We start from the raw sequence: 129,236 nt of genomic DNA, 5'->3' as shown, positions 1-129,236 counted from the left end.
ACACCGACGACGTGGAACCGGATGTTGGCTGCCGCGACACAAATCGACCGTGTGTCGCGGATCGCAACGTAACCCATCCTCCGATCAGCAGCTGTCGGTGTAACCCTGTTTGCGCGCACTGTTCCGCGCGACTGTGTCGCTGGAACTAATTGCTGCTAACATCCCTTAATTAGAAATAAAAAAAGAAGAAGAAACGTAATATCAGAGTGTTTCGTTTTTCTACAGGTTACAGCAATGGGAAACTTACTTCACGTCCTATACGATTTTCCTTCATCAATTACGGTTCCCACTCCCTGCGTGTGGACAGCACTTACAGAATTTGGGAATAGCATGAGTGGGAGACAACTGTGCTTGTGCCGACATGAGGTGATCCAAAGCTAAACCCAAACATTTATGACCTTGAAATATTATGGCCTTGAGATCATGGATGCGAACTGGATGCGAAGTCAGTACGGATGTCCCTCAAAGCTTCAGGCGCATCGTCTCACTCCGCTGCTTCGCGTCGGCCGCACGTACTCGCAACGTGCGCAATTTTAAGCTTCCTATACCCCGTGTAAGTGAAAAAAATGCAGACATGAGTCGGGGGAAGATCGAAGCTTGTGATGAAAAATTCGTGAACAGGGGGTGTGCTGGTGCCGACGTTTCGACAAACAGACTTGTCTTCTTCGAGGCTGCAACTGCTTTTGCAGCAAGCAGATGCAGACTTGAAGAAGACAAGTCCGCTTGTCGAAACGTCGGCACCAGCACACCCCCTGTTCACGAATTTTTCATACCCCGTGTCGCGTAGTAATCCAACCGTGTATATGGTTGATATTTGTCTCTGCTTTTCGCTCCCTTTATCTAGTTCTCAGAAGTATTTTCTCTACTCTATAAGCATAGGCTAGCTTAGCATGTTCATGGATGTACAGGAAGTGCAGGGGCGTAGCGAAGGGGGAGGTCAACCTCCCCCCCCCTTCCCCCCCACCGAAAATTTTCAATTTTTGCTTGAGTATATGTACGCGCACACATACATACGCACGCACGAACTTACATAAAGTATGGTTGAAACCCCCTCCCCGCCCCGAAAAAATTTCTGGCTACACACCGCCTGAGGAAGTGGGCAGGGGGGTCGAGATGTACTTTTGGGCTAGTTCGTTCATATTCGCAGTAAAACAGCGCCGGCGAAAACAATAGACGAGGAGAAGGACATGTAACACAAGGCGCTTTTTTTCTTGCCGCATCCATTCCGATCGCAGGATCTTGCAGACTGTGTTCCCGTGTCCGGTCGAAGGCGGGACGTGGCCAAAAAGAGCCATGACTTCGGGAGGAAGAACCTTGTGTCTCATGCAAAAGGCCGTCTGTCTTCCATGGCAGTAGGCAACCGCTTCGAGTGATGCGAAATAGGCCGGGTTTCAAAAGAAGCACATGTAAAGAAAGGGTCCGGAGAACGAGAGATATAACTTGTCAAGATGTACTTTTGGACTAGTTGGTTCGGTTCATATTCGCAGTAAAACAGCGCGGGCGAAAACAACAGTCGAGACGCGGAGAAGCACACGTAATACAAGGTGCCTTGTGTTACGTGTCCTTCTCCTCGTCTGGTCTGTTGTAGTTTTCGCCGGCGCTGTTTTACTGCGAGGGGGGGGGGGGGATCAAAAGTTCGCAAGCCAATATTCCATGTAATCCTACGGCAGCGGGACTTGGGAACTTTGGAACACCTCGATACGTGAATCTTAGCCGATGTCATTGCAGTGACTCACTTCCTACGTTTTGCAACGACCACCACAGGGTCACATATATTTCCCAGTGCACTTGAAGATCAGGCTTTCATAGAACAAATACGTGTTAGGAACTTGACCTCACAGCTCATCAGCCCTAAGCGTCATGCAAGCCCTTTTGCAATACTTGAAAGCAGTTGACGTGCTGTAAGCTTCAACGTTTTTGATGGATCATCTACGCACACGCCTTCCCTCTTTCCTATTTACTTACCTTTCCCCTCACTTCATGTACCGTAGAAAACGGGGCAATGTCTAGTTGATCTGCCTAAATTTTCTTTATCTATCACTCTTTCTCTCAGTTCCTCCTTAGCTAAAGCACCTCAAAGTGTAATAAGAAAGGAAGGAAAGAAGGAAACAGACATAGTGCAATAAAAGTTAATGCTGTAGGGGTGGTGTGTAAGCAAGCAGATTGTTGGCTGTGGGCTGTTCACTTGTCAATTTTCTAATACCAAAGATATATCTCCTTCGGTTTACTGAACGACGTTTCACGATTGAGCTGTACAAGCTTCAACGCACGCCCAGTTTGCCCCCGAGGCAGGAGGAAACACTCGCGGAAAAAAAGAACACGAGCGTCAGCGCAAAAAAAGAAAAAAGAAAGCGTTCTCCGTCGTCACAAGACCTAGCGAAAGGGCACGGGGTCACACTTCTCAGAAGGGCCAATATAAAGCCCGGTGTTCTTTTCTTGCACTTTGACCACCACCCGGTTTATAGACAAACTAGACGCACCCCAGATGAGAGACGATATAGACAGTGAAACGGCCTGTTGTAAGGCAACCTCTAGGGAAAGCTTCTCAAGAAATTTTCTTTGCCGATTTTGCAGCTGCTCGTCGAGAGTGAGTAGACTCCAAACTATCTTGACATTTAGAGGAAAGCTACAACAAGAAAAAAAAATGAACCAGAAAGAGGAGTGTTTCGCAATAATCGCCCACGACACGGAGTGGTTAAGGAAAGAAGGAACTGTAACGAAGAAACCGTCGACAAGGGAGCCTTTCGTCCGTGAAAGCCATATGAACGTAAAACCAAGAAGCATAACTAGAGGAAAACGCTAACGTAGTGCGGGGAGCAGGCGGCGGCCAGATGAGAACGAGAGTTCGGGAGAGAACAAACAAGCGATGCGATGACGTTAAGGACGGGTGGGTGGATTGCAGGGAGGAACACTAAATGCAGACGCAAATGAACAGCCGAGGCGCGATGTGAGGTCTGATGCAAGCCGGGCAGAGAGAGTGCCGCCTCGGTGACGAAAATATCCATCTCAAGGCCTCCTCAAGGTCAGAGCGTCGAGGAGAAGCTCCGCTGAGCGCACAACAATCCCAGTGCCTTTCGACGAAAGGACCTTGGGGGTATTCGAAGCGTGCGCCGGTCGTCGCCGTCGCCGCTGTGGTTTTGCAACGCTCGGGCGCATTGCACGGTGGGAGGTTAAAGAGCGCCGCCCCCCTCCTCCCGGTACAGCGGTTTGCTTCCTACGCACTATGCTTCGGCGAGTCAGCAAGGTTGCGAAGTTTATTCCGAACTACAGATCGTGGACGCAGCCGCGAAGTGGCCGCCTCTTCTCGGATGGCGGCGGATAAGACTGGTGGCTATTAAAAAAAAGAAAGAAAGAAAAAAGTCCAGCCAGTTCTACGCCGCGAGAACTTTAGGAGAGGGAAGCTGTAAAGATGATGATGATGACTTTCGGTGCAACACAGCCATCATCATCATTTATTTTTATTGATTTCTTTTTCACTTCACCCTCTGGTCACCCGACCGTCATGACGCCTGCTAATGCTACTGCTACCACTACTACTACTACTACTACTACTACTACTACTACTACTACTACTACTGCTGCTGCTGCTGCTACTACTACTACTACTACTACTACTACTACTACTACTACTACTACTACTACTACTACTGCTGCTGCTGCTGCTGCTGCTACTACTACTACTACTACTACTACTACTACTACTACTACTACTACTACTACTACTGCTGCTGCTACCACTTCTACTACTACTACTACTACTACTACTACTACTACTACTACTACTACTACTACTACTACTGCTGCTGCTACCACTTCTACTACTACTACTACTACTACTACTACTACTACTACTACTACTACTACGACTACTACTACTACTGCTGCTGCTGCTGCTGCTGCTGCTGCTGCTGCTGCTGCTACTACTACTACTACTACTACGACGACGACGAAGACGACGGTACAGGGTAGACGGTTTCGCTGTAAAAGAAAAATCAGGCACGATTAACCGACCCAAATAGGCGTTGTCTATTATGGACTGGGCGCATATAGTGACACACAGAATTTTTTTCTTTTGATATTTTTGTTCAATGTGAGCTCCAATAATTGGGCAATGAATTCTCAAGAAGTATAAGACGTATCTGCAATATTACAATATTGCGTAGAATTACTAGACAGCTGAACCATTGGACTGAGATTGAATGAAGAGCGTGATGCTGTTGTATCAGTGGATAGTCAAGTCAACGTTGGCCAGTAATAGCCAGAACCTTACCACCATTCAACCAACGCTAGCCACCTTGCAAAGTTAATCAGCACGAAAGACCAAGGCATAAGAAAAGACGAAGACACAGGGCCAGTTCTGAACGTAGTTGGCAGTTCAGCACTGGTGTGTGGGTATTTTCTTACGTATTCGTCTTCCGTGCCGATTAACTTTGCAAGATGCCACACCGACTTGCCCGGATTAAAGCACTCCTAAATAAAAACACTAGCCATGATTTAGCCAACATCACACTAGTCCCGCTTAACCACCATGTAGTCGAAACAAGCCAACATTAACCAGCGCTAACCAGTCTTCACTGAATCAGAGGCTGGGTCCGAAGAGTGTTCACGTAAATACGATATGTCAGGAAACGACCGCTCAGCGTTCGCGCTTCACCGTTCAAAGACCGTTGCTATGGGGGAGGGTAGACGTGCACTAACGTATGCAGAGTGCTCGTCTCTAAAGGTCAAAGCATTGTCAGTAGTACTGATGTGGAGATCGGACGCCCGCTTCGCTAGTTCCGGGCAACAATCGCGAAAACTGAAAAGTGTTTGGCATCGGTACACGTGCTTTCACAGCCACACGGCCGAACAAAACTGTCGACAGGGCAGGGCGCGTCAGCTGTCGTCAGGGCAGGGCGCGACATTTTGGCAGGGCGCGTCAGCTGCGCGCCCTGCCAAAATGGCTGTTGTCGTTAGTGGGCGGGGTTTAGAGCCGGCGACTTCTAGGGATTATTTTGCTCCGAAATATTCTTTTACAGTCCACATTTCATATATGTATAGACACAATAGGCCCTCTACTTCTATTTTTAGTTGAAAACAGCAAATTGTTGGGTGACCGTGACATGCCCCCTTTAAGAATCTGTCGCAGAGGGCACCCCCCTTCCTTGCCCCACACCCTCACCTCAACAGGGCACTAAAATCTAGCATGAACTGTCCAGCCATCATGGCATAACCAACAGAAAAAAGATACCATTCATCTATATACACTGAAACCTCCGTATAACGAACACAGATATAACAAAACATTGGTTATAACGAAGTAAATGAAGAATAGTCTTGCAATACATACAGTGTTAGAAATGTACGTTTATAACGAATTTTCGGATATAACAAAGTTATTAGTGTAAGATGTAACTTCGTTATAATGAGGTTTGAGTGCAATAGCGTAGCTGTATGTGGCTAGGCTCCGGAGGATTGCGTCCGAAGCCAAAGACGTGTAGAACAACATTTTTCCTCCAACCGATCAACTCGACTAATCCAGCGTTTCTACTTCGAAAAAATGGACATGGCGTAAAAGTAGAAATAAAGGTGTATGATTTCTCCTACATGGCAGCATGACGTGAACAATTTGCCTGAAAGGCAATAGCACTTGTGGGAAATCTCTCTGAAGCCTTTATTGTCGCTCAGCGCGATACCGTCCCAAACATGGCGTACATACCAAAGCGTTCCAAAACCAGTTCAGCCCCTACTCCACTACCCTTCTTCTTCGTCCTCCTGTTCGCGCTGCGCACAATTTCCAACACCACTTGCATAAGAACGTCATGCCATTTTTCTACTTTATAAACAATGGGGTTTCTTACATACTAGAAGATTTCGTTTTGAGACCGCCGTTGGCCGCCATTGATGAGATATATATGCGTATTGCGCAAGAGAAACACCGGAGATGTTTGAGCGTGTGCCTCTTTAGTAGCCTAATATAATCAATAATGATAATATATGAATTCACTACAGCAATAATTGCTACGCCAGGCCCACCATAGTTACACCTTCGCTGGCTGCCATCTTCACAGTAGTGGAAGGTGGACTTATTTATTATTAAAGACATCTTGTATGACTCGGCTGACATAAAGGAATTCGAATGATGAGGGTGTGTTCTGCATCGTATCACTGCATCGCGCGTAGCAAAAGGCCTGCTGTAATATTCCTTGTCTCCGAAACATTGCACATAACTCTTGCGGGAAGCTGATGAACAGATGACGCGTATAAGACGGGATGCGCAAAATGACGATTAGCGTAAAGCAATCAATGGAACCCCTTTGACTTTTGGTGGTGGTGGTGGGCGGCGCAACTCAACTAGTCTAGGTCGTTCGTGGCAAAGTGTACATCTTTTGGTTTTGCTCTTCACACTTTCGACGCGTTACGCAAGAGGACACTAAAAGTTGCGTAAACGTGTCTCCCTGTTTTACGCAGTACATCCTTTATACTACTTTTAATAAACTAACTCTTGACTAACTCTATAGCAGTATCTATGAGCCTTCCTCACACTGTGCTTTACTACTGTACGGACATTAAATGTTTTGAAGTTGCACTGACGTTATCTTCAATAAAGTGCTGATGATCTCTTAAAGGGACACTAAAGAGAAAAGCAATTTTTCTAGTATTAATGATTCACTCTATCACAATACCAAAAACACCACGCTTGCTGCGATAACACGTTTTTGTACCACTTCGTTCGCCTGCAGTGCTTCGCTCAAGTTCACAACGCAACGAGACATTCAAGGCTTTCGCCTAATAGGCCACCTGTGCAATTAACGAATAGTTTCATTTAGAATTACTACATGTACGACTTCCTTAAGGCGCAGTAGCTCATGTGAGAGGTTATAGCGCAACAGCAATCTGTGTTTAGAAAAATTTATTATCACAGACGGTTCACATCAGTAACAATTTAACGTAACATTTGCTTGTTAGACATCCGTTTACGAGAATGTGGAACAAAACACGAAATGACTGGTGCACGCTCTTCGAAGCGTCAATGGAGCCGCATAGTTCGGATTGCTTAGTAAGGCTCTTTAGTTTCACACACAGACATGGAACAAGGTTTATATGCAACTTGTCTTTGATCTAGTCGTTTAAACAGCAAATATACGTGCATTCATTTAAGCCATTAGACGGCTTTCCTAGTCGAGCACGTAAGTTTTCGTCAAAAATTGAAACAGGTAAGCAAAACCTAGTTGTTTGAGCAAAAGTTTTTCTTTGTGTCATTTCATGTCTATCCTTTACCTATATTCGGATACAGCCTAGAAAAATTCCACCCAGAATCTCCTCTGGGAGTTCTCTAAGGAATGCGTAAGCTTTCTCAGGGAAGTGGGAAGGCGCGGCGTTTCCTGTAACATTGTTTTCGGGCAGCATCGACACGGCGTCTTTCAACTTCTTTCCAGCGTTCCTCAGCGTCCGGAACGACCTAACTAAAGGGCCGCCCCGCGATCATAGAAACGCGAGTTTGGCATCGAATTTCCTCAAAGTCGGATTTTTCCCGATATGTTCAGCGCTCGATGTCGACTATACGGAGTGTCCTACGAACGGCTTTTATTCCGCGATCACGAAGTATTTAAACGTAGCCTTCAGAGCCGCAGGTATTCTGCCCTTACATTTATTTTTGTGTCGCCGGTACAACACTCATTCATATCGTTCAGATATGCTCACATCCTGCGAGCGTGGAGGTGTATACGCCTTCAAACTCCGGGGGTCTGGGTTCAAACTCCAGCACCACCAATAAAATTCATTATGTTTTATAATTTATTTCTTTGCAGTTATGATCGTCTGAGCTGACTGAGGGACGGACGAACGAGCAGTTTTCTCATTGAGTCGGCGTAGAAATGCTTAATCATTTAATATTAACAAAAAAAAGGCAACCATATTTACCAAAGAAATTGAACGAGTGTGTTGAGCATACATGGCGAAGTAAGCCTTTAGTGAATCAATCCAATCAATAACAAGATCAAATCGTCACTCACCTTACTTGACAAGGAAGTTAAATATCTCCGCTGCTAATCAATTTGTTTCTTGGGTTTCTTGCAATATTTTAGCGTATATACGCATGTGCTGTTGGAAGGGTTTGAGCTTCTCTTCCTTCCTTTTTTTTATTACTAGGTCGGGCATTAATTCTGTGCCTAGACTAGGCGCATTTAGTGCGTTTGTTTTCTGCACGCAGAATAAATGGACTTGTTGACATCAGTGCTCGTACTGTGTCCTCTCTGTCGTCCTATTTTATTTCGCGCGGTTTCATCAATCAATCAATCAATCAATCAATCAATCAATCAATCAATCAATCAATCAATCAATCAATCAATCAATCAATCAATCAATCAATCAATCAATCAATCAATTTCGGTGGGAAAGAGCAAACACACGGTGGCAGGATATCCTGGGTATCAGATGCGACAGTCAACGAGATGTTGGGATGCCGCGTACAACTTGTATACGGATATGGTTACGCATATAAGCGGGACAGAATAGCATAGCAACAGGATGGGGCCGCCTAACGAGCTTCTGTGCAATTTCGCAATGCAAACCACGAATGAAAGTCGGCTCTTTTGCCAAGCCACGAAACAACGAAAATGCATTTTCGCGAACTCATAGAAGGTGGGAGATAATGCTTGGCTTCTTTATTTTTCAGATAGCGTTGTCTATATGGTTGCGCATGGGAGAGCCTGCAAACAAAGAGCCAGTATATAGGTCTTACGGATTGTGGCCGCCGGCAAATTTCTTTGTCTAATGAAGTGGCTGAGACCAGTTTCTCGTTATCGGATCCGTTTTGCAATTCTAAACAAACAGTTTCCGCCAGAAAGTGTTCCTCGGAAACGAGGTAGAAAAAAAAAAGAAAACTAGTTCACTTCATTTTTATCGTGGGCCGACAGCTGCCTTCATCAGCAACAACGCCCCCCTACCCCCCCCCCCCTCTCGTTTATTGCTTTTTTTTTAACTCTGTGATCTCATTACGGCACGTTTTGATTTGCTGATGCCATGGAACATATAGTCATTAACTTCAAGCATTCAGGTGTTTGCTTAAAGAATGTAGACACGGTTCTCGACGGGATGCAATTTCATATCTCGCTTTTGCTATCTCATTCGATATCACTCGCATAAAAGACTGTCTTCAATTACTGAGCCATACTGAGCCTTGCGGGGGACAGCGAGACTGCTTTGCCAAATTAATTTGGCCTTAGAGGTACGTGTCACCGCACCATGGTATGCGTATAGTTTGATTTAAGGTTTAGTCTGAAATATTCAAAATAAAAGCCTAATAAACGCGAAATTCAACACGTTATATGCACAACTCTAGCATAACACCGCCATCCTATAACACACATACACACGTGTGTGGTATACATATGTAGATTCACTTTGACGAAGGCAGGCCCTCATGCCGAAACGTTAGGAAACCTTGTGTTTATATATATATATATATATATATATATGACTTCGAAATTAGTTTTGCCCAAATTAATTTCATTCGCCTAAAAATATACCAATTTCGGCCGCAAAAAAAAAAAAAACAGTTTTCCGCCAATTTCGCAATTTCTGAAACTTGAGCGCACCTATCGAAAAAAAAAAACGATGAACTTCTCGCTCACAATGCCTATTTCCATCAAAACACAGGTGAGATGCAATCTTATAAGTTCATGCGACGGTCATGCATTCATATTCAAGCAACAATGAAATATGGCAACCTGAAATGACAAGTCACCTCGATAAAAGATCAGCTCAGATTGCCAAATCAGCAACGGCTGATCGCCCACAAACCCGCGATCGAAAGAGCATCAACTATTGGAAAACGGCGCATACAAATACGCATGCGACCGGCGAACCTTCGAGGGCCGTATTTCTGTACTCTCGCCGGTGCTGGGTTTTTCGGCCCGGACGCCGAAATCTGTGAGTTATAAAAGCTTTGCTTAAAATGTTGGGTTCTCAGCCCTGTGTTTGTTTATGTTCTAGAGCTTATGTAATAAACGTGCCTAAAATGTGGACGAATGCCGCTGACCAAAAAAGTTCAAGGCCTGAGACTTGTTTTGTGCGCGGTGCTCTCGGGCAAATAAAAGAACGACCTTCGCAGGTTCCGCGTTGTGCAAACAGAACTCACGCACTTAGCACGCGAGCCGGAACTCACGGAGCTATGTAAAGCAGGCTGGAACTGACGCGCAACTGGTTCAAGACGCGCCCTGCAGCGCGCACACGATTTTTAAAAGCCTGTCGCCGATAACTATCTAACAAAGGCGGCATAGTCAGGCTGGTTTGACTGTGACCCACCGAACGTTATTACGGCTTTTCACAAAAACATTTACTTATGTATGTGAACATATTCTTGCATTTTCGGCACTTTATTTCCACTGAAAACGAGACCAAATTTACAAATTTTCAAACCCTTTTATTCCAGACCCATAGGCACAACAAGCCTGGTCGAAAACAATGCCAGAATGTTGAGATACATTCGTGTCTGACTTGAAACGAGTGGTGACATGTCCAACATGTTCGTGATGACATGTTTATTTTTTCCTTCAATGTAACCTCCACCAACTAGCTCTTCAACAAATTCTACCGCAATTTGCGTGTAACAGCTTTAGGCGGTGAAATCCAGTCGCCATAAAAAACGTGTTCACCCTTGCAATTTATTAATAATATCGCAAGAGCGTCGACCCGAGGATACGGTAGTTCATAATATCAGCGAGAAGCAAAGATACAAGTGATACGACGATCAGCGTGACACCGGCTTCTTGAACAGGTGATCGCACAGATAAGGCTGATGCTTCTCTAAGCAAACAACGTATTGAGACGGCCCTCTCCCACGAGTGTGCTCTCTGCGCTTGCGCATCATGTAGGAAATATCTTCACTTCTCGCCTGCATTAGGTGCTACCATGTCTAGGGGTCAACGCTCGCGCGATATTACTAACAAATTGCAAGCGTGTACGCGAGTCGATGTTTCATATAACGGTATTTTCACTTTGGTGTAGCGAGGTGATGTTTGAAACGACAGTTTGTATCCCCAAAGAAGTAAAGAAACTACGAAATAAGAAAGAGAGAGAGAGAGAGAGAGAGAGAAAGAAAGAAAGAAAGAAAGAAAGAAAGAAAGAAAGAAAGAAAGAAAGAAAGAAAGAAAGAAAGAAAGAAAGAAAGAAAGAAAGAAAGAAAGAAATACAAAATGCAATGGCAGCAGAAAACGATTTTCAACTTGCAGGCGTGTTACCTCGTGTCAAGGAGAACCGATCAATATGCCGTAGCATATGCTTCTCCATATTCCTCGAAAAATGTACGACAAAAGTTATTGCACACTGTCGCCTGGGGGTGAACATGCAGCATGAATAAACTCGCCGCATGCGAAGTCGTCAGTGCGAGATGTGAATGAAATGGGAGCAGCCCCGGCATGGAGTTACATAAAGGACCTTTCAGAGTCGGCTGGAGGGGCTTCATCCAAAGGATTTATGGGAACTATCTTCGCGGCGTTGGGGGCTTACCCGACAACAGTGCTCGAATTCTGTGCAGTGGTTTCAACGAGGAGAAGAGAGGAAAGGTGAGAGGAAGGGTCGAACTTTTGTGCGGTGATTTGCATATTGAAGCTACGAAGCTCTCTCGAATACTCGCTTCTATATAGAGAGCTGCTGTTTCTCCATTAGGGTTGCTCTATGACGTAACTGTCGAACAAAAGAGGCGCGCGCTAGTCGCTATCTCAGAGTTGTATGCATCAAAGAGTGCTTCAGATCGATCAGGCACTTTGCGTAAGCGCCCGCGAATAAAACTTCCCCGAAAAAAAAAAGAAAAGTAAACTTAATAATTCCGAGGTTGACGTGTTATTTTTCTCGCGTTTTCCTGCTGTTCACGGTGCTTTAACTAAGCGTTAATTGCTAAACTGACATTATAACTCCTGCTCCCCATCAACGTGACTTGAAATCGCCATTTTCTCAAATCTCGGAGGAATTTCCCTCATCTTTGAGCCTCACATCTGGGCAGAAATCTCGGTCGATGGTGTAAGGCGATAACGCTGCACGGAACTGTAGAAAATAGAAATGCGTGGGATACACGCTAGTGGAAGCAGAAAAGAATCTATACTAGCTAGATGCCTCGTGGGTTACGAAACCGAGTCACTGTCCCGACCGCTCAACAGCACCGTGAGGCAATTTGTCCGGGACACAAAGGAACGCCGGAGGTCACGGCTGTAACTTGACAAATAAGTACACGTACGGCTGTGAACATAAAAAAAAAACGTACATGTAAAGCCGATATAAAAGCACTGTTGCGGGTAATTGAGTACCAAAGAGTCGAAAAAAAGGCTTCAGATTCTAATAGACCCGTTTCGATGGAAACGTTGCGGGTTCGCAGTGAAAAGCACAAGGAGAAGGCACTGGGCCCTTACAGTGTCATTTCTGGTTTCCCTTTCTTTTGATACGACATTTCAAAACACGGCTTTGACAGCAACAGCACGGGCGGTTGCGAAAGTGATGTCGACGTGCCCGCAATGTAGAGACGGGCATTCAAACTTATTCTCACGACTGCAGAAAGAAGGTATACGCGGAGGTTCCCCAATGTAAGGTACAGCACACTCGAGCAGCAAAAGAGCTGGGTTGCCTGGCAACCGGTAACGCGAAATGAATATTGTCGCGTGGGAAGCTTAAGCTTATTGACTCGGCGCCCGCATTTCATTTAACTGGAACTCGAGAATGCCCTGGAGGAATCACGAAACATTCTTTCACACTGCCACACGCACAACAATATCGCCTCATGTCTTTGCGAGTGTGCTGCCACTAATTAACCACTTTGGATGCTTTCGTCGAAGCCCGGAGTCCCCGGTATTGGTTCCATCTCCACGTGCCCAGAAAGAATAGTTTCGCAAGAACACAGGGAACACAAAACTTGGCTTTCTCTTTTTCACGGAGAATCTCATTATAAAATTTCTCGAATGCGGAGATTGGAGAAAGCTTTCTGCTGCCACCGCTGCGCTCTGAGCCTGAAAGCTTGCGAAACATTTGCATGGTGTTATACCTGTTCACGTTTCTTTTCGCTTCTTCACGCTAGCGGCGTTAATTTACAGCTATCTTTGAAAGCAGTGACGCGCGTGGGCCTTCCAAGCAGGGTTGCCACTGACTTTCGCGTAAATGTCGCCAAACGACGAGCAAAAAGTCGCCGAAAGTCGCCATTTTTTTTACAAATTTCGCAAAAAAAGTCGCCATTCTAGATATGTGCTGCATACCTAGTAATAAAAATTTCCACTCACGTATAGACCCGTAAAATACAGTACCATCCAAGACCCTGAAATTACGTTGACATTTCTCAATGCCAGTCGTATCGCCCGCTTCACCATGGGACTGCATGGTGCTGCTTCTCCGACTAGCCGCAAGATGTGCGTGGTGGCGCAAGGGTGAATGAATGAAACGCTCATGATATCCTTCCATCCCTGTCCGCTCGTTTCAAAGGTAAAAGTGTGGTAAACTTTGGGCGAAAACCGTGAGAGCGTTGTTTGTAGACAGCTTTACGTACCCTTATATGAATTAAAAGGATTAAAAGGTTTATTGAAGGTAACACGACAGAATTCATACAGGAACCGATCATTAGTGAGTCTTACACCTTTTCATTGCGAACTAATATGATACCGGACGCCACCGACCCTTTCTTATAGTCACCTATGTCTACACGCGTCAACCCAATGCGTTATTAATGATAAGGTAGACTATGTAAAATGTTATATAGCAACTGTTTTCATTGCACACGCTCACCGAGAAGAGTGGAAAATGCCTCAATAAATATTTTTTATTGGACTAATAGCCGCGTATCCGCCTCTCTTCGCTATTCCGAGACAGTCTTTGCCAGATGAATTGGGGGTACTGCAACAGTGAATAAGTCGCCAAGCTATTCAGAACAGTTGGAGCTTTGGCGGAACAATTGGTCTGAACACGCGACTAGCCCCCTAAAAAGCGAAACTTTAGAGAAGCTTAAAGCACCTAAAGCCATAAACTTATAGTCAAACACTGCCCCCTCGCGGTTTGCAAGGCAGTCCGCTGACTTACATTTCGCTAGAGTGTCGCTGGGGGCCGTTCCAGTACCTCCTGCATCTAGATGAATTGAGGATTCTACTCGTGGGTCTAAAACCAAGAAAAATACAGAGAATGTTGCCGCTCATTCGTTCGGAACACACTGAGCTTAGGATGCATAACTCAGTGGAGACCTAAGCCGAAAATCGCCAAAAATTCGCCATGTCGCCATTAATAATTTTAGGTCGCCACGGGCCTCTCAAATTCGCCAATTTGGCGAAAAGTAGCCACCATTGGCAATCCTGCTTCCAAGCTCAGAGGGGCTAATGGGGCAAATAAAATGCCCAACAAGAATACGCCCATAATTCTTTCAGATCTAAATTTATCCACATTTTTCGGAAAAGAAAATAACGAAGCTCGATGGCCTGAAAAAACAAACAAACAAAAAACGAGTGCTAAGCTTCTATTCACAAGTAAGGCACTGTTCGGATTCTTTTCATGGCAAAGTAAATCATTTATACATTTAATTTATGTTTCGACGTAGGGCATGTATAATATTTATTATTATCTACCATTTAAATCAATTAGTAACAATTAGAGGTTGCGAAAAAGCTCTTTTCTAAATGATCAGACATACCAAGAAAAGCTCTAATGAGAATCGTCACTAAAGGAACGTAAAATGCACTTCGAAGAACCATTTTAAACGAAGAAGCTTCAGACGAATGCGTTTATTGCCTTTTGTTTCAATGCTTGCACGAATTGGCAACGACAAAGAGGCTGCGTAACACAATGAAATGTCTGCAGTTTTAAAAATGTGGATGTGCGAAGGCCACACAATAGTAAGAAAGAGGACTCAAAACGGATGCAGGAAACAAAAACACGGAAAGACTAGGCGAGATGCGAGCATCGTGTTTCGATTTTATTCCAGTACCAATTCATCGCCTACAGCCAATAAGCCCCCGTTTCTCATCAACTCTAAGCAAAAAGCACTGCAGAACACTCATGCCTGAATAAATATCCGGTTCGAAACAATGCAGTGCTTTCGACGAGAAATAGACGCCCCCGTATGGATTACTCGGAATCACGACCATGAACGTACGCTGCAGGTGCAACGGAAATTGTTCTGCGCGAAGTGGCCAGCATCGACAATTGCGCTGTAGATTCTGGCAACATTCTTTTTTTTTTGAAGCAACGTAAAGAAAAAAATTTAGCAGTGGCTTAGCTCTGCTATGCCAGGATATACGTAGCGTGAGCGAAGTTTCAACTGAGTATTCTTAGCTTTCCTGGTTGTCTAGGATTAGCTTGATTATCATGCTTACTGCTGCTTCAATGACACACACATGGTACACGTATTATGTGACACATGTACATTTATATTTTGCTCAAAGTCAGGTTGCTTCTCTATTGTCACAAAGACGGCTCGGTGGTCAGTGGAGTAACACGCTGCCGTCTCTACGGCCCCAACGCCCGGCGCAGCGTCAGACTTGGCTACTGCGCAACGGAGGCGCACAGCTGGGCACGCGCCGGCACCACTGTGTCTGCTGCAGCTATGACGTCACTCCTCTGGAATGCGCAGCCCTGCTCTCCAGAAGCCACGCGAAACTGCTCAACCTCGGCCAGTGTAGCTCACGCTACAAAAAATTTAGAGCCCTTCCAACTGTTTGCGAATAGGTAGGTAAGACCACTGCAGCGAAGCTGAGCAAGCGTTCCGACGGCAAGGCGTCGCGCACGTTGAGGCGCGTGCGTTTGGCTTCAGTTGCCCATTGACATTGGTCAGAGGGTGTTGCATTGGTTCAACAGCGACGCGCACACTCGCGCTTCTGGGCGCGTCGACGTTCCTCGTACTGCCACTGCTCCTCTTTGAAACGTACGGCAGGCGTCCGACCCATGGCTACTCCAAAGAGAAACTGAACACGTCGCTAGCGCGACCTCTTACGTCGCGATACAACGGACAAATGCGATTGGTTGACGAGACGTATTGGAGAAAGGCTATGACGTCTTATTAAAGACGGCTACGCCAATCGCAGCGTACTTACTAGCGCGAACGCGCTAACGTGGTTGCCAGTGTGAGCTAGGTCATGTAATGAAGAAGCAAACCTAAGGTCCTGCGAAAAGTGCGGTGTGATACGCGCTTTTTACAATCCTATGTTCGAAAAGCCCGCCAACACGGCCTTTCATAAGACACGACGCGATAGCGCGAAGTGTCTGTCTGAATGAGGGTGCCTCGAAGTCAGTGCCGCCTCCCCAGGGATCAGGGTGGTGACACACTTTGTCCAGGTAAGCGCCATATTGGGCCGAAGTCGTTGACGCGGGCGCCGCCTCTTCTTAAGGTGACGCGCAGACATGATTGTAGACACGCGCGTGAAACTTCTAAAATAAAATTAACTCAGACATTTATCTTCAAGGCGTGTATACCATAGCGCCCGTCTGCGTGCTACTAAACAACCAAGCGGCCTTGTCGGAGTTGTTGCCACCCTAATTCTTGCCTTCGCTGTAAAAGGATAAATAGTTTGCTTGAGCTTGAGAGGTAAAGTTCTGGATAAAAAACGCGTCTTTACTGCAATACGCTTCCGCGAATTGCTGGACTTATGCATCTGTCTGCCGAAGACACGGGATTTCACTGCAGTTATCGCGTGATGAATGAATGTTCGACTTCGTAGGGTCAACTAGACAGGATACATTTTAATGACTCGAACGGCCTAAACAGGGGTGGGGCGTTCAATGGACATGTAACGTCAACCTAGACAGGTGCAGCACATCTGCAAAAATAACATGGCTCGTATTCAAAATAATGATTTACGCTAAAAATTTTCATAAGCCATTCATGATGTGGGTCACATCATTAACGTAAACGCACTTACGAAAGACAAGCTTTGTGAATTGAGCCCCAGTTTATTAGATACGACATTAAACCAAAAAGCTTTCCGAGCCAGGAAAAAAAGATAATCCACGTGGTAAAATTTAATGAACCGTGACAAGGCTAGCTCTTGAATTAAATAAAACTGTTATTCTTGTTTCCATGAATATAACTCTGCGAATACTCTCGCGGAGGTGAGCTCGTGAATAATGAACTATTCTGATAATCTTACAGATCTTTTTATTTTCATTTGCATCGAAATATTGCCGCTCTTATCATTCTCGAGAGTTCTTCGTGTGGTTTATGTCGTATTTTTCACGACTATACGTACGTTCCGAACAATATCACCGAAGAAAATAAGTATGTCAGACAAAACATGAACATGCTTAGTTGCTATGGAAATTAATAACAATGAATTTATGCACTGCGCTTCACGCTCGCTTAACAGATCGTTCCTTCAACTTAATGGGGTGCCAGAAAATAACACGACCTTGGAAATCTAAGATACAATCGAACTTCTAGTCTCATTATGCGTAACGTTCATTCCTTTGCGGCAGATCTTGAATCGCGCGTTTTAGAAATGCTGCGACTTCGACGCGTGCCCTCTTCTTCTATTTCTCAGGCTGGCGCCAGTACCTGTAGCTTCTCAAAAATGCATCACGCTATCGTGCTGAATATGTGATGAGACTGTCATGGCAACAAATATCAAACTTTGCTCGCATTTTAACGGAATTGGCGACCAAGATTTCACGAAGCGTGCAAAAGAGAAAGTTGGAAAGCACTTCATGCATAATTTTTCCACTGAATATGGAAGGCAGTCGGTACGGGCCACCAACTCTTTTGTGCCTACGCCCTCAGAGCGTGCGCAAAAAAAGAAAAAAAAAGAAAAGAAAACCAAGTATTTCAGCTTCACGCGGCATCTGTTGGCACCGCTGCGAATCGAACGAACATGGCAATACATGAATAAACTATTCGTGCCCCGTATTGCAACTTTAGCAATCCTATATGGCACGGATGAGCTGTGTGTGACTCAGAAAGTGCGAAATGCAACGTTTACAACTTCAGGGAGCCTGTAGCAGACAAACAGCTTGCACGGCAGACGTGTTTGTCTCGGATCGTTCCTTATAATATGTAGAAGAATAGTAGCCGAGCTGATAATGTCGCCCCTCAAGCAGCTCGTTACATTGTAATCACTGCGAGTTGCTGGACTTCTAAGCGTCGGTTAAGTATAGAATATACTCTTGTCTCGCTTCCATAAGATGCTTCCTTTGGCTTCATAGTTTAAAATTTTTATAAGTGTGGATACGGCATATCGATGTGTACACTCCGTTTGAGACATCAGGAGCAAGAAAAAGTATAACTCCTCTCGTCTCCTGGTCTACTTTCGTGGTGGTAAATGCTCGAGCGAGCCGATGGGGCACGAGCCTGCGCGTGAGGCATGGGTGAGACTGGCTGCAAATGAAATACCAGAAAAGGAAACCATGTCGATAGCCGTATAACGGAGTTCCTTTATTTCTAAGGCACAAAACATGTTCACGCATTACTAAGCCTAAAACAAAGAACTCCCATTCTTAATGCTTGTCGGGTGGGCTAGTTGGTTTTGAAGCATTGTATCAAAAAATCATCTCAAGAATACAAGGGCGTAAAAGGGCACAGACACGAGCGCTCGTGTGTGTGCCTGTTTTTCGTTATAACGTCACATTCTGGGCAGTGAAAACAGTGAGCCATTTATTAGTGCGAACGCATTTACTACATGAAGCCTAGCTAGCCTCTACAGTGTTGACTGATGCACATGTATGTACAATCACGCTCAATATGACTTGCAACACGGGAGTGCATGGCCTCATGAGTTCAAAGATTGCGCATAGCCTGAACTTGTTTTCATTTCAGCAACTAAATGATATTTTCTTACTTGAAATCATTCCCGAGTGCGAGAACAGCGTTTAGTTGGAAATAAGGGCTAGTGGAAGTCATGAGCAGTCTTTCAACTCGTGAGGCCACGCGCTCTCGTGTTGCAAGTCATATTGAGCGCGACTGTACATGTACATGTATACAGCCTCTGCAGTGTTGCCTGATGATCTACATCGACCTGATGTATGAACCGCAGTATAAGAATATTGCTACCATAGTACATGTGCAGCTATACTTTAAGATGCCTTTACCAGCAGATCTCCAACCTACAAATTAGAGCGTCGATAGCCATTGTGGTAGTAGTTAATGTGACCCCAAAAAAAGACATCGTAGTCTTTAGACATGTCATCGATGACGTAACCCCTGTCATCATCAGATAGTCATAATTCCGGGCAATAATCGCATTTTCCTTCGACAATGACGTAGTTGCAGTCGTGAAAATTTGCATATTACTTTTCGCATATCTAGTTCCCGCTGCATCTGTAGATACGCTCGCAGAAATGAACTTCCGATTATATATTAAGACTCGTTAAGTTACGAAGACACTGGTGGCCAGTTTTTAATCGAGTTATCCATAGTTTAATTTCTTTTTTTTTTTTGGACGGGAGTAACGCCGTAATCTTCACACTTATTTTCAGCGATATCGCGCAACGGTTCTGCGTTAAAGGAGTCCCTAACCACCCTTCGGGCTTGACGATGATCTTCAGTGACTCAAAGGCGGCACTGCAATCACTTCTGTCACATTTACGCCGCGGCCCGCACGAGCAACTGGTATTTGAGATTGCAGAAGAGACGCACCATTTAATCGAGAAAGGCCATGAAATAACTTTTCAATGGCTACCAAGTCATTGTGGCGTTATCGGCAATGAACGGGCCGATCAAGCTGCCCGTTCATCCCATACAGAAAACAGTCAAATAATAATGCCGCTCTCTAGGACTGACGCTGCATAGAAGCTCCGCGTGCTTGTTCGTCAATGCACCACGTCGCAATGAAACGAGCCGCACTTCAAGCATGCGCGACTATATTCCCTGGACCCAACTCTCAGCCTTCAAATTACTCCAGGCCTTCGCCTAGGTGATGCTACCCTTCTGTGCAGGTTATGGTTGGGTGTTGCATTTACACACGCGTACGCGTTCCGCACAGGAATGGCCGACACCGCATCATGTGACCACTGCGGCAGTGATGAAACTATTCAACACGTTCTGTGCGACTGCCCACAGTACTGTTCACAGAGACAGTCACTTTGCAACGCGTTCGACAAATTGGACGACCGCACTCTGTCGGAAGAAAGAATCCTGCGCCATCGACCGGACCCAACGGCACAGAAAAAGGCTGTGCAAGCGCTACTGCGCTTTCTGCGTTCAACGGGTCTTTCAGAACTGCTCTGATTGGAACGTATTGCGTGTTTGTGTGTCTTTTAGATGCGAATTAAGCATCTTATGGCGGAGTTCAAACCGGTAGTGGTGGTGGTCGTGGTGGTGGTGTGCGACGTGACTACCATTACTGCGCATGCGCGAACCCTCTCCACACACCTCCTCTCCCTCTCCCCTCTCCCCTACCCCTCACCACTTCTCATTTCTTCTCACCCTCTCCCCTTTCCCCTCCCTTCCCCTCCCCCTTTCCCTCTCCCCTCCCCTTCTCCACTTCCCCTCTTCCCTTTGCCACTCTCCTTTCCCCTCTCCGCTCCCCCTCTGAAACGCGGGCTCGACATGCCGAAACGCTGCTTCGCATCGCCTCATGGTCCCCTTTAGCGGAGATGGTGTGATTTTTTCGTTTTCATTTTAACTCTCTCTCTCTGTCCTCTTTCCTACCCCTTTTTCCCCACCCCTGTGCAGGGTAGCAAACCGGTCACTCGCGCCAGGTTAACCTCCCTGCATTTCCTGTTCATCTATTTCTCTCTCTCTGGTGAGAAAGCCCATCCAACGAACAGCAAACACTACTGTGAACATTTCAGACAAATTCTGACATAAATCAGGAGCAGCGTTTGTATTAGATGCGCCTCTTGCCACGGAGTGTCGCCGCATGTCGGCATAGCAGCACTTGCACGCATTGGAATCTCACGAGAAAGCGAGCGCCTTTCACGACACGGGTCATGAAGCACCCATTGGGCTTGTTGAAAAAACACAACCTGCGGAAAGCTGACACGGCTATGAACTGCTCTGCAAAATATTACAGTCGTGCGCGCCGCGTAAAGGCCACAAGCGGAGCGCGAAGTTGCCGTTTCCTCAGGCGCCCTCTTTTCAAACAGAGGCCGGTTGTCACTCTCGTCGGTGGGTGGGGCGTCTGCCCGTTTACGTCGCGGATCTGCCTATTTACGTCGCAAGAGACATAGCATGCTTATTGGCCGATAGCCGACGTAAATAGAGAGCGGCGTTCGGATCAGATGCGCTTCTTGCCGCGGGGTGCCGCCACTTGCCGGCGCTGCACTCCTCAGTACACGGTAGCCGCACTCGCGCACGCGAATCACAGCGGGAGAGCAATCGCATTTCATGACGCGCGCTGACGTAACTTCTTTCTCCCGTGCCATCCCTCCCCGTCTAGCTTCCAGTGCGCTCGTTGGGACGAGAAAAGAGAGAAAGCGCTGGGAGCGTGCGCCAAACCCCCGTAACTCCGCTGATTCTTGACGGATTCGAGAAATTTTTGCGGCAATCGATTCGGGAGGCAGTAAACTCCGATACTGAGGTCATTAGATCATTACTTGAAAAAGTGGTTCATGACCCCTTGAAAGGGGTACTGACACCTTTTTTCGAAGGCGAGTTTTCTCTGCCATACAAATCTCCTGTGTGCAGAAACGGCTCTCAGTAAGTGTGAAGCTCAGCAAATACTGATAAGATATTTTATTTTGATATTAAACCCACTTTTTCCATGGTGCACCTACCGACATGGACACTAGCTTGACGTCAGGCTACAGTATTAATTCTGGTGACTTCACGCGGCAGTCGGGCTAGTTGTGATGGCGTCACGTACGATAACTTCCAAGATTACCGCTTTTGCATCACCAAAACACTCAAAATGGCTGCTTGTGCGTCAGCAACGGAGCCATGGACGGTGCGGAGCGGCCGTAGAAACATAACTATATATTGTGCGAGCACGTGACGAGAGGTCATACCGCGTTGTAACGTCAGGGTAGAGCAGGAACAGGTTTTAAAAACATGCTGTAATTACTTTTTCAGGGTGCCCTCGCGCTTAGCACTATACCTTTTCTATGCTCTTGAAGGCTTGGCTTTTCATTTGACGCAAAAAAAAGCAAAATTTTCGTGTCAGCACCACTTTAAGGTCATGGCGCACGCTTACGTAGCTTCTTTCCTTCCGTATCATTCCTTACTGTGTAGCTTCCAGCGCGCTCGTCGGGTTGAGAGAAGAGAGAAAGTGCTTGAAGCGCGTGACAATTTCCTGCAACTCCGCTCGTGGTTGATGGATTCCAGAAATATTTGCCGCAATCGATTGGTGAGGCAATAAACTCCGATACTGAGGTCATTCGATGTTTACTTGGAAAAGTGGTTCAGGAACGTGTAAATATCGTCTAAGAAATGAAGCTAGACTACACTTTTCTGATGACGTATCTACGATAGCTTGTGATCCCTGTTTTAGCAAACGTAAAAATAGAAGGACGGAACGAGGTTGACGTCGAACATGGATCTGAGGTTTTCTTTATCAGATTTTTTTGTCGCTGGTAGTAAATATTACTGACGTATAAATAACTTAAAAACAACAGATTTCTATCTTAACCTTTGCTTAGCGAAGCGAAGTGGTATGAGCATGTGCCTCTCGAAATCATAAGCTTCTCATGAAAACAGAGCTAAAAGTTCACTGTATGAATTTTCACGAAGTCCGTGTACCTCATTCGTTTCGCAGAATCCATAATTCAAAAGGTTAGCTGTGAGTGAAAATTTTCGGCGCACGTCATTTGCGACTGTTGCCAGGTTGCCACACATTATAGGCTCGTGTCGAAATCTGTGACAGACGAATACGCGTTCAAAAAAGAAATAATAATATTGTGCTATGATGGCAAAGAAAAGGGAAATTGCGCAAGGCTTTATAGACCCATTGCATCGCCCGGGCGTGGGAGCACGAAGATCGAAGTAATTCCCGGGCACCCAACGCCCGTCGCAATTCGTTTCACAATATTACACACTCTGAGCGGCAGTGCAGAAATATGGAGCCCCGCGGCAACGGCTCATAATCAATACCTCGATACTTTTTCTCTCTGCCGGCGCGGGTAAGAATCGCTCGTGGAGAAATGCCGTGCAAAAGGATAGGAGGGGTGATTCGATGGCAAGTCAGCTGCTATCCATCTTTCGAAGTTCTTTTCAAGTAGTGAATTGTCGCCAGCACTCAATCGAGTTCTGGACTTTGGTTAACCGTAAAACCATTCGCTTCCTTGAGTGGCGTAACCACGGGGGTGGTACACCGGGTATGTGCCCCCACCCCCCTTGCTGAAATTTATTTCACCATATGGAATATAAAGCACACAGCACACACATAAAAAAAGAATTCCACTCGACCACACTTGCTGGCCCAGTGCCCACTTGAGATCAAGGACGTGAACTTGGGATTTTAAAAGCGTTCCTATGAAGCGTTCTTTAATTCGGAGTTTTATAAGCATGTTCTAGGCAACGTTAAAAACCTAAAATCTAAACGACACCAGCGCCTTTTTTTTCTTCTTCTATCTATACGTATACAATCTGGAACAAGCATCGTCACAATCAACATCAAATGTGTAAAGAAACCATGGCGCTTAGAGCGAAAGAGCGTTGTCTTGTTTGTGTGACCTTTAGACCAGTGAACTTTAAAAAACGAATTCATGGCCTACATTGCCATATTCTTTATAGTTGCTTTTGAAACTTCTTTAGTTAATCAACTTGCTTCTGCCGGCAAAGCGTACCGCACTCAATACCTTATCGTGGCATGCCCTCAATTGCGGCGATGAAAATAGCGCTTTTATTCATCGCAGGTATTTAAGCCTAAAATCGGCTTTTCACGCTTCAACTGTCTCTCAAGTTATTTCTGCGAGTGTCTTCTAACGGTAATAATAATATAACAATATCTGAGATTTAACGTCCCAAAACCACGATATGATTATGAGAGATGCCGTAGTGGAGGGCTCCGGAAATTTCGACCACCTGGGGTTCTCTAACGTGCACCTAAATCTAAGTACACGGGCCTCAAACGTTTTCGCCTCCATCGAAAATGCAGCCGCCGCGGCCGGGATTTGATCCCGTGACCTTCGGGTCATCTTCTAACGGTGCAGTTCTATTTTGCAGAACTTATGTTTTAATCTGGACGTTGCTATGAACGGTGTTCCTTAACTCTAATTTAGGACATCGAAAACATAAGTTGCGCGCAGCGGAGTAATGTGAGCGGAAAGGCCTCGCGGTATGCTTACAACACATCTAACGCTTAATCGAAAACAACAACAATAAAAAAAGCATAAAATTCACAGTCAGGGTCTAATTGCGTCCCACCCATATCAAGGACAATGCACCAATTTCCTCCAAGGTCAATATGCATCAAACAGCACCCACTTCTTCTTACAAACATAAAATGAGCGCATATGGTGCAGCGAATGAACAATATCTTCAAGCAGAGATCTCAAAGCTATAAGGCAGTGTTCAAGGTCGGGGGGGGGGGGGAGGAGGGGGGGTAGTCTCTGTTCACTCAGGAATCCCCACATATATCGTGTATCGCGAGTCTAACTATTTCGCTCGCTTAACGAACTCTTCCCGGAAACTCGGACTAGGCCGGACCGCCGGTAACAGAGTCGCGTTGGCCATCTCATCGCGTCATCGCCTCTCTTATAAAGGGCAGGAAAAAAGAGACAACCGCCCGCATTGCGTGACCGTCTAACTCACGTATACGGGCGGAGTTATATGACGGCAGCGTTAAAGAAACTCTGCGTGCGCAGCGTCTTAACTGTCCTCGCTTCTGGTGTTCGACCTTGGAATTCTTGACGTAGCACAAGTGACCTTGGCTCTCGACGAGATCGTTCCGCGACTTCTATACCCTCTGCCACTCGCGGAGACCGAAGTGAAAAAAAAAAAGAAAACAAGAACAAAAGTCATACACGGTTCCTTATGCATTTGCGTAAGACGAATCGAAGGCGAAAGTCACGTTCTTTTGCTCCTCAGATCTATTGTACTGTGACCCCCCCCCCCCAACCTCGGAACGCTTTCTGAGCGCAACATTGTTGTTTACTGCCTCCCGGACCGGAGAAATTGGACTCTGTCTGCACCTCAGATGGTTTTGCACGTGAGGTTCAAAACCACGTGAGTCCTGAGGGCATTGCAGCGGTTTCCCGGGTCTAAATGACAAATGGTGACTGTTCTCAATGTTGGTGTGCCGTACTTGGACTGTTCGATAGTCCCGACTTTGTAGTGTATTCACAGACCCATCTTCTTCTCCTTCATTCCCTTACAACCCTTTCCCCTTCCCAAGTACAAGATAGCGAACTGGAGACTTCCTCTCGCTAAACTCCCTGTCTTTTCTTTATCTTTCTCTATCTATCGCCCTCTTTCTCCAGGATCGGCCAAGCTTTGACCAAGGGACGATGTCATGTTATTACGTCATCAGGTGACGTCACTGTAACGTCATGATGACGGTCCAAGTTTTTCCGACCTGTGAAGTCATGAAGACGTCATAAGGTGGCGTCATCACGTGATGAAGATTTTTCGCACCACTCGTTTTGACGGCTACGCCTACGGTCCCTTTTCACGCTCCATGGGGCGTCTAAGGCTCTCGCCTGAAAAAAGAGGATTTGCGAAACAACTTTATTGTTGAGGCAACGTATCAGCGGCGGTCGAGTTCATTTCCTCAAACGTGCGGTTTGGGCTGAACGCGTCAATTTCAACACGTGGCCGACATGCCTCACTCGCTCCCATGCGATGAGGCTAATAAAAATGCAGAAAACAAGTTCGGGCCGTCCTTGTCCTTGAAGAACGGCTCGAGATTTCGCGCAAAATACTCCCAAGGACGTTTTTTAAAACAAGGAAACGACGCAGAATGGGCCGGCGTTTTACTCTTATATAACCTGACTAACGCGTGTTCATGCTAATGCTCCCCGAAACCTGGACTGACCTGACTAATAGATCTTGATTGAGGAAGCATTCAAATTCTATTTTGCAAGTCGGCTTTCTTCCAAGGTTACGCTTCTTCGCATGCTAATGCGCGCTTTGTTCGCGTGTTTCATGTTATCGCGACTGTCGGAGAAGCAATAAAAAAGACGCACCAGAATGCATTAAGTGTTGTCGCGCACATTGACATTGAGAGCTATGAGAAAGCAGTAAGTGATACCACGGTACTTAATCTGCTATTCTTTAGGCGACTACTTTATCATATTGCACGAAAAGACTGAGCCGCGAAGGCAGCCGGAGCCCAGGGTCTTCCGGTCACCTCAGCGACCAGTCGCCTCAGGCTCAAATCCCAGAGGAGGCACCGTGAAAACTCATTGTTCTTCAAGCTCTGGCAATGCCAAAACCGGGTGCGACTGCCCTGACGACAACAAAGATCGTAATTTAGTAGTTTCGTCGATGATGACAGCGGTCATCTTGATCCGATGGGATGGACGGACGGACGGATGGACAGAAGGCAGCGACAGCGAGGGAGAGACAGAAAGAGACTGGCTTTTTTTGTGTGAGAAGGTGCTATTGTTAATGCAAAATTTTGTAGCGTCTACTGTTTTAGGTGCATCGGCCGAAGGGGGAAGAAGACGACGAAGTCAGCAGCGCGCGAAGAGTACCGTTCCAGCTGATCGCCATGTTTTTGCTGGTGTGAATGCTGAAGATATATTACTATGTAGTGCGACTGAGTGAGCTAATCAATTACGTACAAGTAATATTATTCAATGAAAAGTAACTACCTAAAAGTTCATCATCATGGTCATCACCAACGGCGGCGGGAGCGTCAGCGGCTTGTTTTCGTTACAAACCGAAGCCCTATACGACTCCTCCCAGAGCTCTTCAATTATATACCCACCTTGCGTCAATCGTCGGCATTTCGCACAACCTAATCACCATGCTCTACTTGAATAAGTTTCCTTTCCATGAAGATCTATTGTATTGCTCTAAAGATCTCCGAGTTATCTACGACACACAAGGGCAATCTGTATTGACGCGAAACGTGTACCCTAAAAGTAAATGCGCCGTCAAATAGGGTGATCAGCGTACGTCGGGTTAGGCGTAGAGATCCGCGGGACATGGGTACCCAAATATACGTCAGTCAGCAGTGCGATTCGATATGACTGATTATCCTTTTAAATGTGAGTGACTCAATAATCCCGCATGAACTTTATTGTCAACCTAAATTAGGCATATTATGTTTTGCGTCTACGTCGCGTCTCACCACGACGCGAGTGAGCGGGTGTCACTTTGGGCGATATGGCGTACAGTGCGTACAGCTGTTCCTTTCCTGTTCTTATCGAAACCTAACACTCCGGCAGAGTTGCAGCGTCGTGGTTGACTCTGTCACCGCCATAACCGTATAAACTACACGCTGAGCTCAAATGCATGGAGACGGCTTAAGGCGACGACGAAAAGAACAATTACGATCGGTTAAAAGAACCACGCCGTTGCGCACCGGGCTCCGCCACAAGAAAATCGTTCGGGAGCACTAGCTGACAGCTACGCAGAAAAAACAAAACAAAAGAAGAACGTTATCACTTCCCTGTAATCCTTTGCGACAGGCATTATGATCGACTGTCTATAAATACGTGAAATTTACATAATTTGATGCCAAGGTACCGGAGACCGAAATTTAGGTAAAGTGGAAGCGTTAGAATAAATTATAATGTATTTTACAGTTGTTAATTGTAATTACAGCGCAAATAATTATCTAATTATTACACATCAGCCATGCTACATTTATTCATAAACCAAATTCAACGACCCACTCAAATTACGTGCGATAGTTTTGTGCTAGGAGCGAGCATTCCGAAAAAGGCAAAAAAAAAAATTGAAAATTTCTGCCGATACGTTCCGCGTCCCACTTCTCGTTAAACACGGTACTGCCTTCACCACAGCGATAGTGTGTAGCCACATATTTCGACCAGAGGAGTTATCAAGGAACTTCAGGCAACAAGAATGCTTACTTTAGCATTAGCTCAGTGTTCGCGGTCTCCTCCTTGCAAGTAGCGCACAGAAATGGACAAAAGTAAGGCGCGTCTCCAAATGAGGTCGTTGCGTCGCAAAGGGGTAGTTGCGAGGAACAGTAATAGCCTTCGCAACATGCGCATTTCACCTAATAAATGACTCCCGCGTGACTCTATTTGTCGATCTGAATGTACGCTGCGCTATTACGACCGAATAGTCAGTGGAAGCCCGTTTCATTCATCTAGCTTCTTTATTGCCGCCCCCCCCCCCCCCCTCCGAGATCACTTTGAGAGGGTTCGTTTATTGATTGAATCACGTTCTAGTCGACAGGTGCGTCGAGGATTTTCCCGATAAGCAGAGGAGGAGACGTTAGCTATACATTAGTTAGTCCGTGTTTCTACGTGTTGATGGCCACTTTCGTAAGGCGACGTCGACAGCCACTTGTCCAGGAAGTTAGCTGCACTCGCCGATCGCCCCATGAAGAGATCCTCTGCGGTAGCGATTCCCGCAATATTAACGGCGGCGACGAAACGCCGTATTATGAAGGCTGTCGCTGGGGGACCAGTATGTCAGCGAAGTTAACATTAGCTTAATAATAAAGAAATTGTGAGTAATAGCGCATAACTATCGCGTATCGGCTTATAGCTTACGTAGTGAACTATTCTTAAAATTACATTTGGAATTATTCGGGCATCCTCGCCATCTCCCTCGCACATTTTCATTTCTCTTAAAAGCGGTTAGCTACTAATAAAGAAAATGAAGCACAAACGTGGAATTCCTGAGTTTAACGACCAAAGTGTAGCGGGGGTACGTCAGCTCAGCCTGACGTCACAGAGTTTGAACAACTTGCGTCTATCTACACCGTTTCTGCAGAAAAAAAAATGAGCATCCGGCAGACACAATCTCAGGACTACTTCATACGCTAATCGAATTAGTTTTACAGAAAACTATTTTTCGACGCATCGCATTGCCACCACCACATTGTTTCAAGGAAGTATGAGGAGGCATGTACTCTAGCGGGCTGTCACCTTTTCTCCGCAGACACTGCGCCATCTAGCGGCGCTGGCGTGAAGTAAGCCCGTGGCTTGGAGAAATTTCAAGGAGTTGTTTTATTTTTCCTATGTTTATTTTACTTCTTCTTTGCGTCTTCGAGGATAGTAGGATATCCATAGATGCACATATTTAGTGGCTTAAGTCGACGCCAGATATGTCATTGCAAGGTGGCCCATAGCCGTTCGAATACAACCAAAGACTCAGGTTGGCGTGGGCGCGTTGCACACCTATTCATCCAAGTCATATATACTTTAGGTATCTAGGTATATGGGAAATGAATACCAGAAAAGAAGAGGAGGAAGACGTGCGCCTGCTTAGCGCTAGAGGAACCTCGGTGCACGTTCATAATCACTGATACTGCGGCGTCGTCGCGTTAATAAACGACGTCAAGTACGGGGACTTAACAATATATATATATATATATATATATATATATATATATATATATATATATATATATATATATATATATATATATATATATATACACATTCAGTTGGTTTGTATTGTCCGCACAGCAAAACAATGCAATGGTGGGACTCAAGTTCAAAAATTTTTTTCTCAACTACAACAAAAACTACTTTGATTAAACTTTCTCTGGACAAATTGTTTATGGTTCTCAATCGTATGCGTTCTTCCGCTTATTTTTTCTTGGACCACCTTAGTGTGCTACAGATATCTCAACATAGGCCAATGTAGCGTTTCTACGAAGTTCAAGATTTAATTTTAGAACCTATTGGCCGTACACAGGCAACACAAATAATGTAGCAGATAGTACGTTTTATGGAGAGTTTTATAAAAATAATTTCTGCATTCGATCGATAATTGTCTTTCGTGAAAAAATTCCCCAAAACACGACAATTTACTCAATTTTACCTACGCTCTAAGGAGTAAAAAATATAAAGCTCCTATAAGGAACGGCCCTATAATGAAATCACGATGCTCGAAAAACGAAAAAAAAAAAGCAAGTGTTGAGAGAATGCCGAGAACGGTCGATTTATAGCGAATTTTTTTTTCGTACCTGGTTTTCGAACATTTCGTGAAGTTCAAATGACGCTCACGTGCCCAAAATTTTTTTGCCGCTCAAATTATTTTGGCAAAATACTGTATTACTAATGTCTATATGTGTGTAATTTTCTCAGATTTTTTTTTAGAGAAATTAATTTTTGTCGAGCGCCCCGACTGGGACAGTTGGCGTGGAATGACCCTATACTATACTATACAAGACTATGCTATGTTTTACTCTTTCTCCTCCTCCTTCCCCTCCCGCTCACCCTCACTTCCATTTACCACCACTTTGCTATACTAAACTATACAAGGCTAAGGCTTTGCTATGCTTTCTTTCTTTCTCTTTCTCTTTCTTTCTATCTTTTCTCTCTCTCTCTCTCTCTATGTGTTTCGTTGTCTCTCTTTCTTTGTGTTTCTTCCTCTCTCTCTCTGTTTCTCTTTTTTTCCCTCTCTATATTTTTCTCGTACCTCGCACTGGTGGCGGTGGTGGTAAACATTTTATTCAAGAAACTCTTGCCCATAGCAACGCAATCACGTGGTTCCCATAAATGCTTGTTCTGCTGGCGTGCCTGGATAGCCGAGTGGTTATGACGCTCGCCTTAGAACCGTATACGGGTTGGAATCCCATCATGCCAAAACTTTTTTCTTGTGTTTTATTTCTTCTCCTCCTACTTTCCTCTCTCCATCGCGTTGCTAGCCGACGCGATATGCCATATAAGGTACAGACCATTCACGATGATTAAAGTTTTCTGCTAACGGCACACAGGGCTTTGGCTCCGTTGTTGAAAACATTTATTCGGACGTTTCGACCGGGTACCGACATTTCACAGAGATCTTCGAAAAAGGCCGGTCCCGGTTGAAACGTCAGAACAAATGTTATGTATTTCCCAGGCATCAGGACGCGAGCCGTCAGTGCCTGGAGTTCGTGTCACCGACGTCTACTTGTTTCCACAAACTGTTTAGAAACAAAGACGAAAAATTCAGAGTACTACATGTACTCTACCATGGGACAGCAGTAATCGCCCTGAGTCCAACTATCCGCAGACATCTAAGGCAAAAGATGCGGTCATAGGGCAGTGATGCCAACCTAAGTCAACGTTTTAACCCTAGGTTGCCCCCAGAAAATGCCCTAGATTTAAAAAAAAATCCCTAGATTGACTTTTCAATATCGTCATTCAGGAATTGAACATTCAGGTTAATTGAAGAGTAAAGATAGTTTGCTTTGTGGCCCAATTCATCAGAATCTTATTAGAAGTAAAAGAAAACATCATATTAACAGCCTCTGAAGGTATTTTTTCTGCATTTTCTTTGGAGTAATTGCCCATAAAGGGCTTGCAGATGGCGCCAGTTGCTACAGAGACAGAAGTTTGTCAAGTTCGCTTTGCCCACTCATTGAAGGCATAGATGTGATCGTTCGGGTCAGTCGCAAGTCTGTCACCTCTTTCTTGTACTTTCAGCTTGCGAAGTGTGGTCAATTGCTAATTTTCCACATTTGGAAAATTAGAAATTACAAATCTGGCACATTTGGAAAGCCATCCTGTGTACTTTCGATCAGCTTCCCATATGGCCAAATCTCTTTGCCACTATTTTCCTTCTTATGGAAACGGTGCAACGGAAAGACTGAAAACACACGAACAGTTAGAAGGGTCGCAGATCGGGCTAGTTTGTGCTCCACGATCCATGAGCGCTCCATGAGCGCTTGTCTGCGTCCCTTCTTGTTCGCTGTGTTGCTTCCGCGCTATTACGATCTTTAACCCGAAGAGCCTTTTCGTCTCTTTCCATCACGCCATTGTCGTAGTAAGGAATCCGTGCCAACTGGCCCAGTTGTCAATCCTACTAGCGCTCTCTTTTTCTCAACGTCTGCTCATCCAGAAGACAGTAGACATGGAGACTTTGCACGGTGAAGGCATGTGGCGAGCGTGAACTTGGCGCGTTTTCATATGCATTACAAGACAAAATTTCTCTGCAATGGAATACGCAGGGTTTTTCCAACGCGCGCCTGTATTCGATTGACCCAAATTTGCAAATTCGGTTGCCATCCGGGCTCTCACGACGCGATGCAACTTTGCTGTGCTGCATGTGGTTGGGCGTGGCATTTACGAATACGTATTTGTGTCTCATTGGAATGGCCAGAAGTGCGGCATGCAACATTTGCGCCTGCGAGGAGACGCTTGAACACATTCTATGCTACTGCCCATCATACCAGGCTCAACGACGTAGCATGGAAGTCAAGATCCGTCACCTGGATTCAAGACCACTGACAGAAAAGAAGATCTTGGGACCTTGGCCTACGGTCTCGCATATGCGCAAGGCCACGAAAGCCCTCTTGTTCTTCTTGGGGACCACCGGACTTCGCGAGCGCCTGTGAACTAACAGCGCTAGTTCGTGTTGTGTAGTTTCAAGCTAACTTTTCATCCAACTCATTCTTACTCTTATTTTTTCTTTGCCCCTTCTTTTCTTTTCCCCCTTCCCCCACCCCAAGTGTAGGGTAGCCAACCGAGCCAAAGCTTGGTTAACCTCCCTGCCTTTCCTCTTCGTTTCTCTCTCTTTGGTTTCACAAAGCAGTAATCACCCAGGGCGCTAATGATGATACGAGTGTACGTGCTAAACACTTACGACGACAAAGTTTCATTTACCCCCAGCGTCCAGCATGTAATGATCTCGTGTTACAAAGCTGCGATCGCCTTTACTTGGCCCAGCAAAACACCAAAGCTCTCTTAAACGCAAAACAGCAAAGAGCGAAAATTGTCGTTTTTTATACGTTTCTAGTTAAAAAAAAAATCGGCAGATCCCACGTACCGTGGGAATCGATGTTATGCGAAGCATGCGCAGGAAGGTGACTGTCTCGCAATTTTTAAAATTGAGCGAAACGTTACGGAATGACGCTAGAGAAATGTGCAAATGATATACCCACACACATATTTTCAAGAGTCGCACATGTATTATATAACCAGTTGTTTACAGTTGCTTAAGGATGCCAACATCAACATAGCTTTTACCAACACCAAAAGCAGTAAGCTGATAGGTGGTGCTTATACTGTTCAATACTGGATAGCGCGAATTCGAATACGACAATGAAGGAACACAGACGCACAGGACAGGTGCTACGCGCAACTACGCTTTATTCAGAAAAGTTTCCCTAGATATATACACAGCCGAGTGGCACGCGCAGGCGCACTGCACGTACGTTACAGTCACAGTTGCAGTTGTTAGAGTTGCGTTACAGTTGTTATGCTTATACTTATCCATTATGACGGAGAACGCACGCACGTTTCACGAACCCGTGTGCATGTGTGGAAGGGGTTCTTGGCAGTTCTTGAATAAGGTCCTCATCACCGTTATCAATGAGCGCCAGCAGCTGGACAGGACTTGTTATCGGGTCCGTTCGTCAACGCGGCTACGAACGGTCTAAGTGTAGTGCGAGGTATAGTAGAGCTGCTAGAAACCGCGGATGGCTTTTACGAAGAAATGATCTATGATGCCTTCTGTCCTGGACGTGGAACCAGGGTCTTGTGATGCCCTGTCCATATCCAAGCCGTCTTTCATACCGTCTAAGAACCAGGCGCTGGTGGGTTTTGATAAATGAATGCTGAAGTCACAGGTAATCATGAGGGAGATGGTCCTCTCGGCAGAATTATTGTAGGAAGCATTGACCCCGGTTTTTGCGTAATCCACGTGATCGACGTTGCGGACCACGTGGTCGAGTGGATGGTAGCCTAGTGTCTTCCAGTGGCGCTCTGTCTTCAGCTCCCTAACTCTCCTTGTGTTGACCGCTGTGATGTAGTCGTTACGGTGCTCGGCTGCTGACCCGAAGGTCGCGGGTTCGATCCCGGCCGCGGCGGTCGCATTTCGATGGAGGCGAAATGCTATAGGCACGCTTACTGTGCGATGTCAGTTCACGTTAAAGGATAACAGATGGTCAAAACTTCCGGAGACCTACACTGTGGCGTCTCTCATAATCCTATCGGGATTTTGGGACGTAAAACCCCAACAATTACTATTATTATAACTTTCCTTCCGTGTAAATGTGTATGTCGGCGGTTACTGCGTTGATTGAGACTCTGTTACTCCGGTATGTGGGTATGTGCCACACGCGACTGAGGGAAAGAATTTCGTGACGTACGCGACAGGTATTTTGCGCTATTCATGTCATTACCAGTGAATCGTGTTCGTCATACACTCATCCTATGCTAAGCAAATTTTAGCATATTACAACCTATGGAGACGACCGGGAGAGCGCCCAGACGTAGGCGGCTAGATAGATAGATAGATAGATAGATAGATAGATAGATAGATAGATAGATACGTAGACAGAAACGCCCAAAATGCCTGAGGTTCGCTAAGAAATGCTTCGCATTTAAAACCGTGATTACTCACTAATTCCTCTCATTAGGCCACGTAATCTAACATTCGAGATACTTACAAAAGTCCCTAGATTCAATAAGAAGACGCCATTTCCCCAACAGAGAGATAGAAAGTTCTTACATCTAGGGATGAATCTCTAGGGTTGCCATCGGTACCACATTGAAGAAAATTGAGTGATAATAGTGACGAAACTGCTTGTGTTATGCATCAGATGCCACTCTGCAAACCCTTCATAATTGTGCTGCACATTTGGTTAGCTTTGTTAAGTTACTGCATCTATTTATTACTAGAATTTATTTTTGTCAGTTCACTTTAGGTACGCCATGACTGCTGCTAACGACTTTTATCTGACACTTTGCAATGTTCCAGAGGGAAGGCAGATAAATCTGACATTAGCTTCTATATTTCAGAAAATTCGGTGTTGAGGTGGTTTCAGTTGTAGCGAAGCCTTGCTCTCTCCAGCGCCTTCTAGTGGGTCGTTAAGGTGTTTAATAGACCGCACTCAACGACAGTGAGTAATGGCGACAGTCACGGCAAAGCACCAAGGAGGTTAAAAACCTCCTTGCAAAGCACGAACTCTGCGCGAGCGGCGTCCTCTCAGAAGCCAAAGAGGACGACCCACTAGAAGGCGCTGGAGAGAGCAACCCATTGCTATGTTCCAAGGCTTCGCTTACACAGTATACGAATTCCCTAAACTACACCGAACGGCCGTGGCTAGACATATCTAGAGTGTAACACGGCTAACCCGGCGCTATTTTAAGGCGCAAGCCTTTAATAGAGAGTTTGAGAATTGGGGACCCAAGACGCTGGGCCCCCAAGCTGCGTTGGGCAGCCTGCTCTTGCGTTCGTATGATCATCAGAGTTAGAGAATTGGGGCAAAGCAGGCTGCGTTGGGTCAAGCGCACGGAGCGCCACGCGCGACGAAATTTAAAATCATGCGAGACGCGGGCCATACTGCGCCTTGGCCCGTGCTGCGTCTGTGTCTTCTCGCTGGTGACCCAAGACGCCTTGGGGCCCCACGCTAGTTTTGAATTTTTGCGTCTCGGGTCAACGCGAGCGCAAGAGCCCAAGAGTGGCTTGGGTTCTGCGCATGCGCCCTGGCGGCTCGCAAGCTTCTTGAGTCCCCAAGCTCCTTGGGGCCCCAATTCTCAAACTCTCTAATGTCTCATACTCGCGATGTCCGTCGTCCGTCCGTCCGTGCCCTGGAACGGTGCCAGCTGTGGCCTCTCCCCCTCACACTCTCTCAGCTATCACGTGATGGCACAGCGGCGCATAGCAACAGTCGCGCGCTGCTCCTTCCAACACGCTTTGCGCAACTGTCGCGCAACGTGGCAGCGGCGTCGTCCAGCGGCGATGTCCGTCCGTCAACGCGCAACAGTTGCGCGTTGCTCCTTCCAACGCGCGTTGGGCAACTGTTGCGCAGCGCGGCGGCAGCGGCCCGTAGACGGAGTCGAATGGCCACAAGCTTTCGCTGAACACACTTTGGAATTTACAAAATGTCCTTCATTTTTTTATGCGGCTTTCATTTTGTGTCTGCTTAAGTCTAGCACTTGTCGTCGTTAGGCTTGATTGACGAAACTTAGAAGCTTTTAATGAATGCTTGCTTCATAGATGTCTTTGAGAGATACTCCAAATTAATTCTTCTAGCCGAAGCGACTGCCGGAAGGTACGCGGAAGGTACCACGTGGTCGCTGACTGACCTACAAAACTGATGATTCAAATTGGAATCGCTGGTCCTGAAAGGGCTAACGTCAATATTTGATTCACGCATCCTACCATCAGCCCGATTCTCAATCAGCCTTTTCGGGCGCGTGCCATTGCAGAGAACTGTCATCATCAACGCAGAAGAAGAATATATGGAGTCAGCCGTAGAGCAGCACGCCCGTGTTCAGAGCCCACCGAGGACGGATAACGTAGAACAACTGCAGAAAGGGACAGAAACGAGCCGTGCCGGTGATTACGAGCAGCTCGTCGATCTGCTGATGAGTGCGCCAGCGCCGACTACGGCGAGACTTCGAGTAAGCGACCTCAGGCGGGTCTTAGGCTGCTGCCGTACCGGGGATCTGCTTAGGGAGTACGTGGAGAGCTCCGAAGCCGAAGGCAGGGACACGCTGTCCTTGCGGGAGTGTCAGGATGCTTACCGTACCGGCAAGTACCTCGAAACGAGGCCCTGGATGCTCCACGCCCTGCGATTCTCGACCATACTCGTCGTTGGAAGACGCCGTCGGCAAGACGCGATCCTGAAGCGCGTTGGGAGTCTCTCCGTGGAGGCGGAAACAGCGGGACCCAATGATCAGTTGATCAGAGTGAACATGTGCTCGACGGCTTGCGGCATCGTCACGCACTTTCCCTTTTTCATCTTGATCGTCTCGCTGGTGCAGGTGCGTTGCATGCCCTATGAGAACTCGCTACAAAGGTGCCACTACAGCCGTGTTTCGTTTTGAGGCGAAATTCTTAGATATGCCTCATCAAACGCGAAAACTGACCTTTCACGTCGACGGCGTCAGCGTCAACACAAGTGATCAAAAAAATTATCATCACGTGATGACGACATCATATGTCGTCATAATGACGTCACGCGTCGACAAAATTTGTGACGTCATGACGTCAATGTGCCGTCACATAACGTGAGTCACTTGATGAAGTCATCACATCACATAGTCGCTTAGTCAAAGGTGGGCCGATCACGAAGGCAGTTAAAAACCAGGTGACGGGCAGAAAGCTTGCAAGCTTCCAATCCTGGAGGCTGCACGAAACCACGTTTGGCGCAGAAACCTTTCGGAGGGTGGTGGTGGAGGATCAATGCATCGACTGAGAAGAAAAAGATGTCTTTCGCCTTTGAGTAGGCTTAGGCTAATGTATAGGGACCCTGCGAGTTTCATAACTTTGACCCTAACTGAACTTATGGATGCGTCTTATGTTATTGCGTGCACTTCATGACCTAGCGCATTACTTTGGATATTTGAGCAAATATGTATAAACGTAAACGGCTAAGCCGATTTACGACTGTCAAACGAAATCGCTACGGGCCGCCTTTGATGTGCGAAAATATCAACTTCGGAAGCGTGCAGAGAACTTGCGTCCTTGTACTGTGCACTCCCGGCGTGGAGGAGGTCCAATTCCCGGTACAGAGGAAGGAAACAGTTACGAGGGAGCATTGCGCCATGTGATGCAAAGAAAGAAAGAAAAGTAGTAGATCAGGCATGCACACGCGAAGCTTCGCTTGTCGCCATTTTACCCGACGGGGCAAGTGCTTCTGATTTTTTTTTTAACAAGCTTTTTCTTTTATACTGCAGGTTGCCACGTTCGTATATCACTGTGCTCTTCCTTCCTGCTCCGAATCCAACAAGGACCGCCAGCTCTGCCAACTACCCTGCAACACCTCTCTCATCTTCAACCCACGCAAGCGGCGAGAGTTGTGGCGGTTCCTCACTTACTCGCTGGTACACGACGGTTTCCTGCACCTCGGCAGCAACGTGCTCCTCCAGATCGCCTTCGCCTTCCCGCTGGAAGTGGTCCACTCGTGGTGGCCGATAATGCTCGTATACGTCAGCGGGCTGCTCTGCGGTCCGCTAGCGCAGTCGCTGATGAACCCCGACGCCTTCATTGCTGGTTCGTCGAGCGGGGTGTACTCCCTCCAGACGGCGCACTTGGCGCACGTCCTAACCAACATACGCGACATGGAACTGGTCGGGCTCAGAATAGCCATGCTGCTTCTCGTTTACTTGAACGACCTGTACTCGATTGTGCGGGGCCCCCAGGACCGCCATGGTCAGCTTTTAAGCTACGCCGGTCACTACGGTGGTGCCCTGGCTGGTCTAGTAGTAGGGCTTCCGGTGCTCAACTCTGCGCAACGCGAGCGTCCCTGTTTGTGACGCAGATATTGACAATAAACTTCCTTAGTTTTCTCTATGGACCGCACTCTTATCCAATGAAGTTCGTTTCCCTACTTTTCTGTGGAACTTATAAGCACTGCTACACTGGCGTCACTAAGACAGGCAAAGGTCGTCCCGCGATGGTGACTACACTGATGTACTTTTATACGTATTACAAACAAACAAACAAACAGACAAACAAACAAACAAACAAACAAACAAACAAACAAACAAACAAACAAACAAACAAACAAACAAACAAACAAACAAACAACAAACAAAACATGGCGCTGAAAAGCCCCTCAGCTATAATTCCGCGGGTTATAGCCTTCCTTGTATAGCCTTTCTTGCAGCCATTTTCTTGCAGACATTGCGCTTTAAACCAAGTATGTGTCATGGGAATTATCCCAATATTGAATGCGTGTTATGTTAGACCACCTCGAGCACCCAGCCCAGGAATTTCACTCCCTCAGTTTATGCCCACGCTGAAAGTATTCGAAGCCGAAAGCAGGGTTGCGATAAGTTTTAGCTAGCGTGCTGGTCGCGCAATTACTAAATACTTTTGCTTGGATGTGTGACTTCACTGCGAAATAAACGTGACACTGTAGTCATGTGTATTTCAGCACTGTGTAACAACAGAACAAAACATTTACAGTTGCATACCGAACGCTGTGCAATTTTATCACTACCTTTGGACTGCTGAGCGCATTACTTTTATTACTAAAGGTTTTACTGGTGTATTCCTCAATACATCTATTTTCGCCAACAAATCTGCAACATTGTGAAAACTATGAAACAGAAAGGCAGCTGATACAGAGGCATCCACAAGACGTGCGCCATAATATTTCCAGAATAATTATATGGCTTTCAGAAAAGATTTTTCTGCGATCATTTCAAGCACACTGACTCTACACGTTGCTATGGCAATCTGTTACAGAAAAATAATATCCTAGAGGAGAAAAGAAATTCTAGTTTTGAAAGTCATAAAGTTCAGCTGTTCTCGCTTTAATATATGCCGAATTTCTAAAACATCGGACGCAGATGCCCATCAGATAGCACCGGAAGCACCAAGCACATCTCGGCACCCTTAATAAGCTGATCAATAAACGTGATCAACAAAATGCGTGGCAGTGTCACCCTACTCACGGCGCACCATAGCAACGTGTGTTGTTTAGTGCTCTAGACTTCAGCAGGATTGCGTAAAAAAAATGCGTGAAAGATTCATGAACTGATATCTGCTTGGGAGGCGGGCAAAATACTAGAAACTAAGTTGTTGCTCATGTTTTCCGCGGTGCCCTTGCAGACGCCTATCTGCATACGCTGCCAACTTGAAAAAAGCCAAGGTGCGCCTGGCACAGTGGCACCTCTTCCATCGAATACCTCCTCGAGCGTACTCTTTTCCAACGGTTGGATATAGGCGCATCGGCTGACCGCATCAGCTCGCAGAGTCAGGTGCTGTTTACAGAAAAGAACAGGTTTTGCTGCATCATTGCCAATATGGGCAACGGAATGGCAGCCGCCAGAAAGCAGAAGATATGGATGGAAGAGATTCCGTTCTGGACCGATATCTACCGAAGATTGCAACGTGGCGACAAGGCCTACGCAGTGGAGCTCAGGGCGTTCCTCACACCGATGGCCAAGTGTCCAGCTAGCGTTATTGAAGAGCTTAGCGAGCTTGTGGACGAAGACGAAAAAAGCTGGCTCACGCTCGAACAGTTCCTGCTCATCACAACCTCTGGCCATCCATCCACCGTAAGACAGAAGAGATTTCATAGGGTCGTCACAGCCGCCGCCAACGTCTACGCAGGCAAACTACAGCGGGCGAGGGCGGTGCGATGCGCCATGATTGACTATCCGCTCTTTGTACTTCAGGTAAAGATCGCAAAGTTGTAAACTGTAGACTGTTATAAACTGTTGTAAACTGTGGCGACGTTGCAGACTTACCGCGGGAGGATACAACAACGAGAAAGAAGACATCAGCGCAGTGTGTCGTCTTTTTTTTCTTGTCGTTGTCTCCTCGCGCTGCAAGTCTACTGTAATAGATTTTAAACTAGCCCAAGCCTCTACACTTGTAAATGAAGGCGCTTACGGAATATTGTAAACATGGTGCAGACACGGCAACAGTTCACATGAGGACGTTTAACTATGCATACCTTGCTACATGGGCATGCGCACATTATGGGTCAATCCCTTGCAATGAACGTCCAGTTGTGATAAAGGTGCTCCGGAGACTGAGGCGTATTAAAGCAAAAGTTCTCTTTGCAACTTAGCTCATTTTGGAAGCGCATCCACCGATCTCTCAATATAAAAAGGTCACACGGACCCATCGGAGGCATTGAAAACATTGTGCACCTCACGTGGTTTTGCCGTGCCTCCGCGATCGGCTCACCTTTGGCCAAGCGACGATGTCGTGTGATTTCCTCATCAATGATCGCCATAGTGACGTCATGTCATACTGTAGTTCAGCGCAAGAAACAGACAACAGACGAGCGAGAGGACAAGGACACAGCGCATTCTTCCAACTAAAGTTTATTGGATTGGGACGCATGTATATATACACACAGGGAAAGCAAGAAAAGAAAAAAACCAGGAAGTAAAAACCAAAAGGTGAAATCAAGAAACGTGCCGATGTCACACACGTGTGCCAACACCACCCCCCTTCCCATGTTTCGCCAAAAACAAAAGCTCTTTGTCCGAAAGATGCAAGGAAGGCATGCTTACACATGCGTCCCAGACCGTTTGATTTCCTCAGCCTCGATGATTTCCCTCACCCTTTTGTTTTTGGCGAGACATGGGAAGGGGGGCGGTGTTGGCACACGTGTGTGACTTATTGGAACTTTTCTTGATTTCACCTTTTGGTTTTTACTTCCTGGTTTTTTCTTTTCTTGCCTTCCCTGTGTGTATATATACATGCGTCCCAATCCAATAAACTTTAGTTGGAAGAATGCGCTGTGTCCTTGTCCTCTCACTCGTCTGTTGCCTGTTTTTTTGCGCTGAACTACAGTATGACTGACTCGTTCCAGCTCGCCCAACAAACAACGTTGCTAAGTTAGACGTCATGACGACGTTACAAACTTTGACGACCTGTGACTTCATGATGACGTGTTGATGTGATGACATCACTCGTGTCGACGCTGACGGTCACGTTTCGCGTTTGATGACACATATAAGGCTTTCGTCTTACCCAGGCCCGTAGCCAGGGGGGAGGGGGCTAGAAGCCCGGCACCCCCCCCCCGAAATTTTGGTGAAGTATGTGTTTTTACCAAAAATAAATAATAAAAATTGGTGTTCTCAAAAAGTCAAGGTTTTCAGCAAGCGCCCCCCCCCCCCCCACCCCCGAAAAAAATTCCTGACTACGGGCCTGGTCTTACCATGTCATTACTCGCTTTATCTAAATGTCCAAATGTACACGATTTACGCCGAGCGCGAACGAGATGCAGATTATTGAGTTTATTGCTACGTTCACGATGCCACTTACATTCGCAGGAAGCAGGTGTATGCTTTAAAGAAAAAAATTCTCACCATCTCCCACTAAAGGTAACCATGTGGGGATGCGTAGCAGCGCATGGGTCGACTTGAAGTTCCGTTGATCACGGGCACCCTGCCCGACGTTAACGCGTCCTTGCAAGTGGGGCACACCATGAATTCACAGTAGCTGCTGTTCCTGTTACTCGTGCCGAACTCTTGTTGGAGCACGCCACGCGGGTTCATCGTGCGTCTGCATAATCTCGTTCCCCGACGCCATCACGTGATTGCTGAGAGAGTGTAAGCGGGAGAGGCCACATCGTCTTAACCAGCCCCTTACACAGGCCTGAACGCGCTAGCGCGTGCCAGCGCGTTCTGACTAGGATACAACGCGTTGGTTCATCGTGCTTCTGCAGAATCTCGTTCGCCGACGCCATCACATGATTGCTGAGAGAGTGTAAGGGGGAGAGGCCACAGCGTCTTACCCCAGTCCCTTACACGGGCCCGAACGCGCTAGCGCGTGCCAGCACACGTGGTTTTGTCTGCGTTACGCCAAGCTAGGACAGCATACGGCAGCCCAAGCCCCTAAAGTGCTCTGCCCATATCATCATCAAGGCGGCCGAAGAGCAAGACGAAGAAGACTTCTCCTTGGCGTGAGCGTGCGCTCAATATGTTACAGATGGCTATAGTAGGTTTTAGAAAGCGGACGGTCGCCAATGAAACTGCGGACAAAGCCCAGCGCAAAAGCTGCTTCGCATCTAAAAATTCACCGACGATTACACTACTGCCGAATGCGAATTCTAAGCGCAGCTGCTTAGGGGTTTTAATTTGGCATTAAGTTGAGCAAATGCGCATTTGTCAAGGTGACGCGGCGTGGCACGGCACGAGTGGGAATATAGAATGCTCGGTTTTCGAGTAAACGTAACATGGTGAACCTGGCGTCGTTAACTTCAGCCGCCGCTGGCTGACGCGAACGCTGCGCTGGAGAGTCCGCTAGAGCGTTCCACCAGCACCACCCCTAATTAAAAAAAAATGGGGAGGGGCGAAGCATGTAGGGAAGGGTGTTTCAGCTCCACTAACGTGAAACCTGTGGAGGGGCGAAGCATGTAGTGTGCGCCGGTGTTCCCCACAGCAATATCACTGCTAATGGGCAATCACAGACAGAATAAAGATTAGACAAAGAGACCCGCAGTCCGCTTTTATTTAACGTGCACGCTGCGAATATTTATTCTTCAACTACTCACAAGAGAAATCTGCCACCGGCACTACGTTGCAGGTGAAGATCCAGTACCTACATATACGCGGTGGGCGGTGAACGGTTCTGCAGCACGAGCAGTCGATTTTTTTTCAATCAAGAAACTCGCTAGCAGACGCTGTCTGCGTCGGCGTCATCTCTCGAGGGCGCGTTCTCGTTCCTTGCGAGCTGGTAGTTCAGCGTTCATCGCAGTTTTCAACGCGCGCCGTTCGCTCTCTCTCGCCACATGGCGAGCGCTGAGGCAGTGGCGCCCTCTCTTGCGCTCAAGCAAATGGAACAGACGACGATGCGTGATGCACGCCGACACCCTAAAGTGCTTCGCCCCTAAAAATGAGAGGAATATCTGTATGGGCCATGAAGTATGTACTGGCAGGGGTTTTGCAGAGAAAACTACACGAATCACTAGATATGTGTGCTTATAGACAACGTCCTTCTGGTTACTGTCAAGGAGGTCTAAACAAATTTTTTTTAACCTCCTTGGTTACTGTCTGGCTTAGTAGGCAACTTCGATCATTAAATATGTGCCACTGACTATCTTCCCGAAGAATTACTTCGGTATTGCGTGTATTATATCGGCGCACGTCTATTTTTTGCCAATATACGGCTGCAGCTTCCTCCCTAATTCAATCTAGACAAGAATCATTTATATCGCAACCATGCTTCAGATATGTGTACTATTTATGACTCACAGAGTGTTTACTCTTGAAGTGAGACTGAAGGTAAGATTTCCACCAAAAGTTAAAGGTGCGAAGATTCCTTTGCATTCCCAACTTTGCTTTGTTTAGACTCCTTTACTAAACCAGAGCATTGAGGCTGTCGCTGCTTTTTTCTGCAGGTTCTCTTCTTCATCCTCATAACGGTAACGCAGATCGTCACGTACTTCCAGTACCTGTACCGCTGCTGTCCGACCAGTACCAAGGAACTCGAAGAGTACATGCGCTTCAACGACAAGCTCGTCCTCGTGATGGAGCGCAAACGCGAGTTCTGGCGCAACGTGTCGTTCGTTCTCGTCAGCTTCAACGGCCTGTCGCTGGCGGCCAGCGCGGTGATCCAGATGCTGGTCTGCCTGCCCATCAGCTTCCTGCACAGTCCCTGGAAGATACCGTTCATATACGCGGCAGGAGCCTTCACTGCCGCTCAGATCACTTACATATGCCGCTATGGCTTCACTATGGGTGCCTCAGCGGCCATCTACGCTGTACTTTGGGCGCACGTGGTCGATGTCCTGGTCAACCGCTCCCAATTTGGCAGCGTGGCCGGACGCGTCATCGTGGTCTTCATTTACACAGCTGCCGACGCGGCTCAGGCGTACTTCCTGAATCGCATTCCGAGTGTAGGCACTCTTCCGCACCTTATTGGTGTGGCGATCGGGTGCACAATGGGTGTTGTGATTCTGCGCAAGAACCGAGGTCAGAAATGGGAGAAGTGGGTTTACCGCATCATAAGATGGCTTCACTGGATAGTGGTCGCGTTCGCACTCGAACAGGCAACAATGGGATCGACGTATTAAGAAGTTGTACGCCAGAAAAGTTTTCAAGCGGGGCTTGTAGCGCAGGAACTCCATTGTCTTTCTTTGCCCAGGCAGCATTAGTATATAGTGCACGTGTGTTCTGAGTGTGTGCGGCAAAAAGTTGTTACTCAGATGCACACTTACTCACACTCAAGGGACTAAGCCAATCACGAAGCATGGTATTTTGGTAGGAATAATACAAACGGTGCGCGGCTTATCACCCCTTCCACAGTGTACGTTAAGGTAATTTATTCTTGGCTGGGATTAGGACACAGATGCCACGTCAGGTGCGCCTGCGCTTTAGGCGGCCGATAACGATCTTGATGTAGGTAAAACTACAGAACGATGTGCAAAAGTACCGCACACTCCAGCGATTTCTACGGCTCTGAGCACATGTACTGCGACAGCGGAACTTTCCACCTACCTGATTTGCATTATTGTTTGCTTTGATTCCCCTGTCACTATGACTTATATCTACTATATGCGATTTAGCAAGAAAAAGCTCGATCTCTCTTACACCTGCACTGATAACGTATGCATAATGTAGCCGCTGTGAATTGTGCGGCCGCCAAAAATCTCAGACTCCGCCTGCACATCAGCGTCGAGTAACTGCTGAGAATTGTTGCTGAGCGATAGCTCAGTCGGAAGCGCGCTCGGCTCCCAAGTGCATATTGTCTCACTGAAATGGCCTAAAATCGCAGAGCTAGGACCCGTGAAGAAAACTTATTTTTCTTCCAGCTCTGGCAATGGCGAATCTGCATGGGCGTGATGATGTGCTGTGACGATGACAAAGTCGGCGCTGTGTGTCGTCGATGTCAACAGCGGTCGTCATCAAATCAATGGTACCGCGACAAAAGGCAAACCTTCTTTAGAGCACTTAAGTGGTGTCCTTTAGTGAACTAAAGAGAGGGCCAACCTTTGTTGATCCGTTAGCTCTGATTGCGCAGTTTTCTTATCTTCACACACACACACACACACACACACACACACACGCACACGCACACATGTCCCTGTCTTTAACGGCCACATCTTTCTACCAAATATGCTTTCGGCATATCATTGTGTTAATTCCTCACGATGTCTCACGTGTACGGTTGTGAAGTGCAGCACCGTGTTACGAGAGAATAAAGTTTTTTGATCTCAAATGACAAACACAGCTTCGCATACTTCAACTTCGAAGTTTTTTTTTTCTGGTTTCTACAACGTTTCCAATGTGAGGACCTCTAGAAAAGATATGTCTCACGAAATCTCAACGAAATCTCTTTTTTTTCTTTTCTCATTTTAGGAGGTGCACCAGTAAGTGGGAAAAGCACACATCTATAATGCGACACGAATCCGTGCACGTGTTTTTGTAGACTCGTTTGTCACACGCAGCAGAATCAAATAAACAATGCCAACCAAACATTAAGATTGATACGTACAAGCAAACTTGCTTGCCCGTATAAAAGCATGCCCATTGAAATAGATATTGTCACGTTGTCGTGACGGCGAAGACGGCAGTCGGTGCCATTTGAGACGTAACTCGTTATTTGAGCGAACCTGTGCCCGGGAAACGAAAAGTCAAACGACAAGCAATACGCGTTGTACACTGATAGCGGCGAACAGAGCGTCGGCCGTCGATAATCTGATTTGCGGTAAGGCGCGTCGGCGTTTATACATGCCGCATCGAACATTCGAGACTTTTCGCTGGTGGCCGCATTAGTTCAAGAATAAACTCAACTGTTCGCTTTTGCGCGCTCAAGCCTAACAGAACATTCTAAAATAATCTAGAATGGTGCGAGACATTCGCGCGCGGTTTGCGCAAGGCAGTAATACACGTGTAGTGGACCGCTAAGATAAAACATGTAAGGAAAGGAGCCCGTGTGGCAATATTAACAATATTAAATGTTTACTTCACATGTAAACCTAGCAAAGTGCTCTTAAAAAGGTAAATCAAGCTAAATATGTGATGGTGCTCTATTTGATAGAGCGAAATGGCAAGCCTTCATAGAAAAAAAGTCATAAATGCTGGATGATCATTTAGGAATTCAGAAACTTGGCGAGTGACTTCCGGGTTATCGTAAATTACGAACGCTGGCATTTTTTTCTCTTCGTGTTAATCAGCGGGCGGAAATACACCACTGCAATCGGTAGAGCAATGCTTTCATAAAAATGTCCTCGGTCGGGGTGCAGGTATTTTCGCATGGGCTGTCATTATAATTGAGACCTAGAAGTAAAAATAACGAGTTGGCTCATAAGTGAAAGTCTTCTTGCTTTTTATTATTAAGTGAGAATCATTTCTTAGCGAACCAAAGGCACTTTGAGCGTTTCTATCTATCTATCTATCTATCTATCTATCTATCTATCTATCTATCTATCTATCTATCTATCTATCTATCTATCTATCTATCTATCTATCTATCTATCTATCTATCTATCTATCTATCTATCTATCTATCTATCTATCTATCTATCTATCTATCTATCTATCTATCTATCTCGTCGGATGGATGAACGAACGAACGAACGAATAAATGAATGTGTACCGGGATGTTCGTTACGTTCCAGCGCGCCTCTCTAAACACGCGATTGGAACTAGATGGAAAGAACTGAAGACGCCGTTTGATTTTAATGGTGACGTCACCTAATGGCACGGCATTGGATCGAGGGACATAACATCCAGCAGACGTTACTTCCGCAAACCTGCAAAAAAAAAGTAAGCTGAAAAAATAAAAACTGTTCTTGCCAGGGATCGAACCTGGGACCTTCCGCGTGTTAGGCGGATGTGATAACCACTACACCACAAGAACAGAACGGCTTCCGAGCTTAAAAATCACGCAGTAATGGTCCCGCTCTCTTCCCAGTGTGTGTAGTGCGGTCAGATGCTGCCCCGTATTTTTAATGCCTACGCACTACAAATATCACTATGAGTGAAGAGCGCGGGAAATTATAATCATGCCTGAGTTGTCTGTCCTTGCTAGCAGTGTCCCCTGACTCAAACAAGAAATAAATAACAAAATAATCAAACACAATAATAAATAGATAAACAAAATAAATAAATAGTTAAACTATAACAAAACAAAAATATCAGACACACACACACACAAAAAAAAAAAAAAAAACGTGCGCAGCTTGCACTGTGGCGCAAGGCTGGAGCCAACAACGGAGGTAGTGTTCGACCTAACTTCTTTTAAAGGGACACTAAAGAGCAAAACGATTTTTCTCATATTAGTACAGCACTCTTTCAGGATACCGAAAACACCACGCTTGCTGCAAGAAGACGCATAGTAAGCGAGAAAACGCGCCAAAACAAAATGTGGGTGGCGACGCTACCTTGAAGTTTCCGCACCATTCGCCGTGACGTCACATATTTTGACGGCACCTACTAGGGACTACGTAATTCCTAATCGGTAAAAACGAAGTACATTGTCCTCGGAGGGGCCCATAAACTTAACATACCATGTTTGGGGTAATTTTGTTGAGCCAATGGCGCCAAAATACGAAAAATGCACATTGAAATCCGTGACGTCATGCGGGAGATTTGGCGCGAAATTTAAAAATGAAGCTTTGAACTTGATTTTCTCCTCTATTAACAAACCTATGATGGCGAAATTAACGAGATTAGAGTTCTCAGAGCACAATTTATCGATCTAGGCCGATTCATTGTTTCCCTTTAGTGTCCCTTTAAGTTTTTGCTAATGATGCCAAGCTTTTGCTAGACATGCTAAGTTTTTCCTAGTAGTACTAAGTATGGCTTGGCTTGGCTATCCTCCAGTTTTGTCGGTTCCCCACATTACGCACGTGTCACGTGGTTCTGGCGGGAACATGTCACGTGACCAGCTTTTACGTGTGGTGTGATTTTAGTCACGTGACTAGCTCTTACGCGGTTCTTAGCGGGAACATTTCCCTTGACCCGTAGTTACGTGATTTTCAGTCACGGGGCTAGTTGTTACGTGATGTTACGTGATTTTAGTCACGTGACTATCTGTTACGTGGTTTTGGCGGGAACATGTCACGTCACTAGATGTTACGTGGCTTTGGCGGAAATATGTCGCGTGACTAGATGTTACATGATGTTACGTGATTTTGAATCAAGTGACTAGTTACGTGGTTTATGGCGGGGACATATCACGTGACCAGTTGATGTTACGTGATCATGGTCACGTTACTAGCTGTTACATGGTTTTGGCGGGACCATGTAATGTGCTACAAGCTACGTGATGTTGCGGGATATTGAGTCACGTGACTAGTTACGTGATGTTACTAGATTTTTAGTCACGTAACATACTCGCCCATCATAGTTATTGCATTCCACGACCGGACAAATCGGCGCACCTGTTGTGGGAACGAAGCAGAAAACAAAGAAGAGGATGAAGAGAGCGCGTGCCGGTTCACTTCTGTTCGCAACACCCGGCGCAACGAAAAGCGTTCACAGCTCCGCTGCTAAAATACAATAATGAGCCAACAAAAAATAATAAGGGAAATAAGAATTTAATTGGCGTATGTGAGTCCTGTGCAAACAGTATCGTTTCACTTATCACAGCATGCACGTGGAGTACGATGGTAGGCATACTTCTGCCAGGCAAACCTACTTATTTTTCTTTAAAAAGCCTATCTATCTATCTATCTATCTATCTATTTATCTATCTATCTATCTATCTATCTATCTATCTATCTATCTATCTATCTATCTATCTATCTATCTATCTATCTATCTATCTATCTATCTATCTATCTATCTATCTACACTGCAAACGCAAACTAGCCGAATTAGGCGTTTTAAGGGCTACAATCCTCCTTAATACTACCTTCATCTGGACAGTACTACCTTAGGGCGTAATGAGGTGGGTGTAATAAAGTTCTGCGTCCTCAATTTTACTTCGTTAAGAAATTATGTGGAAGAAAGGAGGTAAATTCACTATCTGACGCCATTCGTCGAATGGAGTTAGAGGAACGATAAACTCCCATCTCATTTCCTCTGGCATGTTTTCTCTTTTTTTTCCGAAGCTTTCCATAATGCCTTCAGTGCTGGCGGGCATGTATGCAGCTGTGCGGGGGAAAGAAGTAAAAGATAGAGGCGGCATGCTTCAGCGCACTAAAAATCCCCTTGCACAGATAGCCCACAGAAAGAGATATACGCGACCCTCCGAACGGCTGGAGAGGAAGCGAGGAAGCCCTTTGGCCTTGGCGGCTGCAGCCTAGTGCGGCCCGCCCCCGCCAGGTCAAAAGCAAGCCAGACGAGGCGCTACCGAAGTGAAATGGGACAAAGCTTCTCGCCGCATGCGCGCGCGAAGAAAAAAAAAACAGAAAAAAAGAAACGTGAGGAGGGAGTCGTTCCCGCGGCGGCGCGATCGTCGTAGCTAGGCCGGCTGGGCCTTGTGAACGCCACTTCTCAACTGATCAGCTGTGTCGGTCGTGTGTGCGCGTTTTGTGCCCGCAGCCTCGCTGTGTTCTCGCCGCTCGATGTGATATGCGTGGTTTGACGACAGTGCGACATGCTGCCCTGCGAGTGTGATAATCGCGACGGCCTGTCGACTCAAGCGAGCGTGCCGCTGTGCATTACCAAGCAGATGATGGGCACCCGGGCACCCTGCGTGCTCGGCACAGTCAGGAACAAAAATGGTAATACTGATGTTCTCTCTCTTTGCCAGCCCTTATCGTCGCTTATGCACCTGTAGATGACCTTCTGCACATTGCGTCGCTTGAAAATTGCAATGAAAAGCAAAAAAAAAGAAACAAAAGAAAATCGGCATGTAAAGCTTGCGAAATGCCCGCCAGCGCACCATCAGCATGGCATGTAAGCCATGCCGTACATTACACGCATGTCATTCATTGTTTCCATGTTACCAGCTGTCATTTATGTACGTCATACAGTCACGTCACGCTATACCAATCTTGGTATGATAATATCAAGTTAGAGAACCGGACGCGAGTGCACCAGGCTCCATGCCGTAAATGACATACATGTCGTTATTTTCATGTTACTATATGTCATTTATGTTCGCCGCACAATCACGTCACGCTTTATCAATTAAGGTGAATGTCAAGCTAGCGAACCGGCCGCGAGCGCACCATGAGCGTGGCGTGTGTACATGACATGCATGTCATTATTTTCATGTTGCCAGCTGTCATTTATGTTGGATGTACAGTCACACTGCACAATACCAATTATGGTCTATATGAAGCAGGCGAAACGGCCCCTAGCGCCCCCGAGACCATGTTGTCAAAATAACGCCATACATGACAAGCGTGTCATGATTTGCACGTTAGAAACTGTCATTTATGTGCGTCATACACTCTTGTGACGCCATACGTATTTTGGTAAATATCAAGTTAACGAAACAGTCGCAAGAGAACCAAGAGAGTGACGTGTAAATCATGTCGTTAATGAAATGCATATCATGATTTTCAAGTTAAGACCCGTCATTCATGTTCTTCATGCAGTCGTGTCATGCCACACGAATTTTGGCATACATCCCATTAACGAAACACCCACACGAGCTATGAGTCGTAGGCGGCTAGACAGATAGGTAGATAGATCCGTTCAAAGTGGTAGAAGTGTTTAATAAATGCTTCGCATTTAAGTCGTTAAACTCAGATAGCAATGATGTGTGATGCATGTTTTGGAACTTCTGTGAATATCACTCATGCTTCATACGACCAGTCAATCGACCCAGGAGTGCGCCCTGATAAAGTTGTTCGCACGATATAATTTTCTTGCCTGCGATAAAGCATGAATGAGGCATGATGCTTTCAGGGAATATATATTAGAGCAAAAGGCCACGGTTATCACATTGTCACATGATGGAATGTGCATAAAGGACAACTTTGTTTGCGATTTATTCTTTTCTCCAACTTCATTTGTTTGTTTTAATCATTCGTCATCGTGTCAATTTGCGCACACTGACATGTGACAAGACCGTGCGCTCTCATTTTGCAGCATCTACCTTGGATGCAGTCAACTACCCTGGACATCTTTCTCCCGCCATGCAACTGTGAGAACCCACCGAAGCACAGATTGTCAGGAAGTGAAAAGACTTTTCGGCAAGAATATTGCATTGCGCACTCTGCCCGTCTCCTGAAATAGCATATTAAGGTACATAAGCACTGTACATTCATACATATGCATCAAGGAACAGTGAAATAGCATATCAAGGTACATTAACATCATTAGCTTGGATTCATTTAGCTAGAACGAATAAATCATGTTAAAGCTATACAATGACGGCCATATCATGTGACAGACATCTGCTAAGTGCAGTGTGTATTGTGAAGCACATGCGTTTTATGGTATTGAATGAATCGATAAATGTTTATTCCAGCAAAATACAGAAAATGGGCCTCAAGTGAAAAGCGACAATGGTAGCTTGAGAAGTGCACAAGGCCCAGTAGAGCAAAAAGAGAGACAGAGCAGCAGAAACGTGTGCACGTTCAAAGACAAAACATATACGCATACAAAAAGAAACAGGAAAGTCAAAGCAGAAGAAACGTGCACATTCAAAGGCAAAACGCCTACGCCATCTGCAAAGTGACAAAATCAAAAAGGGTGAACCTTTACGCTAGTGAAAACAATGAAAATCAGAAAACAGTGAAAACAGAAAAGAAGGAATGGCCATTCAACGGCATGGAAGGAATGCAACTTCATTGGTCACGTAGCAACAGTGGAATTTGCCGAGGTTACATGTGCATATTCTTAGCCATTAGGAGATGTGCAAGGCTAATTTAATCGCATTGATATAAGTCAGCTGTTGAGTCTGTTGAACCAGATTGTTGAATCATCTTGCTTATTCCCTCTCGTTAATTTGCTGTTTTGCATTATGTTGCCATAGTTTTGAAGGTCAATACATAGTTATGACTGTTGACACAATTTGACAAGGTGAAAGCGCTGTTATTGTGCCCAGGCCTCAGTTTAATCTCACTAGAAGTGCGCTGTTTATTTTTGCCATGGTTCAGTGCCAAGTATCCCAATCTTCACTCCTAAACAGAGTAGGTGTGGTTAATCAAGACCTTGCTAACATTCACAACCCTTTTAAAGTGTACTTATAATGATAACTTTACTGACATCAAAAACTACCCACATAATGGTAAACATGGCAAGAGTACACTTCTGGTGGTGTTTCGCATTTTTTTTACATCCGTTTGTTTTTCGCCCTGTTCACAAGAAGTGAAACGCTCACAAGGAAATACTTAGCAGCATCCCAATTTAGTATTTATTTCGTGTTTTGACAAAATGTCTGCAGTAAGGATAGTCATGTGCGAATCTTCGGTAAGACATTCATTTTTATGTATACAGAAATCTTAGTGGACTTCTTTTTTGTGTAATTTTCAGGAATACACTTCTGGCAAAGCAGCAAGTGTTGCTTGCCCACCAGTCTGTGTTCAAGTCAAGTGTATTGTGGGCATGAGTGTCGGCAGGATTTTGTCTTGGGGGTGCAAGGCGGCGTAACGTGTCGGCCTGGTGAGCACGAGAGCATTGGTGTAGCTTGGGTGGGGTCAAGTGCTGGTGTGTCTTGATGGCGGCAGGTGCCCTTTGTGCAAACCCCTGCCGACACCCATGATTGTGGGAACACCCTGATGTGCTTCACTTTACACTATGTCGAACAGCCCATACATCTTACCACATTTAGGCCAACACTGGTATTGATGCAGAGTGTTATGCGCAATACTGCATGCAACCTTTCTGATATCGTGTGCATTTGAAAATTTCGCATTGTTTCAAAAGACGCTGAGTGGACCTAGTGTTATTCAGCAAACATAAGTCTTAACAGGGGCAGTTGGGCGAGTTGGTGTATATTCATAGTTAAAGAGGGTGCAAAAAAATCACAGCACAGAGAAATGAAGGGGACAGGATGACGCGCTACTAGCAACTGAAGTTTAATCAAAACCACAGAAAGATGTAAACACACAGTACGAAAAAATTACAAGACTAAACAATCACACATCCACAGAGGAATGAAGGGGGCAGACAGGACAATGCGCTACTAGTAACTGAAGTGTAATCAAAACCACAGAAAAATATAAACACACGACTAAAAAAGCCGCACATGTTCAACTTCGGTTGTTAGTAGTGTGTCGTTCCGTCCCCTTTGTTGCTATGTGTTCTGATTTCGTTTTCACGTTTTCCTTACCTATGAACTGAACTCCTGACTGTTTCACAGTCTCTATATATGTGTGGCCAATTTTTATTCATCATCATGGTATATCAAGTCCTAGGATCCAATGTGCAAAGCGATCAGTCACTATTTACAGGAATTTTTTTATTTAGTGCCTGTGATTGCCTAATTGCAAGTTGACGTTGCAGCCATGGTGCTTGGATTATTTTCAATGTGGTAATTATGCGTAAGCCATCAAGTGAGGAATTAAGGATGAACTTTTGAGTTACAGATGGCTCTAGCTGGCATAAAAACATTGAAGCATGGCTGTACTTGTTATGCATATTAGAAGTATTGGTACATTGCAGTCATGTGATTATGCCGACAAGTTCCCAAGCACACTTCCAGAAATTTACGATGGCTTCCAGGTATCTGTGAGTAAATATGTACAGCAACATATGAAGGCAACCTTGTAATTTTGTGGGCATTGCTGAATGCTTTTATGCACCTTGGTAAGTGGACCTACAGTCAACACCACAGGTCTATTTTGGGCTTTTTTGTAGGAAAGTCAACTCCAAAATCATGTGCGACATGTTTTGATGCCATAGGGCAAACTAATGCAATAAAAACTGTACAACTGCCTGTCTACACGGTTTCATATTTCCCAAAAGTGATGCTAGCCTTATTGTACTAATTAGTTGCCTTCGTGTGTAGGCTGACACCAAGTTCCTTGGGTAGCTTATTTTTTTGGATTATACTTACATACTGGCACGGTGAAGTGCACACGTTGGTGCGCATCATGATGAGATTTTACACCCTACTTTCGTATTGCTTTACTGCTGTGAATTATGTATAGCGCTTAGGCTGTACTGTATATGTTGTTCCACGTGTTCAGTTTTGGGAGTAGGTTCTGTGCACGACGATGGAAATATATACCTATATCCTTACATTGACACGAGAACTGCTGCGGTTTTGATTCCAATAAAATGTTGCAACCACTGGTTCTTGTATCAATTGAAGTATGACTACTTGCCGTGCATGCAAATTGAAGAAATGAATTTGTGCTTGCAAAACAAATTGCTGAAACACTGCCTGCTCAATGTAGTTGCTTGTGTTTTATTACCAAACACATTGAACAGATGATTCACAGATTGTGACACATTGTAGAAGATAGCCAACAGAAAGACAGAAAGTCATCACTGTGTTCTAACGTAGATTGGGTGATCTTTTATCAATAGTAGCATAATTGAAGCTTGCTGTTGTATAAATAAAGTTCAACGTAGTGTGCAGGTGGACGAGGGAGTGCACATATGATAGTTTTTCCAGTTTTCTGCATATTTACTACAGTCCTCGTGTTTCTGTGTTACGCTTGTGAAATTCTGAATTGCAAACAAGCCAACCTCTCTGCTGCTGTGGTGAAGTAATTCAACAGAACCATATTTTCTCAAGAACAGCTGTTCCATTGAGGAAGAGGGTAATGCTTTTTTTTAATGGGTACTGCATCATCTGTCTGAGGGTAGGGCCCTGTACAAATGGACGTTCACAAGAGAGAAGTGCAAGTACATTAACTTTTTTGTTTTGTGGGAGACCTGTCACTGGTAAACTGTCACTGGTAAACTGTCACTGGTAAATTAGTAAGAAATGTAGGTAGTATCCGAGTATGAAAGCAAATAAATACTGAATATGCGTTATAGAGAATCACTGAATGCCGTGCTAAAGCGTGCATTGCGAATAAGCGCTAATTGCGGAAATAGACAAGCGTTCAGCTGCTCAGAAGGCGCTGCTCGCGGCTGTACGCGTGCATTCAACGCACTTTATGTAGGCGCGTTACAATGTCCTTATAACTCTGGAATTTTCTGCGTGTGTAATTTTCATATGGGAACGCAGGCGGTCCGCGCTAAAGGGTGCATTGCGAGTAAGCGCTAATTGCGGAAACAGATTTTTGTTCAGCTGCTCAGAGCGCGCTGCTGCCCCTGCGTGCAGCTCGCGGCAGTACGCGCGCATTAAATGCACTTAATGTAGGCGTGTTACAATGTTTTTCTAAGTCGGGCATCTGCGTGTGTAACTTTCATATGAGAACGCAGGCGGTCTTCGAACCGCTCATAACACGCTGCCGCATCTGGCCGCGCGCAGTTCGCGGCTGCAGAAATAACGAAAATTGCTCCACAGCATACGCCCATGGAATGCACATACGTTCGCTCATCTGAAGATACCTTTGTCACGCTGGTATTCACGAATTTAGCGCGAGCGAAGAGTGCACACGTTTATAATTTTTATAGCGGCACGACACGGTGAACCGGAGAATTCGGAGCCGAGGGTGTTTACGTCGATCGGCTCGGCCTGCATGACGCCCCACAAATTATTTATTGACCTTCCGCAAGAGCAAACACACGCCGATGGCACAAGAACAGAAGTTCGAAGTTGTGCCGACGGGTTACCAGCCGCTTTGTACATGCATTGGTACATATATAAGCCCACGAAAAAAGCCAGCTTGCAAGTGGTGGCGCTGTGGTGTAATGGTTATAGTGCTTGCTTTGAGTGCGTGTGGTCGTGGGTTCGATTCCTGTGTCGTGCGTAGTTGTATGCAAATGTCATGTCTGTGCGTAAATACTTTGATGTCCATTTTCTATATGTCCTAGTGATGAATAGTAGCGGAAATTGGCCGGTAAACGTAATGTACTGCCTAAAATACACTTTTTTTCATTTCGCGACCGCTCTAGGGCCTCGTATAAAAGGAGGCTTTAACAGCTCTCAAAAGAAGCAGAAAAACTCTCAATGCGCTCTGTTCAAGCCCCCAAAATGGCTTACATAAAAACACGCAACTATACCTCCAAAAGGAGGCTTAAAAAGCTCTAAAAAGAACCAGAAAAGCTTCCCATGCGCTCCGTTCAAGCCCTCAAAATGAGTTCAATAAAAACACAAATTTACCTCCTTAGTTCCGTCTAATCACTCCCTTAAAGGATGTAAATAAGACCTCCTTTTGAACCTCATTTTGAAGGGGGTTTTGCGTAGTACCTTTTGGATGCACGTTATGCGTGAGCCGCGAAACTCCCTAAAGGCTCAAAACGCCGTTTCAGACAGAAGTCCGTCCGTCGCGCCGTCCCGTCCGTCCCTCCGTCCGTCAGTCGTCCGTCCGTCCGTCCATCCATCCATTCCATCCATCCCTCCATCCCTCCATCAACCATCAATCCATCCATCATCTCCATTCCGCCATCCTCCATCCATCCATCCATCCATCCATCCATCATCCTCCTCCTCCTCATCCATGATCCTCCATCCATCCTCCATACCATCCACTCCATCCATCAATCCATCCTCATACCTCATCCAGCCATCATCCATGCCATCCATCCATCCCATCCATCCATCCATCCATCCCATCCATCCTCCATCCATCCAGCCATCCTCCATCCCTCCATCCATCCATCCATCTCCAATCCATCATCCATCCATCCATCATCCATCCATCCTCCATCCATCCATACCATCCATCCATCCATCCATCCCATCCATCCATCCATCTATCTATCTATCTATCTATCTATCTATCTATCTATCTATCTATCTATCTATCTATCTATCTAAACACCTAAATCGGGCCTTATTTAAAATACTCGTTTTATCGTTACAAATTCATATACATAAATATTTAAATGACGCTTAAACACTGACTCATAGGAAAGTAAAAGAGGGATATTCCGCAGAAGCAGTGCATATAAAGTCAAATTATTTTTGAAATAGAAGCCTTACCTGGAAACCATTCTTGTGCTTCCGAACTCAATTAAGGAAGTTGCTTAGGATCGTGCCGTGTACTTAAGGTAAAATAAATTATAGCAAAGTGCAGCAGAATTAGAAGAACATAGACGTCTTCCACTTGTCCTCATTAATTATTATGACAAAGCAGAGGTCAGCAGGATTTCCCTGCCATCTCTTAATACGTTTGTGTTCTTGTCCCTGCTCCTTACCTGAAGTAATTACGCTCCAGGCTTTTGGCCGCCCACGTCCGATCAAGGGATTAAGTACTGCTTCCGCCTTGAGACCTTAATCTTATTTACCTTCGAAAGGAGACTGATTGCTTCCGGACCAGCTCAGCGTTTTTTACGTGGAATATATATTCTCGTCATTTCGTGGTTCATTTCTTTCTGGTTTAATGATATACCGATACAAATTGCCCCCTGACGCTCTGAATGTGCCCTTTCTTATTTTCCTTTTACGTTCTTGCACGCTTAGTTCATCTCGTCGTTAAGTCAACGTATGCTAGGGATCCTTATATCCGGCTTGAAATGATAGCGTGCACTGACAGATTATTTGTCTTACAATGCTATTATTGCCGTGAGCACTAGAATTCATCTATGCTGCCATCGTTATGGCTTGGAGTAACGTTTTCAAATGCGTACTCCTACACTCTAAGAAAAAAAAAAAGAGTACTTTGACTCCTTCTTTTCTCTTTTTTTTTGTGAGTACTGACTTGCCCCGTATCTTGTGTCTGACTCTCTTTAAAGAGACACGTGAATTCTCTCTTTGGAGATATTTATACTCCCGCGGGAGGGTCGTGGGACCCAAAGGAGAGGTAGCGTGACTCTTTAAAGAGAGTCAAATACGTGGCAAGTAAGCACTCCCTGAAAAGAGTAACACATACTGCTTTTTTTCTTTTCGTAGATGTGCACGTCGTTATTATGGCTAACGTTTGTCAGTGCAGCTAAACGGCGTGAAGCTTCTTCGCGAGGAAACTCGTTAAAACCTTTAAACCAGCAAAGCGCAGGTGCGCCTGTCCACACTTTAGGCTTGTCGGACGAGTGCCGACACGGAAAATTCTTGACAGACGTCTGAATGCTGTTAGCGACCCAATGCACCGATAAAGGTTCACTCTTGCTTTTGCCCGCTGAACTCTGCGGTAATCAGAGCGTGCTGCTATAAACACGCTATCAGTTCCGTCTGAATGATATTTGATTGTAAGACAAACATTGACTGCGACACAGCGCAATGAGTGACGCTGTTTGTTCTAGCAGGACAGATATATCTAGTAACGCGATCACGAGTGACAAACAGTTCCGGTCGAGCACTTCCTGTTTTCAGAATATTCAGAAAGGCCTTGTAAAAAATGAAACTGCTACGAAATCGATGGCTTTGGATCAAGTTAAGAGCTATATATATATTGAATACATATGATATCAGATCATAAGTTTACTTAAGATAAGGGCTTATTCACTGTCAGGATAATAAATGAAAAATTAATTGAATAAGTTCAGTGACAGAGCAGTCGGTTTTCTTTTGATCAGCTTAGGGAGCCTCGATGCCAGCACTGCCGCTTCCAGGGTGGAGGCACCTTTTGACCCACTCCGCGCCGCCATTTCTTCGCGGGGAGCCATATTGGTTCCAAAAGTGTCAGGCGGAGTGCGCGGGGCCGGTGCTGCAAACGCGTTCGTTTTTAAGTTATTATATGAGTTATCTGACCGCTATGACGAGCTGCTGTGTTCCACTGTGTGCTGGTAAGCATGCGAAAGGCCGACGGATGTTTAGCATCCCACGTGACAGCGAGCGACGAAGAAAATGGGAGGCGCAAGTGAAACGCGACCGCTGGCATCCGACAGAGAGTACCAACATATGCGAGATTACTTGTAGACTTGTAGCAGATGACCGTGCATTTTTGATCGCTGGCCGCGAACATGCTGTTCAACAAATTCATGCTTGTCTCGCTATAGATGCATAGCATAATCATTGTGTGAAGCAGCTATTGCAGAGTAGCTGTTAAGCTTTTCGTTAGGCCGTGCGGAGTGAACAGAAACTCGGCCCAGCTTGCCTATGCCTACTTATGCCAATTTAAGCTTAGATAAACTTAGTTAAGACAAGTCACTCATAGCTCTGGCTAATTAAGTTTAATCAAGTCAAGCAATACAAGTCGATATCAATAAATACTGATTGATATTAGTCGATAGCAATTAAGAAGGCTCCCTTACCGTATGATTCTTGCCACTCAAAGCTCGTTAACAGGGGCATCGCCAAGTCTTGTCTAAGGTCGTCCTTCGCCAAGTACTGCCACCACACAGTCCGAGGTAGTTTCACCTCCTAGGTGGCTAGACTCTGAGGAGCAGGTTTTCCTGAGGCTCTACTAAAACTTGAAAAACAGCGCAAAGACAGGACGAAGGAGAGTGACCCAAGGACGGGCGCTGACTGCCAACTGAAATTTTTATTGACGAAACCAAGAATAAGTAGATAGACGAAAGAGTGAAAAATACGATAAGGTTACAAGATTTTTTGTCACACGCGTGACGTCAAATAGCTGATTTCTTTTTCTAACAATTCGAGTGACGGAAGGCTTATACATCGATCACCCCTTCGGTGGATGTCAAAGGCCTCAAATAGCTCCCACGCGCGCCTTTGACGATAGCTTTTTAGAATGGTGACGTCAGGTTATTCGTCGTATTTTTCACTTTTTCGTCTATCTACTTAATCTTGGTTTCGTCAATAAAAATTTCACTTGGCCGTCAGCGCCTGTCCTTGTGTCACTTTCCTTCGTCCTGTCTTCGCGCTGTTTTTCAAGTTTGAAATTATGTACCAACTAGCCCGCCTTTTGCCACTGCTCTGCTAAAGGCCATAGCCGAGTTACTATTGAAGACCATTTGTAGGTGTCGTGCAGTTGTGGTTTTGCCCTACATCCACAATCTTTCGCATGGTATTAAGAAAGTGGCGAAGAAATTTGGCGTGGATGTTTTTTTTTTTTTTGCTCAGCGCCATGCAAGTTGTCCCGCGTGTGCGCCCTTACGAGGGTTAGGAAAAATGGCAACTGCGGCACAAACCACAAACGCAAGTTTGTAGGATGCAAATCGGCGGTTGTTTATGAGGTCCCGTTGAGCTGTGGCAGGGTCAATGTGGGCCAAACGGGAAGATGCTTGAATAAGCGCCTGTTGGAATATTCGCATGCTGCAAGTTCAGGTAGTGGACAACACTTGGCGGTACACTGTAGGTCGTGCGCTAAGTGCAAGCCACTCTTTCAGGCAGGCCCGTAGCCAGAAACTTTTTTTTCGGGTGGGGGAGGGGCACTTTCTGAAAACCTTGACTATTTCAGAAAAGCGCCTATTTTCATGACTTATTTTAGATAAAACACCATGTGTCATCAAAATTTCGGGGGGGGGGTGCCCCCCTCCCCCCTGTCTACGGGCCTGCTTTGAGGAAACAAAAGTGTTGGGGCGTGCCAGAGGAAAAAGGGCACGTGAAATATTGGAAGCGTCTGTGATCTTGAGGTATGGTCCAGATAAGTGCGCGAAGGAATCGTCTTTTTATCTACACAAAAAAAGAGTCTGAATTCTTTAGGGTAGGTAAATAGCTTTGAATATAGTGTGTGATACTGTCGCGAGTTCTTGTGCGCATGTGTGTTTTCAGAAGTGAAACTTTGATGTTTTCAATAAATTCAGTTGTTAGTCTGCGCCCGTCCTGTCAACTTCTAGTTGTGTTCCCTCACCCGCGCGGTTTTATTTCAGTTTCCACACCAATTAAGCTGCCGGATTAAGCTAAGTTAGCCCAGTTAAGCCTAGTTAAGCCGGTTATCTCGGCCTAATTGAGCTCGGACAAGCCAATCAACACTAGTCGATATCAATCAATACTGATCGAAACGAACTGAGCCGGATCAGGCCTGATTATTGTGGATTATGTCGTATTACGCTAATCCAGACCTAGATGAGATGGCCTAGCCATGAGGCACAGTACCCCCGACTGGATTAAATTAATCCGGATTAAATCGGATTAAGCTAGTGCTGAACAAGTCAATTTTGAGTAAGTTGAGATTTCCTAGCCCCATTTATGACTGAGTATGGTCAGATTAAGAATATCCGGATTAGCCTGAATTAAGGTAATCCGGATGGACCCGACGAAAGCATCACTGACAATGAAGTTGAGCACCCGCTCTGCCAAAACTACTCGAAGCTGAGAGATTCCATCGCGTAGCTAACCACGGCATCAGGTCGGGAAAAAAAGAAAGGAAAAGTGAAAAAAAAATGGAAAGCGAGCTTTACGTTAGACTAAATGAAGACAGTAATGAATGAGGTAAGACTGCAAAAATATCCTGTTAGACAGATGAAGCTTGCTTCCTGTTTGAATTCAACGTGGTGCCTGCTCTCGTGGGTGCTTGTTTAGAGAGATATACCGAGGTGTAGGTGGCAGTAGCCATAACTAATGCGCGAACGCAGGCTTTGTTATGATCCTTTTTCTTTTTTCTAAGCGACTGAAAGAAAAGAAAAAAGTTCGCCCCTACATTTTTGCGCTCTAGGGCGCCGAAGGAAAACCAGCAAGCTGAAAAAGAAAACAACAACCGAATGTGAAGGTTGAGCCGGAAACGTATGCTTTTGCATTCCGACAGCTGACTAAATATATACGCACCTGCTGCCATAGAAGACCTCTGCTCTTACGAGCGACAAACAACACGCCCACCGTTTCGGCTCACTTTTATTTATTTAACATTCTCTCGTACATCTGGGATCGATGGTTTACAGATGGCGCGATCCATGAAGAAAAGTGGTATATTTCCGCAGCCTCTCCAACGCAGCTCACTACGCATTAAATAGTATTAATTACAGAGTATTGCACGGGTTTACAGGCCATGGTAGTATGAACATTTCAAGCTGAAACTTTGCTAAAATCCTGCAAAACAAAACATCTCTAAGCCGAGCGCAGGTCACTAGAAATCACAAAAAAAGAGGCATATAACCCACATCAGTTGTTACTTAGTGACATAAACTCACCACGAAAGAAGTTCGCATTTCAGCATGACATGCAGACTCCAACCTGAAAATTGATGGCTCAGCGCTTGTCCTGTAGCTTTTTTTCACTTTTTCCCATTCTTTATTGCGCAGTTAAAATGGAGGTGTGCCATATAGCCCTCATCTGCAGTTCTTAAAGCTACATGCTATATGATATTCGAAACTCGCATATAGGATTGCAGGTACATATCGGTGAGTACTGCTCTTTCCTGTCAGAATAGACACCACACCGAACGCGCCATTAAGTCACACAAACTCAAAGAGCGCACATCTCACTTGGATAGAAATCTACCATCTCGGATTATCTAGATCTATACAGCTCTGGGTTCAAATAGCAGCACAGTCTACATGAAATCTTTTGGTACTATTCAGTGTTAAATGCTCGGTCATGTTTTCTTTCGTGACTATATTTACGTAGAGATAGGAATGTTGCATGTTATGCCTGCACAAAAGGACCGCACAAAAGTGAGTGATTCTTTATTCGATTTAAATTGGAAAGAACGAGGAAGACAGCACGAAAGAGGGAGAGGAGTGCACGATAACTGTCTCTCAGTGAGGACACCTTAACCGAAACACTCGCGGGGGATGGGAATGAAAGAGAGAGTGAGGGGGAACAGAATAGGGTAGGGTAAAGGAAGGGAAAAAAGGAAAGAAGGAAAAAGAAGGAAAGAGAAAAAAAATAAGAGATAGGTTGTAACACGCGAAGAGGCAGGAGGAGAAGCGCTAGTTCACCGTGTCGAGCGGCTAGAAAACACGCACGATCAGGTTCGCGTCCTCAAGGAAGGAGACTAGGGCCTTAAGGGCAGCACGGTGGCGATCCTCGTAGCCGGTGTGACAGGAAGTCCTGCAGGGTCGCACAGGGCAGGCCGACGAGGCGGTACTCTGAGACGAGCCGCTTCCGTGCGTCTTGAAGTGCAGGGCACTCACAGAACAGATGGTACACTGTTTGCACCACCCGCGCGAGGTGGGGAGAGGGTACCATGCACACCCTGTGTGATGGATGACGATACCAGGGGCGTAGCCAAGGGGTACGCCCCCCCCCCCGAAATTTTTCAGTTTTGCTTGCGTATATATACACGCACACATACAAACGCACGCACGAACATACAGAAAGTATGGTTGAACCCTCCCCCCCCCCCCCCCCGAAAAAAATTTCTAGCTACGCCTCTGGACGATACCATGCGCCCAGGTGTTAACGCGATAGCGTCAAAGAGCTCGTTAAATTCCGCTGTCGGCGTCGTTGGTTGTGAGTGCACAATTGCGAAAAATGCGAACAAATACGAATAATATAAATTATGGCTCCCAGCCGGAATCAAACCCGGGCCTTGTGCATGGCAAGCAGCTGTGCTATCGCAGAACAACGCCAGTGCGTGAGACTGTTTCGAAAGAAAGAAAAGAAAAACCTATGCAGGTGTCATCTAGTGCGACGACTCGCGTTACCACATGTAAAACTGCATGGCAGAAGCGTAAATTCGCATCAGGTGTCACATCATCTCAATTGCACAACGAGTGGGTGGTTTAAAGGCCCACCCATTGCAAAGCGCTCAGGCATAATTAGTCATCACCATCAACAACAACATTTAAAAAATGTTGCAGTGGCTTAGCTCGGCTATGCCAAAATATACGTAGCGTTAGCAAAGGTTCAGCTGATTATTCTTAGCTTTCCTGATTGTCTAGGATTAGCTTGATTAGCATGCTTACTGCTGCTCCAATGACACACACACTGTATACGTATTATGTGGCACATGTATATTTATTTTGCCAGGCAACTACTTCGGGATCCGATGAGTTAAGCTTCTCCGCTCTTTTGCGCCGTTGAGCAGCATTTGCACTCTCCTTCTGCATGGCTATACCAACGCCAGTCAGAGGCGCTATCAAGCGGCTCCAGTGCAGTGTCAGACGGCGACTGCACAGCGAAGGCGAATAGCTGCGCGCGCGCCGGCGCCAGTGTGTCTGCCTCGGCTACGATATCACTCCTCTGGAAAGAGCAGACCGGCGGCGGCGAGTCGCCCGCGATGGCGGCGGAGTGCGCAGGAGATGTCGGCGTCGGTGCGCCAGCTGTGTGACATCACTGATCCTCGCGCATGCGCAGCACGGCTCTTGAGGAGGCGCACGAAACTGGCTCGACTAGGCCAGTGTAGCTAACGCTACAAAAGTGTGCAGATAAGTGCACGCAATGCCTGGTGGACACGTAGTGGGTACTTCGCAGATTCGCAGAATGACGAATTATGATGCAGTGGGCACGCCGTAACTCTACTTGAAGTAGGCATTCCAGGAAAGTTTAAAACGGCGAAAAGTTTCCTTCTTCGCGATACCGTTACACTGTCCTCCGAGTGTGAAGAATTGCTAGCGAATGAGAAGGCGATGCAAACGAGGCCCGATTACGCTGTCACGTTCCAATCTTGAAGGCGAAGCTCAAGCGCCCTGCAAGTTTTTTTCTTGTTCATCTTTTTATTATTCTTGTTTCAGTAACAAGTTTGGACTGAATTCCAAGTGCTCCACAGAAAGTTTTTCTTGACGAATATTTATCTGTCTATACGGCTGTCATCCAATTTCTCCCCGCGATAAAAATAGATTAGTCGTTTTGTTATTGCCGCGCATACGTCAAGAATTGTGAATCGGCGTGAGCTCGAGTTTCCAGTTCAGCGTATAGCTTGTCGATGGCGCAGTCAACAAACAAACACAATCTACGAGATTGCACACAGAATTCGGTGAGAATTTAACCCCTTCCATTCATGCCGGTTAGTGCTGAAGTACTCATCTAAAGGATTCTCTACGGCAGATCTCGTTCAAGTAGATTTCAGCTGATCCCCATAGATTTCTTTAAAACTTTGTTTAATTTACATCAAAGGAATTGCATACTGCTGTCAGAATAATCACTTAGATGATGAGCGGCGTTTCTAATGTAGGTATACATGCGCGAATGGGACTAAAGCAACAGTTTCTGAAACATTATCGGTATAGCTTATTGAGAAACACATGTTAAAATTTTACACCATAAACAGCGTTTAAAGCACAGAATGCCACGTGACTCCACGCAAAAGAAAAGAAAATGAGCAATAGTAGTAACTTTTTTTTCTTTTTGTATCAGCGGACTGCGGATGAGTGTAATCGACCGCATGAAGGGAAAGCGCACGCCAATTTTGCGTCACAATGCGGCTTCACAGCATTGCGTCATGTTGTGCAGTGAAGAATGCCTGCGAAGATTTCTACGGTCAGACAGGAAAGTTCACTTCAACTTCCTTCTTCTGATCTTACTAAGAATTAATGCAATGAAAGTTTTACAAACTAATATCTGGCCTTATAACCCAACTCTCCCCCCCTTTCACTCTCTTCTGACATGTAGTGCTTAATGCGACGTAGTTTACTGAGAACACGTGGCGAAAATTTTCTTTTACGGATATACACATCCATATTTTAGAGAGCCCCCTCATCTCTTTGCCACATGCGTACCGACCCCGATATGAAGTTGCGCCCGGGTTCGATTCCTGGACCAATGCGTATTTTTCTTCAAATACGAAGTTTCATTCCTAAGAAGCCTGTATATATTATCTCTCTAGCTTTGTAGAACAATCCGGTGGGATTACATTTCCTTTCTTTTTTTTTTCGTCACACTTTTCTCAACATAGCTGACTTGCCCAGAACTAATCTGCCGAAACTATAAACAAATGTAGACCTATCTTTAGAGAAAAAAATCTAAATGGGGTTGAGCAACGACTGCGAATCGCACAGTAAACAGATTTATGAGATTATGAGCCTCCGCAACGAGCGGAGAAATCATGGGAAGTTGGCAGACCGAATGACTAACCCCGCCTCGTGTATTCTTGTCATATTCACGGACCTCTACACAGACCGAAATCGAAAGACTACACCACGTTTGGTCGAGTTTGCTTGCAAAACTCACAGCGAACGTTCACACGAGCTCGGGAAGTGCGCGCTGGTTTAAGAAACCGTAGCGATATTTTTACCTCCGCGCCACAGGCGAACTTGCTGCACAGTTTCAAAACCGATTGGGTTTCCGTTCTTCTCATTTGAATAAACGATTGCTACTTCCGTGCCTGCTTCGAATGTTGTATTTTTGGCAAGTAGTTACGAGCAATACGGCAAAAGCGAGCGAAATAACTAGTAAGAGTCGTTCCGGAGTGCCTGCTACTGGGCGAGAGCCTACGTAGTCAGAGCGCAAATCTTGGCAAATGCCCGAGTAAAGACAAATGAGCCGCCGTTTCCTTTTGAATGGTGACTCGATGGGCACACTCTGCATGCGTTATCGCTCTAACAAAGAAGATGGCAGAGCCAGGAAGCCTCATTAATCACCGCTGCGCAGGGGCTTAGCGATTGGCGGCAGCGGTGCGAGTGCTGAGTAATGAACTTGAATTTCGTACGGCGAGGAGTGAATATAGGTTGTGCGCGTTGGCTATGTGTTCGCTCAGAGGTAAAATGGGGTGCAAAGTGACTGAAGTTGCTTCCATCAACCGCCTGAACAATCGTTCGCACGCTTGCGCTTGCCGGTATTTGATTTCAACTATAACGACCCCGTATGTTCGCTCGAACCGCGCGTCTGCGGCGCTCGTCCCGAGCTGTTGTTCTTATCGCACTCATATTTTCGAATTCTTTACGTTCTGTATATGTTACCAATTAGCTCCATCAGCCACTTTGCAAATTCTGCTGTCGTACGGAGGACCACATCTTACGCAGAGAACTATACATGTTTATATGAGGATAATTTATGATGATAACAATAATTTCGTGAACTTAGTAAGGTAGCTGACTACGATTGTCCAGTGTCCACTTTTCGTCCCCGTGTTTTTCCAGCTGTTGATTATTAGTATTGTCGTGAAGTTATGTCTTGGTCGACACTTTACAAATGATGATAATTAAGTCAGCGAGCGCGTTAGGGAGCAATAGAAGTTTTAATCATCAGCCAGATCGTGTACACATAACCACGTTAATCGGTTTCTATGTGCTTCCTAATGACATGGTCGTCAACGTAAGTGAGGCTTTGTGCAACGACAGAACAAGAGCCGATATTAGAGGATATCATTATTAAGCCTCAGCTGTTGGCCGCGAGATCGAGCGGAGTCGCCGCCTGGCGGCTACTGGCTGAAGCGCGCCTAGTGTGGATTGCTCCATGCGTCGTCTGGTAGCCGCGTTGTCTTTGCATGTGCGCGTACGTCATGCAGGTCCTCAAAAGGCGGTTTCTTCCGTTGCGTTGGTGCAACTTTAACCGCTCGTACGTATGCCTAACACGATGTAAAGAAGCATTTGGCCTTGATCGGCTGTGTATGTACAGTAATAAGATCAGTGAGTGCACTTGTCGAGAGTTCTGTGTGTGGTCGTCGTACCGTCCGTTCACGAGAGTCATATCAGTGTAGGTGCCGCTCTGTGGTTCAAGCGCATTGCAAAGTGCACTTGGCGTTGTCCTAAAGATGAGAAGTATTAAATCTCATGTGAATATAGCCTTTTAGCGGCTCGGTGGTTTAAAAAAAGGCTCTCACGCACTTGCGCGTTGTGGTTAGGTGTATAACTTTGGGACTGTCGTTTATAGGTTACGCGACGAGCTTTAGTTGTGTACGGTCCTGGTCTCACTGCAGAGAAATATTTCTGTCAAGTCAAGTCTGACACTTCGGTACTTAAACTGTCCCCGAAACAGAACAGAAAATGGAATGACACGGAAATCGCAAAACTGAGTTGCCTTGCGCAATTATAACTTGTGGCGAAATGTATACAAAGACACCCGTGTACTTGCGAGGTAGCTTATGCCTGTCAAATTTGCGCTTTGGCAAGTTCAGTGTCGGAAGTGCGTCAGGCCTCAATCTCTTCCGCGAAAACCCTTAAAAAAAAAGAGAGCGAGCGAGAAAAATATATTCATCAAGATCAGCAGTGGCGATAAACTCGCTCGCGCATTTTCATCGCTTACGTGGCGAGTGAGGGCTCATGAAACGATACCCTTTACTATGCACCAGATCATGCCTACACACTTGCCGCGTTTCGGTGCACGTACTTGCTCTGCAGAATACTGAGAACTGTTCTCGCGGCCGTGTAAACACAATGGAACATGCGCGAACTACAAAAGGGCTCGGGGACTCTCGTTTAAACAGACTCATAGCCAAGCGCGAACAAACTTTGCATTCACAGCGCAGACGGTACTTGAATGACAAAGAATAAATTCCATGAATTAAATTTCTTCTTTCTCGATTGATTCTCGCTTCATTTTCCTGCTGAAGTGTAGGAAAATCAAAGCACAGGGTACCTTCCCCGAGCGTTCGCTTACTGCGACCGTCTTCACGCTCGTAGTGCACAGCAGCAACAAGGATATAAATGCACACTTTAGCGAAGTTATCGCTGACTACTCACCATTCTTTCTCGTCTGCGAATGCGAATGCACCGTCGTCGAAGTGCTTGCTGCACACCATCGCGTATTTGGAAGGCGTCCTGCCGTTACGAAGCCTAACGAGCCACAGTCGGCGACGTTCCGCGTCGGTGGGATAAAAATGGAAGCTTATCCCTGGCTCTGTGCAGTATGTGCGGCATTGTGGCAACGAACAAAACCTCACCATCGATAACGAAGGGTTTTCTGCGGGTACGGAACACAAAATCACGATGTGAAAACAGAAGCCCCGTGCACTTCTACACACACCACACGAAACCAGTATCCACACTAGAGGGTTGACGGTGCTGCCACCTATAGGTCGATCTCGCCGCGAATATTTAGTGCTCTGAGCAATATCGTAACTGTTACTTCATTCAAACAACACGGTTCGCTTGACAAAAAAAAAACAAAAAACAAAATGTGAGAAGTTTGAGAAGTGAAGTTGAAAATGTGATAATGAAGCGTCAAATGCGAAATACATGTAGAAGGCATTTTCTTGGCATGACAAAACGTGTTTCGGACACGTGCACGACTTTCTTCAAAGTGATTTACAACCAACGGTTCTCCAGTGCAGGTTTGACGGGGCTTCGTGTGGCATTTTATATTAGATCTTGGCTGTTCTCTTATTTGGCGCACGTTATAAGCTCATGCGATTACTGAAAGTCGGCGTATAGACATTAAGGTAATTCATTTGTAGTTGACCCTAATCCTTGACTTAGGTGTCTGGTAGTGGCGCTCGCAAGTCAGTGTTCGAGTTCATTGTTGTATTCTTGGGTTGACTAAACTTGACCGAAGCGGATCCCAGAGGCCACGCAGAAATAAGCGCGTGGTTGAGACCTGCTCCGCCAGGTGGCGCAACGATCCCAGCCGCTCACTAGAAAACCGTCTACTCCTTCAATGAAGTCATGCAATAAATTTTGCATTGATTATTCTGATAGTCACTTGGTCCTTGTCTTAAGCAAACTTGTGCTCCGATATCGTGTGTATTCAATATAACTCTGAACTTGAGCTAGAACCTTTCATTTCGTACTAGTCTTATTTTTTTAAGACACGTGTTCTGAATATTCGGTAAACCGGAAGTAAGTGCTCTACCGGAAGTGCTTGGAAGAGAAAAAAGAGCGTCACTCGTTGCTCGAGCCGCTAATAACGTACAGCACGCGTCTCTTATGTACGCGGAACATTGAAATACTCATACTGTTTTTATGTGTGCGCATTGTTACGCCCACATAACAGAACATAGATAGTTTTGGAATTGGAAGGCTACCGAAGTCATGCTACTGAGATTGTTTAGTTGCAGAATAACTACATATTGCGCCATCTTGTTGCCTTCATCACACCTTACCATCACAGATAGCAGAAGTTTCATCTGCTGACACCTATTTAAATAGGTCACGTCAACAGTTCGTACAGGAGTGGTCAAAAGTTCCCAAGCCGCTATCCCGTGTAATCCTATGGCAACGAGGCCAGGGAACTTTTGATCGCTCCCTGTACATGCTCAGGAGAAGCAAAGTAGAACTTGATCAATAAAACATGACGCCATTTGGAACAACGAATAGAATTTATTGCAGTCAGTACGAAACAAACATCGCAACTAATAATATAAACATACAAAAGTAAGAAATGCATGTGCAAAATAGTCTCAACAAGCAACTCCACGCTACGGCTCATACGTATCCACATTAGAGATTTCGGAAAACGCCAGACCATGGGTGCACTTGGAGGAAGAAAAGCGTCTTGATGTTCGTTGTGTTTATAGCTGCCTTGCTAATTCACCGCCGTCTGGGCGTCAACACAGCCAGCTTTTTCATCGAAAGTCATGCCGCATGAACGAAACGGCATCACGGGAACAAAAAAAAAAAATGTTAGGACTATTGTTTTTATAGGTAGAACTGGGTGGCGGTGAAATGTAAAACGCACGCACAGCGCCGCCATTACCTATAGCCGCACTGGGAGAGATTCAGAATAGCGCAGGCCAAGAAGAGAAAATGAAACAGGAAAAAGTTGCGTATCAGATCTAACGACGTAGTTAGCTTTCAGAAAGTAAGTCTCGAAAAAAAAATTCTAACAAGAAATCATGCCAGTCACAGGAGTTGTACGAGTCCGGTAACTTGAAGGATGTATATTTTTCAATTGCGATATAAATAATGCGTATACGTTTCAAGAAACAAATACAGGCTCAAAAGAGCGTCAGGAACAGTCAGTGTGTATACTTTGGTCTTACGAAAATGCAAATAAATATTTATGTACACTTTCCCCGCAACACCCAAGCTGAAGAGTCCCTGAAACGGTTCTTGAATTTACGCAAGCGGTTAGTCTAAACTGGAGTAATTCATTCGCATTATAGGAATAATCTTGCATAGATGAAACTGCAGGTGACTGAAATCTACTCTCATCCGAGGCCATGCTTTTCTTCCTCAAGAACTTCGCCGAGCAGTCGGGCTAAGCTTTTCCTTCCGCGATGTTCCGCCGGCGCACGGAAGATCACGGAGGCCACGCCCTGCGTTTGCCTGGTTGGTCTCTACGCCACCAGGTGCCACCACAAACGCGGCCGCTCACGTTCTCTCCTCCGGTATAGAGACGATGAGAGGCCAATCCACTCACTCGCGTGAGCGACGTCACAAAACCGTGCCACGTCCCAGATGAAAGGAGGGGGGGGGGGCTGAAAAGTCAATGTGGCGGCGCCACTGCTATATGTGCCACAGTGGGTGCTTAAAGCCTTTTAATAAATTGCAGGCACATAAATCGGTCTGCCCTGATTCGAAGTTGCCCACTCAAGAAGTTTGTACACTGTCGCCAAATTCGTTCCAGGGTCCCTTTAAAACGCCGTCCCAGAAGCAAATGCTTCACCATCACCAGCCAAACACAGAAACGCAAAAATGTACAAAAAATAATTCGCTCGCACCAAAAAATTTTATCAGACGCTAACAAAATACAAGAGCATACAATGCGCTGGGTGGTCCTGCTTGCGCGGGACGCAAAAAAAAATGAAAGAAAAAAAGCACCATCTCCTTCGCGAGCCTCTGCATGCACAAGCAGACAGACGTCATGGTTTTCTGCTTTGTACAAAATGATGTAATTGAAAACGAGCACTCGTGTGGTATTCGTGTGTGCGTATTTTGACAGTGGCGTCTATTCGGTGAGACCACCTTTGCGAGTTCAGCTGCTCACAATAGGCTTCTGTCGAAGAACACAAAAAATAGCCGACCATGGCTCTTGAACTCCCGTGTACTTTGTGTTGGTTTCCACGAGCAAGCGTGGACGTCATGTCGTGTCGCCGATTACAATGGCCGGCTCTCTAGAACAGGAGAAAAAAAAAAACAGCGACTAGCTGAGAGCACGAATGCCCGGTAAACTCTGTCCCGCAGAGCTCGACAAGCTTCTGCTTACTGACCCACTCTTCGAGCAATTACCACCACGCCCTCTTGTTAAGCACCACTCCAATATTGATGAAGCGGTGTGAAGGATACAAGTATGGCACCTGTGGAAAACACCTTATCCCACGCAGCGCACACGTTTCCTTCCGTTGAGCAAATTAAGGAAGCGGTAAACAGAGTTTACACATTTTCTGCTTCGTGTGTGACCTGTGTGTTCTGTGTGTGTGTGTCTTCACACTAATCCTGATTCAACGAGTACGGCGACGACGAGGAACGTGAAGTAGATCGCAAGGAGCACGCCGCCATAGAAGCGCTTACTCTCGAAGCGGGTCGCCAGCATCGTGGCCATTGAAGACAGTAGGCTGGTGGCTAGGCCGGAGAAGAGCACCGTGATGAGCTTGGTGTAGTGAAGCTGGTGAAAAAAATACGGAGAGAGAACAGTCTCAGGAAAAGGAAATCGGTGCATCCTCTGCAGCATTCCAAGGAAGGACCCAATGAAAATAAAAATGTATATATAAATCGGGAAATGTCTCGACAATTCGGTGTGATTTCGGGCAACAGAGATCTGATTTTGATACGGGAGCATTTGAGAAGATTCAACTGTTCATAATCACGTCACATTATGGTACACAAGGTGATCAGATGCACTACGCAGTCCTTCACTGCAAGGTCCACCAGATTGCATGCTGCTGTATTGGGGCGACAAACACACAATTTGATCACGTTTTGTTTGTTATATACTGTGAAGCAATCGCCAAAAATGAATCCTGGAGCTGAATGGAGCTGAACGTTGCTTGATTGCTACGAAAGAGACCTTTGTATGGCACGAAACAGAGCATCTAAGTTTTAATTAAGCGTTAAATAAACAGGTAAACAAATCAACAGCAGAAGAAGTTGTTAATCTTCCGCAATAACGGCTGTGGAAGAATAACAATCTTGCAGAAACATCATGACGCGTTTTAGCCACCGCTGTAGCACTGTGACATCACCCCATGGAAGAGATAATCAAACATATTTCGTATACTCACCACAAGAACGTTGTTCGTTCCTGCCAACTGAATAATGGACGGAATTCCAACACCGAGTAGAAGAGCTTCAGGAAGTAGTTAAGGAGACAGTGCGAATAGATGCAGACACACACAAAAAAACTCCAAGTCAGCTGCGATCCTAATTTCGGTGAAAGTAACCTTGTAAAATTGAGGTGCTGAGTAGACTGCCTTGCGGGGAGCACGAGGCAGTCTACCTGTAAGTAGACTGCCTTTGCAAGTAGCCACTTCGCTGTACCCGAGACAATTTTTTGAAAAAAAAAAAATAACGTCGCGGGACTGAAATGCTTTCTTGGTAGCAGCAAATTATACACGCTATAAAACATGCGGGGTGATAGATTCGTCGCACGCTTGCATTGCCCTCTCTCTGTGCTCATTGTGAGTGAATTGCGACAAGGAAAACCGCAACGGGAGATGACCTTAAGAAATAGTGCAGTTTGATACGTATACGGAGAAAAAATTTGTACATAGAAATTGTTTTGATTTGTCAAAGGATACTCAGGCACGGTGTTCCAAAGCATGCCGAGATAGACATTCGTGGGTAGCCTTTCCTTGCGATGTTCACGTTGGCAAGGAAGTCTGAAAACGAAGACGTTGGAGAAAGAAGTTTTATATACTTGTTCCACTACGTCACGTTTTCACGAGCATGATGTTTCACAAGCCACGCGCATGAATACAATGCTGAGTTTCATAGCATTTCTTAAAAATATTGACCTCTCCCTCCCCAAAACTGAACTTGAGGGTTGATGTTCATAATGAATAAAAGCACACGGAATAATTATAGGTACCTCGTGGTTATGCAACCGGGCTGACTAAAATGCCTAGTTGAGGAGGGTCTCAAAAAAACACGGTTGATCCCTCCGTCATAGGAATCGGAATAACACGAAAGTAAAGCGTGCCCTTACAGAAGTAACTGAATGCGCACTGTACATCGATATAAGAGATTTTGCACAATGTATATTGATGTCTGGCAGCTATAACACCATTTAACGTGGATGAACCCACTTTGATGATTGGTGGTACAGCTCCATTCCGACGACTAATGTCCATGTTAAATGATAAACAAACCATTGTGGTAGCTGTAGTAGTTAACGCTGAAAGCGTAATCAGAGAACGAGGTGTGATAGCCAGAAGTGTCGTATATTGGACGCAGAACTTGGTCACCATACCACGGTATGTTAAAATGTGATTGAACACCACGGCCGGACTAGAGGGAAACGCAAAGCGCCTCGTGCCGCCCCCCGGCCGCGATTGTTCTCGGGGCGAGCGCGTGAGCATGGAACGCGGTTTTACAGCCAGGTGAGGCAGGCGCGCGTCGCAGAGCTATTTTTGGTTTGTATTAGCGTGCTGCTGAGCGAGGCCGACGCTTTTACGACGCTTGGTCCAAGCTCGCCACCTCGCGGTGTGTTAAGGCATTGACAAAATTCAACTTCTATTGAAAACGCGCCGAATGGGACGGACGTGTAACGCGTTGCAGGTACTAGTCGCGGAGGCCACAGCAATGATGAATTACTTTACCTTACCACTCCCAGAAGACACCACCACCCAGCCGACCGGAAGAGCGGTAGATATAAAAGGCGCGTTCGTAAAGCCTCTTGAATCTGTGACCGTGGCGCAGTGGATAGCGTGCCCGGCATCTGTTGTTGCGGACCGAGCGGTCGTGGGTTCGATGCCCGTTGACGGTACCTTTTTTTCTTTGCCATCTGATCATATATATTTTTTCGACGTCATTTCCGTGACGGAAATACGTTACTGAAGTCTTGGTGGACCCCGGCATGAAACACTTTCGTGTTAAAATTTAGCCTTCGACTTTTACTCCTTAAACTGCTTGAATTCAGTTCAAGAGATTATCACGATACCCCGTGGTATAGGAGGCCTGGGAGAACATCCAAAGGACTTCGTTTAAGACCTGGCCCGTCCACTGCAGAGTAAGGGCCTCTCCAATGTTCCGCCAATCAACCCGGTCCTGTGCTTGCTGCTGCCACGTTATGACCGTAAAGTTCTTAAAGGGGCCCGGCAACACCTTTCTTAGTTATATTGGAATAGTCTCATTATTGACGTATGACTTTTCACGAGTCATATGCCGCAAAAATTTTTCGAATCCGTCAAGTCTAAGTGGTGTTACCAAATTATAGAGATCACGTTCCGCAGCTTTCTCCCTCAACTCAACGCAGCGAGCGCGCGGAAAGCTGCGCGCGGCGTGAAGGGAGGGAGGGCGGAGGTGCGAGGAGGCGACGTCAGCGCCGGCGGCATTTTTTTTTCTTCATTTTTTTCTCTCTGGCGTCTCGGCGCAACCACGTGGTCTGTGGCGCCACTTCCGGTCGGCTCGCGCGGTCGTCGCCGAGCGGCGAAGCCCATGGCACCGTGTATGGCGCGTGCTTGAAAACTGCGAGGCGGTTTGGTAATGTTGGGTGTGCACCTCGAACTGCCGTTGTGTTTTCATCGCTCTGCCAACCATGGACGCAAACTTGCGTGCGCGTTTGGAACGAATGACAGCTGAGATGGGTTTCGACCCACACTCCGATACACCGCCTCGTCGCACTGCTCGCGCTTGAATCGTATGCAACACGGCAAAGCTGCGTGCACCCTTCTCCCAGTGGCGGTACTTCGATGCTGTTTGCTCTTCGAATGCGGGCGCACAGCGAGTGCGGGCTGACAACAAAGAACTAAAGACTAGAAGAAAGGATCGCGGGGCATCGGGCCGGCGCGGACCCATCCCCCGGCTGTCTGCAGCTACCGTGAAAATGCGAGTCTGCTCGGTTGCTGTGTCGCGGTTTCTCGGGAACCTGAGACTACGGGGAGGATACGCCGAGGTACGGCTCGATGACATACTGAACAGACAGCGAACGGGACTCTCGCCGTACAGCGAACACAGGTATCCTAAGCTAGCCGGCGCCAGCATTGTTATCAGAGAAATGCTGCACCGCTGCCTCGGTCGGTCGCGAGAACGTGCCGACGATGCAGTTTCCAGCTGACGAGGCAACACTCGAACGGCTGCCACTCTCAACGGCAACCGGCGATGGTCAAAAGCACAGAAATATTCACGATTTCGGCACTGCACATGGTGAAGAAAACGCAACCACGCAACTACGAGCAGACGAGCTGTCGGTGAGACCGGAAGTGCTAATATTAATGCTTGTGCGGTGTTTTAACGGCATAACACAATATAAACATACATATTATCTACTTATTGAACTCAAAATGAACAACTAAGGTAATAATGAGGGTGTTATCGTGATTATAACATCAGCCAATGGTGGAACTGACGACAATCGCGTCATATATTGCGGACTAATCCATCATTTGTCGAGAGAAGAGGGAGCGATTTTCAGCTGACCTTGAGAATTTATTGTAAATTCCAGGCCGCTCGCTTCGCTATAATATTTGGCTCGCGTGTTCTCGGGAGCCTCGACTACCGATTGGCAGCGCTTTTTGACCCTGCTCAAAAAGTGTTGCAGGGCCCCTTTAATATCATCTGCCCACCTAACTCTCTGTCTCCCCATCGTGCGTTTGCCTACTTTTGGAATCTAGTCAATTACTCTTATTGACCAGCGGTTATCTTGCCTGCGCGCTACATGCCCTGCCCATGTCCAGTTCTTCATTTCGACTAAGATGTCCTTAACACCCGTTTGCTCCATGGCCCACTCTGCTCTCTTCTTGTCCCTTAAGGCTACACCTATCATTTTCCTTTCCATTGCTCGCTGCGTCGTCCTCAATTTAAGTTGAACCCCCTTTGTAACCCTCCATGTTTTTGCTCTAGGTTTCTGCTCCACATGTCCAGTTAAGACATGTGGGTAATTAAAGGACATTTTCCATGAAGGGCATACAGATTACACGATCTTGCGTTGTATGCTTCGCTTTCATCAAGGTTTCTTATCTATTTAGTATTGCTATTACGAAATCGTCCCATATAAAGCCCATGTGAGCACTGTGTGAGTATTACACACAAACTACACACGGATTGGAGGATGCACGCGCATTCGTTAAGTCGGTTCCTGTGAGAGATATGAAACACAAGATAGCTTCGTCTTTCTTTTTCTGAAAAAACATTTCCTACTCGGAAACACTTAGCGTAATTATTCAAACCCTAGAAAATCTTGAGCCCTCAAAACGCGTAGAATCTACAAAAAAGCATGACCTAGATGCTACCGGAACCATAGGTTTGCAGTGGGCGCATCTTCTTGTTATGTCAGTGCACGGGCCCATCACTGCTTCTTGATACATTACTGCACTATTTACCTGAACTCGACAGCAATGCAGTCACTTACCTAGAAGACCGTTTCCCCATGCGAGTATTGTCAGTCCGAGTATTGCATCACTAATGCGAAACACAATGCCAACGGCCTGCGAAAAAAAAAGCAACATTGCATTGATGTTATCAAAATTGCATAACAAGGGCAAACGTTGCTCCAGAGTTAGAGAGTGCTTACATGTTATTCACAACATTTACAGGTGTGCCAATGAAGTCACTACAATTAACAGACCGAATTTTGCAGTTCCTTATCACTATCACAATCAGAACTGTTCATTTTAATCGTTCGTAATCTGTTCACTTCAGCCGTGTAGCAAAGAATGGGGTATACACTTGTTGCAAGCGTGTTTTTACAAAAGTGCTGCGTAATTCACAGTGAGTCCCCGGCATGAGAAGAATCTTGTTAGGCAGGTTCACAAACTCAGTGTGCTACATGTGCTACTTTTTTGCTACGCTTTATCGACTTCCTGCTTGTTACGGCAGTTGAGATACGCGTCGTCTGCAGCGAGTTCTATCAGGTTGTTTTCCCCATCAGATGTGGTCACGTACCGACGCAGCGACATCGCAGAGACGGCGCAGCGGGAACCGCATTCATTCGCTCTGCGAGGCGCTGGCGCCCTCTCTCGCGCCCCGCCGGAGTCAGCCCCACGTTTTCGAAACGTTTTAGCGATTTTGAGTTAATTAATGCGATTACTTCTTGGCTATTTCTGTTAAATATGTTATTTTAGACCTTGTTCGTTCATTTTAACACGGCTTTGAGCATTGCTAGCCATGTTATGGCCTGTATTGAGCGTTCTACTGTGAGCGTGATCACGCCACATGAGATAGGTGGACGACAAGCCGGTCCCCTGTAGTGCTCCGCACTTGGTCGTTTCCGGCACCAGCTCTCACCTGCAACAAAACGACGATTTCCATGGAGATGACGTAGATCCACACGACGCCAACAATGAAGCCGGCGTAGGCAAAGGCGAAGTGGTACTTGGGTGCCTTGTCATTTTCAGACGTAAATAGCACGACCACTCCAATCAGAGCACCTACAGCGGCTACAACTGTCCAGAGGGGAACCACGCCGCCGATCTCCACTTTTCCCACTGCAAGTAAAAGTTAGAAGGTTGCAAATCTCGTTAAAAGCGAGAACAGGACGGAGAAAACTATAGGTGTCCCGAAGCTCTAAGCGTACTTTTATCACAATATCCTTAAACTATATACGTTATCGAGATGATAAAAACTAACTTCCCTTCGGACTCTGCAGACCACGCGCGCTCCTGTTTGCTGCTGCATATCTTGTTTAACATTGTGTGTCTGTGTCGCGATGAAAGGAACTAGCCTCCTGCCCACTGCTTCAATTCCCTGTTCTACTATGGTTCAGAGCATAAGGTTGCCAGCATTAAGCGGGTTCAGATCCTAAGTTCTTAATAACACGACGACGGATAGAAATACACGAATTTTTCGAAGTTACGACAGTCTAAGCCGACAGTATTTATTGTGTCGTTGTTGCTCTGACACAGACGGAAAAAAAAGAAAAGAAAGCAAGCGTCGCCTGGTACTCGCAAACCCGAAGTCATCTTCATATAGTACTGACCTCCGTTTTTAAATTAGTCCTTGTAAAAGGGGCCTAACGTGCTACTCGACGTAAACGTGGGAAGCACACGTTTATGAGTGCATCTTCAACCGCTTTGAATTCAACATTAGCACAGTGCAGCTGGATGATTATTTGTGTAGACATTAGGGTCATCACGTAGTCCCAAGGCGAAATGGAAACGATCCGTTTTCGAATGATTAAGCCGGCATACTCGGTAAATGAATGGGTCTATGCAAGCTCCCTCCATAGTTTCCGTACGAAAAGCTCGTCAATGATACAAAACATTACGTGGATGCTACGCACTCCACAAAATGAATACTTACGGCCGAAGACAAAGACTAGGAGCACAGGGACTGTAATGCAGTGGATCACGTTGAGAGGGCGGCACCAGTTGTTGTTCTTCTGGGTGAGGTCCACCACTGGGGTAGTTATTGCCAGTGTGAAGAACACAGGGATCTATGGAAGAAAAAGAGCAACACAGATGGAGTTACTCACCCTATTTATCGCTGTGCAGAGATACCACACGCATACGAAAAAGAAAAACAATATATCAAGAACCGACTCCGCTTGCTACTCAATAAGGATGCCTTTAGCACGCTTTGGGGTGTGCTTATTGTAGCGCAATGTGTCGCACTTTATGCTATGGTGGTAATAATCTCCCCGTACCACATTGCCTTACCTGTACGCGGGAGCCAACGGGCACTTTCTTGAGGACCAATCTGTAGTCCTGTGCAATGTCTCAAACGACGGAATATCGAGACAGCAGCTATCACGAGGTCAGAACACGAAAGCGGCTAATATATATATATATATATATATATATATATATATATATATATATATATATATATATATATATATATATATATATATATATGTTGTTAAGGCTCCTTGAAGTTACCGTGTAAATACACAAAGACATGGCCCTGTGGAATACTAGCGACCGGTATACCACAGCAGCAGTTCCTTGGTTGTGAACTTGCTGCTATGCCACGGCGAAGGATAACAAAGGCCAGTAAGCTATGTGATTCAATGCTTGCGTTTATTGTTAATCTGTAGTTTTTTCTAAATACCTTGGACTCAATTTACCGTAGTGCCAACGTGGATAGCATTGTTTCTTTGTAAACACGTTGGACACCCTGTTCAGGACAGATAACATTGTGTACACGACAATGTAAACACATATCTGTAGTACCATCGTGCAGACAACCCTTCTGCTACATCGTGTCAGGTTCACGAGTGTGTTTGTATCTTCTGCTTATATTGTGGTCCTTTACCCTTGAAAAGACTGTGAAGTTAATCTTTTTCTCCAAGTAACAGCACCAACACGACTCACGTCGAAAGAGATCAGTAAATTGCAACTTACTCGCTAATACCGATTCACTTTCCTACCCGTCGCGTTTTAGTCAACGTGCAAAACACATCAGATAAGGTGACGCAGAAGTAAACCTTAATTACATTTCGATGTGTATAAGTTCTGTATGATACTACTGAACCGGTCAAGCAGCCTTGAACTTCACAAAACCTGCCGGACGTGCGAGTAAATTTTGCAACCGTGAGCATCCCGTTAACATTTACTATTTTCCTGCATTTGTTGAAGCGTTGAAGCGCTTATCCTTTGCTATACTTTCGCATACCACATGCTACCATCTGATATACTAAAGTAGTATTATTCTATGAAATCAATTGCGCATTTTGTTCTATAATGTTCTCTGTTTCCGCTTGAATACAACTTCGTGCTGCCGTTGCTTTGAATTGCAAACAAAATACCATAGTTGTGTTTGTACTGGAGGTCCCGATAGATTCTTTGAGTATAGGACCTCCTTCTGTATACTAATAAAGTGTTGGGTAATACTACCCAACATTTAATAATAATTTTTTTATTCTGATTGTTTTGTTCTTTTGCTCTGTTCGAAAGTGTTAGGCTAGAACGAAATCAGAACAGGCACGTACCTTGAAGATGCTGACGAGGTACATCAGGAACGGCTCCTTCTCCTTCTCGTCTAAGTTAACAGAGAGGAGCTTGTTGATCACGTCCAGTACAAGGCCCGTCGAACTCTTCTCCTCCTCCTGTGCGATACAAGGAGCCTTGTCCAGCTTCGAGGCTCTCCTTGGTTTATCAATAGAAATGGCAAGTGTGTCCACTGAAAAAAAAAAAAGACAGAATATTTTTTTATAATTGGTAGGAAACTTTATCATTCTACTGAGATGGAATAAAGACAATATTGCTGTTAAATCAGTTGATGGACGACATTAGCACTGCAGTCAATTGACCATCATTCGCCACCGTAAGTCCTCTTTTATCCAGCATTTGTCAGAATGATGCATCATTGGCCGGCATTAAACTAATGCTGGTCCAGGCAAGCCAGTGATAACGAGTACTGGCGGTATGCTTTTATGCACAGCATGCCTATATGTGTAAAAATTTTGCGGTTCAACTGAGTCATGTACACTCCTGTCCGGTAAGCAGATAGCTCAATAAAAAAAAAAAACATTTGATGGGACTGTTTGATATGATTCATCACGAAACCATGAACTCACCGTCGACTTCTTCCTCAAGGCTGTCAGCGCCAAGGTTGATGTAATAGACACCCTCATCGGGATCTGGCACTGTGTTTTTCTCGGCAACTTCAACATCATTGCTCGGTTCGGTCTTCAAGTACCTGAAGGCTACAGAAAAAAAAAAATCGGACGGAAGGAGTCAAGCAACAGCGCGCATGCGACTGTATAACCTTTAGAAACGCATACGATTAGAGATCTGGGTGCAAAAAAAAAAAAAGCACTTAAAATCGCTTAAGCAATAATTCTTCGAAACAAAAAATTGGCCGCGTATCTGCGTGCTTCGCTGCAAATGTCGTGTAAAGACGATAGAAGAGGCGCTGTGTGAGATATGGACGCCATCTGGCAATACGTCGGGAAACATGAGTGCTGTGTTGCGTGCTGGTAGTCCCGGCGCAGCAGCAGGCGAAGACCGGCGGTGACCAACGCGACTGGCGGGGACGCCAGCCAGCCCGAAAACGCGGTTTGGCGCGAAGCGCTGAAGCAGAGAAACGTCCGCACTCAACGAGTACTCTCCACACACTCTTTTATTTACACGTCGCCTGGGTAAAACAGGAACGCCAGAGCGGCGCCCACAACCGGCAGCCTGAAGGCCGCCCACAACGCTGCTTTTTCATTTTTTAAATATTTTTTTCACCTTCTTGGCCTTCTCAAAACTAAAGTTTTTCAACACCAACCCATGGCATTCATACAGTGCAATACAGAACCGAAACCGAAACACAACAATGAGCTCGTGCGAAGCCGTACCAGTTCAAGACGGCTGGCCCTTGGGCAAATGGTTCAACTTTCGCCGAGTGGCTGAATCGAGGGACGTGACGACAAACAGAAAGACAGACAGACAGAAAGACAGACCAAAATTTCTGCATTTAAGTTCCCCAAGAAAGACTATCGTCTTTAAAAGTTTCAGTAATCTTCGATGCCCCTATACTGTTACCGGAAGGATATCTCTAATGGCAAGACACATGAACAAAACGCTTTGTGAATCGGGCCCCTGGGGCTGAATTCACGAAGACAGAGGCCTCTGTCAGGCACTAGGTCCGTTAGTCTCTTCCTCTACTAGAAATATAAATTTTCCAAGAAAATAGGTTCAAATTCAAGTTAAACAAGCCGGCTAGCCAATAGCAGAGATTCTTTACGAATGGATACCTTTATGAATTCTTCTTGGGTAATCACGCTTTTAACGTACTGGGACGGACAAGAAACACCAGAGACGCGGAGCGCTCTGTGTCTGCGCTCTATGTCTATGGTGTCTCTAGTCCGTCCTAGTACATTAAAAGCAGGATTACCCAAGAAGATGTACAGCCAACTAGCCCCTATTGCTGCTTTTATGAATGCTGTCCCTGTTTCGTTAATTTCACTACTTTGCTCTTTACTATTTAATCAGTGAGCGCTTAGTCAGAAATGTAATTATGATGAAGTATTTCTACCGAACAGCAAATTACCTTCTAACTGTCGTAAAAGTGATCACTAATAGAAGTAGCCAATGAACCTTTGTATACTCACCAATTGGCACGACATAGGAGCGCTCAGGGTCGTCTAAGACGTGCCGCCTTCCATTGAACGTCAGTTCGCTTGGAACTGTGGATGCCTCTGTAACCGAAACGAAGCGCCAAAGAGGAGCATATGAAATAGCGCTGTAGGCGACTGGCTGCTAATCAAGTAAGGTATAAGAATGTGAGAACAGGTACCTTCGGGGTATATACCACTGAAGATTTACCATAAAAGGACTCGAGAAGACCTCCACAAGAACACGCTCGATGCACCCGCAGTCTCCGTTCGCATTCGCTATCTTCTTATACAGACGATGTGGAGAGGGGGCAGCGTTTGCGTCGGACATGTCTTTGCGTTGGCCTTCTCGTCGCCCCTTTATGCTAAATGCAAAGCACGTGTCCGCGTTGCCTTTTTATTGACTCTGTAGCGATGTACCTGTTCTTGTGACCAAGAATGTGGTACCTGGTGGTTTTCTTTGTTTGTGGGGTTGGTTGGCCATGTGGTACGTACTCATTTTGTGTCTTAAGCTTTACGGGTGGCATTTGCCATGCGTGTGTTTTGGGGGCTATAATGCTCTTGGGCGGGACACCACACTGTGGGCGGTGAGGCGCCACCTTAGCGCTGGGGGGGCCTGGAAGACAAAGACCCAAGAATTAAGGCATTTGTCCTGCGTTCGAGCACTTTGCATTCATTCTGAGATTGAAATACAACCAACTATTCGGTTTCACTCTGAAATAACTACAACTTTCATGCAGCACCTTGTTCAAGGCCTACTTCTTAGTAAGTTAAACTACACTTTGTTACAACTATAGTCTTGAATGAATGGCATTATTTGCTTAGATTTTGAAACCACTTTGTTAGTTCACATACCGCGACACTAATACGGCGTCTCCATGGAAATAATTCTTCCATTTCTTTAGATCTCTTCGCTTATGACCACTAATACAAATAAAAGAACGCTAACGTGGAGCGGGATCACGGTGTAAGTGTGTATATCTTACACCGTGAGCGGGATAGAAATGCTGGCTTAAAAAAACGGCGCGGCTGGGTATGATAAGAGGGCGTCTTCTAGCACTCTGAGTTGGCTAGAAAAATGCAGCACTCGAACGCAGGATATGCGGACGACTTGTGGCTATCAAATCAAACAACGCGATGAATAAGGAAAGCACAAATATCACGAAGCGCGTTGTACTCATGCAACGATAATCGTCTCAATGTTGTCCTTTTTTCTTTTCACGAACAACGAAAGAAAGTACAAACCCACATCGGCTGAATGACATGCATGTCCATAAAACATGCTACAGTCGACAAGTGGCATGCTTTCATGCAAGCATCGCAATATTCGAAATGATCAGGCAGCATGCTTACAACACGTCAGACCCACATGAGAATTCGTCATGCTAGAGATGCGCTTTGTGCGATGTGTTCACAGTTGCATGCTCTTCACTCTTTTGTTCGTGTCACGAAAGTGAACTGCACCGACATTGCTTCCTCCCATCTTCGTGTCAAGCACATAGACACATTACAAGCATAAGAAAACGGCAGCAACCATGTCAGAAAACCAGCACTGAACAAGTGTGAGTCAAAAGAGCACGCCTCTTTCAAAAGTGTGCACTTCTAGAGAATACAAACATGTTTCAGAAAAGGTTGGCGGAGAGGTAGAAAACAACGGGAAAGGCCATTAGATGACCTGAAGAAGACAGAGTTTCGTAGGCCTTGGATACAGTACAGAGCCCTCGCAACGAGCGACGAACAGTTGCGTCTTGAGAAACAAACAAATAAACAAAAACCAACAGCCAGAACGACAAAAGATATGAGAACTCGGAGAGCTTACGACTCTCGAGGTAGTCCTGCAAGAAGGGAGACAAAGGCGCCAAGGACCGTCATATTCAGCAGGAATAGTACGGCGAAACGGGAAGCATCGAGAAAATTCGAAAGGACAGCTTTGGTATACCTTATGTGCGTTGCGAAGGTACAGAAACGCCGAATCCGTCTTTTAGCAGCCACACCTCTTGGTGAAAGTGCGCGCGACCGACGCGGGTCTCGGAAGACCTTCTCCTGTCCAAAGGAGAAAGTTCCGGTGCACTTTAGCGCGAAGCCGTCTGCCAAAAGCTCGGAGGCAGGTTTCTGCATCCACGCGCACGATCCGGGCGACAGGCACCGAGGTGAGATGGCGCTGCCGACGCAAGACATGGCGCCCGTCCGGTTTGGCAGTACGAGCCTGCAAACCGCCAGCGCCAGAAGCGTTGGTCGACTGGAGAAGCACCTACCGTTCTTGGGAGGCTTTTCGTCGTGGCACCCTTTTTCTTCGTCTCGCTGTTGGCGATCCTGTTCTTTGGCCAGGTACCTTTGGTAAACTATTCCACTCACGACGACCACAGTAATGTATGCGCAGTAGAGGCAGATGAAACCTGCGTGGTTAACAGGCAAAACTCAGTGTTTCAGAGCTGAATGCTGCGTTTGTTTCTTCTTAATGCTCAGTTTTTTATATATGCCACTCTACTCCAGGATTCTAGTTTACTCACTGTCGCTGTTGCGTGATCTTACCTCAAGTTGATTCATGATTTTGATTAACCTTGGCAACAAACAATGGACTTACTTAACAGTTGGATAATATTGCCGGCAACATCGTTTTTTACGCTAAACGATTTCAAGTGTCAATTTTTTTCTGAAGTGCGTCTTTACGAGTTCGTGCTCTGCACTACGTCTTATCTCACAACGCCGCGATTCGCGGAGCACACGTTTACGCAAGAACATTCTTAGATTTATAAATTACGAATTTCTTAAAGTATAATCACGAGACCATCGCAAGCAAATGCTTGCGTCAATCATGACTTGAATAATTGTGTTTCCCAGTGAAAAGCAAACATTACGGGTAGGTCAACCATATGCGAGGGTTAACCCTTCTTTCTCAATTCTCCCTTTTGTTACAATGTTATTTAGCATTGTGTTACCATAAAAAAAGATTAAACAAAACTAGACTTCACCGTACCTATAGCGTGCATCATGGTGATCGCTCCCGTGTAAAACAAGTAGAAGGCCCAAGCCCCTGCGGAGAAGTAGAACACGCTGTCTCTCAGGAATGGTCGGGCAGCCAGCTTGAAGGGCTTCACGAGGAACACCGACCCGGCAACAACTGTGGTGACGAATATCCCACCACCTACGTAGAAGAGAACATTTCGCCCTTGGTACCAAATGATTCATGCTGGAAATAACGTCACGCCTTGTGGGAATAAAGCTTGTCCATAACAGCAATCACAAAACGTTTACTGATATTGTTAACGAGCCAACTCGATTGCGTGAACTATGTAAAGCCAGTTGATGCTGATGGGCTTGGTTAGGCAATATTGAGCGCTTTTAATTGCGCATGAATGATTTCATGATTGCTAGACTTCCTAGGATTTACTAGTACATTCTGCGAATACTGCGACCCTCATATTTATAACATCGCTAAAAGAGCTAAAGATTGCGTAGCCCTTATTTATTTCATACCGTAACGTAATAAAAATTATTTATTTTACACCGCAATAACGCGTTTGCATCGTTGACTGATGTTTAACATGGAATTAGTTTTTACGTTCATGACTGTTTCGACGAGTATTTTTCGTAACTGGGACAAAAACAAGTGATGTTGCTTGTGTTGAAAGGATGCCTAATTCACTTTGAGTTTAAGACTGGTCGGTCTGCGAAGCATTCAGTACTCCACTGAATCAATGATTCAACGTGTTATTCACACACCGCCGCAATTTATGCCGTTAAATTGATCAACAGGAGTCTGTTAGCGAATGCGCTGGGGCAACAGTGCGCGTTAAACAAATTTCATTGAGGATTATCGAGCTCAACCCACCTACAAGGCCTCCAATGACAAGCTCGTACGATCCTTGCCTCACACCTGCCAGGGCAGCGAAGATGTCCGGAGAACCGTTGCCGAATGCGAGGAGTGTGACACCATGCACTTTAGTCAAGGCATTTTTGATATAAAGATATGTTGTACTGAAGCCTAAAAAACACTTCATTTAGCAAGGCATAATTGTCTTTCAAGTGGAATAGTACACTAATGTGAAGTTATTTCCTTTATCAAGCGCATATATTGAAACAATAAAAAATTGTGAGCACTAAGAATTTACAAAAAAATTACGTGGTAAGATTCATGCAAAACGGGTTTGGTTGCCACGGTAAAGAATTGAGCTGAACGCATGGAAAGCGTCAAGATTGACCTCCAGTGTGATGGGTATTAAGAGAAGGAAATGTATATCCCGTACGACGAAGAAGGCTTCGTGCAAAAACATTTCGACTATCGTCAAACCTTTCATTCGGACAGATGTAGACCGCTGTTTTACAGTTCAAAGGATACTGCCATGTTCTGGGACATGCGGAGTGTCTTTGAGATGACGAACAAGGCTGGAGTCAGGCTGTAAAGAAAATGTTTCGAAAAATGCAATTAATTGCATTAATGTTGGATGTATAGACATAAGCAGTTTATTCCCACGTTCGTACAGTGTCGCACACTGTGGCATATAAGACGAAAATGTTAAAAAAAGACAATAATTATCCTACAGATACAGTGAACTTTATTGGAAAACGTCCTGACAGAAAATGCCTTAGGGCAGCGTCCATGGTCCTCGACGCTGCCCCAATAATTATCTTAGTTGGTAGAAAATTGCTAGATATACCACGCGGTATACAGTAGTGTTTCAGAAGAGGTGGTAGAGTGTTATGAGCGTTTTTACGTAAGCGACTTAGTTTATGTTGTATTATTATAAGAACACACTGCAGCATTCCTGTTTTTTTTTTTTTTTTTCGTTTGCTGTTGTCCTGATGGCACATTAAGCGTGCTAAGAAAGAAGCAACTTGAACTTCTGTACGCGTTTCCCTCGCCAATGCCGAGGTAGGCAAATGAGCATATTTACGCACTATACAGAAATAGATTAGTTCCATAATTCAGTTTTTTGCACTTGCTGACGAAGCAGTCGAATGTCCGCGAAAGAACTATAACACCGACAAAGGTATGAGAAAAGAGTAAGTCGTCGCGTGTGAACACAGTAACGGTCACTTACAAGTCACCTGACGTGACGCCGAGGGCGACGAACAACACTAGCAACCACATCACCTGCGAGTAGAAAATGGCAGTACGTTAATCATCCAAGTGATACGTAGAGAATAATAGGACATCAAAGCAAGTTACGGTACTGCAATATGATGCAATATTTATGCAATATACGCCATCACCGTTGTGCACGCAATGGTGTAATCCACCCCCCCCCCCCCGCGCATTCACTGGTCGTTGTTATTGCTCTTATCTGTGAGGATGCTTCATAGCACCTTGTTTGCGACACAACTACGTATAACTATGGCTGCGACGCTGTCTAAGGGACATCCATAAAGTGGGGCAATTCCTGTCGCGCCCATGTGGCGCAGGATGGTTTAACGACGAGATGCGAAGGGCACAGCTGTTTATTGCATGCGTCAGCATAGGAAAAAAATCTAGCTGCTCTTCGTGATTTCCATGAGTCACAGCTCTCCCAAAGGCTTAGACAGTTAAACGAATCTCTATAGTGAAAGCTAGCAAAAGAAAAGAAACGCAAGTGGATGAATATCTTGGAGCTTGCTGTTGTCTACGAATACAATTTGTGCCGGCTTCGTGGTGGCAAGATGCAACTCCGAACCTTCGAAGCAGCAAAGCTCGTGCGTTAGTAGGGAAATGTTCTCGCTCGAAATTAACAAACGGAACACTCAGCTTAAAGAGACAAAGAACCTCCAGAGAACATGTAGCCTATTTTAAATAAAAATACTGAGCGTTAAGAGCAAGCTATGGAATCTGGGAAGTAATGTAATGAAGAATGCGAAAGAAAAAAAAAGGCTTTAAAGGGAAATGAGATGTAATCGAGGTTTTGTCATTGCAGTATGACCATTGATAAAAGTAAGAAATTTGGATATGTGAAAGGTATTTGTATGACGCAATACGAAGCTAACTAGAACGCTGATGTTAAATGCGATGGCGGTGATTGTAGCTTATTTAGTAAAAGTTCCGTGTTGATCTATTATTTCCCTATTTATGATCGCGATAACGTCTTCTATTTTATTCATCGAGTGTGATAGCTGTGTTTATAAAATTTCTAATAACTTACATATTTTTTTCACGCCATTTCTTTCATGCAATGATTAATGTGATCGTGAGAGTTTTTTACTGACGCTGTTTTGAACAACGCACTTACCGTGAGCAGCAGAGATTCCACGTAGTGCTGCGGGCCGAAGAGGCAATAGATCCCCTCGATGTAGTTGATGTAGCCCATGTTGGCTGAACATGATGGTTCGGAACGAACATACTCACACCTGTCAGTCAGGTTCAAGCTCGTCACGTCCCGACACTGCAGAAGGGGTGCGAAAAGGTTAGGCTTTGACGTATGCCGTTTTGCTGCTCAATATACCACGTAGTAATGCAACAACGCCAGCATGACAAGCTCGACCAAAAGCTCGGAAGCCTTCTCAACGAGCTCAAAGTAGCTACGATATTTACTCACTCATTTTTTAAACATTTTCATTAACTTTCAGGGTCCATGCGGACAGGCGTAAGACACTTCAGAAACGCTATTCTATATCTGCGCTATCGAACAATTACTTGGAAAATTGCAGCAGCTCATTCACACGACTACACGAGAACTGGAGGTATTGTTTGTTCGCGTTAACAAATGTTAACTTTTTGCTTTGCTTCAGAGTACTGCAGAGAAGGATGGCCAAGCCTTTCAAATATCCGGAAATCGCTGGAAAAATAAGCCATGAGGATTATTATGGTACTAAACGAGAAAAAAAAATAATAAGATGACTTTTATAGCAAGGCAGTAGGGAACGAACAATAAAATTGTGCCATGGTGTTTCTCTGCGGAAAAGGAAAGAAAAACGCATTCAGGCATAAAGCTCTGAGATATTGAATTTATTTATTTTTTCTCTCCGCAATCTTATTCTTAGTACCGTAGAAGGCTTGCATGAAAATGTTACTTTAGGCACGCACAACATTATACAGACTGCTACCCCCCCCCCCCCCCCACGCGGTTTACAGCTTATTGTATGAAGAGCTTAAGGGACCATTCAAAGCAAGGATAACGGCAAGAATTCACATATATCAACTGTGACGCCACATATTCTTATAATTAGAGGCACTCGGATGTGGTTGGCTCAGGAAACAAATTTCTGAATATCTCAATTTCTCATTTCGAGAAGATGGGGGTAAGCCCCGAAAGTGGTGTGACTTATCGACTTTAGTTGGACCAGTAAGATTTTAGTGGACGACGTCGTAAGAAAGTAAACTGAACAGTAGGAGGACCGACTCACCGAAGCCGCCATAAACTCGACCGCAGCTGTGGACACCATTCCGGAGTATGGTAGACGCTAACGCGAGGTCTCAGGCACGAGGTAGCTTCTGAGAACTGGTCGGAACGAAAAGGCACGATGTAAAAGTCGCTCCAAACTCGTTCGCTCGGATGCATCGGCTGAAGGGGCGAACCCGTGCTGAGGCCGCGGAACCCGGGACACCGCTTAAGTAGTGCCCCTCGCGAAGCGCTACCTGCTCACTCATTGGTCCAGGATGAGCGGTCACGTGGTCTCCCTGCACGTCCGGTGTCGTCCTGCGTGCCAATCACGACATTGCAACGACGGTCCGCGTACTTTGGACCGCAAAAAAACAAACGCGATGTGTAGAGGAGGCGACATGATATGTCGTTCTTGTTGTTCTGCTATATTCCCCCACCCCCTCCTTTCCCGCCACGGGAGTTCATCCTCCTTTCCCAGTGCTCAACTTCCAGGAGTTCTCTCTCTTTTTATTTCAGCAGTATAGCGCATAAAGTGCCGTTATGATAGATTTTTTTTGTTCTTTTAGGGGACGTTGTAAAAACAAGGGAATCGCGTCATCCGTCCGTGCATTGCGGTTCTTATCGCGAACACCTCGCGAAACAAGTGCGAACATCGCCGCTTCAAGTGCGGGACGGTGAATGCAATGCCGTTGGAAACATGTCTCCGCGCTAGATAAGCCCAATCCCGCTCGCCTTATTCCTCTCGTGCTGCGTCTCGTCTCGCTCGCGTCCGCTATACCTTTGCGTGCGATGTACGCAGCCACCACCACGCCCGATAAGCTGAGCCAGACTGCGTCCCCCGTTCTTGATCAAAGCCTCGTCGAGAGGCGAGCGCGACGATACTGCAGCTGCGGTGGAATCCCGTTTATTGTTCTCCGATTAAGATTCGTTCGAGTGTTTTTCCGCACTGTAAGGCGCCTGTTATGACGGTAACGGGAGGCAACACGAAGACAGTGCTGAAATAACGCGTTGAAGGAACACACAATGGAAAATTTCGAGAATAGAGGAGACTACAAAAAGTCACAAAGAAACTAATGGTCAGCTTTGCCAGCTGGGGTAGCCACCGCACGTAAGCTCTGCATTGAATTCTGACAACTGTTAAAGGAAACGAACGACATCGCTGTACGTAGTACAGCTAGTTTGACTCATCTTCCAGATCATGCGAGAATTAAGCGAACATACAAAAGATCAGGTTGTTGCGCCCTGGGCTTCAAATAGCATTAAATATTTTGTCCTCGTTGTAGCAGTAACATATACTGCAAAATATTAGCTGCTACGCTGTCAAAAACCCATGGTTCTTACACCAGGAAGTTCCTTCTCTCTATGCTACGAAGGTCAATAGATATTTAAACGAAACTGCCATTGAAATACGGGTGAGCACGTTACAAACATAGTGAGCGCATCACTGGAAAGAATTACGAACCCGGAGCTAATATTGCGTATATAAAGCGTTAGAAAAGTGTACGTCATCAACAATGTTTCTGGATATTTTAGTTTATTGGTGAAAGTTCGGCAAATTCCAGTAATTTTGGCAACAGTATTCTGGAATGTGTAGCGAATAACGATGTTTCTGTTTGAGAGAGTGACGCAGCCTTGAGAAATACAATCTGTTGCATGCTAAGAAGCGCGCAACAATACCGGGCAGGCGAAAAATAAAGCGATCAGTTATGTTGAGTTGAAGCAGTTGCATGTCAAAACACCTGAGACATTAACAATACCAGGTCAGCGTAAAATAAAATTATGAGTCATGTTGAAGAGTGTTTGCAAGTCTGCGTTAAAAACAACGTGGGCTTGCACATAACGGATGACACAGTACTGTAACTGAATGACCAAAGAATGCTGCCTCTGTAACCCGCACGAAAACAAAGTAAAAAAAAAACAAGTTTGTACTTTTAGATAATTGTAATCATCTGTAGAAAGCGCTCATATGCCTTTCTGTTGAATATCAGATCCAAGGATTGAAACTTTCCAGGCGTGGTGATAGTGATCGACTTACATGCTTGTTTTTCACTTAGACTTATCTTTTCGTCTGCTTAGTAGGCGCTGTGTGGCCTGTGAAATTCTGATAATTACACGCGGCTCGTATTGCTTGCGTAAGCTATGAAGCGAGATAGCATGAAAGCGATCGCAAACGTGATAAAGTAACCAAGTACGCTGCAATGATCCTGCGTGTTGAACGTTTACGTTTGCATGATTTGCAAACGTAACACACATCAGTAATTATATACGATATAAAATTATACCAGTGGTTCGCACGGTACCTAATGCAATGCCGAGGCTATGGTAAGCCGCACATGAGCGAATGAAGGACAGCAGCGTTACTCGACAAGTGGCCAAACAGGATGTATTAAAAATGTAAATGGAGGCTGATTCGCACTAAACGGACTCACAGCCCGGGCACAGTGAATTTTTAAATATACGAGACTTTTTACATAAGTTAATTTCGGTCAAATCTTCCGCAAAAAGTGCATCGAGAATTTCGTCTTTTCTGCTACCCGCCGTGGTACAGCTTATCGTGTATAAGCACAAGCGGTGCTATGCTCGAGGACGCTCGTTCGATTGCCGACCACGGCAGCCACAATACAATGAGGACGAAACGCAAAGAACACCCGTGCACTTCGATTTAAGTACTCGCTAAGTAATCTTAGGAGCGTCACAATTATTCTGAAGACCACCCCCCTCCCCCCCGCACACACACACACGCTGGCTGCGTGTACCTCCTAATCACATAGTGATTTTGGCACATGAAACACCAGGTAAATGAATACAAATACATATTTTGTGCGGCGAACACAGGAACAGGAAGGGAAGAACTGAACAGAGACAAGGTTATAAGTTCGTGGCGGAGTGCGTTTCCGACGACACTCAGTTTCAGCCAGCACTCCTGTTCTCTACACTCCCACCCCCCACCCCTCCTTCCTTTCCCGGTGCCTCCCACGCAGCATCGGCTTCCATTTCTTTCTATTTACGCGCAGTAGAGAACGGAAGCATCTCGGGCAACAGTATTTGGGAGGATGGAGCGCCGGCGAACCGTGACTACGCGTAACGTTAAACGCCGCCGGCAAGCCGGGAGTGTTGTGGATTCCGAGCGATGCCACCCCCGCTGTGGGTTAACGCGGCGTCCGCGAGCGCTCGTGGCGCGCTGCTCATTCATGCAAGTGTAGCGGCCCCGATTTCGCGCACTGCGTGGCGCGTTGAGAGCGAAGGGTGGTAGGCGATAAAGGCGACGAGACCCGTTATCCGCCGTTCTCTCCGACGCTCACTGTGTGTGTATAAGAGAAAAGCAAACAGGGTCGGACGAGCTAACCTCTTCGAGTGGCGAGTGCGCGTATGCCGGGAATTATCGCTTACCTGGCGGGCTTGCCACGTGAAGTGGGGACAGTCAGAAATCTCTGGACGACGCGCGTTGTAAAATAAAGGACTGTGCAGAGTACCGCTTGATTTAAACTTCTTTGTCCAAAAAGCTTTTTTGTGTAGGAAGTATGCGGAAGTGTTCGTTACAATAAAGATGGAGAACTAGAGCAAGTTGAACTGGTTTATGTAAATTCATTGTGGATTAAGTGGGGGACGGAAATAGCGTCTTTTCCTCACCTCATTCACAGAATCCACCACATTTTCCTCCCCCATAACCCCTCCCCTTTTCAGTCAACATGGGCAGGTGTACGCGCGGCCATCAGAATGATTTAACGAAGGACAGAAAATAATAATATTAAGACGACGATGGCGAGAACCATAGCGCCAGCTTCCGAAAGACTCAACGGGTAATATTTCCAAGCTGACAGTCCTGTCGCTTACGCAATAATAAATATTGCCACTGTCCCCGTAGTAGAACGAACTATGGTACAGCCTTGTCTTGTGTTTCCTTTCATGAACAGCATACAGCATTAGGTATCTCATTTCGCCTGATTTATGTTGCGTTTTTGCTACTTGGACATGCCGTGTGCATATTAACTGGCCTAGTCATTTCACGCAACACTTCGTCATCTGGAGTATCATGATAGACGAACGGTCACGCAATCAACTCCGTTTTCAACAAATAATAACTAACGCTTTTTTAAAAAATAATTCCTTCGTCATTCGCGAGCTAATTTAAGTGAAGAAGAAGCGCTTGGTGGCGGAACATCGTTTAACAAGCTGCTTTTTCGTACATAAACCAATCTCCGAAGTGATTTTACCCCAGCTTGAAGCGTCTTCCGTCCATACACGCGACTGCCGGCCGATTGGCAAACTAAAGCCAATGGTCACGCAGACGCATTGTGAAACGTTTATCCGTTGGATGTGTGCATGACGCAACAAGACGTCACAATGACAGCCTCCGTGTGATCTTCGTTGCCCGGAAAAAAAAAGGCAAATTCTTCTCTAGTTCAGGAACCTCATAGATTGCGGACTGCTGCTGGAGTCCTGAGCATGCAGAACGTGCACAAGAAGTGCGTCAATGGTCATCGGAGCCGTTGCATTCCAGGAACAGCTAAAACAGAATAGTTTTCTGTGCCAGCTATAGTCTAACATTTATTTATTTATTTTTTACGTGAGAAGTTGTTCTGTTATTACGCCGTGGTATTACAGTCTGCAGGGAGACCGCTTAGATGTATTGTTCAGGGCTGATGCCCTGCAAGTTCTCGATCGTTTTCAAGCTCCACAAGAGTCGCACGTCAGCCTATTGGTGATTCCGGTGCATTAAAACAGGAACTACGCACAGAACCACTTTTGGGAGTTGCATAAGTGATGCGCAAGCGTACGGTATTATTGCTGAAAACTCCATGGTTTCATACTTTCATGAAACATTGTTGTCGGATGACACGCGCACGATGTTTTTACGGCGAAAGCCTTAGATGCCTGATCCAAGGCGAAAAGTGATCTTCGACGTCCGGCGTCGGCGGCGTGAACAGGAGTGATGCAAAAAATCATCATCACGTGATGACGTCAAATGTGACGTCATCATGGCGTCACACAATGTGACGCCCCTTAACGACGTTATCAGTGACGTCGTCGCTTGGACAAATGTAGGCCGATCACGGAGGCCATGCAAAGCCAGGTCAGGTGAAAAAAGCGTCCAATGCCTCCGATCCCGGAGGCAGTGCAAAACGACTTTAGATGCAGAGGGCTTTCGAAGGGAGGTGGGAGAGGATCAATGCATCGGCTCAGAAGAAAAATAAGAAGATGGCTTCCGCGTTCAAGTCGCCTTAGGCGAATGCATAAGACACCCAGTGAGTTTATCTTCTTTCTACCGTTCGTCAGCGTCTGGAGCTGCGGAAGGGGCACACCGCGACTACCGAAGTGCGTGTTCGACATTAATTTTTTGAAAAGTTGGAATTTTCCTGATGTATACAATCTTCTATGCCGGCTTTACATTCCACCACCACGACATATTTAAACGAATGCTTTATAGAAAGTGGTCTACTTGTACATTTGCTTCGTACAGCCGCTACCATCCATTCACGTGGTTCAGATATATTCCCATTCTGCAAGGGTGGGTGAGCGTCATCAGGGTAGGTAGGTAGGTAAATAACTTTACTGATTCATGAAGGAATCATGTGAGGAGAGGGGGGGGGAGGGGAGGCGAGGTGGAAGCAGGACGACGATGGGCCCTAGGTCCGCTCTAGATGGCCGTACAATTTTATGCTTCGGCGACCCCTCTCAACCAGCCGAGTGCCCGTAGCTATAGCTCCGGTTGCGAGCTGCGCAAAGCAGCCTCCCATCGCTCCTGGTGCTTTGACCCTTGCGACGGGGGCTTGGGTTTGTTCGGGCATTTCAGAAAGACATCACTAAAGTCGGCTTTGGTGCTAGCACACAAGTTGCAGTGAGGAGAGCTTTCGCCATGTGTTATGAGGGAGAGAAGGAATAGTCGTGACTGTGTGAAGTCTGCGCCACAAAACCTGGTCACTTCTGGAAAGAGATCTTTGCGGGGGAAGGGCGGGGTACGTTAGGCCTACTTCAGTACCTTTAAGAGAAGTATTGAAGGAATCTGATAGCAGCAACAAGAGAATCTATTTTGTTTTACAGCGTAAGCTGTTAGGAGCTCACAATAGCAGCTGAGTTTAGTAGCGATGTTGTCCACCGCCACCGCCGCCAGTGTGCGTCGCTGCTGTCGCGCACAATGAAAAAAGTGAGAGAGAGAGAGAGAAAGAGAGAAAAGGGTTTGAACCGGAATCGAACCCAGGCCTTCTCCGTGACAGTCAAGTATTCTACAGATAGCCCTTCCAGTGCTTGAAATTTCCTCGAAAAAAGACCAGGCGTTACGCCAGGCGAAGAATTACGTTAACCGATGTAATACTGCGTGGAAGAAGAATAAAATTGCACCATGCGTCACATCATTTGATCTGCGAAACATGGGCGGTTTAAATGATTCGCAACCCTAATCAAATGGTCAGCCATAATTAATCATCGTTATCATCATACGCCACAGCATCAACAAAGTGCGAATCTACGTAGGTGCGCGTGTTGCCATACCGACGTGCGGTGAGTACTTCGCTATTTAGCAAGATGATTAATTATGGCGCCACGGGCCCTCCGATACTTCGCAAAATGATGATGCTTTACGGCGCAGTGGGTACCTCGCAACTGCACTTGTACTAGTTGCTCCAAGAGTTTACAATGAGCTCTATGAAGCTCAAGATAACTTTTTTCTGGACTAATTGGTACATAATGCTAAACAGTGCTTGTCCTGTGTGTATGTGTTTTTATGTTCCTTACCGAATTTGCGCTCTGAAGTTTATCAAGGCCGCTCGCTCCTCCTGCTTACGCTGTGACTGCGCTGCGTGTTCCGCGCATGCCTGGCGTTTTTATATTATGTATTTATTTATTTACAACGATTCGTCTTACGTGCCAGAGAGAAGCTCGTAGACAGTTTTCTCGTAGATTCGGCGTAGAAATGCCTACTCATTTGAAAGAGTTCGTGAGTGTCACTCCCAGTCACAGGTAGTAGAACTTTAATGCGTAGTATTAGGAAAAGAAGCCATAGTTTTCACTCAAAGACGTATCGAGGTATACATGGCGCAATCCGTCACTTACGAATTATTGGGAAGCATACGTTTTCTAACTGCGGAGCACTTTAGGGGCCCGGTTTGTCGTCCATCCATGCATCTCGTGTGGCGTGATCACGCTCACAGTAAAGCACTCAATACAAGCCATGACAAGGCTAGCAATGCTCAAAACCGGGTTAAAACGTACGATCAGCAAGGTCAAAAATATAATAATTAACAGAACTAACCACGAAGTAACCGCAATAATTAACTAAAAATTGCTAAATGTTTCGGAAACCTGCGGCTGGCTCAGGGGTCGCGCAAGAGAGGGCGCCACCGCCACCGCCTCGCCAAGCGAGCGAATGCTCCTCCCTCTACGCTTTGCCGGCGCTGCGCCGCTACATCTGATGGGGGAAACAACCTGACGGAACTCGCTGCCGACGACGCGTATCTCAACTGCCGTAACAAGGAGGAAGTCGATAAGGCACAGCGTAAAGATGGCGCACATGTCGCACACCGAGTTTGCGAATCTCCCTAAAAAGATTATACTGATGCCCAAGAAACCCTTCATGCTTACCTCAAACATCGGCGTCACCGACGCTTTGTTGAACGGAGCAGTGGGAACTCTAAGAACAGGAATCGCTGGGTGCCCGTGGTACGCACTTCCTAAGGTTGCACAGTAGGGGCGCTGCCATACGTTCTTTAACGTGCCACTAAATGTAACTACGTGGGTGCTTCCGTATTTTTTTTATTGCGATATAGCAATAAAAAGCTGGAAGAGCGGACTTTGTAGGGCCCGCTGGGAGAGTCTCTTGGGGCAATAATACTAATACACATGCAAGGTACCCACTACGCCATAAATCATCCCAATTCTTCTGAAGTAGAGAAGTTCCCATTATGCCATTTTTGTCATTCTTCGGAGTCTCGTGGTACACGCTACACATCTGTAAGGCATTATGTGCACTTTGCGCTGTGACTGATGATGATAAAAATTATGGCTGAGCACTTTGCAGTGTGGGGGAAGCAGTGTGGCGGAATGGGCACCTCCATTCCATTTCAATTCCATTGCGGGGAATTAGAACTTGCCGCAATTCCATTCCTTTCAATTCCTCGGAATGAAAAACTTAGCCATTCGCACTCCGGGAATGGCCAGGCATTCAATTCCATCAATGCAATTCTTCCACGTAAGAAAGGCATCTTGATAGTTTTATTTAGTTAAGAATGAACGCCCCATAAAGCTGATGTCATCAGATGCATTAAGACGCAAAACAGGTTACCAAGGTCGAGGGATAGTAGCTTGGTTACATATCTCGTGCAGTACAGCCACCCTACTAATTCCCATAGGGGCAGTTCTCCCGCTACCTATAGTATTTGCATGGTCAGCAAGCTTGAACGAATGGTGGTGTTTTAATATTGTTTATGCTCGGAGGCGGAAATGTTTGAGGCCGGTGTACTTAGCTTTAGGTGCACGTTAAAGAACCCCAGGTGGTCGAAATTTCCGGAGCCCTCCACTACGGCGTCTCTCATAATCATATCGTGGTTTTGGGACGTTAAACCCCAGATATTATTATTATTAATATTGTTTATGCTTAAATGTGTTAATGCTAAAATGACGACGTAGCGTATTTTTATGCTGACAAAAGTAGTATGCAAGAAGACTAAGCAGTTTTCCCACGCGTCTGGAGTGGTTGTGAATATGGAGAAAAATAAGATTTGGTTAATGGGGAATAAGATCCTCTAGATCTGCTGGTATTAGTTGGAACAGTGCACCGCTCGGGCACCTTGTGCCTTTGTATCGAATACGGAACACTGGGCCGCACTGCTCGTCAGCTTGTCAAGCGCTCCTCGCAAGCATAGAAGCACTAGCATGGCACTGTGGTGGAAGACCCGACTGCCACGCAGAGGGCGCGGGTTGAAATGCCATCCGATCCTAGAAATTTGTTTCTCATTTATTTTTCTATATCACGCGATAGCGGTCACGGACACCGGCGGCGGTGAACAACTATGGCGCCAAAATCAGCTGTTGTGATCTCATAGCAGCTTTCGCTGTAACAAACTTCAGCGCCGACAATGCCCTCTCTACGCTGGCCTGCGTGACAGGCGCGCAAAAATCCACTTGCGTCAATATAAACATCTCTGGTTGCCACTGTTTTCGTTTTTCGCACAAATTCAACATATCTTTGCTTTGGAATTCCTGCCTGAGGTACGCGCTAATACCGTACCCTGAGATATGCTCACATTGCACGAGCTCAGTTGCTCCGGATTGCGAAGTTTTCTCGTGAACCGAAAAACGATTGAAAAAATTTCGTTTTCACTCCGGAACGAAATAATAGATAAAGTTTCGGTTACGTTTTCGTTCCGGTCCAAAATATCGTTTTTTCTTTCGTTTTTCGTTTTCGGTTTTCGTTTCGTTCCGACACCCTGCCTCTGGCAGCTAACGGCGAGCGTTATATACACACCCTTTACCGCTTGCAGTCCTCCGAGACGGAGGCGCTTATAAGCGTACCTTCATTACCAGCGAGATGGCGCTAGCAGTTCTTATATTTGCGCAGCGAGAACCTTGCCCTTCCGCTGTCTGCTCGCGCGGGCGCTCGAACAAACTACCGCAGTGTTCATGATTCTCAGCAGATCGAGCTACGTGGTAGCTCTCACCGCGCGTCGCGTGCGTGTAGCCGAAAGCGTTTCAGATGTCGTGCACGTAACGTACGTGTACTTTTCACGTTTGCGTATGAGAAGTCCCTACGTACGTGAAATTAAAACTGTCTAGTAGCTGCCGGGTGGAGATGGACGCACGGTAGTTGCAGCGCGTCCATCAAGGGCCGCTTTTCTTGCTATCGCATTCATTGCTTCGCCCTTGCGGCGAAACTGTGACTTTTTTTGTAAGCCGTCAAAGTTCTGTTGCGGCATTAGTCCCCATCCAAAGCCTCAGTAGTTTCCTTGGTGGACAGGGCGGCCCTTTCTGTGAAGCCATCACCGACAGAACTATGCAAAAACCATTAATTAAAGGGGCCCTGCAACACCTTTCTTAGTTATATTGGAATAGTCTCATTATTGACGTATGACTCTTCACGAGTCATATGCCGCAAAAATTTTTCGAATCCGTCAAGTCTAAGTGGTGTTACCAAATTATAGAGATCACGTTCCGCAGCTTTCTCTCTCAACTCAACGCCGCGAGCGCGCGCGGAAAGCTAGGCAGCGAGTCGAGGGAGGCAGCGCAGAGGAGCGAGGCTCCGCCCAAGAGCGCCGGCGGTGTTTTTTTCTTCATTTTTTTCTCTCTGACGTCTGGGCGCAACCACGTGGTCTGTGCCGCCACTTCCGGTCGGCTTGCGTCGTTCTCGTCGAGCGGAGCCGATATCGCGCGTGCTTGAAACCTGCGCGTCGGTTTGGTAATGTTGGGTGTTGTTAGGAATGTGGTTGCGTGGCCCATCGCTACCGCCACCTTTAGGTTCCGATGTCGTCCCTCAGGCCCGCTGCTAGGAATACGCGTCGTTGCATCCCTCCTCTGGAACCGCTGTTGGGACTCGGGTTGCGTGGCCGGTGCGAACACGGGTGTGTATCGTGCTCGGAGTAGTCAGTAATGGCAAGGTGAAGAAGGAAAAGATTTTATGTACAAACTATTTACATATTTTTGCTACCAGGCAACATGACTGCCAGCCCGACCACGTCGGCTGGTTCGACTCCGTTCGAGTCGTTCTCCTCCGATCTCCCCCTCTCATCGATGGACCGGCACGGCCTTAAATCCTCTAGCCGTCCATTGTCCAGCTGACGGTCCGCCAGTCGCAGGTGTTGACGTTCTTCTAGTCTCCTGACCGTCCACCGGCCGCAGGTGTTGAATGTCTTCTAGTCTCTTGACCGCCCGCCGGCCGCAGGTGTTGACGGTCTTCTAGTCTCTTGACCGCCCGCCGGCCACAGGTGTTGACGTTCTTCTAGTCTCCTGACCGTCCGCCGGCCGCAGGTGTTGACGTTCTTCTAGTCTCCTGACCGTCCGCCGGCCGCAGGTGTTGACGGTCTTCTAACCTCTTGACCGCCCGCCGGCCCCAGGTGTTGGCTCCTTTTTGTATGTTGAGCAGCCTTTCCATAGCTGGGCAGCTTTGAAGAACGACTGGCGTCAGTTGTCGGGACCGGCTGGGTGAAGACGCCGTTTTCCCCGGATTGCAGACAAAGCATGCAGGGGCTTGATCCCCGCTTCCACGTTCGATCAGGTGCTCTGGCACAACAGCACCCCCGCCACAAAACAATGCATCAGGAGGACGAGCTGCTCTACGTAGCTCGGCTGAATTGATGCGGCCGGACACCAGGCTCATCCACGGCTCGAGGCGAAGCTCCCAGGATCACTGCTCTCGTGACATTCCACACGAACACTCAGCTGGCACGGACTCGAGATTCCTGTGGATAAGACGAACTCGACAGGGCAACCATTGTCAAACTACACCCAACGCTGCAAGTGCCCTCCGCACTCCCTCCAATTGCCAGACATGAATGAGACAAATCCTTCCGATAACTAACGTTTCCGCTGTAAATAAAACAAGGAGAAGTGCGTATCTCATGGCGACAAGCTCAACCACAGACCTCAATTTCAGGTGTTGTTAAAGAAACAACTCCGAGGTAATACAAGAATTGTAATTGTACTAAAGCTGCTCAGGCATGGAAGGTAAACAACCAAGGAAGCCAACGGAAGCTCAAAGGCTTCGCTAAATTCTCACTAAACGCACTCAGCGTAAGCGTAACACACTAAGAACACAACATGGTTCTACTAACTATGAACTGAAATTGAAAATAAAGCTTACACGCTTCACATAAAACAATGTTTAACTACATTTCGCCCTAAATGCTCTTGCTAACTAGTACAAAACAAAACTCAACCTACAGTGAGCTCTGTTGAAACAATTTTCCAACTACAACGCTAGAAGATTAACCTCCAAAATACAGACACTACATAGGTCAAAATTTACTGCCTCTACAGTAAACACAAACAAGTAAAATTCGGTTACGCTCGACAAACACTACCACTCTTTCACAATGAGCGGTCGTAAAATCTTTACTCACGGCTAACGCGTTATATTTTACGCCGTCAGCTCAATCCCATGCGGGTTACTGCTTCCGCATGTTATTCTTAATATTGCGCCACTAAAGCTAGACATGTTCCCGTGAGCACTCTGTCACGCTGCACGCACATCAGGAACTGAATTCGCAAACGACATCCGTAATTGCACGTACTAGTGCCACTGCGAGCTTCTACTCCGCGGATGTACCACTAACCTAGCTCTACTCTTGCGGTCACAATTTTTACAAACAACCGAGTGACTCTCGCGATCACCTTTCCCTCCTACATAGAACGCACGCGAAAAAAAAAACAACAAACAAACAAAACCAATTTTCGCGTGGCTCTACAAAAACTCGCACAAAGCATAGGCTTGCTTATTCTTCCCGCAAGCTCCCAGCTTAACGCCTAAGGTTCCGCATACAGTAACACGTGTGACACCCTGACTTGGGGACCTCCCGAACGGCGCACGCAAAGCCCTGCGCCGGTCTTTCGTGCAACTGCGCACGTGTCATACGCCACCCGCTTGCGGGCTCCCGTTAAGGGCGAAAACAGCAGGCCTCAAACGCCAACGCTAACTCAGCGCACGCCACTCGAAAACCGCCCAATGTTTCCTTGCGTCCACGCATGACACGCAACGCCACAAACTCTTTTCATAGTCAGCTGACGTAACCCTATTCAAGGCGCTCATCTCTTAAAGCCCTCGACTCGCTCTGATGCGTGTCACTAACCATCTGATAGCTAACCGTACAACGCATATCGGCAAACAAACAAAACTACAGAGCGCTTAAAGAAAACAAAGTTGAATAACAGCTAACTAAGCCATCAATACTCGCGGAAATAACAAGGAATACTAATGACTAACTAAAATCAACAGTCAAAATTCCTTCCAACAAATCCGTCCCGCCACGGTGGTCTAGTGGTTATGGCGCTCGACTGCTGACCCGAAGGTCGCGGGATCGAATCCCGGCCGCGGCGGCTGCATTTTCGATGGAGGCGAAAATGTTTGAGGCCCGTGTACTTAGATTTAGGTGCACGTTAAAGAACGCCAGGTGGTCGAAATTTCCGGAGCCCTCCACTACGGCGTCTCTCATAATCATATGGTGGTTTTGGGACGTTAAACCCCAGATATTATTATTATTATACTTCCAACAAATCCGGAGTCGATATTCCAGGAAAAGCTAACAGCTGTCCTCAACAACTTTTCAGGCGCACTCGCGGTGGTCGCGTTCGGAAGGCTTTTCTCGACAAGCGGGGTGTACGACACGCATGAAACTTAATTACCCCCTCGTCGAGCCTCACTACTTTCCCTGTAGCGGACTTTTCTTTGTCGCCTCCTGCCACCTCGCGAAGGTCACCAACCTCGCGTTGTCGCACCTGTTTCAACGTTCCGCGAAAGGAACAAGGGGAAGCTCCTTTGCCCCCTGACCCTTTCCGCGAACCCTGCGCTACTCTCTTCTTTTTCTTTCGGCGGCTTGGACGCCTGCGATCTCGCACCTGATCCGACGCTCTTCGAAAAGAACAACGGGAAGTTCCTTTGCCCGCCGACTCTTTCCGCGAATCATGCGCTTCTCTTTTCTTTTTCTTTCGGCGGTACGGGCGCATGCGATAGAAACCTGTCCCTGACGGCAATCGCACTTGTCTTGCAATTTCGCGCCGACTTTTGAACTTCTTTCTCAACCGCGTCGCGACCTTTGTCGCATTTCTATCTTTCGGACGCTTTCTCCCTTTCGCACGCTTCTTGGTGCAGACTTTGGAGCATTCCGTCCGCCTCCGATGCTCATCAGCATCAACATGCTCCTCAGCCGTCTCGCGCTTACTGTCTTGATGATTGCGCATCAATTCATCCTCTGACCGATTCCGCGAACCATGCGCTACTCTCCTCCTGTTCTCTTGGTGGTTCAGACACATGCTGTAGAAACCGGTCAACAATGACAATCGCGCCCCTCTCGTAATTTCGCGCCGACGTCCGAACTTCTTCCTCAAACGCGTCGCGACCTTTGCCGCATTTCTGTCTTGCGGACGCTTTCTTTTTGCACGACTCTTTGTGCATGCTTTGGGGCCTTTGTCACGATACCTATGTGCGCGACACCTCGTTGCGCTCCTGCCTCTACACGGCAGTGAAAAAGATGAGAACAGACGGAAACCTCTGCGCCTGAATCTCATCGACATTCGCTTCCTCGCGATGCGCTTAGCGCACAATCTAGATCCCCGCGGGACTCTCAACTTAATTGGGACGTTTCCTAGCACGCCTTTTTGGGAATTCTGGCCAAGCCTTCAACTTGGCGTCTCGAGAGATGCGGTCTTCGCGTTCTGCTAGCGCTTTAGCACGCTTACCGCTACTAGTCTCTTTTGCGTTCCCCTTTTTCTTTCGCCGGCGCCTTTTCCTCGCTGAACGGCTCGGAATGCTGGCAGCTTCGACGCACGCGCGCGCAAGTACGCTGCCTTCGATTTTCATCGCCAAAACCTCAGGCGGCTCAACTAGCCTATCCTCGGTGTCGTCGCTAGGTGTCTGTACTTCTGACATAGCGACAGTCTCGACACTCTCTAACTCAGTTAGCTCGCCCTGAGATGTCTCTCTAGCTTCGGGTGATCTATCACTATCCTGGATAGCCCCTTTTCTCAGGCCTCCGAAGGCGGCCTCTGCGTCCTGCGCTCCGCGACGTTTCTCGACCTGTTGGTCTCCGCGGCGCGCCTCGTCTTGCGCCTTACGAAGTGCTTCATCCTCACGCGCCTCAGCTTCTCGCGCTATGTGAAGTGCCTCTTGTTCTCGCGCCTCTTTCGCTTTTCGAAGCGCCTCGTCCGCTCTCGCCCATCGAAGCGCCTCAGCCTCTCGTTCTCTCTGATGCGCCTCCTTTTCTAGGGCCTTGTGACGCGCCTTTGCGTCCTGAAGCGCCTCGCGACGGGCCTCAGCCTCCTGTGCCTCGCAACGCTTCCCGACCTCTTGGTCTCTGCGGCGCGCCTCATCCTTTTGCGCCTCGGAGCGGCTCACAATACTAGACGCCTCGTCCCTCGTACTCGCATGTACGGAACTCTGTGGAGTCAAAGCTCCAAACGGCTGAACTGAGCTACCCTCGCGGTCTTCGTCAGTTATGTCCTGTGACTGAACGACAGCCGCGACGCTCTCTAAGCTAGTCAGCTTGCTCTGAGGAGTCTCTTCCATTACTGGGGCTTTATCACTGCCCTGCAAAGACCTCTCTCTTGGGCCTTTGCATTCGGCCGAACCTACATTACCCCACTGGCTGAACAACGTATCCTTAACCTCAGTTACTTCCTGCAGGCCGTCTGACACTAAGGCTAAAATTGAGCCTTTCCCACGTCCGAGGCACTCTGCGTGCCTGTTGGCCATCTTTCCTCTTCCCCCATGCGTGCCCTCGTCCGATGTCCTAGCTTTGCGCGCGTGACTCAAACGCTGTCCGAATGCTTTTGCTGACAAGCGACATTTTCGCAACAGCGCCTCTTTGACCTTGTCATATGATACAGCGTCTTTCCTATTGAGTCTAGCTATAACATCGGCGGCCTCGCACGGAAGAAGAGTCAGCAACTCTTGCGGCCAACTTTCGAGGGAGAATCCTGCCTTCTCGCACGTTCGCTCAAAATTAACAAGAAACAATGCCATGTCCCGGCCCATTTTAAACGGCTGCAAAAGGTCTTCCATCTTTACCGCCTCCCTCACTATGGGAACCTGTCTTGCGGCGGATATACGAAGTTCCAGCTCCCTTAGGTTCAACTCATGTTCCTGCTCGGCAGCTTTCTCTTTATCCCTTTCCTCCTTTCTAGCTCGAATCTCCTCATGAGCTTCCTGGGCCTCCTCGACAGTCACCTTCTCTGCCTCCATAATCGGGAGGATCTGCCGTTTCCGTTTAGCAGAGCCAACCGAAATGCCCAACTCCTTGCAAATTTCAAGGAGGTCATGTACACTGAACTTGTCCATACTGACTCTACACTCCGCCTCGTTTACCCTCTACAAAACAAAGTGGTCAGACCATCCAATTCTTGGCTGACCAAACAAAGTTTTAAGCCAACAACAAAAGTCAAAACCTGCTAACAATGACTTAGGCTAGCTAGGTCTGGCAATAAGAGAGGTAAACTTCAGGCACTCACCACACCAGGGTAGCTGACGCTGGCCGATCCCACCGAGCTGCCATCCACTGTTATGACTGGAGTAGGGCCCCTCGGGTGCGCGGCGTAGGATACGAGGTCGTGGCATCCCACCGCTGCCACCACTGTTAGGAATGAGGTTGCGTGGCCCATCGCTACCGCCACCTTTAGGTTCCGATGTCGTCCCTCAGGCCCGCTGCTAGGAATACGCGTCGTTGCATCCCTCCTCTGGAACCGCTGTTGGGACTCGGGTTGCGTGGCCGGTGCGAACACGGGTGTGTATCGTGCTCGGAGTAGTCAGTAATGGCAAGGTGAAGAAGGAAAAGATTTTATGTACAAACTATTTACATATTTTTGCTACCAGGCAACATGACTGCCAGCCCGACCACGTCGGCTGGTTCGACTCAGTTCGAGTCGTTCTCCTTCTCCGATCTCCCCCTCTCATCGATGGACCGGCACGGCCTTAAATCCTCTAGCCGTCCATTGTCCAGCTGACGGTCCGCCAGTCGCAGGTGTTCACGTTCTTCTAGTCTCCTGACCGTCCGCCGGCCGCAGGTGTTGACGGTCTTCTAGTCTCTTGACCGCCCGCCGGCCGCAGGTGTTGACGGTCTTCTAGTCTCTTGACCGCCCGCCGGCCACAGGTGTTGACGTTCTTCTAGTCTCCTGACCGTCCGCCGGCCGCAGGTGTTCACGTTCTTCTAGTCTCCTGACCGTCCGCCGGCCGCAGGTGTTGACGGTCGTCTAACCTCTTGACCGCCCGCCGGCCCCAGGTGTTGGCTCCTTTTTGTATGTTGAGAAGCCTTTCCATAGCTGGGCAGCTTTGAAGAACGACTGGCGTCAGTTGTCGGGACCGGCTGGGTGAAGACGCCGTTTTCCCCGGATTGCAGACAAAGCATGCAGGGGTTGATCCCCGCTTCCACGTTCGATCAGGTGCTCTGGCACAACAGTGCGAACCTCGAACGCCGTAGTGTTTTCATCGCTCTGCCAACCATGGAAGCAAACCTGCGCGCTCGTTTGGAACGAATGACAGCTGAGATCGGTTTCGGCCCATACTCCGATACACCGCCTCGTAAGACGGCACTGGCAGACGACCCCGAAGCGCCGCCATTACCGGACGCCAGCATTGATATCGGAGACACGCTGCGCCCGTGCCTCGGTCGGTCGTGAGAACGTGCCGACGATGCAGTTCTCAGCTGACGAGGCAACACTCGAACGGCTGCCACTCTCAACGGCAACCGGCGATGGTCAAAAGCACAGAAATATTCACGTTTTCGGCACTGCGCATGGCGAAGAAAACGGAACCACGCAACTACGAGCAGACGAGCTGTCGGTGAGACCGGAAGTGCTAATATTAATGTTTGTTCGGTGTTTTTAACGCGGTAACAGAATATAAACATACATATTATCTACTTATTGAACTCAAAATTAACAACGAAAGTAATAATGAGGGTGTTATCGTGATTATAACATCAGCCAATGGTGGAACTGCCGACAATCGCGTCATATTTTGCCGACTAATACATCATTTGTCGAGAGAAGAGGGAGCGATTTTCAGCTGACTTTGAGAATTTATTGTAAATTCCAGGTCGTGCGCATCGCTGTAATATTTGGCTCGCGTGTTCTCGGGAGCCTCGACTACCGATCGGCAGCGCTTTTTGAGCGTGTTCGAAAAGTGTTGCAGGGCCCCTTTAAACGATGGTAACATCAACTTTTCACTGAGCCCGACGCACGGTTCACTATTTAGGTATTATCCGCCGCGGTGGTCTAGTGGTTATGGTGCTCGACTAGTGACCCGAAGGTCGCGGGATTGAATCCCGGCCTCGGTGGCCGCATTTTCTGATGGAGGCGAAAATACTTGAGGCCGGTGTACTTAAATTTGGGTGCACATTAAAGAACCCCAGGCGGTCGAAAATTCCGGAGCCCTCCACTACGGCGTCTCTCATAATCATATCTTTGTTTTGGGACGGTAAACCCCAGCAATTATAATTAATACTATTTAGGTATCTCGGATTGCATCCTATTGAGTGTTCTGTGAGGTAACGCATTTGTTGCAAGGAAGGCTCTTCAGAGCTTCAAACCCAAACTGTATATTAATGACTGTCTCCAACATTAGTCATGACGGGTGTACATCATGTGTAACACAGTAATATATGCATATGAAATCAACATTTACGATAACATGCTTGCAAATAGAATCGCACTGTTGGAAGTGTTATCAGCGCTAGTTCCCTTCTGTATGATTTTGTTTAAAGGCATCTATGACTGAGATATGAAGAAAGCTTCATAAGTTCACACTCAGCGGTGTCAATAACGGAACAGACGACGTTAATCTTTATGAGAATCACAAGTGTTATGCTTGAAATAGAAGGCAACCGAGACAGAGTTGGCGAAAGAAAGTAAATAAAAGCCTTATAGATTACAATAGAAACTGCCAGTTGGGTTAAAAATAGCAGAAACAATGGTTTTATTTTTTCACAAACGTCGCCCTTGTCTTTTCTAAAGCCTTTTTTTAGGCATTGGTGCGTAAAATCACGGTATTCATTTTTCCCCCGCTCTGTGGCCATTGCACAAAACGCTTCTTTATATATTCACAGTGTTTGGCACCTCAAGAACGGTTTCGATGACTGTGTTCCAGCTTTCCAATGCTTTCTGTACCATTACAAACGCCGCTACCGGTCATTCTGCACGTGCAATATGAGCTACCAAAGCGGCACGAACGTACAATCAAAACCACCTCAAGGGGGCACCAGAAAAGCAATCTTTATTTTCAGTTCACGAATTGCATCGTAAGCTTGGAAGGCATAAGCACTCATTGGCCTTGGAAAATTTTCATCACGTGAAAGCCTGACGGCTCTTAACCTGTCCTCAAAAACAAGTGCAATGAACGGAGCAGTCTGTTGCCCCAGAAAACAAAAAATGGCAGTCTATTTGGACGGTAAGAAGTAAGAAGGTCGCTGACTTGACTTAATAACATACAGTGCGCGTCGACGGCCTGTTGAACACTGCTACCTGAATGCTGGAGATAACGAGTACATAAACTTACGAAATCAAGAGAGCACTGAAGGATGATACCGGTTGACCTATATCGCTGTTGTTAATCCTGTGGACACTGCGGCCGTAAACACGGCATGATACACGTATATATACTTGAGACTGTCAAGTGATCCTCACATAAAGCCATGTGCAGACCTCCTATTTCTTTGCAGGCCCGGCCAGTGTCCCTTGCTTCACATTCACATGTCTGAGCTCGCGATTGCTTGTTCTGCAGGCATCTATTACGAAGCTCATCTTGCAAAGATACTAGCTTCGTGGAAAAGATGAATAGTTAAGTTTGTCGCTTAGTTAAGTTCGTCTTAACTAGCCTTCACTTGCTTAATTAGTGCTTGCTCCTTACCTATGTCTTCATGCCTTCAGCCCGTAAGTTGAGCTACCTCATGCCAAAATTTTAGGGGCGAAGCTCCTTAAGGCGGCACCCGTTCGTCCCTCGTAGTCGTCGTGGTCGTAGTAGTGAGTAACAAGTCTTACGCTTTGACCTCCAAGGTGGTGCCGGTGGGAGATTTCTCCTGTGCGTTGTTGAACAATAAAAAATTCGCAGCGTGCGCGTTAACTAAAAGCCGAATTCTTCTGTCTCTCATTCCCCATTAGCAGCCATTGGCATGTTCCAGTAGGAAACGTTAGTAGAAGTAGAAGTGTAAGTGTTAGCTAAAAGCCGACTTCTTCTGTCTCTCATTGCCATTAGCAGCCATTGTTTACCTCCAACGTAGTGCCTGGTGAGATTTCTCCTGTGCGTGATTAAACAATAAAAATTTTGTTCAAAACGCCGTTGATTGATGAAATAAACCAACGAAAGACGCCAGATGTTTTGTAAAAGCAGAACGAAAGAACGCCAGATGTTTTAAGTGCGAATGCACTTTATAAGCGACCCTGAATCCGCCGTCCCATAGCAACGGCGCGAGGAAAGGAGAGGAGCGTCTGTAGCAACGGCGCAGCGACGTCACACCCCACGTGACTGCGCGCGCTCCGCCTCCTCACCGCGGTTTGCGCGGGCGCGCGCCGGCTCCGCACCGCTCTTCTAGGTGACATTGGGTGCAGTGCTTCGCCGCTCCTTCTCTCGCCGTTCGCTCTCTCTCCTCCCTGCGCCCCACTCTCCCGTCCGCTGGCTGGGCACCTCTCGAAATGTGTGCTCGAGACGCCGCTGTGAAACGCCAACGGCGACCACAAGGCTGAGATTATGGCCGTCAGGTACAATGACAACACAAATAGGTGCTGATGAATGTGTAAATAAATGGTTACGGTACAAATCCTCGTCTCGTCATTAATTTACGCCATTAAAATTACTGCGCCGTGTACTCTCGGCGCAAGAAATGCATTCGCATTTCCTCACGATTCCCTTCGGGGAGGTGGGGGCATTTTTTCTTAAAGTGTAGTAGTAGTAGTTGCATGTAGCCACCTCGCCCGATCGTCAACGGGCGAGGTGGACCGGCAACGGCGCGAGGACCCTGCCGTACGAGAGTTAAATCACACTAAAAGACATACTTTGCGGGCGATACACTATAGTGAGCTTTCAACTTTTCGTCTTAATGTACATGATAAAGAAATTATTTTTACGAAAAACGCAAGGCACACCTTGAGCAATATGTTTGGTTTTGGGACGCTAAATGGAACCATGAGGCGATGCGAAGCCGGAGCACTTGCACGATCGCGTTCCGTTGGCTTTCGTTGGGCATACTACCGACCTCGCGTCGCGGAACGCGCGTCCTGTCTTCCCTCTAGCCTTGCCTTTAATTCGCACAGGGCGAGCGGGGAATGCGGTCGCTCTTGGCGCTCTTTCGCTCGGGAGCGGACTTCTTCCTTGCATTTCACCGATCACAAGTGATAATGAAGGGACCACGTAAACCAACAGTACAATAAAAGTTTGATGTTTAATATATACACGATGTTTCACACTCTTTATATTATGTACTGGGCGCATTTCACGGAAGAGTTTCACGGTTTACAGATGATTCCCTCCGTAGCTTCGCCCCACTCATCATCATTCACCCCGTGGATATGCTGTGATTTTTTTCTCCTAAAACACTAGCAGACAGAACTTCAATCGACTCAGAATAGCGATTAGGTCTTCATTGAACTGTATAAAGTATGACGCATGGTATACCCTCTTAGCGACAACAATGCCAGTTCTCTGCGTCTTCTATTTTCACAGTTTATGCCTTTACATAGTCTAATGCAGCAGACACAACACTGGGATACCTTTATGACTTTGAATAAAAACTAATGGCGACATTATCATTGACACCTACACCTCGGGTTAAAATTTTTCTTCCTATGTTCATTTCGCTCACTATATGAGCGGAATGAGGTAACCAAGTGATGCAAAATATTGTGTGCTTCTTATGACACACGCTTCACTAAACAAGACAGCGCAAGTTTCGCAGCTTGTGTTCTGGACGAACAGCAGTTGCGCGTCAAAACATCTTATGAGTACACTGTTAACATGCGTAAATAGGTTTACTACGGAAAAGCAATAAAACGCGAAGAACAAACGATCTGAAACTAGCCTAATTCAAGTCTCCGCGGTTGTACAGTGGTCGCGGTGCTCGGCTGCTGACCCAAAAGACGCGAGTTCGATCCCGGCCGCGGCAGACGCATTTCGATGGAGGCGAATTGCTAAAGGACCGCGCACTTAGATTTAGGAGCATGTTAAAGAATCTCAGGCGGACTAAATTTCAAAAGCCCTCTACTAGGGCGTGCCTCGTAATCATATCATGGCACGTAAAACTCCTGCAGTTATTATTAATAGCCAATTTCAATGTCTCACAATGGCGTCTTGGTTTAGAGTGTTTCAAGTGGAGAACAGCGAAGAACTAAGAGCAAACTGGTTAGATACGTGATTTCGGTCAGCGCAACGGACCAAGATAAAGATAGCGAGACGACAAACACGGCGCTAATTCCAGAGCCAGAATAATTCCAGGGTCCCCTACGCATTCGCCTAAGACGTCTCGAAGGCGAAAGTCATACGTTGAGGCTATTTTGTCGTGCACTTAATATCACCCAACACCGTCTTGCTTTCTAAAATATTTCTCACTCATGGGAATGCCGCAAAGATAAAGTGAACGCGCAGCTCGTGTTCAAGGCCATGCTCACGCCAGCTCATCGTTCAAAATCATCTTCGCATGAGACGTATAAGGCTTCCGCCCTAATAAGACCTTCGCATCCTTTGAATACGTCTGCGCAGCCTTTGAATCCGAATTGCTTTCAAAATATTTTATTGCATTTGCAACTAGTACCAACGTGAAACAATGAATCAACTTAGACCGATAAATTATTCTTCGAAAACTTTACTGTGTTTAATTTCACTATCACAGGTTTAATATTAGAATTGACTATGAAGGGCGAAGTTTCATTCCTAAATTTTGCGCGAAATCTCTGCATATGAGTGCAAGCATGAGATCAGTGATTGCGGAGTGCTCTTTTTTTTTTCGTATTTTTGCCACGTTGGCTTAACAAGCTAAACCAACGACAACTCTTCCTGTAGGTACGTTAGGCCTCTAGACACTTAAGAGGAGAATATACTTCGTATTTTCAGCGTTCCTTCAAATTTATGAAAGAATTCTGATAGTTGAACTGTAAGTTTACACTTACACCCAAGCTTTCAACCAAACCCAAGCTTTGCCGAGAACATCGCTAAACAACTGTCAGTACAAATACATTGGCTTTACAAAGCAGCGTAGGAACGACTTCAAGCCTTCCTGTTAAGGGTCACCTTTCCTTGTCGCCAGGCGAGCCTCCAGATGCGATAACAGAAAGAACCGCTTTCGTCAGAGTGATACGCGTCGTCGTCTTTTTTTGTTTGTTTCCCAGCTTTGATGGTGTCGCTGTGCCGCGCTATCGCCCCAGTATCCAACGTCAGCAGTGCTACTTGCTGCGATTGTAAATGCTTCTTAACTTACAAGAGCTGCGTTTTTAACTTTCGCAGGACACGCGGCACAGCGCCTGTGTCGTGCGTCACTCAATCTGTGCCCCGTGTGCGACCTGTTTAAGATAACGGATCTTCAACTAGCCCATTCGTCCACCCTGATGCCCATCACGATTCGCCCACCACGAAGCTTTCCTGTTCGTAATTAAAAAAATTTTCTTCTTTATCTTACTTTTGTTCTTTCTTCTCTATATTAGCCCCCTTCGCCAACCAAACCTCCAGGGTAGCCAACCGAGCCAGTGCTTGGTTAACCTCCCTGCATTTGCCCTTATTTTCTCTCCCTCTCTCTCTCATTCGTAACTCCGCACTAAAAAAGGTAAAACATGTGCTTCTAAGAACTGAGTCTGTTAGATCATTCAAAACCGACAAAGTGATATTCAAATACAGTTAAAGAAATAATGTTACAATGTTAGGGAATGTTTTGCGAAAATGTCGCATACAAATTCGTTGAATGTTTCTTCTGGTATAAAAGCATGAATTTTTTTTTTATTTTGATCTGTTCCAGGTGCATCTCACAAAAACGTGATGACATTTTTTTTGGTGCAGTAACACGGTTAGAAATTTGATTATTGCATTTTTAAATTGAAATTGTAATTTTCGCCACTTTTTATGAAATATCGGCGACGTAAATAAACGACCTGCTCGCTACAAACGCTAGACCATGATTCCTTTTCTAACTCTCACAGACCACATCAAATTTGACGTAATGGTTACTCAGACAAAAACAGTTCAGCCCTTTTATTTTACATAAATCAGAGCTCTGACTTTAAAGTGTTCAAGCAAAGTTTAGATCGGTGGTCTTATAGATAACCGATATAATTTGTGTGTTTAAATGCACAAAAATAAACGTGCTTCTGGCGGCAACTAAAATTTAAGCCTGCCTGTGCATATATCAATCTTAAAGTATTTCAAGGGTTTAGAATAACAGGGAGCTAAGCTAGTTGGTAAGTATTCATTGTAAAAAGGTAGGGCAATTGTGGTGTCCTGACTTCATTCTTGTGTCCGTGTTTGCACGCGCTATCTTTTTACAATGAGTATTTCTAGGGCTGCCTCAAAGGCATTTCGACGTTTAACGTGCGTTTGAATGCACGGCAACGCAGTTGGATCTGAACAAAAGCCTTCTCTAACATTAAAAATCGAACGCTTAGTCAGACCAAAAATATAACTGTACTTAAGTTGTTTGACGCTTCCGCGTTAGTACTCAACACAATGGCCTCCGAGAAGAGATTAACTGCGGCCGCATATACACAGAACCTTTACAAAAAGAAAAAGAAAACAAATTTGATGGTTTCTTGCCAGGGTCTGTGTTGTCGGCATTATTCCTGCATGCAGATTCTAGCACACGAAAATGACACGACGATGCTGACGCGAAAGCTATACAAGAAGTAGTGATATGAAACTGCCCACCAAAACCCGGAAGGGAATGCGATCGGTTATTTATCGGCGCACAGTTCTGGTAGGCGTACTCCATTGTGCTGCATCATAACGTTAGAATTTGCAGAATATACATATAATACGAAGAGCAGGCACACGTACAAAATCAAAACAAAATTACATTTATTCGACCTTTCGACCGGGGATGTCTTTTTTAACAGTCTCGAAAAAGACCGGTCCCCGGTCAAAGCGTCGAATAAATTTAATTTTGTTTTGTTTTAGTACTAGCGCCTGCACTTCATCTTACGTATTAATCACCGGATCCAAGGGACGTGAACTTATATGTACAGACGATGACACGGATCCACTCGGTACCCTCCGTTGCACGTTTTGTGCTGATGAGATTTCTCCACTCCTCCCGCTACAAAGCCAGAAAACGATCTTGCGTGTCACTTTGACCTTGAAGCTCAGCCAACATCAAGTTCATCCTCTTCGTCCTCGCACGTGCGTCGTCATAGCAACGGACATGCGCAGTGCCGGTTTGTTCTCCTCTCCCGCGCACCCCTCTCTGTCAGTCGGCGAGAGCCGCGAGCCGGCGGGCGAGCACGCCTTGAGACCAAGACTGAGCACTGTCACATGAGTCCTACGCCGGCAGTACGAAGATTTGTGGAAAGCGTGCCGTTGCCTGCCGCGCGCGGGCGCCGACGCTCGAGACACCGCCTCGGCATACTTTCGGCAGTAGTTGCTACTATCGCACGACAAGCTGGTTTTAACCGCATTTAACCACGGCATTTCTTTAACAGCGAGGGTGTTCTTAGTAGGCCCTTCGCCGTGAGCCGTCGTGACGCTCAGCAGAGCTCGGTAGTCTGGCGATAGCCAGGCAAGTAGCAGGGGCGTAGCCAGAAGGGGGTTTGGGGGTTCAAACCCCCTACCCTTCCCGAAATTAATAAATTTTGCTTGCGTACATATACACGCACAAAAACATACGCACCCACGAACATGCATAAAGTATGGTTAATTCCCCCCCCCCCCCCGAAAAACATTTCTGGCTACGCCCCTGGCAAGTAGAGACAACTTGGTAGAGAGTGGCACTGGTAGGAATAGAGGCACGCTTGTCACGTGGCCTTACTGTGTGGCGAGAGTGAGGCTTGCGTTCCAGCGCAGCCGTGATAGTGCCCGTTTTGGGCGAGCGGGCATAGAGGAGCCGGCGGGTGGAACGGGCCACGGCCGCACAGGAACGCTACCGTAGCTTTCCAATACCGTAACAATGATACAACACATATTTACTTAGAAAATACTTGCAAAGCCCAGAAAATCACAGCATATCCACGGAGTGAATGATGATGAGTGGGCGAAGCTGCGGAGGTTCATCGGTAAACCGTGAATCTTCCGTGAATTCTGCCCAGTACATCATCACCGACGTGAGATCGGGCGCGTTTATACTAAAGGTTCGATGAGTTATGACGACTTGCAGCGCACTTTAATTTTAGATGTACGCTGTGAATTTTCATTGTTTAGAAAACCATTGCTTAGAAAACATCTGGCGTCTTTCGTTAAGCAGCTGGCGTCTTTTCGTTTTGCTTTAGAAACATCTGGCGTTCTTTCGTTTTGCTTTTACAAAACATCTGGCGTCTTTTGTTGGTTTATTTCATCAATCAACGGCGTTTTGAACAAAATTTTTATTGTTTAATCACGCACAGGAGAAATCTCACCAGGCACTACCTTGGAGGTAAAGAATGGCTGCTAATGGGAATGAGAGACAGAAGAAGTCGGCTTTTAGCTAACGCTGCGAATTTTTTATTGTTCAACAACGCACAGGAAAAATCTCCCACCGGCACCACCTTGCAGGTCAAAGCGTAAGACTGGTTACATACTACGCTACGAGGGACGAATGGGTGCCGCTATAAGGAGCTTCGCCCCTAAAATACTTAGACTTGCAAAAAAATATGTAGAAAGGCAATAAAGGGAGGCGTCAGATTGGCTGTTTCGACGCCTTTCACGGGATGGAGCTGGCTGCGTTTTTTTCGACTGGTTTTCAGACAGACGCTATTTTTCCAATCGTTAAACCCCCTGAAGCCCTAGTGCCAGGTTCGGGTGAACTCTTGCGTCTATTGTGACCAAGTAGGTCTAAAAATTACTGAACTCATTACTAACTTTTTCACTAAGCAAATATACTAAGCCCATGACCATTAAAGTAAACCCATGACCACAAAGAGATGAAAGGAAGTACTTCAACGCTTCTTTAAAGGCCCTGCTATATTTGTGATGAATACTGACTGAAATACACCGTGTGTGCGCATAGTGCTTGTGTGTGCGGAACATTAGTGGTAGTGGAATAGTGTGCCTTTAGACAGGGACAAAGTAAGCAAGACGACCTGACGAGCTGATCTTCTAAACAGCGGATTGTGTTAAAATCAGAGCTTTTATACTAAATCTTTCATAAATTTGATTTTAATCCTAATAACCACGTTAAAAGGGGCAGCATCGCCAAGAAATGGCGACAACTACTTCATTCACTCTTCCTTAAAAAAAAAAAATAGATGTTTATTCGTATGAGCTAAGATATTGTTACGGAACAAGACACCAGCTCAGAGGGATCCGTATCCCTGTATTGTTTACAGCAATAGGCGAGCAGCGCAACCGACGCGAACAGCACGCGCCAGTCTGTCTGTTTCGTCCTTCTCTTCGTCTCTTTGGCCGCGATGCCGCTGGTACGTAGCATTACCCCCGGCGGCCGAAGCACCGTCCCGGAGCTTTAAAGGTCGTTTTCGGAAGCGGTGTTGTAGGGCTTGAGCCGTGAAACGTGAACAATATCGCTGGACCGAACAGATGGCGATGGAGAGATGGGGCCAATCTCATAGGTAACAGGTGTTACCTGACGCAGTACACGGTAAGGTCCAGTGTAACGCGACAAAAGTTTTTCGGATAGGCCCACCCGACGATGAGGGGACCAGAGTAGCACAAGGGCACCGGGAACGAAATGTGCGTCTCGATGAGTAGCATCGTACCGGCGTCGTTGTTTGGTTTGCGACGCCGTCAGCCGAGAGCGGGCGAGCTGTCGGGCTTCGTCGGCTCGCGCGATTGCGTCTCGGGCGTACTCGCTGGTGGACGAGGTGGAGGTAGGAATGATCGTGTCCAGCGGTAAAGTCGGCTCTCTTCCGTACAGGAGATAAAAAGGGGAAAAGCCTGCCGTGTCGTGACGCGATGAATTGTACGCAAAAGTTGCGTAGGGTAGGGCAACATCCCAGTCTCGGTGGTCCGGCGACACATACATTGCGAGCATGTCCGTAAGCGTGCGATTAAAGCGTTCCGTTAGCCCATTGGATTGAGGGTGGTATGCAGTGGTCAGTTTGTGCTGCGTAGAACAGGAACGTAAGATGTCGGCGATAACTTGAGACAGGAATTGACGGCCACGGTCTGTGATCAGTTGTCTTGGGGCACCGTGAACCAAGATAACGTCCCGTAGCAGAAAGTCAGCAACGTCGGTTGCACAACTTGTCGGTAGAGCTCGCGTGATCGCATAGCGTGTAGCGTAATCTGTAGCCACTGCGATCCATTTGTTTCCTATGGTTGAGACGGGAAAAGGTCCAAGAAGGTCTAATCCAACGCGGTAAAAGGGTTCCGTGGGTATGTCCAGGGGTTGAAGATGGCCAGCTGGTAGCAGCGACGGTGTTTTGCGGCGTTGACATAACTCGCACGTGGCGACATAGCGGCGTACTGAGCGAGCAAGACCTGGCCAAAAGAAACGGCTGCGTACGCGCTCGTATGTGCGAGAGACGCCGAGGTGCCCAGCCGTCGGCGCATCGTGAAGTTCAGCGAGGACACTGCGTCGTAAATGCTTAGGCACGACAATTTGAAGGTCAGGTCCGTCAGGTCGGAAATTTCGATGGTAGAGGACGCCCTCTTGAAGCACAAAGTGGCGAACAGAGGCGTCGTTTGGGAAAGATTCCGTGCGGGTGATTATGTCGAGGAGCACGGGATCCCGTTTCTGTTCTTCCCCAATGTGAAGCAAGTGGGACACTGAGAATATGGAGCAGATCGTGTTGGCGTCAGTGTCATCAGGATCGTCGACAGGGTACCGGGAGAGGCAGTCGGCATCCTGGTGCATGCGGCCAGATTTGTACACGACTGAGTAGGAGAACTCTTGGAGGCGCAGAGCCCAGCGACCAAGCCGCCCTGAGGGGTCTTTAAGAGAGTTCAGCCAGCAGAGCGCGTGGTGGTCGGTAACGACCGAAAACGGGCGCCCGTATAGGTATGGCCTGAACTTGGCGACCGCCCAAACGAGAGCCAAACACTCACGCTCTGTGATTGAATAATTGCGTTCGGGGGCGGATAAGAGGCGGCTGGCGTACGCAATAACGCAGTCGTGGCCACGTTGGCGTTGAGCAAGCACGGCGCCGATGCCATGACCACTTGCATCCGTGCGGATCTCAGTAGGGGCAGCAGGGTCGAAGTGGGCCAAAATTGGAGGAGTAGTGAGGAGCGCGATGAGATTGGAGAACGCAGAAGCCTCTTCTGAGCCCCATGTAAACGGGACGTCTTGCTTGAGGAGCTGCGTAAGAGGTCTCGCTATATCCGCAAAATTTTTCACGAAGCGTCGAAAATACGAACATAGTCCGAGAAAGCTGCGAACATCCTTGACAGATCGTGGAACGGGAAAGTTCTTGACTGCGCTGATTTTCTCCGGGTCTGGCTGTACTCCGTTAGCGTCCACTAAATGGCCAAGTACTGTAATTTGGTCGCGGCCAAACAGACCGACAGACCGACAGACCGACGCGAACAGCACGCGCCAGTCTGTCTGTTTCGTCCTTCTCTTCGTCTCTTTGGCCGCGATGCCGCTGGTACGTAGCATTATCTTTCTTTTTTTAATACATATTGTTACACCTAGAGCCGACAGGACATAGTTTCACAGCTACAGCTAGTGCTCTTGAATAACGAGGTAGCGGCAGTATTCAGTGCCTCGATGCGGTACGCAGGAAGCCCGAATAGAACAGAGTTATTGATAAGACGCGCAGGAACTGGATAAGGCTGGCCCACACAGGCCCTTTTACGTCAGCACATTCTTGCTCGGTTACCTCTTGCTTGCGTCTTTGTTTGTACAACTGGAGCTCGCGCGAACTTTCTCGAAAGAAATATTTTAATATCAGCATTGTCGGTAGGCTAGGGAAGCGGTTATTGTTAGCAAAAAAAAAAGCTAAATTAAAGTGGCACTATTTTCTGAAATCGTAAGAGAGCACGGCTCAAGACCACTCGGAATTAATGGAGTGGGAAAACAAAGGATTGTAAAAAGGCAGCGGATAGGAGGAATCAACTTTATATATATGGCGCCGTCGTCAAGGTGGCTCCACGTGGGCAGCGACCCTTACGGCCCAGGCAGCAACAGCGAGCTGCGTTTCTTTAATGGGAGTTCTAATAAGCTCACCAGGGAAGACCGGGTCCAAGAGACGCACCTCCCGGTTTGTTAGACCTCGGGATACGCGGCGCGCCTGCTCGTTCCCAGGCATCCCCGAGTGGGCAGGGACCCATACTAATTCAATAATTTTGTCACGCTGACAGGAGCTAACTTGCGGAGCAGGCGCTTGCATCAGCCATGCTACGAAGCTCATCGGCAGGAAAAGCAGCCACAAGAGCGCTGTTTAGATGCCTAATGGCGCAAGGGTCAATTAACCCTTTCAGCCCTGGATTTTTTATTTTGGTCCGGGAATCTTTTTGTGCGTGTTTTCCTAATAGTTATTACCTCAGAAGACCAAAAATGAAAAATTGAGCCAGTGGTGCAAGTATTAATGGATTTACAGACATGACGTCAAATTAGGTCATCAGGGCTCAGCGGTTGCGTAATTAGAAAAATTGCACCTTTTTTCCTGCTATTCACTAGAGTACACAAAATGTGAACCACGTCTCATTTTTCAGTGTGATACTCATTGAAACAGCTTCGGTACGTCGATCCGAAAATGGCGCTTAGCCGCCTCAGCTGACCCGCCTCGCCGTCACCCATGACTTCGGTCAAGCTTCTTCTTCTTTGCGGCTCCCAGCTCCGCAAGAATGTCACAGTTTTGATGTCAATCGCAGTGGGGATGATTGAAGAAGTATTCCCCCAAGAATCGGCAGTTTTGGTTTCATTTCCAAGGTGCTAGGGCAAGTTTTGTGTGATGGTGTCAATTGACACCGCCAGGGCCGAAAGGGTTAAAGGCCAAATAGCACCTCACACGTAGCGCGCATTGAACGCGGTGTACAAAACGTGTATTAGGGCACATGCCTGTGTGCAAAGGTCTATGATTAGTAGTACCTGTACAAGTGTGTGGAATGTAGAGGCAAAAAAGCGCGGCAATAATAGGTCAGCTGTGCAATGGATATAAACGTCGCATTTCAGCTTTATCACAAGGTTGGGGGACAGCATACGAAGCATAACATAGACACGCTAAGGCAAACAGTTGCTCTTTTGAAGAAGACAAGACCACCTTGCGAAACGCTGGGGTTTTGCGTCCAAAAACCACGATATGATTATGAAAGACGCGCCGTAGTGGAAGGCTTCGGAAATTTCGGCCGTCTGGAGGTGTTTAACGTGCGCCTAAATCTACGCACACGGGCCTTTAGCATATTGCCTGCACCTTGGGATCGCCGTAACCAGGATTTGATCCCACGACCTTCGGGTCGGCAGTCAATCGTCATAACCACTATAGACCACCGTGTGTCAAATGATTTTTCCAATTTTCTTAGTCATAGAAATCTGCGAGTACCACAATTGCCTCATTCATATCCTTGAACGCAACGAAAGGGAGGCATATGCTCTTCATGTAACTGTCGAAACATCAGCAACCAATCAGAGGCAGCGCTATGGCTAGCCCACTTTCTCATGGCATATGAGGCGCAAGTAGCTAGAGAAGCGAAACAGTCGGGGGCCCCCTCTAACAGCTTTTACAAAAAATCTCCAGCCAGAGTTTTATCCGTCACTAATTATCCGACCAGAGACACGTCGTCAAGTAGAGATAATATCACGCTCTAATTTACCGTTTCTTTAACCTCCTCCCCAATTTTCTCTCCTCGCGCCAACTGCATCGGATCATCTTGCCTCGCGTGCCTCGCTTTATTGCCGTGGCGAGCAGAGTGTGGCTCGCATAGTCGATGCCATCATCCCGCAACTCCTACGCTGCCTTGCATCGTGCACGTCGATCGATAAACGCGTCCCGAAGCGGCGGCCCTTAGTTAGGGATGCTTCCTCAATTAAGGTGTTAACCGAATTGGAAGCTGGGGCGCGCGCGTGGCCAGCCTCTCGAGTGCAACGTCGGATGCGTGGCGATTGGCGATGGGTGTCACTGAATGCCGCCTTTGCGCGAAGCTGCACAAAGCCTCCGCGGCTGCGTTCGCGGACGTTTTTGGTGTTACGAACCTACGTATCATACTATCAAAATTGCGACTGCGTCCTGTTTCATGAGCCTGAATACAACTGCTGAAAACAACTGGGAGTCGTTGTTCTCCATTGAGTACTGGTTATCTTCAGAAAGTTCATTCTTTAGCGTAGTGCCTCGAGGTTGGACTAACTCGACTACTAAACAATACTTATATATTATTTAAGAGTCATCAACAAATTGTACAACGTGAAATAAAAAAAACGCCAGGCCTGCGCTGAAACCGCAGCACAGTCACAGCGAAAGCTGGAAGAGCGGCGTTTCAAGAGCCCGTTGTAAGCTCTCTTGGGGCTACAATACAAGTACACTAGAAAGGTACCCACTACGCCATAAATCAAATTTTCGTGAAGTTGGGAAGCGCCTACTAAGCCATTATTCGTCATTCTGCGGAGAAGCGAGGCACCAGCTACACGTCTGTAAGGGATTATGTGCACTTTTGTTGACGCGACGACTGATGACGATGAAGAATTACGGCTCAGCCCTTTGTAATGGGTTGGAAGCTTTAAACGGCCCACCAGTTATGTAATTTGCACTGGGTGACGCCCGGTCGCTATTTCCCTCTGCCGTCATGCTGTATAACATACGCTGACGTGTGAGAGAGACGGGGGAGGGGTGCGAAGAACTTTACTGAGACCCCGAGGAAATGGATCATGCGCTTATGGGCTTCCTTGGCAACCAGTACAAGTGCACTTGCGAGGAACCCACTACGCTATAAATCATTGTAATTTTTTAGAAGTAGGGCAGCAGGCACTGTGCCATTTTTCGTCATTCTACGGAGAGCCGTGCTATCTGCTAAACGCATGCAAGGCATTATGCGCACTTTGTTGATGCTGTGCCTGATGACGACGAAGAATTATGGCAGATACCTTTGTAATGGGTTGGAAGCAATCAACAACCTACTCGTTGCGCAATTCGCATTGTGTGACGCCTGGTTATAGAATTCGCGTTGTGCGACGCTTGGTGCTTATTTTACTCTTCTACCACGCTATATTGCATATGCTAATGTGGTTCGTGCCCGACACGAAGCCTGTATAGGACCTTTTTGGAAAGCAGTTTCAACCACCGGCATGGATCAGAGGTTGAATACTGGGCTCACACGCAGAGGACCCAGGTTCGAACCTCGTTCCATACTGGAATTTTTTCTTATTTCGTTTTTTTTCTTATTTCGAGCGATACTGGTTACGGACACCGGCGGCGGCGGCGGCGGCGGACAACTACGGCGCCAAAAACGGCCGGTGAAATGATCTCATAACAGCTTTCGCTGTAAAAGCAGCTCCGCAAATGAACCCGCCGAAGAAGCGACTTGTGGCTGAAAAAACGATATCGATTCAAGTTGTTTACGAACACAACTTTCAGTATCATTTACTGACCATTTAACTACATAGTAATCGTGGTCACAATAATGGTAACAGTAAGAGCTTGTGGTATTTTGCGCGACAAAACCACGATATGTTTATGAGGCAAGCCATAGTGGAGGGCTCCGGAAATTTCGACCACGTGGGGTTTTTTAACCTGCGCCTAAATCTAAGAAACGGGCCTCTAGCATCTCTGCCTGCACCGAAAATGCGACCTCCGCGGCCGGGATCAAACCCGCGCCGTACGGCTAAGCAGCCGAGCACCGTAACCACTGTACCACCGCGGCGTGAGAGCGCTGGGGGTGGTAGACAAGGTGGTGCTAGTGATGAAACAGGTATGGACGATAGTCTCGCAACTTATCCTGAGAGTTCTTTTAATAAACAGCGTGTCGGTGAACCAGGTTTCACACGAATGCTCAGCTATGAGGTCTCGCAACATTGCATCGCAACACTGCATCACAAAATTACATCGCAACCGTGAATCGCAAAGCTTATGCCCTCTTTTTATAGGACGCGCCTGGCATGCAATATCTTGAAGATGCCATTCATGCGCGCCGGTCCCACAAGCGGCTTATTCGTAGTTCGAGTCTTCTTTTCTGTGGTTGGTTACCAGGGGTTATTACAGAACCACATGAACAGATTTGTCGCAGAGAATGACACCTTTATGACATTCACTGTACTCTGGGTTGGAGCCAGCAATCGGCCGCGTACGTTCTCCAACGCAGTTAGGCTGATTCCTGTCCAGCACAGTTTTAGCGAACGCTTGATTTTTATACGTATTTTTGAGACTATGTGCTGCAGCATCCTGGCGTTAAAATTTGACTTTTATGCGATATCAAACCTGTAGTATGACCCGCCCATTGAAAATCTATGGGGTAGCCTGCGTCTTATTTGTGCGGCAGCATCTCCTTATATCGCGTCAATGCAAAAAAAAATTAAAATAAAACCCTTGAAATAATGTTCACAATGGCGCAATCACACGCCACTAAAGCCTTTTGCATGAGCGCTTCTGCGTTCTACATTACGATGCCAGCGCCAGTTAAAGCTGTAATCACTGCTTTCATTAACCGTGTAATATTGTAGCACGTGCAAAATAATCGAACGCTGCTGCTAACGCAGGTCTAGAATTTCTATATCCCTTCGCGTTAGAATTTCTATATCCCTTCGCGCGCATTTATCCTACTTCCGTTATAGGCACGCGCGCTCCGCTCTTCCGTTCCGCTTCCTTCGTTGTTGTGGCGCCCTCGCGCACTAGATTGCCCATATTACCTTTCTTTGTCCCGAGCTAGAGGGCGCCATACATTGGCGTCGGAAGTAGGTCAAGGATTTGGGAGAGCGACGAGTCGCGCTCCATCGAATGCTGGTATGTGTGTATGCGTGTATTGTATTTCTCATGAATCCGCATCGAATGCCTCGGGTTCTTGCGATGTGACAATGTGAGTATCTGCAATCACTTTGTAAAATACGAATCATTTCTTGAGAACCAGAGCGCCTTTCACAGTATGTATGTATGTATGTATGTATGTTATAGTATGTATGTATGATATGTATGTATGTTATGTAATGTATGTATGTATGTATGGTATGTATGTATGTATGTATTGTATGTATGTATGTATGTATGTATGTATGTATGTATGTATGGATGGATGGATGGATGGATGGATGGATGGATGGACGGATGGGTGAATGGATGTATGTATGGATGGATGGATGCATCTATCTATCTATCTATCTATCTATCTATCTATCTATCTATCTATCTATCTATCTATCTATCTATCTATCTATCTATCTATCTACGAATCAGGCACCTAGCCAGGATTTTTTTGGGGGGGGGGGGGAGGGGGGCAAGGCCTATTGTTCGAAAGGAACCATGGCAAAAAAATTGAGTGCAAACCGTGCACTCATTTCAGATACCTATACTCGGGGACACTTTCTGTGGCAATGAAGGGAAAGCTACAGAGCCACAATGCACGTATCCTACCGCTAATAAATGTAGTCCACAATTGCGTCCGTATTTTTCTGCGTATATAAAATACTCCTTCATTTTCGACATGTAGCTTTTTGGGACCGAACGCAGCGCACACAAGCGAGATATTTGTATTTCATTTACATTATACGTTGTCACTTTGCGTTTTGCGTGCGTGAAAAAGTCGCGCCTTTTACCCGTACCTTGATGGATGCAACGTTAGCCATCACTTTCCACGGCGTTACGCGACGCGCGCCAAACCGGACTACTTCGCGTAGCAGTACGTGTGCAGACGCTCCGCCCCCGTAGCTTTCTCTTCATTGCCACAGAAAGTTGTCCCCGAGTATAGATGCCCTCTTCCCAAGTTGTCTTTCTATGTTCACAGAGCACATAACCAACACGTTAAAAAGCGTAACAAACCGCTAAGCGTTTGTTATATAAATCGCTAATTCGCCACAGCGAATAAGTCTCAGTTTGCGGTTTCCTGCACCGTCAATGTCCATCATTAGTGCGAAACCCACCGCATGAAACGGTGCAATGAAATGTCTCTGCGCTCCATATGCCTCACGTAAATTACAGATTGTTCTTGCTGTCCTGTGCTCTGCCTTAACTAAACACCACTCTCTACCCATCCTGAAATCGATTAATTCAAAGATACGCACGATATCACCTTCTCGTAAGCTTCCAAACAGCGAATACTCATTTGTTGTGAAATACTACTCGACCAGTAGTTATGAATTACAGATTTCGGTGGATGCGTCCATATGCCCCAAAAAACTCGGCGCCGGTGAGCGTACAGAAATGCGGCCCTCGAAGATGCGCCGGTCGCATGCGTATTTGTATGCGCCGTTTCCCGATAATTTATGCCCTCTCGATCGTCGACTTGCCGGCGATCAGCCGTTTGTGTTATGGCAATCTTGTCTTTTATCGAGGTGACTTGTCATTTCACGTTGCCGCATTTCATTGTTGCCTTACGCGTAGCTACTGGACTGGCGCGCTGAAGTACGTGGATGAAGGTCCCATTCCCGACATGGAGGAAGGAAACAGTTAGGAGGGAGCATTGCGCAATGCGAAAGAAACAAAGAAAGAAAAGTAGTAGGTCAGGCACGCACACGCGAAGTTTCACTTGCCCCCATTTTCCCGATAGTGGAAGAGCTCCTGAATTTTTTCTCTCGTCCTGTTAACTCCTGAATTGTTTACTTGGTTATACCTTCTTCTTGCCACCAAATTATTTTCCACCATATTCCGTGTCAAGGTAGTTTAAGGACATTTACATTTTTTGGTGTTATATTGTTCACTTGCATGCCCCCGTGCTCTTTTCGTACCTTAGACATAAACCCACTCCTCCAATAGCGCTTACTGGGCGGCATTGAGTTTAAAGTAAAAATTAAAAGTAAAGATCACTTTATGTACTCGTAAGGCAAGACCCGTTTATGACGAAAGAATGTACGGAGATTTCTGTAATGCGGCGCTATACTATAAACCTTACGCTTCGCAAACGAGAACACTGACCACACGACTGCTCGCGGTGCCAAGAGCTGACGTAAGGACAAGTAGAGAAACAACACACACAGGGTGACGCGCCTTACGCACATCACCCTCTGACAGCTTTACTAGCAACGCTTGACCTGATGTGCTTACTGTCAAAGTACATGATGAAGTATCTGGGCTCGGAACTTAATGATCATTAAAATGATTGGCTTCGCACATAGTGAGGCTCCCTTTAGAGCCGTAAGCAACCGTAACGCCCTTTTTTGACTAATCATGATACGGCACAGCTGCTTCCGGCGATTTCAACTGACATGCTACGCTTTTATTCATCTCAGCTGGTGCCAGCGTTTCATTCTTTTGCAGCCCACGTTTGCGTGCAAGTTGGCAGCGCTGTTCTGTGTGTGAATTGATCTTTCTCTTTACATGCTCTCTCTAGTTCGTCATGCAGAAGATATGCCATGCGAAGACCCGTCTTCAGGCTCAAACAACATGTGTGTCAGGTAGCAGGATTCTAGTGCGAGTTAGTGGGTTCATGATCTAGAACAAGTTTTTTCCAGCGCGAACCAGACGAGGACTAAAGAACGAGGAACAATAAGACACAGACGAACGCTGACTTCCAACAGTTTATTTTGAGCGTCCAAACAATATTTGTAAACACTTCAAAAGATAATGCAAGAACATATCCGGCAAGCAGTCTCTGTGCATGAGCATTGCTGTCTAAGGAAACCACCCAGAAACGTTATTATTGCGATAACAAATATATGGACACTCTCGTCTGGTTTTTGCCGTCGCCGTCTGTCGACGCCGTCATGCCCCGGATATGTATATGTATATATGAATAAAAGCCCTAAAGAAAATAATCAGAAAAAAAATTTTTTTCCGTTTCCAACGCACCACCGTGATCAAACCTACGACCCCCGCTCCCGCACGCTGCCTTAAACAACTCGGCCACGCGCCTTTTTTTTGCTTTCTTGCCTTTTCCAGACACGATTACGTCCAAGCAAATAGAATAAATAACAACAATGGGTCCGCCCTACTGACAGACATCATTTTAAAATTCTTGAGTACTGTCAAGGGTTTCCACACTCGATAACCACTCAGGTACAAACTCCTGCGTTTTCTGCAATTCGACAAATTTCGACATGCACTCTCGAAAAGTACATTCTTGCGGCCTTCATCTGGATCGCGATGAAATCCCCCATACGGGCCCTCCATAGACAGTGGAGACCGGTTAACATATTAAGTCTAACGGCAATCCATCCTCATTATTGTGGCAGTCCCCCCTAACCTCCTTCTTTACTCGTCTAAACAGATTGGTTCGACTGCATCGCTCCCAACTAGAGGCCACCCGAAAACTGCGAAGACACAATGAAATTTCTGTATATATTGCCCGTGAACATGCAATACCTGCATCACGTACCACAGTTTCGACGGCGAAATAAATTGCAAAACCGCAGCTCTTGAAACATTTGATAGATGATTACCCTTTAACCTATTCGCTTTCAACTTAATTGATCTTGACTGTTCTTGCCAATAGTTATCATTGCCTTCGTAGTATCCTAGCGGTACACCTAGATATTTGGCAGGTGTCGTCCCCCACTTAATATTGGCGAAACATTATGGTCTAGATGACCACACTCCGTGCCAAAAAACCAAGCACTTTCCCCAGTTTACCAGACTACCAGTGCATTGCCGAAACCCTTTATACAGTGATAACCTGCGCAACACTTTCTTTGTCGGTGCAACAACTGCGACATCTTCCGCGTATGCCAGAATTTTGACTTCTGATGTCTGCAACCTAAAGCCGCGAATGCTGCTGTTTTCACTTATTGCCAAGCACAGATTCTATGTAGATGCTGAACAATAGGGGGCTAAGCGGGCAGCCCTGACGAACCGATCGCTTTATGTTAAAGGGGGCACCCAATGAAACTACTAAACGTGTCGTGCAGTTACGGTATGGCAAAGCTACCCCATCTCTGATTATGGAACCGACATTTGCGTGGTCTAGTATGGCAAGCAACAGAACATGTGAAACGCAGTCAAACGCCTTTTCGAGATTGAGCTGCAGAATCGCTACACCACCTTGACTGGCGTCGCAACACTCAAGCACGCATCGCAATTTGTCTATATTAGTCGCAATGGAACGTCCCTTGATGCCGCATGTTTGGTGAGCCCAACTAATTCTTTGATGACACCCTGGAGTCGCCGCGCTAGTACTTTCATCAAAATTTTGTAATCGCAGTAGTTAATGATATGGGCCTATATGACGACTAGTTTGAACTTCTCTGTCTGTTCGGTCTTTGGTATCAAATAGTATATTGCCACACTAAAGG

The 129,236-nt window shown here is 46.4% G+C and overlaps 3 protein-coding genes and 1 non-coding gene across 4 annotated transcripts; 2 read left to right on the top strand and 2 right to left on the bottom strand.

Annotated features, from left to right (window-relative positions):
- The first annotated feature begins 36,132 nt into the window (after positions 1-36,132).
- On the top strand, positions 36,133-38,178 carry LOC125758228 (rhomboid-related protein 2-like). The gene is made up of 2 exons (XM_049415206.1): positions 36,133-36,657; positions 37,573-38,178. The coding sequence occupies exons 1-2, from the start codon at positions 36,133-36,135 to the stop codon at positions 38,149-38,151; spliced, it is 1,104 nt and encodes a 367-aa protein (XP_049271163.1). The 3' UTR covers positions 38,152-38,178.
- Positions 38,179-39,648: 1,470 nt separating this feature from the next.
- Positions 39,649-72,035, top strand: LOC125758227 (protein rhomboid-like). Its single transcript, XM_049415205.1, has 3 exons — positions 39,649-40,023; positions 43,707-44,280; positions 71,941-72,035. The coding sequence occupies exons 1-3, from the start codon at positions 39,649-39,651 to the stop codon at positions 72,033-72,035; spliced, it is 1,044 nt and encodes a 347-aa protein (XP_049271162.1).
- On the bottom strand, positions 47,098-47,170 carry Trnav-aac (transfer RNA valine (anticodon AAC)). The gene has a single exon. It is a non-coding gene; the product is annotated as a tRNA-Val (tRNA).
- Positions 70,115-90,519, bottom strand: LOC119390067 (mitochondrial sodium/calcium exchanger protein). Its single transcript, XM_049415204.1, has 17 exons — positions 90,209-90,519; positions 89,095-89,247; positions 87,937-87,989; positions 87,235-87,291; positions 86,727-86,830; positions 85,872-86,039; positions 84,714-85,290; positions 84,359-84,377; positions 82,892-83,039; positions 81,371-81,499; positions 80,783-80,973; positions 79,153-79,285; positions 78,139-78,338; positions 77,264-77,339; positions 73,494-73,574; positions 72,978-73,042; positions 70,115-72,361 (listed from the first exon to the last, which is right to left on the bottom strand). Exons 1-17 carry the CDS (start codon positions 90,245-90,247, stop codon positions 72,182-72,184), a joined length of 2,373 nt encoding a protein of 790 aa, XP_049271161.1. The 5' UTR covers positions 90,248-90,519; the 3' UTR covers positions 70,115-72,181.
- Between the last annotated feature and the right edge of the window lie 38,717 nt (positions 90,520-129,236).

Source organism: Rhipicephalus sanguineus, chromosome 4 (assembly GCF_013339695.2).
Source record: "Rhipicephalus sanguineus isolate Rsan-2018 chromosome 4, BIME_Rsan_1.4, whole genome shotgun sequence".
NCBI classification, from domain to species: Eukaryota; Metazoa; Arthropoda; class Arachnida; order Ixodida; family Ixodidae; genus Rhipicephalus; species Rhipicephalus sanguineus.
This window is presented reverse-complemented; position numbering and strand designations above follow the sequence as displayed.

Excerpts from the sequence above, each read along its gene's own strand:
- LOC125758227 (XM_049415205.1), top strand. The coding sequence starts at position 39,649 with ATGGGCAACGGAATGGCAGCCGCCAGAAAGCAGAAGATATGGATGGAA. Across the intron at positions 40,024-43,706 it reads ATCCGCTCTTTGTACTTCAG|GTTCTCTTCTTCATCCTCAT; the intron begins GTAAAGATCGCA and ends TTTTTTCTGCAG. Across the intron at positions 44,281-71,940 it reads GATTCTGCGCAAGAACCGAG|AGCTCGACAAGCTTCTGCTT; the intron begins GTCAGAAATGGG and ends TCTGTCCCGCAG.
- LOC125758228 (XM_049415206.1), top strand. The coding sequence starts at position 36,133 with ATGGAGTCAGCCGTAGAGCAGCACGCCCGTGTTCAGAGCCCACCGAGG. Across the intron at positions 36,658-37,572 it reads TGATCGTCTCGCTGGTGCAG|GTTGCCACGTTCGTATATCA; the intron begins GTGCGTTGCATG and ends TTTATACTGCAG.
- LOC119390067 (XM_049415204.1), bottom strand. The coding sequence starts at position 90,247 with ATGGTGTCCACAGCTGCGGTCGAGTTTATGGCGGCTTCG. Across the intron at positions 86,040-86,726 it reads TGTCATTGGAGGCCTTGTAG|GTGGTGGGATATTCGTCACC; the intron begins GTGGGTTGAGCT and ends TCTTCTACGTAG. Across the intron at positions 79,286-80,782 it reads ACCTCGTCAGCATCTTCAAG|ATCCCTGTGTTCTTCACACT; the intron begins GTACGTGCCTGT and ends TTTCTTCCATAG.